Source organism: Primulina eburnea, chromosome 5 (genome assembly GCF_022965805.1).
Source record: "Primulina eburnea isolate SZY01 chromosome 5, ASM2296580v1, whole genome shotgun sequence".
NCBI classification, from domain to species: Eukaryota; Viridiplantae; Streptophyta; class Magnoliopsida; order Lamiales; family Gesneriaceae; genus Primulina; species Primulina eburnea.
Window position 1 is genome coordinate 27,376,249 of NC_133105.1, and position 144,179 is coordinate 27,520,427.

The following is a 144,179-nucleotide window of genomic DNA, read 5'->3' on the forward strand; positions in this document are numbered from 1 at the left end:
AAGAGTTTGAAGTATTTATTTACTCAAAAGGAGTTAAATATGAGGCAACGTCGGTGGATGGAATTCCTAGAAGATTATGATTGCTCTATACTATACCATCCAGGGAAGGCCAACGTGGTGGCAGATGCTTTGAGTAGAGCCAGTATAGCCCATCTTAGAGGAAGAGAAACTAACCAAGTCAAGTCAAAAAACTTGTTACACATACTTTCACGTGGTCATCTAGCAGGACTAAGAGTCGAACCAGAATTCAACACCAGAATCAAGCAAAGTCAGGACATTGATCCCGATGTAATTAAGCTGAAAGAGATCAAAGGAGGGCAAGATTCTGATTTCATCACTGTAATGCCCGGAAATTTAATCCTAGTAATCGATAATTATTGATATATAATTTGATATGATTATGAAAGGATTAATCGGGACACGAAAATAAGACTACAAGTGAAATTCGGAAAAGTTGGGCAGAGAGTATAGCGCCCGAGCGGTGCTTTTTGACCGCCCGAGCGCCAATGTTCAACAAGGCAAGTAATCGGGCAGAATGTATGGCGCCCGAGCGGTAAAGAATTACCGCCCGAGCGCCAAAGGATAACAAGCATGGTCTCGGACAGAAACTTCCGCGCTCGAGCGGTAGTTTCTTACCGCCCGAGCGCGAGTCATGCAGAATGTAAGGGTGCCACTTGCCATTTCATGCGTGAACGTGTATATATATATATACATGCAAATGGCAATTATCAGAGGAAAAATCGAGAATTGAAGGGAAAGTTTACTTCTTGATTTTAGAATTCGATTTGTGAGAAATCCGCCCGTCAGATTTTGAATCTGAGTACAATACCGAGTTCCTATCAACGTAGACTACAACTTGACGTAAGTTTTGCTACGTTTTGACATGTTTTGAAACTAGACTATTGTTAGAATTGAATAGGATTCATATATGATGTTCTTGTCATGTTAGACTTCATAGAATCGAAGTCAGATTGAGAAATAGACTGTTTATAGAATTATTATGATTTTCGGAGTCGATTTGACTGAGAACTCATATCAGATATGTATGGTTATTGAGATTATGACTGGTATCGACATTAGTTATGAGTCCTGGTATTATATCTGTGATGTTTGGATTGACGGGGTCATCGAGACAGTATTGTTATGCCGTCGAAACATCAGTTGATTGATATTAATCAGATTCAGTGGAGATTTCGATTATATCGTGATATCGTCGATATGGACTAGATTGTGTCTTGACTTGATATTGATCAGATTATATGTTGATTTGAGTATTGATCAGAACATGTATTGAATTGAGTTGTTTATTGATATTATATCTGTTCGGTATTGTTATGACCAGATTGGGAATGGACCGAGATAGAGTCGGGACTTCTTCTTCTTCTGAGCGAGAAGATAAAGGTATAAATTAATGTTGAGTTGGGATTGCACAACTCGAGTGAGGTTTGACTCGAGTTTCCCTAAATCACATACTTTCTTTTATTGCATTGTTATTTGCAATTGAATATGATTGATATTTTCGGTCTATGGATTTATAGACCATGTATGTCTTGAGCCCTAGGCGGATATGCTTAGTTGTAGACATTTCATCTTGTGACAGAAGGGCCGGATAGTGAGGACTCGTCACTGGCCCATTGCACTTTGTCAGAGGACAGGATATTGGTGATAGAACCACAGTCCATGACGGATAGGTCAGGACACTGGATGTTTGGTTATATCGACTTGGATAGAACTGAAGTCTTTTCTATTACTGTTGGTCGATATAGGAATACCACATCTGGAAACCGGGATCCCTAGGCTAGGATTGAGTCTAGTCTAAAATGTAGAGTCACTGGACTGAGTGACAGTTATATCTTATGGTATTGATTAATACTGATTTATGTTCCTGGATATGGTACAGGTCTATTTATGTTCCTGATATTGGTACATGTTTAGAATATGATTTATTTTTGATATTGATTTACGTTCTGGATTAGGGTACATGTTTAGAATATGATTTATTCTTGTTAGTGATTTATGTCATGATTTTGATATATGATATGATTTTCTGTTACATGCTTTTATATTGTTTATATGATGGCATGTATACATGATTTATACTGGGATATTTATATCTCACCGGAGTTATCCTGCTGTTGTCTTATTTGTATGTGTGCATGACAACAGGAAGGACAGGATAAGGGTCAGGAAGAGAACGAGGCTGGACTAGATAGCGTGGAGATCCGGGCTTCAGAAGCAACTTAGGATTCTGTACTGATATGTAATTGAACCTAGTTGAATTATTGTAGATAACATCAGATTTGTATGTTTATGTTTAATATGTAATTTGAATTTAATTACATTACGTTTCCGTTGTGTAATTTAAAAAAAAAAAAGATTAATTAGACCCTGTTTATTATAAGTGACTAATTAGTCCCAATGACGATTAAGAACTGGATTAGCTTGCGGTTAGTCCCAATGACGATTAAGAACTGGATTAGCTTCCGGGTCCACACAATCACCAACCCTCAGGGTATATTTTGCTATCGTAAACGAATTTGTGTACCCGTCTCATTAAAAGAGGAAGTTTTGGAAGAAGCTCATAGATCTCGATTCACCAACCATCCCGGAGGAGCCAAAATGTACCAAGACTTGAAACAAAACTTTTGGTGGAAAGGCATGAAACGAGATGTTGCAGATTTCGTAAAGAAATGCCTTACATGTCAATTGGTGAAGGCAGAACATCAGAGACCATCAGGACTTTTACAACCTCTCCCCATTCCTGAGTGGAAATGGGATCATGTAACCATGGATTTTGTGTTAGGGTTACCTCTTATGAAAGGAGGCTTTGATAGTATCTGGGTTGTGGTGGACCGTTTAACAAAATCCGCTCACTTCATTCCAGTGAGTAGTAAATATGGAGTGGAAAAACTAGCTGGTCTATACCAAAAAGAAATCATTCGTTTGCATGGGATACCCTCAACAATTGTTTCAGACCGAGATCCAAAATTTACCTCCAGATTGTGGAAGAAGCTTCAGGAATGCCTTGGGACAAAGTTGAATTTCAGCACATCATCTCACCCTGAGACAGACGGACAATCTGAAAGAATTATCCAGACCTTGGAAGATATGCTCCGCACCTGTATTTTAGAATTTGGAGACCGCTGGGGAAACCATCTACCCCTTATAGAATTTGCATATAATAATAGCTACCAGGCTACAATTCAAATGGCTCCTTATGAAGCTTTATATGGACGAAAATTTCGTTCCCCTCTGAACTGGGATCTTGAAGAATGGCGGTGCACCAAAGATGGGAAAACTCGTTCCATAGCGCCAGATATTATACAAGAGGCAATTGATAAAGTACAAGTCATCAAGCAAAGGATACAATCAGCTCAAAGTCGACAAAAGAGCTATGCCGACAAAAGAAGAAAGGACTTAGTATTTGCTGTGGGAGATCAAGTACTCCTCAAAATATCTCCCAGGAAAGGAATCCGAAGGGCAGGAAAAAAGGGAAAGTTACAACCTCGATTCGTAGGTCCCTTTGAAATTCTGAAAAGAATAGGACCTGCAGCCTACCAACTCCAGCTACCTAAGACACTGTCTGGAATACATAATGTGTTTCATGTATCCCAATTAAGAAAATGCTTCACTGACTCAACACCCATAGAGGACCCTGCACAGTTAACCCTAGAAGGAGATTTGACATACGAAGAACAACCTGTTCGGATACTCGACCAAAGAATCAAAGAACTTCGCAATAAACAAGTTCAACTCGTCAAAGTACTCTGGAGGAACCAAAACATTGAGGAAGCCACTTGGGAGAAAGAAGAGGATATTAGGCAACGATACCCAGAGCTATTCGAATCTGGAGACCAGATTCCTTGAAGGTGGGGAGATTGTAGCACCCCATAACTTAAAGGGTATATGATATATTATATTTTATTACTAAAATTTATTAATTATTATATAATTAAATATTTATATATATATAAAATAAAATGAATAACTAATATATTATTCATATACATTCACACATGCATACATACCTACATACCATCATCATAGTTGCTTAACCAACACACCACCTCCCTTCTTGCCCAACCGGTGATCAAGATTTGTTCATCATAGATTGGAGATAAGGCTTGATCATTGCCTATAAAATGAACCCTTCACTTCAGGAATTTCAAGAGTTCTCAGCCTGAATTTTCGAGTTTAAGGAGTGGGTCTAGTATAGGGTGGAGTGGTGAGAGTTTATAGCTCAAAAAGTAGAGAAAATGGGCCAAAAATATCTTTATATACCCAAAACCCTTCCAAATATTCTATAAAAATTCCACAACACTCTCACAATACCCAGAAACATTCTAAAAAAGGAGGTGTCGAAAAATCATCAACCGATTTTTCGTTAAAATTCATAAATCGCTACTGTCCGGGAAGGGAATAGTGCCAGAAAACTCGTTTTTCAGGTACTGTTTTCGCTCCCATATTTCGTACTTTTCTTGACCATATTTCACCGTAGTTTAAATACGAAAGTTGTTCATTGCATGTCATACTTCTCATTCATGTCTTTGGTTTCCGGAATCGGCCTCGGAAATAGTGTTTTCCGGCAGCCGAAGTCGGGGTGTGAGTTTTACTAGTTTTTCCTTTTCTGGCACAGTTTCGGCTAAGAATTTCAGAAATCTTATAACATAAGAGTTGTAGGAAATCAAATTTTACGTCTTCCGGAAAAAGGGTGGCCGCGCGTGGTGGCCGGAAGACGGCCACGCGCCGCCGGAACACGCGCCGGCGAAAAATGAAAATTATATTTTTTGAAGCATGCTCTGTATGATTCTAGGCTACTGTACAAGTTTCGTAATTTTTGGATGAGTATTGCATTTACTGTGAATTTTTAAAGAGAAATACTATGATTTTCGGATATGATATACTATCTATATGATCATATAAACCTTTGTATAAATGTTCATAGCCTTCAATACTTGAAAAATATATCATTAGAAGTAGCTATGAAGTTTTATAATTTTTTGACTCACAAGTTAATTATTATGATTTTTGTGAGTTATATATTAAATGTTATATATATCGATTAATGATAAAATAATTTCAAATATTGCCTATTTTGAATTTTTCAGTTATTATTATATTTAGAGTTGTTATAGGAAATATTGTAATTTTTGGAGTCAAATATTAATTATTGTAAATTTTAAAGATAGTTTTGACTATTAGAAAATAATTAAATAAATAAATAAAATAATTTTTATGAACTTTTAGTCAATAAATAAATTTTATAAAGTTAGATTCTTTATTATTTAAGGATAATCTATATCCAAAAGTGTTTACTATACTAATGATAATCACATTGGTCAATAGGATTGACTTGAACTTGGAACTCTCCCTCTCATCTATAGTAAGTCTCAAGGTGAGGAAATCTTTATCGTTCTTCCTACATATCCTTTGGCATTTGGCCTGGAAATTATGATATAATTTATATTCTTTAACGATATTCACTACGGATTATTGATTTCTTACGCATATGCATAAATTTTGTATCTTTGAATCGCGTTGATGCATATGAAATATACCCCATCCTGAATGTCCTTTTTTTATCTTACTGACTCCTTATTCATGCCGGTACTACCTTTCTGAAATGAGTGAATGCTTCATTGTAACATTCTCAGTGTAATATCATCATACTAAATGTGATTCTTATCAAGCTTCTACTGAATGAGGTTTTGGTTAATCATCGAATAAATGAATGAATGACTGAATGATAAGGTGATTGACCAAAACATAGCCTTGGACAACGGACTTTGGTCTGGAGATTGAGTCCATTGAACAACGTGACTTTGGTCCGGGTATATTAGTTCACTTGGCTCGTTATTTTTTTTCTACCATTATTTTTGTGTACTCATATAACCGAATGTTGATTCTTTTGTCTATTGTATCATTCTTTCAAATTTGAGTATCATATTTACCTTTATTTAATTCTCACTAAGTCCTTAAAGACTTAACCTCTCTATTTTTCTTTATCTATTGTAATTTCCAGAGCCAGGTAACCAGGATTTGGATAAAGAAAGAAATGTCGATGTATGATCCGCCAGTTGTTGTCTGGAATAAATTGCATGGAAAGCATAGTAAGTCATTTAGTCTATGAGTCAGTTTGTTTGAATGTTTATGTCATTATCACTCTTACCATCTATGTTGTTTGGACATGTAAATTTTATCGTAATTTACTAGTATTTTACGTCTCGCTTCCACTAATAAAGTTCTTTGATAGTTCTTATTACTGCCTGTGATACTTCTAAAGAGACATAAATCTCTTATGAGGTATTATTAGGGAGTGTGGCATTCCTTGGGGTCTAGTTTCAAGATAGGGTGCCACAGTTTGCCTGAAATCTAGCACACATACAGACATCATATACAATATCAGGACGACTAGCAGTTAGGTACAATAATAAACCTATTAACTCTCTGTAAAGTGTTGCCTCAACTGATATTCCCCCTTGATTAGTGTCCAGTATCACTGATGAGCTCATGGGAGTACTTGCAGCTGAACACGATTCCGTGCCAAATTTTTTCAGCAACTCCTTCGTGTATTTAGTCTGACTTATAAAAGTGCATGTCTCCAGTTGCTTCACTTGTAGTCCAAGAAAAATGTCAGTTCACCCATCATGCTCATTTCAAATTTATCCTGCATCAACTAAGCAAATTTCTCGCATAATTTGGGGTTAGTTGACCCAAATATGATGTCATCAACATAAATTTGAACGAGTAAAATGTGATCATTCTTTGAAAATTTGAACAATGTCTTATCAACTGATCCAACAAAAAAATCGTGATCAATTAGAAATTTTGATAGATTTTCATACCAAGCTCATGGAGCTTGTTTAAGACCACATAAGGCTTTGTTCAAATGGTAGACATGATCAGGAAAATGATGATTGATGAAACTTGGAGGTTGTTCAACATAGATTTCTTCTTGCAACTGACCATTCAGGAATGCACTCTTTACATCCATCTGGTAAACTTTGAAGTTCTTGAATGATGAATAGGCAAGGAATATTATGATAGCTTCCAGTCTTGCAACTGGTGCATATGTTTCATCATAATCAATTCCTTCTTCTTGCCTATATCCTTGTGCTACCAGTCTCGCCTTGTTGCGCACAACTTAACCATCTTCGTTCAGTTTATTCCTGTATACCCATTTTGTACCTATAACAGTTTTTGATCAGCAACCTTCTCGACTAAACCAGTTGGTTCTGTTCTGACAGCAGCTAAGGCAGTTGTGGCTACTGGAGTAGAAGGTTCTCCTTCTCGAGTTCGCAGCTCAAACTGTGAGGGCCCGTATTTTCGTATTCATAATTTTTGCGGAATTATTAAAAATTTTCTCTTTAAATAAATAAACTTGCAACGTATAAAAAAACTTTAGTAAAATAACCCAGCTGTTTAACATAAACATAGCAGCGAAAACTGAATAATTTTTTAAAAAATAACTTAATATATATAAAAGTTATAACAAGAGTTTGAACATAAAACTGAATAATTAAACGTGAGGTCCTCGGGTTCGTACTACCGCCGATCCGAGCTAACTCACTGGTTCCCGCCCTCAGCCTCTGCATCGTCAGTACCTACATCAATCAAGTTTAGTGAGTCTAAAGACCCAGCATGCATATATCATGAATTACAAGTAAATATATCATAAAATCGCCTGCAACGTAAAAATATCGTATCGTAAAGCGTAACGTGAAAATCGTATCGTGAGAAATTATAAATACGTGCATATCTGAAAATCATACGTAAAAGCTTTGCTCGATAGAGCTCTGTCATAACATATCATATCGAAATTTTTCTGTAGAGAAAATGTTCTACGCAAGTGGCCCATAACATAACATGCACGTCTGATCATACTAAACCACAGTATACTGGGCGATAGAGATCATCACGGCCCTTGGACAGGATATCCGTACCCATACATAATCGTAAACCGGTCGTAAGTCACCGGGTGAAGCAATACCATAAGCGTAAGGTGGACACAAGACATATCGTATATATCTCAAAAATAAACATTTTCTATTTTTATGCACGTAATATAATTATTATCCTATTTTAATTTACCAATTGAGTTGGATCATTCCAAGGCTTGCTGCAACCTAATTCTAACATGAGACACATGCAAATAATCTCAACTTGACCAACACTTCATAATCGAACTAAAAACGAGACAATTACGCCCACCAAACTTAGTATCTAACCATGACTCCGTACCAATCTAAACCTACCTCGAACCATCGTTTAGTCATGATTAAAATACACCTAAAATACTGGAAAATATATACCAAGGGCTGTAATACATGATTGTGCATGGATGCCAAAATCATGAAACGCTCTTTCGAAAGTCACTTTGGCACATTGCACCGTAAATTCTCGTACGACCTCTAAACTTAACCAAATCACAAACGGCCAAAAACATGACCTTATTAACTCATTGAGGTACTTTCCAGTCTAAGGCCATAGGCTAAAAGCCAACAAAGAACTCGAAACAGCCCTCTGAACCGAAGCTTAAAGCTGCTGTCCAGAAAATGCAGCAGCGGATGCTGTGATTCCTTGGCTTCGTTTTCAAGGCTTTGGCCGTTGGGGCTTGAACCACCGACCAGAGCCTCTTACCAACATTCTAAGGAGTGGCTCAGACCATGGCTAAGGGCTAAAAGCCAACCACAATCCAAGCAACCACTCAAAACAATCCAAAGCTTCACCCGAGAACACATATGCTGTACCGTGGGGAGTGTTGCTTGTTATTGCTGTCATGTATCAGTCCAGTGGCCATATGATCAACCATGGCATGATCTTAACATCATGAGGTATTGTGTGAACCATGGCTAAGGGCTAGAAGCCAACCAAGATCCACCCAAACACCTAGGACAACACAAAGCTCAAACCGAGAACCCAAGAAAAATTCTGTACCATGCGATTGTTTGGATCGCTTGGTTGTCATGTGTCGTTCCAGTGGTCATATGATCGACCATGGCTCAATCTAGACATCATGAGGTATTGTGTGAACCATGGCTAAGGGCTATAAGCCAAACAAGATCCACCCAAACACCTAGGACAACACAAACAAAAATTCAGAAAAAACTGAAACAGAAGGGGCACTTGTCTTGTTTATTTTAAAAACCGATGAGACCATGAACCAAGCCATGAAAGGGCATCTTGGTCACGTCCTAGACATGCTAAAGAAGCATTCTAACCATGGATACAGCCCCTAGTACAGCCATGGTTCGAACACATACCTTAGACAACAAACCAAGAAAATCGAAACTCAAATCTGCACTATGGAGAGTTGCTGTCCATTCAGTGTTGCTGGGGGGAAAGGGACTTAAACCAATGGGCTAACACCTTCCTAACACACTCTAAATCATGTCTAGATGCAGCCTTGGGTGCCTGGAAATCGAGCCAACCTCCTGAACCACAAACAAGCCAAAACCGTGAGGCACAAATGAAAACCAAAAACATACTGCACAGAATTTTCCAAGGTTTCTTGACATGATTTCGGTTTTGTCATGGATCAAATAATGGTTTAAAAATAGATATATAACTTGATTGAAGAGCAAAGAAATAATATAGACATGCCTTAAGTTGTTTTTACAATAAACAACACAATACGTCAGATCAGGAGACACGACAACGGAAAGGAAGACACCTTGCTATTGTTGTTGTCTTGGCCAAGAATGGGAGCTGCCAAATCTCCTAATTTTCGTGCTAGGGAGAATGAAGAAGGTCGTGAAGGGTTGTGGTCAAATAAGGTGGTACATGGGGAATTAAATGATGCCAAGTTGAGGGGGGGGGGGGGGGGGGGGACATGCATGATGAATGGGTGGCCTTTGTTCTCTTGTTGGGGGAGTTAAATGGTGCCAAGTTAGGATTGTGTGGAGTGGAGATGACCGAGACTTGTCTTCCCAAATTGGTGTAGGATTTGTTTATGTTTTTCTAAGTAGAATCTTATGTTAGCTAAGCTTGATTAAAAGGTTAATTAAGCATAGTCTTGATGAATTAAGAAGCCTACAATTAAATTGGTGATTAATTAATTAAAGTAGACTTAAATCCACTTGATTTCATTAAAATAAAATATTTCTTAGTTCGGAATAAATTTAGGAATATTTTTGGATCATAAAATTTATCTCCGATTTCCTATCTCCGGTCCGGTCTCGCGTATATGTCTAAAAAACGAAAATTTGAAATTCCCGATTTAAAAATCCTTAAAATTACGTAAATGATTTAAATGCAATTAAATCAACAATTTCTTAAAATAATAACCATTTAAAATTAAATAATAGAAATTATGCACATATCTACGCATATTGGTTTTCTGGGTACTACAACACTCTCCCCCTTAAATAAAATTTCGTCCTCGGAATTAGAACTCACCGAATAAATCTGGAAAGCGACTCTGCATCACTTTGACTCCCAAGTAGCTTCCTCATCGGAATGATTTAGCCACTTGACCTTCACTGATTTGATCACCTTGTTCAGAAGCTTCTTCTCCTTACGGTCTAAGATTTGCACTGGTCTCTCTTCATAAGACAAGTTTGGAGAAAACTGCAACGGCTCAAAGTTCAACACATGAGAAGGGTTCGCTAAATATTTCCTCAACATCGACACATGAAACACATTGTGTACTCCGGCCAGATTCGGCGGAAGAGCAACACGATATGCTAATGTCCCAACTCTGTCGAGGATCTCAAATGGTCCGATGAACCTTGGACTAAGCTTCCCCTTCTTTCCGAATCTCATGACACCCTTCATCAGTGCTATCTTCATGAAAACATGGTCGCCAACGGCAAACTCTAGATCTCTCCTCCTCCGGTCGGCATAACTCTTCTGTCGACTCTGAGCAGTCCTCATCCTGTCACGTATTACGACTACTAGATCAACAGTCTGCTGAACGATCTCTGGCCCTAACTCTGATCTCTCGCCTACTTCATCCCAATGAATAGGCGATCTACACTTCCTTCCGTACAGTGCTTCATAAGGAGCCATACCTATAGACGACTGAATGCTGTTGTTATAGGTAAACTCCACTAATGGCAACTTCGATTCCCAGCTCCTTGAGAAATCGATGACACAAGCTCGGAGAAGATCCTCCAAGATCTGAATAACTCTCTCTGATTGACCATCTGTCTGAGGGTGAAAAGCTGTGCTAAACAACTACTTCGTACCCATCGTTGAATGCAGACTCTTCCAAAATGAGGAAGTGAATCTCAGATCTCTAGTCAGAAACAATAGAGACTGGGATACCGTGCAATCGGACTATCTCACGGATATATAACTCAGCATACTGAATCATGGAGAAAGTCGTCTTAATAGGCAAGAAATGCGCTGACTTGGTAAGACGATCAACAATCACCCATTTAGCATTCGAACCTCTAGCCGACTTCGGTAAACCAACCACGAAATCCATGTTAATGTTCTCCCACTTCCACTCAGGAATGGGAAGTGGCTTGAGTAAGCCGGCTGGTCTCTGATGTTCAGCTTTCACAAGTTGACAAGTCAAACACTCGAATTATCAAATCTCCGGATCTCTCTCTTCATACCAGGCCACCAATATAACATCTGCAGATCCTTGTACATCTTCGTACTCCTAGGATGAATAGAGTACGGGGACATATGTGCCTCAACTAATATGTCTGTTCAATTGAATCGCTTCTAGGAACCCATATCCTATCTTGATAACGAACAATGCCATCACTCACTCTGTACAAAACACTGCCCTTCGCCTTATCTCTCTGCCTCCACTTCGCCAACTGCTCATCAGATGACTGACCGCTGCGAATACAGTCTAATAAAGAAGACTTAATCGTCAAGGTAGATAGACGGGGAACTCTACCTCGAGTATAAATCTCTATATCAAACCTCTGAATCTCACTCTGAAGAGGCCTCTGAACTGTCAAATGAGCCATCACTGCGACTTTCCGGCTCAAAGCATCCGCTACTACATTAGCTTTACCAGGATGGTAGCTAATGTCACAGTCATAATCCTTGACTAACTCCAACCAACGCCTCTGACGCATATTCAACTATTTCTGCGTAAAAAAGTACTCGAGGCTCTTGTGGTCGGTAAAGATCTGACACTTCTCTCCGTATAGATAATGCCTTCAAATATTCAAGGCAAATACTACAGCAGCTAACTCAAGATCATGAGTAGGGTAGTTCTTCTCGTGGATCTTCAACTGACGAGAAGCATACGCTATTACTTTCACATGTTGCATCAACACTGCGCCTAGACCGAGCTTCGAAGCATCGTTGTACAATACAAAATCTCCGGGCCCAGAAGGCATGGCCAAGATCGGCGCTGAAATAAGAGCTTGCTTCAAAGAATCGAAGCTCTTCTGGCACTCATGGCTCCACACGTACTTAGCATTCTTCTTAGTCAATGACTGTAAGTGGAACTGCGATAGAGGAGAAACCCTGAATAAACTTCCGATAGTATCCTGCTAGACCAAGGAAACTACGGATCTCTGATGCACTCTGCGGGACCTCCCAATCTCTGACTGTCGCAACCTTCGCTAGGTCTACCTCAATGCCACTGCTAGATATGATGTGGCCTAGGAACGCCACTTTCTCCAACCAGAACTCGCACTTGCTGAACTTAGCGAACAGCTTGTGCCTCTGCAACGTCTGCAATACTGCGGTTAGATGCATGTTGTGATCCTCTTGACTCTTTGAGTAGACGAGAATGTCGTCTATGAATACAATCACGAACTGATCAAGATACAGCTGAAATACTGCGATTCATGAGATCTATGAAGATCGTCGGCGCATTCGTCAGACCGAACGACATCACTAGGAACTCGAAGTGCCCATAACGAGTCCTAAAAGCAGTCTTAAAAGTATCGTCGTCTTTCACCCTCAACTGGTGATATCCGGAATGCAGATCTATCTTGGAGAATACTGAGGCTCCCTGTAACTGATCAAACAAATCCTCGATCCTCGGAAGTGGGTATTTATTCTTCAATGTAACCCTGTTCAACTCCCGGTAGTCAATGCAAAGCCTCATAGATCCGTCTTTCTTCTTCACGAATAAGGAAGGCGCGCCCCATGGAGAGAAACTCGGGCGAATAAACTCCTTGTCAAGAAGCTCCTGAATCTGTTTCTTGAGCTTAACCATCTCTGACGGTGCTAATCTGTATGGCGCGTTTGAGATAGGCACGGTACCTGGCATAAGATCAATCGAAAACTCAACCTCTCGTACCGGTGGTATACCAGAGACGTCATCGGGAAAAACGTCTGAAAAGTCCCTGACAACTGGGACATCTGCAACTGACTGGCTGGGGACCTCAGGAACAAATATAATGGTCGCAATGAATGCCCGACAACCCCTATGCATGAGCTTCCTAGCCTGGATACAAGATATCATGATAGGCAAATTAAAGTACCGATCAGGCTCAAATAGGAACTGCTCCCTTCCAAGCAGTCGAACTAGAACAGATCTCCGCTGAAAATCAATAAGTACACCGTTCTTGTGCAGCCAATCCATCCCAAGGATAATATCGAATCTCTGGCATTGGCAGCACGATCAAATCCGCATAGACAAGATTTCCATGAAGCTCGAGGTCTATGTCTCATACTACGCTAGTCGCTGCAATCTCCTCGCCAGATGGAATAACCACAGAATACGCCACATCCAATCCAATCGTCTTGACCTCGATGAAATTCGCAAAGGTCTCAGATATGAATGAATGAGTGGCCCCTGAATCAATCAAGGCGTTCGTAGAAGCTCCGCCTATAAATATTCTTTCTGAAAGGTTGGAACATCTATATAAATCCAATAATTTACCAGAATTAATCCTATAGACATGCAAAGATCAAAGTTCTTCTAACTTAGATTCCCAAAACGACCCGAATAGAACCTGCAATCTTATCACAATTTCTAAGTTCAAATCTTATAACCCAATAATTCAAAGAAATTAATCCCAAAATGCTGAATTAAATATGCTAAAATTTTCACAAATAAAAACTTAAAGATTTAAGATACATGTCAAGAGCATAGTCCCTGGGTTTGCCTCCGCTGCATGGAGTGCAAACACTCTGCCTGAGTAGGAAATGTTCCCTGAGGACAATCCTTTAGCAAATGGCCAGTACCGCCACACTTGAAACACTTCCCAGAGCCATACATGCAAGTTTTGGTATGGCGGCGTGTGCACGTGGCACAGACCGGGTACTCCTACCTCCTCGGGACCACACGTCCCTGCTGCTGCTGCTCTCTACTCCTCGATGGGCCATGGAAAGGCCTCTTATGCTGCTGATGCTGCTGAGGAGGATGGTGGGGCGCCTGAAATGGCTGCTTACCCTGGCGGTCATTCTCGATATCTCTCTGATCCTGCTCTGCAGTAAGAGCTCTAGAGACAGCGACCTCATATGTCGTAGGGCCAGCAACCCTAACATCACGGTGCCAGATCGACCGCAATCCATCCATGAAGTGCATAAGCCTGGCACCTCGTCGTTCGCGATCAGGGGTACAAAGTAACAACCCCTCTAGAACTTACGGATAAACTCCGTAACAGTCATGTCACCCTGTCTCAAGGTCATAAACTCCCTGGTCAACTTCGAACGCACGTCATCAGGAAAATACTTAGAGAAGAATACCTCTCTAAAGCGCGTCCAACTGAGAGTAGCTAGATCCTGAGCTACAGATGCGCCCTCCCACCATAGACAGTCGTCTCCTCCAAAAAGATAGGTCGCACAGCGGACCCTGTGAACATCCTCCAGCTCCATAAATCTGAAAGTAACCTCTAGGGACTTAATCCATCCCTCAGCAACTATGGGATCAGACGTCCCAGTGAACTCCTTCGGGTTCATCCTCATGAACCGCTCACATATAGCCTCGGGTCTAGGCGGCCTAGCTACCGCTGCAGCATTGTTCCCCGCGAACTGTGCGAAGAACTGAGTCATACCCGCCATCATCTGGGTATGCATATCAGGTGGTGGAAGAGGTGGCGGTGGACCTCTATCCTCATAACGGCCTTGAGTCTCATCAGCCTCGCTTTCAGCACCCCTCGGGCGGTCAATAACTCGTCTAGGAGGCATACTATACCATGTAAAATCCTTACGTAACCAACATGCAATATTTCTACTATTTTTCTTGAAATTTAAATATATATTTGCTAAAACATAATCTTGACATAAAATATTTTCATGAGAACATGCTGATAAAATATTTCATGAGAACATGTTGGTAAACTATTTCATGCTAAAAAATGTAATACGTGAAAGTAGGACTTACAGACTGAAGACGTGACTTCGTGAGCTTCTCGAGATCAGTAGTAAGTACAACCCTTTACAAGAAACATCGCTCTTATACCAACTGTGAGGGCCCGTATTTTCGTATTCATAATTTTTGCTGAATTATTAAAAATTTTCTCTTTAAATAAATAAACTTGCAACATATAAAAAAACTTTCGTAAAATAACCCAGCGGTTTAACATAAACATAGCAGCGGAAACTGAATAATGTTTTAAACAATAACTTAAAATATATAAAAGTTATAACAAGAGTTTGAACATAAAACTGAATAATTAAACGAAAGCCGTATAGTGGAGGAGCGCTCACATTTTTTTGACTCTTTCACTTGAATTTAAAAATCTTGAGGTCCTCGGGTTCGTACTACCGCCGATCCGAGCTAACTCACTGGTCCCCGCCCTCAGCCTCTGCATCGTTAGTACCTACATTAATCAAGTCTAGTGAGTCTAAAGACCCAGCATGCATATATCAAGAATTACAAGTAAATATATCATAAAATCGCCTGCAACGTAAAAATATCGTATCGTAAAGCGTAACGTGAAAATTGTATCGTGAGAAATTATAAATACGTGCATATCTGAAAATCATACGTAAAATTTTTGCTCGATAGAGCTCTGTCATAACATATCATATCGAAATTTTTCTGTTAGATAATGTTTTGTGCAAGTGGCCCATAACATAACATGCACGTCTGATCAGACTAAACCACAATATACTGGGCGGTAGAGATCATCACGACCCTTGGACTGGATATCCAGTACCCATACATAATCGTAAACCGGTCGTAAGTCACTGGGTGAAGCAATATCATAAGCGTAAGGTGGCCACAAGACATATCGCATATATCTCAAAAATAAACATTTTCTATTTTTATGCACGTAATATAATTATTATCCTGTTTTAATTTACCAATTGAGTTGGATCGTTCCAAGGCTTGCTGCGACCTAATTCTAACATGAGACACATGCAAATAATCTCAACTTGACCAACACTTCATAATCGAACTAAAAATGAGACAATTACGCCCAACAAACTTAGTATCTAACAATGACTCCGTACCAACCCAAACCTACATCGAACCATCGTTTAGTCATGATTAAAATACACCTTAAATACTGGAAAATATATACCAAGGGCTATAATACATGAAAATTGTGCATGGATGCCAAAATCATGAAACGCTCTTTCGAGAGTCACTTTGGCACATTGCCCCGTAAATTCTCGTACGACCTCTAAACTTAACCATATCACAAACGACAAAAAATATGACCTTATTAACTAAATGAGGTACTATACAGTCCAAGGCCAGAGGCTAAAAGCCAACCAAGAACTCGAAACAGCCCTCTGAACCGAAACTTAAAGCTGCTGTCCAGAAAATGCAGCAGGGACTGCTGTGATTCCTTGGCTTCGTTTTCAAGGCTTTGGCCATTGGGGCTTGAACCATCAACCAGAGCCTCTTACCAATATTCTAATAAGTGGCTCAGAGCATGGTTAAGGGCTAAAAGCCAACCACAATCCAAGCAACCACCCAAAACAATCCAAAGCTTCACCTGAGAACACATATGCTGTACCGTGGGGAGTGTTGCTTGTTCTTGCAGTCATGTATCATTCCAGTGGCCATATGATCGACCATGGAATGATCTAAACATCATGAGGTATTGTGTGAACCATGGCTAAGTGCTAGAAGCCAACCAGATCCACTCAAACACCTAGGACAACACAAAGCTCAAACCGAGAACCCAACAAAAATTATGTACCATGAGATTGTTTGGGATCGCTTGTTGTCATGTGTCGTTCCAGTGGTCATATGATCGACCATGGATCGATCTAGACATCATGAGGTATTGTGTGAACCGTGAATAAGGGCTATAAGCCAACCAAGATCCACCCAAACACCTAGGACAACACAAACAAAAATTCAGAAAAAACTGAAACGGAAGGGGCACTTGTCTTGTTTATTTTAAAAACCGATGAGACCATGAACCAAGCCATGAAAGGGACATCTTGGTAACGTCATAGACATGCTAAGGAAGAATTCTAACCATGGATACAACCCATAGGACAGCCATGGTTTGAACACATTCCTTAGACAACAAACCAAGAAAATCGAAACTCAAATCTGCACTATGGAGAGTTGCTGTCCATTCAGTGTTTCTGGGGGGAAAGGGACTTAAACCAATGGGCTAACACCTTCCTAACACACTCTAAATCATGTCTAGATGCAGCCTTTGGTGCTTGGAAATCGATCCAACCTCCTGAACCACAAAACAAGCCAAAACCGTGAGGCACAAATGAAAGCCAAAAACATACTGCACAAAATTTTCGAAGGATTCTTGACATGATTTCGGTTTTGTCATGGATCAAGCACATGTAATGGTTTAAAAATAGATATATAACTTGATTGAAGAGCAAAGAAATAATATAGACATGCCTTAAGTTGTTTTTACAATAAACAACATAATACGTCGGATCGGGAGACACGACAACGGAAATGAAGACACCTTGCTATTGTTGTTGTCTTGGCCAAGAATTGGAGCTGCCAAATCTCCTAATTTTCGTGCTAGGGAGAATGAAGAAGGCGGTGAAGGGTTGTGGTCAAATAAGGTGGTGCATGGGGGAGTAAATGATGCCAAGTTGGGGGGGGGGGGGGGGCATGCATGATGAATGAGTGGCCTTTGTTTTCTTGTTGGGGGAGTTAAATGGTGTCAAGTTGGGATTGTGTGGAATGGAGATGACCGAGACTTGTCTTCCCAAATTGGTGTAGGATTTGTTTAAGTTTTTCTAAGTAGAATCCTATGTTAGCTAAGCTTGATTAAAAGGTTAATCAAGCATAATCTTGATGAATTAAGAAGCCTACAATTAAATTGGTGATTAATTAATTAAATTAGACTTAAATCCACTTGATTTCATTAAAATAAAATATTTCTTAGCTCGGAATAAATTTAGGAATATTTTTGGATCATAAAATTCGTCTCCGATTTCCTATCTCCGGTCCGGTCTCGCGTATATATCTAAAAAGCTAAAATTTGAAATACGCGATTTAAAATCCTTAAAATTACGTAAATGATTTAAATGCAATTAAATCAACATTTCTTAAAATAATAACCAATTAAAATTAAATAATAGAAATTATGCACATATCTACGCATATTGGTTTTTCGGGTACTATAAAAACTCATAGGCCTTCAGATCAGCGAATAGGTCATGAAGCTTGACCTTGTTTAGATCCTTGGACTCCATCATTGCCATGGTCTTAACGTCCCACTCCTTGGGAAGACCTCTGATCACTTTTAAGGGAACTTCTTGTTGGTATACACTTTTCCAAGTGCATTTAGTTCATTGATGATATAGCTGACTCTTTCATCATACTCATGCATCGATTCTCCAGTTCTCATCTTGATATTATCAAACTTATGAACAGTAACAGAAAGTTTATTCTCTTTGGTTTGTTCATTTCCTTCACAAAGCTGGATCAGCTTTTCCCAAATTTCTTTAGCTGTCTTACACATTTTGATCTTGCTGAAAGTTATTTTATCCAGCGTTTTGTACAGTATATCCTTTGCTACATTGTACAAGTTTGTATTCTTTTATCTTCAGCAGTCCATTCATCTATGGGCTTTTCAATTCTATGAGGTGCCCCATCGGTGATTGCAACTGCTGTGTTGGCTTTCAGAATCTTCATTGGTCCGTCAGTGATGACGTACCACATATCATCGTCTTGTGCAGCTAAGTGAGCCTACGTCCTGATTTTCCAATCATCGAAGTCTTCTCTGGAAAACATTGGGATCTTGTTGAAGGAAGACATGATGAATAGTTTGAGTAGAAATATTCTGAGACGAGATACAACTGCATTGATACCACTTGAAAGGATCGGTTAAAGGGTGATGAGTGTTTAGAAGGGGGGGGGGGGGGGGTTGAATAAACACTCACAGATTATATATTTTTCAAAGATTGGGTTCAGTTTAGTGACAACTGACACTCGGTATCTCGTCAATCGATAACAATCAGTTTAACTGAAAAATAGTTGCGGAAGTAAACTGACTGAAAAATTGAATAAATGATAGTAACTGAAATAAAATGCACACGATTTGTTCCTGGATGTTCGGAGAATAGAATAACTCCTACGTCACCCTTTATATCACGAAGATAGGATTTTCACTAAAAGACTTTGATCGAATACAAACGATGTACTGACCCACTTCAGTTTCGACTTAACACTGCCAAAAATGAAACTCTTAGTTCACAAAAACTTTTAAAGTGCGTGACTGAATATAACACAACTGAATGAATCTAACAAAGATTTCGAAGTGCTAACAAGCTCGTAAATGTAGCCTTGATTGCTACTGATAAATCTGATAAGAGTGGGCTCTTGATATCTGAATACGAGTAGTGAGTTTTGCATTGTAACATCTATCTTGAATAGAATAGTTGTTCGTGTTGTTTTTTCAGCTGCCTTCTTCACCTATTTATAGGCTTCCCTCTCAATGGTAATATTAAATAATATTTGAATCCATATATCTGTTAATTGCCACGTCAATATTCTCCGATATTCGTACACTGCAATATCTGAAATGCGGCGTTCCACTACTAGTTGCAGTCTGTTGTACTATTTTTCGGTTGTCGTTCTTAATTGATGACGTGTACAGCTGAGAGATCAGCTGAAGGATACTTTGCTAGAAAACTTCTAACTGATTGTTTCAACTGATCAGTTCCCAACTGATCAGTCAGTTAGATGCTGCTTCAACTGATCAGTTTCCAACTGATCAGTTCGACTTATATAAGATTTAGCTGGTACGCATTAATCTTCAGCTAATGACAACTAACAATTGTAAGATTTCAGCCAGTTAAGCTTGTTTGCCTTTGATCAGTTATTCCATATAAGTTCGATGTTTAGTTTGTCAAATCACTGAAATTTAGTTTCCAACAAATACATATACTAAATTTAAATATTTTTTTAAATATTAATAAATATTTATCATTTTTTTATAGTTTAAAAAATTAAATTATAAAATTAAACATTATTAAATTTATTATTTAAAATACTAATAATTGTAATTTTTAGTATAACTTATATTTTAATTTTTTTTTATTATTATCGATCTTACGTGTATTATTATTAAAGAAAATTTATTGTCAATGTAATTAATGTATGTTATAATTTTTTTTTTAAAATAAGAATCAAATAGATGTCAAAATCACAAATTCTATTGTCACATTATTGTAGGCCAAAATGGATAGCAACGATAGAACTTAGATGTATCGTAGGTTGGAGAATGAGTTCATAACAAAAGTGTAATGTATTGGTGTAGAATCATTTGTTACATTTGCATTGAGTCATCTAGAGTGTTTATTAAATGGCAGAGTGCGTTGCCCGTGCAACCACAAAAAATGTCAAAACAAAACTTATTTGCCTGACGTTATAGTTAAAGTACACTTATGAAAAAATGGATTTGTACATGATTATTAATATTGGTATTTTCATCATGGGGAGAAATACGTTCGCCCGTAATATCAAACTATTAAACTTGATGTTCCGTCTTCTTCGTACCGTGTTTTTAACATAGTTAGAAAAGCACAAATGATTGCACTTAATGATTCTTTTGGCCTTAATAATAATTTCAAAAAAAAAATTAATTTCGAGAAGAATTTGGAAAATGAAAATGACAACTTCGATGAAGAGCATCCACCATCAAACCAGGTTGACGAGGCTCCAGATGTCCAAACAACTACATAAAATCATTGTATGAGGTGATCAGATCAGCCGAGAAAGAGATATGAGATGGAAACCCATAGGGTCACTCTGTTGTCTGGTTTGGTGAGGTTAATAAAGATGAAGCATGGGCAAAATATGTCTGAAAGGAATTACAATGAAATGTGTCAATTAATGTCAGAGATATGTCATGCTGATAACAACGTTCCTGAAAGTTTTTACGCTATAAAGAAACTTATTAAAGAACTTGTTAGGATCACGAAAGAATTTTCTAGGGGGGGGGGGGGGGGTGGGGTGGGCGTGTGTGTGTTAATGAACTATTTCAAATTTTTGCTTTTAAAATTGGTTTTCAACCGTTTTGAGACGGTTGAAAATTCTTCTCAAATTTGTTATAAAGATGAACCACTGTAAAGTGCGGAAAATAGTTCAAGGTTTCTAATGATAGCTTAAGTTCTTTGGCGAACTTATCAACAAAATGTAGTGTGAAAAATAAGTGTTTGAAAGAAGTAAAGACACATGGTTTTTTTATAGATGTTTGGAGATGAAAACTCCTACGTCACTGCTTCTTCTTCTTCAGAAAGGATTCTACTAAAAGACTTTGGCTTGACAAAAAATCTTTGCAACAGCCCACTCCAATTAGGACTTATCACACTGCCTATTTTGGAACTCTTAGTGATCACTTTACAATTCTGGATTTAAAGAACACTCAGTTCACCCGACACCACAACTAAATAAAATAATCAAAAGGTTACTGATGTAAATGAACAATTTGATTTTGGTAGCACGAATATGATCCTTGGATGATCAGGTATCTTTCTGTTCAGTGCAGTGTTGATGAGCGATGAAATATATAATCTTTTGAGTGTGCTTTGAATCTTTAAGGTATGCAAGCTTATGATGGTTTCACTGCTGTTAATTTGATAATGTATCGCGTTGTGTCTCTCTTTCTTGCATACTACCTTCTCTGTTAATATAGGCGCTCATTCCAATGGTCGGAAGGAATGAGTAACGTTAACTCGTAACAGAGGGATGTTGTGTCACTATCAGCTGCAACCGCATTAACTGTTCTTCAGATATGCAATAAATGTTTTCTTTGTTGTTATGGCCTTGAGTCCTGTTTTTTGAAGAGGTGCTTCAGAGTTACCGTTTGTGGCAACTGATTTTATCCTCAGACCCTTGTAGGATATAAATGATCTTTCTTTTATGGGATAGTGATATAAATGCAGATCATTCTTGGGACTGATGTAGGAAATAATTGACTTTGAAGCGGTGCAAACCATTGAATGTACTGAACCAGTCAGAGAATGTCTTTCATTAAGTAAGCAATACATAGCCATTTTTAATTGACATCTTCGAATTAGTCGGTTTGGAAAGTTTATCAAAGTTTGAGCTTCTTTTACTTCAAACGATTGAATTATCAGCGGTCTGTAATTCAATCAGTCATGCTTCTTTAGTATTACCTTGTTGATCCTTTGTTTAAGCGGTTAAACTCTTTTTGCTTTAGCCGGTTGAGAAGCAGTCCGGTTGCAAAGCTGGGCGGTTGAGCTGATACCTGTTACACAGAAAATATGCAGCTGTTTCCTGACACAGTGAAGCGCTGTCTTGATTTTGTCGATCACCAAAACTCTTGGGTAATCATAATTTCTTAGCAGAACTCGGAATTCCAGTCGAGAAGTGTGGTGCCCGGTTTAGGAATTCATAATTATTCCCTTACTAAGTGCCACATTTTTTTTTTATACAATCTTTCTTTATTGAACTTCTCTTTTTATTTTTACCATGATTATTATTAGAAAGATATTGTAGATAAAAATTGAAATATTTTCTACTATAATTTAAAGATTATCTACAAATATTTACATTCTTATTTCAAATATGTACAATTATTTTACAGCGGAAGTTTAACATTCATATATACAATTATATTACAGCGGAAGTTTAACATTCATTTATAAACAGATCATCCCAAGTTTCAAATGCACTTATTTCAGCTTCAATTACTTTCCTCTTGTTCCAATTCGGGGGTTCCTGTGTCTGGAAATTACAATAGACGAAAAGAAACAGAGGGTTAAGTCTTTGAGGACTTAGTGAGTTTAAATTAGTATATGGCTTTTAAATAACACTTCATCATAATTATGCATGAAATAATAGACATAACAATTTAGATATTATGAACGTTATGCAATGAAATAATAGATAAATAAAACTTCCATAAATTAACATTGGTGGCTCTAATTGAGCACTTTTTACGCGTTTTTCAGATGAACCATATACCCGGGACTTTTGACCCATTCTTCATTGGACTCATTTTCCGGGCCGAAGCCATGTTGTCCAGTGGACTCAATTTCCAGACCGAAATCCGTTGTCCATGACTCCATTCATTCATGGTATATCAATCCATTCATAGATATGCAAGAAAATATATCAGTAATTGAAATGAACTGTAGATGATATTGAACATTAAATAAATGCTATTGAAATTTCCAGGCCAAATGGCAAAGGCTTTAATAGAAGAATGAATAGTAATTTCCTCACCTGTTAACTTACAGTTTAGGCTTGATTAATAATCCGAGTCGCTGGAGCAAGTCCTAAAATATATTATGAATGATATTTATATGTTAGAGTTTTTAAGTAACTAGCTGATCATTTCCAGATTTTTTTTTTTGTTCAAAATTTAACCCGGTTGATTTTACTTAAGTTTCCAAAATTCATATTAATTAGAAGGTATATCCAAACATTACGAAAGTTGGCCAAAAAGTCGGAAATATCATCAGGAATGTTCGGCTGTCGGAAAATCGGCGTTCGCGCGGCCGGATTTTTTTCCAAAATGTGTAACTTTTTATGATCTTGAATTCCTTTATTGAAAGTTTTGTCAAATTCCCAATCGAACGATACCAGATTTAAATATCGTCCTATGGCGAACTAGGGTACTCCGGCATTCCGAAAATGTTAGTTCCGGCAATATTTTGGGATGACGGCCGGTATGTACCTCATCTATGCAACAAGAGGTACAACTTTGTTATTCAAGCCGACCTCTAGTTTGCTGTGTAGCTATAAGAGAAATGAGTGAAAAGTACCTAGCTTGAATACGAGATACCGTTGCCGATTTGCGGAATATCTTTGTTGGATTTCTTTGTTTTCGGTCGATCATCTTACGTCACCTCTAGCGCTATATTGTTTTATGATATGAGGTGAATAGTTGGTGATTTATTGGGATTTTTCGGAAAGAGTATAGCTTTTCCTTCTATTTTTTCTTCTGTTTTTTCCTTTTTCTTTTCTTCTTCCCTTTCGTTTCTTTCTTTCTCGGCTGGTGTCTTCTTGGTTTGTGAATTGAAGTGTTCAGCTATGTATATATAGCCGATTCATAATTATCTATTTATTAATTTTTATTTATTTATTTATTAAATGAAAAAAATATCATGTTTATCCAAATTTAATATTATTATATTCGTGCATCTAATTATTGAACCTAATTATCTTATATTGAACTTAATAATTATTGTAATTAATTACTTAACACATATGTTGAGCTTAATTTTAATATTTTATTATATTTTGGGTATTTGATTTTTGAATGAGAATCTCATAATGCTTGATGAATTTTTAAGTGTATTGTGATGTATTTTAATGTATTTCTAGATACTTTGGACAAATAAAATTTGTACCGAAAAATAATGTAATAAAATTTTAAAACTGAAAATAATAAAATTTATACTAAGAAAAATGCATTTATGCACCTTTGTTTTTAGGGTGTCACAATATCCCTCCTTTTAAAAATCTGGTCCCCAGATTTAAGGGTTTATTGGAATAAATGAGGATATTGACATCTCATATCTTTCTCTGTTTCCCACGTTGCTTCTTCAATATTGTGGTATTTTATAAGACTTTTATCAACTGAATTGGTCGACCACGAAGTTCCTTTATTCTTTGGTTCAAAATCTTCACAGGTTGTTCTTCATATGTTAGATTTTCTTCCAGATCTATCTGTTAGTGGTCAATCAATTGGGTTGAGTCTACTTTGCATTTCCTTAATTGTGATACGTGGAATACGTTATGTATACCAGATATATTTTCAGGTAGAGATAGACGATAATCCACAGTGCCTATTCGTTCTATTACTTCAAAAGGTCCAACAAATCGAGGATGCAACTTTCCCTTCTTTCCAGTGCGCTTGATTCCTTTTCTTGGCGATACTTTTAGTAATACGTAATCTCCGACTTCAAATTTCAAATCTTTCCGCCTCTTATCTGCATAACTCTTCTGTCGACTTTGAGCTGTTTGTATTCGTTGCCTGATAAGTTGTATTTTGTTGATAGCTTCTTGTATAATGTCAGGCCTGATTGCTCATTCTTGTCCATTCTTTGTGCCTCTCCATTCGTCCATATCCCAGTTAAGAGGAGAGCGACATTTACTTCCATATAGTGCTTCATATGGCGTCATTTTTATTGAGGATTGATAACTATTGTTGTATGAAATTTCAACTAGAGGCAAATGTTTTCTCCAGTTTTCCCCAAAATCCAGCACACATGCGCGAAGCATGTCTTCCAATATTTGAATGGTTCGTTCAGACTGACCATCGGTTTGCGGATGTGCTGCTGTACTAAAATTTAATTTGGTACCAAGTCATTCCTCAAGTTTTTTTTTTTCCATAATCTTGATGTAAACTTTGGATCTCTATCAGATAATATGGTAGTGGGGATACCATGTAACCGAATGATTTTCTTCTGATAGAGTTCAGCCAATTTTTCCACCCCATATTTGTGACTTTGGTGAAACGTCCTGCCCTTTTTATTGCTTTAAAAGTACTAGAATTTTTTTTTTTATTCGGCCCACTCAATATACACATGAAAATATTTTAATAAAATATTTTGCCCCTTTAAAATAAAACCTCAACCAACTAGCATTTAAAGATTCAAGTGCAATAGCCATAAAATAAAATCGTCTACTGTTTTACCAAACCTAATAAAAACAATAATTTGAAAAGTAAAGCCCATACTAAACCTCTCAAAAATCTCTCAAAAACATAAGTAAGTAGTCTAAAAATCTTTAATCATAAAACATGAGTCAAAAGTCATAATGCGGAAAAGTAGAAGCGCTGGTCCTCGGGTTATGTGCACCTTCAGTCCAGTAGTATCACCCGTCAAGTCCTCCCTCAGAACCACCTGCATCCATCACACCTAGTGAGTCTAAAGACTCAACACACCATAATCTTTATAACGAGTAATACGTAATACAGTCAACATATAACGGTTAAAAATACTTGTACTTCAAATATCGTTTTCATGAAGATGCATAAACATAAACATTTTCGTAAACATTTTCATGATGCATAAAACTTTAAACATAAACATTTTCATGACATGCCAATATGAATTTCTTTTTCCTCAACATGACATGACATAAAACCATAAACAAGATCATGAACGTTATCTTTTTCCTTTGTTTGAATTCAGATCGTTAATTGTGACTTTCCTGACATGACATGACATGACGATGGATCCATCTACGTGAAACCTCAGTACTAAGCGGCGGGGGACACCAGCAACACTCTCACCGGTCAAATGGGCCCTGGCCTATCATGATCGAATAGAAATACGCTCGTCGGGGTTCCCTCGGGGGCCTTTTCCCATAAATGGGTTCCCTCTGGGGGCTTTTCCCCTCACGAAATTCCCATTCTTACCGTTACCACATAACCGTTACCACATATTCGCAATGATGGAAACACGATCGTCGGCTCCCATTGGGACCATAACCCTCACGACGTCACCAACATTGACGAATTAGTCACAATAACTTCACATCCTTCAACATATTTCATTCACATCACTTAGAAAAACCATGAATAATATTTACATTTTCTATTTTTGAAACCAAGCATGCAACATGTATTTTAAATCATAAAAATCTCTTAAATCATAAAAATCCCTTAGACATTTAAAAATCATAATTAAATCGTGAGAAATTCATAACATTTTAAAATTAATCATAATATCATAAAAACAGCATTCAGGGCACTGCCATGACCTTTACTAATTTCCCGGTGTAAAAAGACCGTTTTACCCCTAGACTCGACATTTTTCGTTTTCGATTCTTTTCTTGATTTCATGACTCTAACATGTCCCAAATAATTATTTAAGCATACATGAATTTTTACATAATTTATTTAGCCCAAAACGAGGACTTTTAAAATTAATCTTTAAATGTGACGTATTAATGCGTTTTAATCCCGAATTAAATCAAACCTTAATATAAAATTCCCTAATTAAAAAATTAGACTTATAATAATTATTTAAGCTTAACCCTAATTTTTCATGATTTTACAAAGCTTAAAACTTGGCTTTTCAATTAACTCGTTAATTGATGTTTCGTGCGGCGATTAAATTCCGAATAAATCCCAAAACTCGTTATTTTGATCCCAAATTTTAAACATAACATTTTTAAGATTTATGCTACCCTTCCAATTCATGAGCCACCCCCGTGGACTCTTGGATCAATTTTTTCCTTCTTAAATTCTCGTTTTTGACCCTTCGACAAACACACCGAGCCATCTACCAATTTACTCGAGCCACGCCCGAGCCACCTTGAACCAAAACCTAGCCAACACATATAGAGACCCTACTGACCATGCCCAAGCCCCTAAACCTAGCCCTCGCTTGCCCAAACCCTGCTGGACAATAGACCCAATTACATGAGTGTATGTGCGTGAGTCTCCTTTTAGTGTTAGGACTCCTACCTTGTCTAGGACACTTCCAGCCCTTAACCACCGATCCCTCTCGACCCTTACTGACCCTAGACCAGTCCAAGACCCGAGCCACCCCAAGCCCGAGCCCCTGAACCAAGCAGCAAGGTGCTGTACATGGACAACACCTGCGCGTCCCCTTATGAGCGCAAGAGTCCTACTTTGCGTAGGACTCCTTGCAGCAGCCACCATCGAGCCCTAGCCTCCCTGAACTACCTGGCACCGCCCTGAGCCCTCGTCTGGACCACCTTAACCATCGCCTGAACCATCCCAGCCAAGCCCCTAACCCTTCGAAAATTGCAGCACTACCTGCGCCTCTCTTGATGCTCTCAGGTGGAAGTCCTAGCTTGCTAGGACTCCTCCCCAGCCCCTGGTCTCGACTCCTGGCATGGCTAGGACTCTATCCTTTACTCAACCACGTCCCTAGCTAGCCCTTGTCCCAAGCCGAACCCAAGACAAGCCCTCAAGACCAAAATCGAACTCCTCCAACCACCATGACAGCAACTTGGTCCCAGCTTTTATTCCTTATCATGTGCAGTGTTTTGTGTGTGTCTAGACCCTTTAAAACGTGTAAAAGCATGCCCCTTTTTAACCCTATACATGGCAGCCCCTTCATGCACAATTGTATCATGATTTTGGATCAAAACAACATGCTTTAAAATTCATGTTTCCATAATGATACCCTTGAAAGGGCCAGGGTCATGAATGACCCGGGAAGTCTCATTGCATGGCCCGTGTGAGAACCAAGGGGCCGGGTATTTCCTACATGACCCGAGATGATTAACTAGGACCCGGGTTCTCATGTCAAAGCCGAGGGCTCAATACCCGAGTAACTTCTTTAGAGGATCTTATAGATTATAGGGAAGAAAGGGACTGTGCGGGAAGTCAACGTCCTTTAGTCTGAACGTATCCCCGAAAATATTGAGAAGAAAGGGACTGGACATGCGGTCAACGTCCCTTATTCTTGGAGTACCCACGAAGCTATTGGGAAGAAAGGGACCAGACAGGCAGTCAACGTTCGAGGGTACAAGTAGTAGGTGAGCACGCGTATCGAGGTAACCTTAGTTTTCCCTCCTACAAATAGCAGGTATGGTTGTCATTTAGAGCAGCTAGAATCTCTTCATTCTCAAGCATTCATACATATTACTCAAGTTTTCTTCCCTGGCAACCCTGCTGACTTAAGCATCGGAGTGGTCACGCCGGACACCCTCCCGGCGCCCATTCACGAGTTCTTTTCTTATCTGCAGGTGTCGAAAAAGCCATTATCCACACTCAAATTCCCAAACACTATAAATTATTGATTTGGCCCGTTGGAGCTTCTGACCCAGCTCATTCCATTCAGCGTGGTCGCATCATTGGCGCCGTCTGTGGGAAATTTGAGACTAAGGCGTTGATATGGCTCACACGAGGAAGACTAACCAGAATACTTCCCGGGTTCAGGGAGTTGACGCAAATCATTCAAGACAAGAGGATGCTCCTCCTGATCTTATTACCATGACTCCGGCGGAGTTGGATAAGCGTATTAATGAAGCCGTAGAGAAAGCTATGGCTAGGCGGGAAGCTTCCCACCATGATATACCACTCGAGAAGGAACCAGAAAAAGAGCAAGAGCAGCAGCAGGAATTGAGGGAGGAGGAGAAGAGGGGAGAAGTGGAAGAATCCTCTGCTGGATCTAAGTCACCAACGATGGTCGAGGAGATGTTGGAGTTAAGACTTGAGTTTTCCTAAATCACATACTTTACTTTATTGCATTGATATTTGTATTGATTGGATTGATGTACTTGTTTTCTTGAATTATAGATAGCAGGTATCAGACGAGTAATCTTGTAACAGAAGTGCCTGATAGTTGTGGGATCGCCACGGGCACATTGCACGATGTCACAGGATAGTGTATACATCTTGGGACGGAAGTGCCTGACAGTGGTGGGATCGCCACGGGCACATTGCACGATGTCTCAAGATAGGATGTTATCGATAGAATTACAGTCCATGACGGTTAGGTCAGGACGCCGAATGTTGGTTATATCGAGTAAATAGGATTGGAATTCTTCTATTACGGAATTCGATATAGGAATACCATATTTGGTTATATCGAGTAATAGGACCAGAGTTCCTTCTATTACGGAATTCGATATAGGAACACCACATTTGGAAACCGGGATCCCTAGACTAGGATTGAGTCTAGTCTGAATTGTAGAACTGTAATTATGTTTCAGATTTTGATACATATTACTGTTACCTGATTAAATGCTTTAGATTTGTTTATATGATTGCATGTTTCGTTGATTTATACAGGGATTTATTCTCACCGGAGTTATCCGGCTGTTGTCTTGTCTGTATGTGTACATGACAACATGTGGGACAGGATCAGGGTCCAGGAGATGAGGAAAGATTGTGATTAGAGTGGAGGCTCCGGACTTGGATTAGAGATAAGGTTGGACACTTGACATTAGTTGTTAAACCTTAGTTTATTTTGAATACATGCAGTACAGGACTTGTATTGTATTTTATACTGATATGTATATGAGTTTGATTTCACTACGTTCCGCATTTTAAAAAAAAAAATTATACCCTGTTTTAATTGATTAATTAGTCCCAATTATTATTAAGAACTTGATTAGCGTCCGGGTCCCCACAATGGGTTTTTAATTGTTAAAAAATCAAATAAAATTGCATGCATGAGAGGTGAAGGATTCGAGATTACTTTTTCAATCTCCAAGTCTTGGCATGCTAAAACTGTTTTAGCTTTTTACACAACCAAGACTAATCTATCCTTCTCTCCCATTAACATGAGATGGCCGAAATTCCTACTACCATTCACCTTCAATTTTCAATCATTTTCTTCTTCAATTGTTGAGGATAGAAAATACTTCTCCTTGAAAAATCTTCTTATTTTTCTAGTGCAAAATAAGAAGGGTTCTAGCTTGTTGGTGGTGCATGGGCCTAATTTTGAAGAAAGGAGGAGGCTTGTAGATCTTCTTGCCATTCAAGAGCTAAAGTGTTTACACCTTAGTTGGAGCCATCATCAATCTCAAGAGATTGATAGGTATATTTTCTAAACACACTATGTATGACATATTTTGTGTTTTTGTATTCGCTTCAAATTCTAGGCATGAGGTGTTCGAATTTCTTGTAGAAAAACAAATTTTGAAAATTCCGTTGCGCATTTGAACACCTTATTTGATCCCTTTCACCCGGGTCACAAAGGGTGTTGATTATCGTATCATAGGGATAGGACTGTCTCATAAATCTCGTGTAATCGTCGTTTTCATAGTCAGTAATGGAGTACAACGAGTTAATAGTTCTTCTGTCAAAGGCAACCATATGCACCCTTACTCTCACGTGATAGTCCTCATGCCTAACCATCAAGTTAGCATAGAATTCTCGAACAATTGACATCACAACATTTGGTGGTGGCTTCACAAACTCAGCCCAATGCAAATGCTGAGCCATATTTAATGCTTCACAACCCTGGACGCTCTGATCCATCTCACTTTCTCGCTGCATGTTTTTCTCTTGTAATTTAGTATAATTTTCAGCTTCAACTGCATCACAAAAACGTATCAAAACCAGCATGATACGGCTGACCATCCCCAGAATCAACTTGCTTGCTTTTCTTCCTCAGCGGCATGTTTGAAATCGCGTTAATAACCTACAACTTGTCACCAACAAAAACGTAGCAAACACATAAATTGCCCTAGTACGTACATGGAAAAAATCAACCTATTAATAACTACTACCTCGTTGAAGCATTGTATCGAACATGTTATATGCACAAACTCTATAACATTATTAATTCAAAAGTTGACATGAAATTGATGAATGATTCATAACACGAATAATGTTACCTTTTGTTAGAACCGAAATTGTATTGCACTTCAACCGGTGGAGACTTATGGAAGTTGATTGCTTTTTAGTGGGAGGATTTGGTGATGTTAAGGAGGAGGAATGAGTTTGGGAAGAGGAGTTTTTTTTATATAGTAGTTAGATAGCGCCGCGGCGCTATTACTTCGGGAGACAGGTGCCGAGGCGCTAACAATTTAGCACCTCGGCGCCAGATTTGCGCAAATTTGGCGTCGAGGCGCTAAGATGTTGGCACCTCGGCGCCAGTTTTGCGCAAACCTGGCGCCGAGGGGCTAACATCTTAGCGCCTCGTCGCTTAGACATTTTAAAAAAAGAAAAACGAAATTGTACGACTACGCGCTGAATAAGAGAATTTTTTTCAACTCTATTTCTTTTTAACAAATAAGTTGCTTAAGTATCAGAAGTTAATACAAATTAAAAAAAAGGCTTCAGCGTTGTGGTCTCTCTCTTAAACCCGGTGTGTCTATCTCATTTCTAATTCGAGTCGTGCTGTCTCTACCAACTCTTCTTCTTTCATGTCTAACCGGGTTGTGACGCAACTCAAAAGTTGGAGGATCCCAGTGTCGCTCATCTGCAAGAGGTTGAAATCTGCCCTCGTACGTTGCTAAGTACTTAGATATGTTATACCAGGGCTGCACAAGTGTCGTGGGATCCAAAGAGTGCCACTTAGCTGTGCAAATAGCATGAGAACATGGGATGCCAAAGATCGTCCATTTACCACATGAATAATCACTAGTTGATAACTTGACGACCTGCATATGTTGGCCACGACTTGGTCTTCCTACCGTTGCAACAGAAGCAGTTTGCTCACGTACATCGTATTTGGAAACACAATGTTCACTAGATTTTCTCTCCCATTTCTCATACTTCCGACATGCATAATCTGACCACAGCTGATTTTCCTGAAGCATACGACCACGTTTTGTCACACGTTCAATAAAATATTGTACGCACCTCAGAAGTGTCAGGTGTACTATGGCAGATATAGGAAGTCTACGAGCACCCTTCAATACACAGTTTAATACATATTGGTTGTCATCACCCCATGACGCCAACCACTGTCATGAGCCAAACTCCATTTTTCTTTAGCAATTCCAGCCAAATATCGGTGCGACAAAATGTTTTTTTTCTTCATTGTCTCCATTATTGCTTCAAACTTATATATTTGAGTTTGTGCGCTTGCCTCCCAGCATAAATCTTTCAAATGCACGCCTTTGAATTTAACGTTAAAGTTTGAACACACATGTCTCAAACAAAAACGATGCACACCGTAAGGAGGTTGAAAATATGGTAGATCTTCAGTTTCTCACACGATTTCCTTATTCCTATCAGAAATAAGACACATACCATTTTCACTACGAACAACATGTCTCCCAAGGTCCTACAAGAACCATTTCCAAGAATCTGTTGTTTCTTCATCCAAAATAGCAAATGCTAGCGGTAGAACCTGATTGTTCGCATCCAGAGTTACACCAATCAACATTTTGTGCTTGTATTTGGTATACAAGTGTGTACCATCGACACTAATTATTTTCCGAAAATGTCGAAACCCATCAACACATGTCCTGAATGCCCAAAAAACATAGTTCAGTGTATTACAAATTTCAGTGTTGGCTCTGATATGCTTCCACTCCACAGGTATTCCCGGATTATATTTGGACAAAACACACATATATTTTGGAAGAAGATTAACGGAGCTCTCCCATGTACCATAAGAAATTTCCATTGCACATTTCAAACTTCTCCATGCCTTCATGTACGAGATTTGATATCCATATTTATCTTTCAAATTTTCAATGATATAATTTGATGCGAACACGGGTGGTCAAGCTCTCAGGAAAGCATGGGATCCTTTAGAGTTGCCGGAGGGACCAATCACGAGAAGACGGCTAAACAAATTCAAAGAGGCACTACAAGGAGTAATGAGCAAGGGAGAAGGGCTCGTGCTGCATGCGAATACGTTTGGGGGCCAAAGGAATATTATTCAAGCATCTTTTTCAAGGACCGGGGCTACACGGACCTGCACACGGAGTCCGTGTCCATTACACCCGAGAATGAAGAAATCCAGTGTCTACATGGACCTGAGCACGGACTTGTACACGGGTTCCGTGTCCTATGTTTTCCACGAAGACAAAGTCTACACGGACCCCCTTCCGGACCTCTACACGGGGTCCGTGTCCTTTACATTTGGGCGAAATTTTTTTCCTTCTTTAGAGTTTTAATTTGTTTAGTAACTAGATATTGATATTGTAGTGACCCGTTCCAGAATCACCTACTAGGCAAGAACTAAGCATGCAATTAACCTAATTAACAATAATCAGAGATAACAGCGGAAAAGTCAACAAAAAAAATGGTTATACAACCCAATCGAAGTCTAGAATAACTCAAAATGAAATATCCAGTACAACCATATCGAATCAAAACAATACCGATAAACTAAACCAACCAGCTACTCAACGTCCTCCTCCTGCTCCTCCTGAGCTGTCCAACCTGAGGCCTGTCCCGTGGGAATGGGGTGTCCAAGAATAAACAAAACCGAGGACGTGAGCGATAAGAACGCCCAGTACAAAAATATGAGTATACAGACCTATATGAAATGCACATGCTATGATCATGATACCGGGGTAGTCAAGAAACAGGAGTCACAAAAGGATCTCAACAATGCTCAGTCTAGAGGCGCCAAGTGGATAGTGCCGCGCGGTACACCTCTGGGTCACTGCATCCACTACAAGACAGACGTGGACCTAAAATGTCCCGGACCACCGAAGCCCTCCCGACCCGTCGGCCACTGTGTACTCTCGGTGTCCATGCGTCCACAAGACAGGGCTGAGCGGCCCCAAGATATAGCTTATCTCGAAAGAGATACAGCTCAACAGTAAAGGCTATCTCGAAGAAGATACGGCTCAACATGAAATGCAACGTGCAGTAATAAACGTGACATAATAGCATGCATCATATGACATATATCAATGCACCACATAATCATGCAACACATATAAGAATGTATACTCAACCAGGATATCTCGGATAGTACTTTCGTACCTCTATCACAGCAAGCCTAGCCTTACGCAACACCGCTAATCAGGTCTAGAACAAGCCTACGCATCAAAAGCATACTCAATCAATACTACCATGCTCGACTAGCAAAACCAGTACTCCCTAGTACTACCAAAGGTTTAGGGTTTACCTTCGTCCGTCGACAGCCCTTTGATGTCGATTGCCTTGAAACTCAGGCGCCGCTACGCTACTACTCCTGGCAGCTCTTGGCTATCGCTCGACCAACAACTAACCCTAGAAACCTTCCAAACTCTCCAAAATGAGAGAAAACTCAAGAAATTGGCAAGTCAAAAATGAGAAATCCGAGCACTATTTATAGGCCATGTTCGGATCCTCCGAACAACACTTCGGAACGTCCGAACGCTACGTGTCCATTGGCTCTTGACAGCTCATGATCGGATCCTCCGATCATACACTTCGGACCGTCCGAACATGCATGGAAATTGACGTGTCGATCAACACTTGACACCTATGATCGGATCCACCGAACTACACTTCGGATCGTCCGAACTCTTCGGTGCTTCCGAACCCTCTTCGGTCCGTCCGATCATGACTCGGTCAAAATTACACCTTAAACCTTCTTAATCACCATTACTCCGTTAATTACCCAATTTGGAATTCGGGCTACTACAGATATCCTTTTGATATGTAAATATAATAGGGACGAAAATTAACATACAATTCAGGTTATTATTGATAGTTTATCCAAATTTTGAGATTTTCTCTCAAACATTTTCAAAGCTTCGTTTTGTGTTCATCAAAAATCAAACTTATCAAGGATTTATTCTTGTCGTGTTTGCCGATTTATTTCATACGGATTGTCAAGGACAATTTCTTTGAAGGTTCGTCTGTTTCTCAATTTTTTTACTTGTGAATATTTGTGGCTAAGTTTTATAACTTAGAGATGAATATCACAAACCCATACTTGATTCAAAAGATCGGGACAACACGAATTCCTTGTTCTTTATTGAATTGATGGCGTTGTTCTTATTTAATCATGTTTGCTATTCGTTCGTACGTGGATTCACATCATACTTAATCCCGTATGAAGGATCGCAGCGAACAACTCCCAATAGCGTATGTGTCACCATATCACTATTCAAATTCTTATGGTCTATACCAACAGAGATAGATATACACGTGTGAGGCCGGCATATTTTGTGTTTTTCCAATAACCAGTATGGCCTTCAAAGAAGCGCGAAGTCCCCATCGACAAATGACCGTAGAAGAATTATTTTTGCAATGTAACTTCCACAAACTGTGTGTGTTATCCACGGCACGGTACTCACGCGTGATAACTCTGACTGAATAATCCTTCACAGATGCAATAAGATCATTTTTATCATTAAATAACATATTAACGCATAATTCACCTCTATCCGGATTGTAATAGCTTGATTGCACTCCACAAGGAACATCGACAGAATCAGGAGGCTCTTCCCCCAAAAAATTTATTGAAAAATGATGGCATTTCAGAAGTGTTTGTGTAATGCCCAGACTTTTGATTAATGTTTATGAAGTACTTGATAAGTATGTTATAAAATGAGAATTTTGAAGGAATGGCCGAGACAAGACCGCACCTGCGGTACTAACATCACCGCACCCGCGGTGTAAAGATAGAAAAATGAGTTTTGGGCGAAGCCACACCGCACCCGCGGTGTTAGCATGACCGCACCCGCGGTCATTGCCTTTGGAAAATAATGAGGCTGCCGAGGCACGAGCGCACCCGCGCTGTTGTTCACGCCGCACCCGCGGTGCTGCATGCGGAAATGCCACCTTTGATTCTTACATTGACACATGGCCTGAGGTATAAATATTTGTAATGACACCTCATTGTCTTCACCTTCAGCAAAGAGAGAACCGAGAACTCCCCTTAGTTTCCTTCAAGCTTCTTCATTCCTTAGGATTTGTATTGTGCAAGATTTACACATCCGAATTGGAAACCGAGTTGAGATTATTGTTCCTTACACCAAGAGCTATCTAAGGATGTAAGTATATCTCATTTTCAGCATGATTCAGATTTTAGATGTTGGGGAAATTATGATTTTGTTTTAAATATGTGTTCTTGATATATAGAGCATCGTATATTCGTTGTCAGATTGATTTTCGGACACAGTATGCTATTGTTTCGATTTTCAGCACGTATTATTGAAGAGTATATCGATTTTCAGAGTTGGAGAGGATTATGTCATAGATATGATGATGTTGATGAAATTTTGGTATTGATATGTGAGTTGTGAATTGGCTGGTATCGAAGAATTACGTCGTTATGCCATCGATTTATACCGAGATTTCTTATTGATTGGAATATGTGTTGCTTTGAGTTGGGAATTGATGTTGTATGTCTACATTGTCATTTCAGATTTGTATTGGTTATTGTGAACTCGAGACTTCGACTACGACACCGACGATTCGACAAGAAAGGTATAATTCATGTGGTCACGGGATTGCACAACTCGATTCAGATTTGATACGAGTTTCCCTAAATCACATACTAGATTGTTATTACATTGATTATGTAATGTCTTGTTTATTGATTTTATTCGAGTCTTGAGATAGGATATATTGGCAGATTGGCCAAAACTAGACGTTTCGGTGTATCGACGCATTGGAGTAGATTTGCTCTATGTGTAGACCCTCGATACAGAGTTGACCGAAGTCTAGGAATAATACGTACCGTCACCCCGAGTGGTTGGGTAGGTGACAGACCGTCTTATTCACACCGTGATCCCTAGATTAGAAATGAGTCGAGTCAAGATTTAAATGTTGAATACAGATTTGTATTCTTCTACATGTTTAGATTTGCATTCATGTTACTTGATATATGCTATGCTTTTGTACATGATTATTACATTGCATGCATCCATGTTTTATACTGGGATATGTTCTCACCGGAGTTATCCGGCTGTTGTCGTGTCTGTATGTGTGCATAGCAACAGGTGGGGCAGGATCTGGGTCACGAGGAAGATGAGAGATTGTTGATAGCGTGGTGATCTCGGGCGTTGCAGCTTACTAGTTGTTTGTACTAGACTTGTACCGAAACTTTTAAACACTAGTGTATGATTGTGTAAAACAGACATGTATTTACATTACGTTGTTTATTTAATATAAAGACATGATATGCTTTAATTATACATGTGAATTAATGTTATAAGCAAATTTTTGACCCATATTTTTGAACAAAGATCCAATTAAATCCCAAAAGAATTGAATTTGAGCCCGGGTCCCCACAACAGGTGGTATCAGAGCAGCAGGTTCTGTAGACTGAGATAGAATAGAATGAGCGGGGTAGATCGAGTCATCTTCCTTGCTTTTGAGATGCTAGCATGATTTATTGCTTTCCCTATTATATGTTGTTGTATTATCTGAATTGATTTACAGTATGTCAAGCCTGAATCAGAACCGATTCTCGATCAGAGGTATATGATCAGAGGAGGGCTGAGACAGATGATATTGATTATGTACTAATCAGTTTGATAATCATATTTATGCCGCCTAGACGTATACCACAGCCAGAGCAGGGTAGCACATCAGGTGCACAGATGGATGTTACCGCTACGCCGATGGAGACCTTATTGAAGAGATTTCAGTCTTTCCATCTGCCTACCCTGAAGGGCACAGAGAGTGCAATAGAGTGCGAGAGCTGGCTTGATGATATCGAGATGTTGTTTGAGTCTTTGGCATATACTGATGAGCTTCGTGTGAAATTGATAGGGCATCAGATGCAAGAGGTTGCCAAGAGCTGGTGGTTGATTACGAAGAGAGCCTTGGACCACCGAGGCATTGACATCACGTGGAAAATCTTCAAAGATGAGTTCTATCAGCGATTCTTCCCCGTCTCCTACCGAAAGGATAAAGGAGCTGAATTTGCGAATTTGAGGCAGGGACAGTGGAACATCGAGGAGTATGTTGCTAAATTTTATGCATTGCTACGATTTGCACCGCATGTAGCAGGGAACGACGAGGCAGTGGCCGATCAGTTCATCAACGGGCTGAACCCCGATGTCTTTACCTTGGTGAACACGGGCCAGCCTAGTACTTTTTCAGAGGCACTGAACCGAGCGAAGGGAGCAGAGGCTGGCTTGATCAGGCAGCGAGGGGCTTCCTACGGTGTTCAGGGGCAGAGACCGCCACAGCCTACTACCGTACAGTTTCCACCACCTCCTCCTCATTTCGATAGTGGATCTAGTGGTAGTGGCAAGAAGGAATTTTTGAAGGCTAAGGGCAAGCAATTTAAGAAATCCGGGAGCAGTTCATCGAGTTCGAGTGGATCTCGACAGAGAGGTCAGGGTTCAGATTACAGTGGAGTATATTGTAGCTCGTGTGGAGGACGACATGCGACGGAACAGTGTCAAGGAGTTATGGGACGGTGCAACATCTGTAGGCAACAGGGACACTTCGCCAGAGTTTGTCCCCAGAGAGGTGCACCACGATTCCAGAGTGCAGGGTCATCAGCACCAGTGCCACAGATGGAGAGACAGGCATCCTCTGTACACTCCTTCCAGCCACCATCTACACTGACCCAGCAGAGACCAGGAGGTAGTCAGACAGTGAGTCAGCCTCCCCGACAGCAGGCTAGGGTGTTTGCCCTGACAGAGGAGCAGGCGCAGGAGGCGCCAGATGACGTCATTGCAGGTAACTGTTTTCTTTGCAGTTATCCTGCATATGTGTTAATAGACACAGGGGCATCTCATACATTCATATCTGAACATTTTGCATTGAGACATTCATTGTCTGTTGAGTCGATGTCTACCGTAGTGTCTATAGCTTCTCCGTTGGGAAGTGGTTTGATATCTGTGACTACTGTTAGACACTGTATGATTCAGTTTGAGGGGCATGAGATTGATCTTGATTGTGTCGTACTTGGTTTAGCTGATTTTGATTGTATAGTTGGTATAGACATGTTAACCAAGTACAGGGCCACTGTAGATTGTTTCCACAAAATTGTCAGATTCAGACCCGACATGACAGATGAGTGGAAATTCTACGGCAAGGGTTCCAGATCTCGGATTCCCTTAGTATCTGCTCTGACTATGAGTAGATTGCTTCAGAGAGGAGCAGATGGCTTTCTCGTATATTCAGTAGATCTACTGAAGTCGAGCCCAACATTGGCAGATCTGCCAGTGGTGTGCGAGTTTGCAGATGTTTTCCCTGATGAGATTCCGGGGTTGCCTCCGGTTCGAGAGGTCGATTTCAGCATAGATCTTGTGCCAGGCAGTGTTCCTATCTCGAGAGCTCCGTATAGGATGGCACCGATAGAACTGAAAGAGCTGAAAGCACAGTTGGAAGATCTGCTGTCCAAGGGATATATCAGACCCAGTGTGTCTCCTTGGGGTGCTCCGGTGCTTTTTGTTAGAAAGAAAGATGGTTCGATGCGACTGTGTATTGATTATAGGCAGTTGAACAAGACAACAGTGAAGAACAAGTATCCTCTGCCTCGCATCGACGATGTGTTTGATCAGTTACAGGGATCTTCAGTATACTCAAAGATTGATTTGAGATCAGGGTATCATCAGCTCAGAGTTAGAGACGTTGATATTCCGAAGACTGCATTCCGAACCAGGTATGGGCATTACGAGTTTGTGGTTATGCCTTTTGGTTTGACGAATGCGCCAGCGGTGTTTATGAGTTTGATGAACCGCATTTTTCAGAGATATTTAGATGATTTTGTCATTGTATTCATTGATGATATCTTGGTGTATTCGAAGAATCTGACTGAGCATGCAGATCATCTGAGAATTGTATTGAAGACTTTGAGAAAAGAGCAGTTGTATGCCAAACTGTCCAAATGTGAATTCTGGTTGCGACAGGTTGTCTTCTTGGGGCATATTATATCTGGAGATGGTATTGCTGTAGATCCGAGTAAAGTTGAAGCTGTTATCAGTTGGCCGAGACCGACCTCTGTGCCTGAGATACGCAGTTTCATGGGTCTAGCCGGGTATTATCGTCATTTTATTCGAGATTTCTCTAGTATAGCGAAGCCTATCACCCAGTTGACACAAAAGAATATGCCATTTGTGTGGTCTGAAGATTGTGAAGCCAGTTTTATAGAGTTGAAGAAGAGGCTGACTAGTGCACCTGTCTTGACGATTCCTTCAGGTACAGGTGAGTTCGTTATATATTGTGACGCATCTCACAGAGGACTAGGATGTGTTCTTATGCAGCGGGGGCACGTGATAGCGTACGCCTCTAGACAGCTGAAGCCGCACGAAACTCGTTATCCGATTCATGATCTTGAATTGGCGGCGATTGTTTTTGCACTCAAGATCTGGCGCCATTATCTGTATGGCGAGAAATTTGAGATCTATTCCGATCATAAGAGCTTGAAGTATCTCTTTTCTCAGTCAGAGCTGAACATGAGGCAGCGACGATGGCTTGATCTACTGAAAGATTTTGATTGCGAGATCAAGTACTAACCAGGGAAGTCGAATGCAGCAGCAGACGCCTTAAGTCGAAAGGTATGTGCTCTTTCCTTGTCGACCGTAGGTGTATCGAATTTAGTAGAGGACTGTTGCTTGTCTGGATTGACATTTGATACAGATAGTAGACCGTTGCGACTTACTGCGATTCAGATTGAGCCAGATCTGATTTTGAGGATCAAAGAGGCGCAGAAAACTGATCCGAGCATTCAGATATCGATTGATATGGTCAGAGCTGATCATATATCAGAGTATCAGGTTAGAGATTCTGTTCTGTATGTGAATAACCGCTTAGTAGTGCCAGAGATTTCAGATTTGAGACGACAGATCATGTCAAAGGCACACTGTAGTCGGTTCAGCATTCATCCTGGAGGCAGGAAGATGTACAATGATTTGAAGACACAATTCTGGTGGAAGCAGATGAAGACAGATATTGCAGAATTTGTGTCTAGATGTCTGAATTGCCAGCAGGTGAAGGCAGAAAGAAAGAAACCCGGAGGTTTACTTCAGAGTTGTCTGTTCCTGAATGGAAATGGGACCACATTTCCATGGATTTTGTGACGAAGTTACCTCGATCTTCGCGGGGCTATGACGCGATTTGGGTTGTGATAGACAGACTGACCAAATCAGCGTGCTTTATTCCGTACAGAATGACCTATCGACACGATCAGATGGCAGAGTTGTATGTCAGAGAGGTCGTCAGATTGCACGGTGTGCCGAAGTCGATCGTATCAGATCGGGATCCACGATTCACTTCTCACTTTTGGCACAGCCTGCAGCAGGCTTTGGGTACGACTTTACACCTGAGCACTGCTTATCATCCTCAGACAGACGGGCAGTCAGAGCGGACTATCCAGACTTTAGAGGACATGCTGAGGGCTGTAGTACTAGACTTTGGTACTAGCTGGCAAGACTCATTGCCGTTGTGTGAGTTTTCATACAACAACAGCTATCAGACTAGCATTGAGATGGCACCATTCGAAGCTTTATACGGAAAGAAGTGCAGATCTCCGTTGTACTGGGATGATATCTCTGAGGTACCCGAATTGGGGCCTGATATGATTCGTGAGATGACCGAAAAAGTGAAGATCATTCAGAAACGAATGAAGACGGCACAGGATAGACAAGCGAAGTACGCCAATGTCAGACGTAGACCGTTAGTGTTTGAGCAGGGAGATAGAGTATTTTTGAAGATTTCACCTTTCAGAGGCGTTGTCAGATTTGGCAAACGAGGAAAGTTGTCTCCTAGATACGTCGGTCCATATGAGATCCTTGAGAAGATTGGCGATCGAGCTTACAGACTTGCTCTTCCTCCTTCATTGTCTGGTATACATGACGTTTTTCATGTATCAATGTTACGTAAATATATGCCAGATAGTTCTCATGTCATTCAGCCTGATGAAGCCGAGTTAGATCAAACTCTGAGCTATGTTGAAAGACCGATACAGATTCTTGATCGGAAGGAAAAACAACTCAGAACAAAGACTATTCCGCTTGTGAAGGTTCAGTGGAGTCGTCATGGCATCGAGGAAGCAACCTGGGAGACAGAGTCTGAGATGAGACAGAAACATCCCGAGCTATTCATATGATGTGAGTCCTCCTTTCAATTTTGATTATACTGTGTTGTATATACTTGCATGATTATTTGCTTACGAGTTCGAGGACGAACTCTTGTCTAAGAGGGGGAGAAATGTAATGCCCAGACTTTTGATTAATGTTTATGAAGTACTTGATAAGTATGTTATAAAATGAGAATTTTGAAGGAATGGCCGAGACAAGACCGCACCTGCGGTACTAACATCACCGCACCCGCGGTGTAAAGATAGAAAAATGAGTTTTGGGCGAAGCCACACCGCACCCGCGGTGTTAGCATGACCGCACCCGCGGTCATTGCCTTTGGAAAATAATGAGGCTGCCGAGGCACGAGCGCACCCGCGCTGTTGTTCACGCCGCACCCGCGGTGCTGCATGCGGAAATGCCACCTTTGATTCTTACATTGACACATGGCCTGAGGTATAAATATTTGTAATGACACCTCATTGTCTTCACCTTCAGCAAAGAGAGAACCGAGAACTCCCCTTAGTTTCCTTCAAGCTTCTTCATTCCTTAGGATTTGTATTGTGCAAGATTTACACATCCGAATTGGAAACCGAGTTGAGATTATTGTTCCTTACACCAAAAGCTATCTAAGGATGTAAGTATATCTCATTTTCAGCATGATTCAGATTTTAGATGTTGGGGAAATTATGATTTTGTTGTAAATATGTGTTCTTGATATATAGAGCATCGTATATTCGTTGTCAGATTGATTTTCGGACACAGTATGCTATTGTTTCGATTTTCAGCACGTATTATTGAAGAGTATATCGATTTTCAGAGTTGGAGAGGATTATGTCATAGATATGATAATGTTGATGAAATTTTGGTATTGATATGTGAGTTGTGAATTGGCTGGTATCGAAGAATTACGTCGTTATGCCATCGATTTATATCGAGATTTCTTATTGATTGGAATATGTGTTGCTTTGAGTTGGGAATTGATGTTGTATGTCTACATTGTCATTTCAGATTTGTATTGGTTATTGTGAACTCGAGACTTCGACTACGACACCGACGATTCGACAAGAAAGGTATAATTCATGTGGTCACGGGATTGCACAACTCGATTCAGATTTGATACGAGTTTCCCTAAATCACATACTAGATTGTTATTACATTTGATTATGTAATGTCTTATTTATTGAATTATATTCGAGTCCTGAGATAGGAGATATTGGCAGATTGGCAAAAACTAGACGTTTCGGTGTATCGACGCATTGGAGTAGATTTGCTCTATGTGTAGACCCTCGATACAGAGTTGACCGAAGTCTAGGAATAAGACGTACCGTCACCCCGAGTGGTTGGGTAGGTGACAGACCGTCTTATTCACACCGGGATCCCTAGATTAAAAATGAGTCGAGTCAAGATTTAAATGTTGAATACAGATTTGTATTCTTCTACATGTTTAGATTTGCATTCATGTTACTTGATATATGCTATGCTTTTGTACATGATTATTATATTGCATGCATCCATGTTTTATACTGGGATATGTTCTCACCGGAGTTATCCGGCTGTTGTCGTGTCTGTATGTGTGCATGGCAACAGGTGGGGCAGGATCTGGGTCACGAGGAAGATGAGAGATTGTTGATAGCGTGGTGATCTCGGGCGTTGCAGCTTACTAGTTGTTTGTACTAGACTTGTACCGAAACTTTTAAACACTAGTGTATGATTGTGTAAAACAGACATGTATTTACATTACGTTGTTTATTTAATATAAAGACATGATAAGCTTTAATTATACATGTGAATTAATGTTATAAGCAAATTTTTGACCCACATTTTTGAACAAAGATCCAATTAAATCCCAAAAGAATTGAGTTAGAGCCCGGGTCCCCACAGTTTGAAAGAAATGGTACGGTCTGCCTCTATAATGTGTCACATAGTGGTTGTTGAGATGATGTCCCTTCATCAGGATTTGTAAAAGTATTCACTTCATCATCAACATTCACTTCTTCTTTTTCAGACTCGCTGTATGACATATCGGGTTCAGAATCAGTACTCCAAATATCATCATTATTGGCCTGATTCGGACAACGAGCACTCGCATCTAATGTTGGATTCGGCCAATATGGAGCATTATTTTGTTCCGACGAGACATTTATATGTTCATCCCAAGACCCACTTACATCATCGAAACTCATATAACCAAATCCTTCAATAACCCGTGGAACATAAGATTCTTGCTCCTGGAAACCACCATATGTAGACGTACCGGGTTGGTTATAGAAACCTGAATCGGATGCATGTGGAACGTAGGATTCAGGATCATCAAATCCAACATGATGCTCAATTGAATTTGCTTCAACGTACAGATGCAAAATATGTATATTGTCACATTGCATTATAAACTGTAAAGCATCGTCATCAACGAGATTGACTTAAATTTCATGCCAAGATGCTCTCTCCATGAATGAATACTTTTTTGACATCTTCAGAGAATTCGCTGGATCGATTTCTAACATTTTATGCACAACTTCAACTAACTTCATCAAATTAATAGATCGTAATACTCGTATCGATCTAACAAATTGAATGCCATATTCGACCGATCCATTATCGCTAACTACATGACCATCAAAATATAAGAGTTCGTCGATGTTAGACATTTTGCCAATGAAAATTGAGAGAAAATTTAGGAGAAAATTGATAACTCGTTCGTTGAATTTTTCATCAATTATATAGGAGAAGAATGTGAAGACTATTCATATTTGAATTATTGAAGTTCACATGAATTTTCAGAACTTCGACTTTCACGTGAAATGGTCAGGCAATGAACGGACATAATAAAGCGAAAAAATGAACAGATAATAAAAATCGATTTTTTTTTAAAATTAACATAATATACAGAGTTCGTGCTTACGAAGCACGAACTTTGTACACATGGACTAGCGTCCGCGCTTCGTAAGCGCGGACGCTGGTCCATGCAACATGGAGCTGCTCCACTCTTCGTAAGCGCGAACAGTGCTCCATGTGAGTACCGTCCGCACTTACGAAGCGCAGATTGCATTATTCTTGCAATGTTTTTTTAAAAAATTAATTTTGAATTAAATTTTAAAAATTAAATTATTTTAAAAAAAAAACCCCCCGGGTAGTACAAAAGGTCTGACAGTGTCCCGAAGTATCATAATGCATGCTAAATGATTATGATGAAAATATAATATTTTTATGATATATGCAAAGGTTGTAAGATTTTTCTCATAAAATGTTATTTTACTATTTTAGAAAGATACAATATTTTATAAATAAAAGGGAAAAGAAAAATATTTCGAAAGATGTGAATTGACAATAACATAAAAGGATATTATTGGGAATATCATGAGGGAAAATGCCCCAAAGGGAGCCCGACGATCGTATTTCTATATTTGGCCATGGCCCAGTGACGATAGTTGCAGACACCCCGCCCCCAGGGTACTTGGTGTAGCTAAGACTGATAAGTCGACCACATGATGATTTGATTACAGTTAGTCAATTTCAAGGATCAAACTTCACCCAAAATGACCTATGGTGATGAAAGGATTTAATTATTTAATGATTTATGATATTATATATGATTACGAGTTTTTAAGCCAACTTATTTTATTAAAAGATTTATTTTAAAGCTGCATGAGCCTGTATGAAGGAACGTTTGCAGAGCACCTTGAAGTGCTTCAAACAAAATATTCACTAAGAGCTGCAATAGCTCGTGTTCTAAGAATGTATACACCGATGAATTAGATCGAGTTTGGTATAGCACCAAACGGAAAACACTCGAAATAATCATTCGTTAAGAAACACTGATCATATTTGTATATCTTGTGTAACTGAGTAACCAAAAGACTAGATTAGTTTTTGCATTCTTAGTTCAGTTATGGTGAGAACTGAATCAACGGTTGCTCTAACTAGTTAAATCAATTTGAAAACAGTAGTTAAATAGTTAATACACAATATATGTTTATGGATGTTCGGAAACTTCAACTGCTCCTATGTCACTCCTTCTACCACCTTGGGTAGGGTTCACTAGAAAACTTTGATCGATACAAATACTTGTATAAACCCACCCAGCTTAGGACTTATCCATTGCCTTAACTGAACTCCTAGACTAGACTGAAGGCAGCACCTTCCAATCAACACTTCTTTAATGTCTATGTGAGAAAGACTATGTACACAAGTTTAACGTCTTTGTACAAGACAGTATTTGAGTGGTGGTGTGCGTGTGTATGAGAATCGATATCTGAAAACTACCCGAATGTGTTCTCACACACTGAGAGAAATATGCTTCCAATCTAAAGCTGATAGCACGTTTAAGTGTTCCCTCTACTGGGCTGAATGCTTCTTTCTTAAGCTGATATGACTTTGAAGCATGCCCTTTTCTTTTCTCTCATATATTATATTTCTTCACCGATCTTCACCCTCTATTTATAGGCGCGAAGTTTGATCGTATAGCAAGACTCAACTATTGTATCCGTTGCATTTTTAATCTTTTCCTCGAAATTTGTCTTGTTCTTTCTGGAACACTTTTGTCTTTAAGCTCTGATGCAACGTCCATTATTGTCCTTTGACTGGACAAATGTTTTTGTACCTTTGCGCACAGCTGGATTCCATGCAGTTCAGCTTGTCTTGATCTACAACTGATTGCTCTAAACTGATGTTCTGAACTGGTCAGTTGAACTGGTCTTCAGTTAGGCTGGTGAAATCAGTTGACTCCTCAGTTGCACTAATTTCACTCTTGTTCAGTTGAACTGATCTTCAGTTGGGCACTTCATCAGTTGAACACTCCTTCAGCTGGCCGGGCTTCTAAGGTTCTCCTGCTGAACCACCTATCAACTGAACAATCAGTTGAACTCATTTACGACACATCAATTGAACTGGTTCAGTTTGTTGATCAGTTGATGCTTTCAGTTGGCGTCTTCGACAGCTTCAGTTTTCGCGCGTAACTGATTATTTCAGTTTCAGTTATCTGCGCACTAAGGTAAATTATTAAAAACAAACAAACAAGTTTTATTCACATCAAAATTAAGATTCCGAACTTGAAATGTTCCAACAATCTCCCCATTTTTTGTGATCACAAAACTAACACAATTAAAGTTTAAAAAGAAGTTCCCCCCAATGAGAGAATCAAAGAACTTAAAGAAAATTTTTTCAGTTCGAGGAATAGCAGAAAGAAACGCTCACCCTCAGCAACTGAATGAAATAATTTGAAAATAGTTTTTTCAGTTCGAGGGATAATTATAAACAAAATTCCCCCTCAGAAACTGAATGATAACTCCCCTTCAAAAATATAATCATTTACACGATTAATGAAGTTTTGGTATAAATCAAGCACTTTAGACAACAAATCTTAAAATAGCAGTTCATTTATGTAAAGGCTAACTGGATGAACAAGATGTTTATTTAATCAAATAAGTGTCCCTTGTATTGTACATCTGCGCATATCAACCAATGTAAGGGAAATTTCTACTCAACTAGCAGACTTTAAATAACATCAAACATCAGTTAAATTACACATAATAGAACTGAATATACTAAAAACTTGTCTCCTTGAATGCTTTGAATGTTGCAAAGATTTTGAGTTTCTTTTTCCAGAAGATCAGCTAATTTGCGTTTGGACTTGATCTCTGTGCTGGCTAACTGGTCGAGCTGACTCAAACTGGACTCAACTGGTGCTGAACCGCATTGATCATCTATATTTGATCTGATATGGCAATTAAGCAGCGGCACTTATAATGATTAAGCTCCACTTAACTCATCAGTTTCAGCTGGTAGTTGGGTTTTGTTTGTTGATCAATTGGACTGGTAGACTTGCAACTGAAAAAATGTCCTTCGAGCAGTTTAGATGAACTGCTGTCAGTTGAACTCTAAACCATGCAAGATACTTAAAACAACAAAGTTAATGAATCGAGCGAAGTGGCTACAATGGTAGTTGTTGAGCCAAAAACCTTCTCTATCCTCATAACAAACGGATAAAATATTTAAGAGGATTTTGAAATCCATTTTAAATAACATTTTAAAACATATTTCAAAATATCAGTATGTACTTATTAGAACAACTAGCTCTGATACAAATTGAAGGAACGTTTGCAGAACACCTTGAGGTGCTTCAAACAAAATAATCTCTAAGAGCTGCAATAGCTTGTGTTCTAAGAATGTATACACCGATGAATTAGATCAAGTTTGGTATAGAACCAAGCGGAAAACACTCGAAATAATTCTTCGTTAAGAAACACTGATATATTAGTATATCTTGTGTAACTGAATAACCAAAAGACTAGATTAGTTTTTTCATTCATTAGTTCAGTTATGATGAGAACTAAACCAACGGATGCTCTAACTAGTTAAATCAGTTTGAAAACAATAGTTAAATACAAAAGATATGTTTATGGATGTTCGGAGACTTCAACTGCTCCAACGTCACCCTTTCTACAACCTCGGGTAGGATTCAATAGGAGACTTTGATCGATACAAATACTTGTATAAACCCACCCAGCTTAGGACTTACCCACTGCGTTAACTGAACTCCTAGACTATACTGAAGGCAGCACCTTCCAGTCAACACTTCTTTAATGTCTATGTGAGAAAGACTACATACACAAGTTTAACGTTTTTGTACAAGACAGTATTTGAGTGGTGGTATGCGTGTGTATGAGAATTGATATCTGAAAACTACCTGAAAGTGTTCTCACACACTGAGGGAAATATGCTTCTAATCTAAAGCTGATAACACATTTAAGTGTTCCCTCGACTAGGCTGAATGGTTCATTCTTAAGCTGATATGACTTTGAAGCTTGCCCTTTTATTTTTTCTCTTGCATTATATTTCTTCACTGATCTTCACCCTCTATTTATAGGCGTGAAGTTTGATCATATAGTGAGACTCAATTATTGTATCCGTTGCATTTTGAATCTATTCCTCGAAATTTGTCTTGTTCTTTCTAGAACACTTTTGTCTTTAAGCTCTGATGCAACGTCCATTATTGTCCTTTGACTGGACAAATGTTTTTGTACCTTTGCACACAGCTGGATTCCATTTAGTTCAGCTTGTCTTGATCTGCAACTGATTGCTCCAAACTGATGTTCTGAACTGGTCAGTTGAACTAGTTTTCAGTTAGGCTGGTGAAATCAGTTGACTCGTCAGTTGAACTGATTTCACTCTTGTTCAGTTGGGCTCTTCATCAATTGAACACTCCTTCAGCTGGCTGGGCTTATGAGGTTCTCCTGCTGAACAACCACCTATCAACTGAACAATCAGTTGAACTCATTTACGATACATTAGTTGAACTGGTTCAGTTTGGTTGATCAGTTGATGCTTTCAATTGGCGTCTTCGACAGCTTCAGTTTTGGCTCGTAACTGATTATTTCAGTTTCAGTTATCTGTGCACTAAGGTAAATTATTAAAAACAAACAAACAAGTTTTGTTCACATCAAAATTAAGATTGCGAACATGTAATGTTCCAACACTGTATATGTATTATTTGTTCTGTATGTTTAGAACAGTGTTGAGTCATTAGACTCACTAGGTTTGGATGGTCGCAGACGATGATGATTTTGAGGGAGGCGCTGATCTTTGAGTAGATCGGGTCCAGTAGTACACTCCCAATGTACTTTTATTTTCCGCATTAAATTAAGATTTAAGGTTTTGAAGTAAAATATTTTGAGGATTATTTATTTAAAGATTTTATGCTTTATTTTGAAATTTAACCGTTGGATTATTTTAAAACATACAATTTTGTGGTTGACGATTTATGGATTTTTATGCATTTTAGGTTTTTAAATTATGAGTTTTTATGTTGACTAGTTTGAAGTTAGAAAAAATTGTTTATAAAAAAAATTTCCCTAGTATTTATTTAAAATTTAAAGTTAAAAGTAAGGGACGTTTCAGATTAGAGTTATTAATGCATTTTCTGTAACTCTGCTTGTTTTTTTAAACTGTATCATGTATTTCTTAGTGTAATTTAATGCTCTACTGACGTGGTTGCTTCTGTATAACTTAATTAATGTAATTTTTGAGTTGTAAAGATGTCATCTTCAGTATTGACATATCAGTTTGATGCTTGAATGTAACGCCCGAAAAACCAGTACATGTAAACCACATGCATGAAAATGATATAAATTGCCTATTTATTTTGCTTAATTGATCTTAAATGATATATTTTACATGCTTAAATGTCTAAAGTGCATGATTTCATGAAATTGGAGGATTTTACCTTAATATTCGATAATAAGCTAGGGAAAGAAGACCGGGATGACCAAGATAAATATTTTTCAATAAATATTTTCAAGACTTATTAATATGATTAAATATGATTAAGTTTTTCCAAAAATGGTAGAGTTCAAATTATTTTACGATACGAGCTCGATTTTATCCGGGAATCCGGTTTTGGGCAAACGAGGGACTTTTAAAATATCAAATGTATTATTTTTGAAAACTTTTATTTTTCAATTAAATAGGTGTTATTGGGTCTAATTTACTTAGGATGAGTAGGCCCAATTGCACCTAAACTTGAAATCCCAAAACCCAAGCCCATTAACATGCAAATCAAAATCTATAAAAAAAATTCCTAGGGTCTTTTGACACCCATACCAGCCAAAACACACACTCCACACACATGTTTTCGAAAAATTGAGGAGGAACAAAACAAGGAGTTTTCGTCGCCCGTTCGATCTTCTTCGCGCCCCACGCCAACAATCGTATATTCGAGCGTTTTAAACGCAAAAGAAATCTTCTAAATTCCTTTGATGCATCATTCAATCTATATTATGCATTTTTTTATGTATTTTTGCAGAAAAATATTGGAGTTCAAGGTGCTTATCATTTTGACGATTATTTTCAAAGTTTTGAAGATTTTTATGCATATATGAACACATTACGAATTCTAAGAGACACGCTGCCAATATAAGACATTAAAGGCTAGGGAAAGTGTCGTATAAGGAGTAACACAAGGCTGGATCATGGCCGGAATGGGCACGCATGGGAGGAGGCGTGTGCACCTAGGGTTTCATGGAGTGGTGGCATATGAGGGCTTGGCTAGGGGATTTCAACGCCTAAGGCTTGTTTCAGGGACTGAACGTGACTGAGGGTGAGAGTCTAGGAGGAGTCCACGGGGGGCTGGACTCTTGGATTGAAGGGCTGGAGTCAGGCGCAAACCCTAGGGAGAGTTAGGGCTTGCGCATGGCTTGTGCGTGCAGCAAGGGGCATGCGGAATGTCTAGGTAGTTCGAGCAGGGTCTAGAGGGTGGTACATGGATGGCTAGGTAGTGCATGGAGTCGATTTCTAGAGACGAGAGATGTCCTAGCATGGCTAAGACTCCTCATCGCGCAAGGATGCAAGGGGCAGCTAGGAGTATCGCGCCTGTACTGTTGCGTGGGCTAGGGGCTAGTGCGCTGGTCCAGGAGGGTTCATGAAGAGTCCAGGAGGGTTTGGTCAGGGCCGTGGCTCGGTGGAATAGGGTGTGCGGTTCGAATTAGGAGATAGGGCTCGAATTTGGTGATGGCTGGGCTAGGGGCTGGTGTGCTGGTCCAGGAGGGTCTGATAATGTTCTGGTCCCTGATGGCTCGAGGGTGGCTCGGGTTTGGGGAAAACGAGTGCTAGGAAGGGTCTAGGGTTCGGTTATAACCTAGGCAAGGAAAGTGGCTCGAACCATGGTTCACGAGGTGTGGTTTGTGGCTCACGAGGGTAGTTAGGTGTGAAAAGTCTATGTTTAAAAGTTGGGAAGAAAATATTTAGTTTTGAATTAATTCGGGTTAAAACACTGCATCGGTTAGACATTAAGTTATTAAATCGAAATTCTCGGGTTTAAGTCTAAGAAAAATATTAGAAGTCAAATTTAAGCTTATACGATGATTTGGGATAGGATCGAGTTCATAAAATTAAGAAAAATCCAAAATCGAGAAGTTTTGAGTCCAAGGGTAAAATGGTCATTTGGTGTCCCGAGTAATACATAAGGTTTTGTAGTTTTTGATGAAAATATAAGATTTATGATTTATGGTAAAGCTGTGAAATTTTTACTGCTAAAATGATATTTTTCAAATGTGGAAAGAATATGATATTTTATGATTAAAAATAAAAGGAAAAATATTTTGAAGGATGTGAATTAAGTTTGACATAAAATATATGATATATGATTTTTGGAAATATCGTGAGGAACAAGGCCTCAGAGGGAGCCCAACGATCGTATTTTCATTTTACGTCAGTGCTTAATGCTCGTCCCCATGCGAAATGGTGAGTTAAGAGTGATAAGTCGACCAGAGGATAAAAGGATAGCCACTTTCAAGAATCAAACTTCATCAAAAATGATTAAAAGAATTACGATTTGATGATTTATGATTTATTTATGCTTACAAATTTATTTTAAAGAAAAGTATGATTTTCAATGCATGTGCTTATAAATGTATTAATTGTTATTAATGTTTATATCGTGCTAAGTCATTAGACTCACTAGGTTTGAATGTTGCAGTTGATGATGTTATTGCGGGAAACGCTGACGCTTGAGTGGATCGAGTCTGACAGTACACTCTCGAGGGCCTTTATTTTTCCGCATTAGATTGATAGTTAAAAGATTTTGTTAATGATTTATTAGAGATTTTTACGCTTTATTTTGCAATAGGATGATCATGTTAAAGGTTGGAGTTGGATTTTTTTAATTGAATATTTTGGGATTTTTCTTATTTACTTGAGATTTTAAATGTTAATTATTTTGATTTATGAAAATGTTAAGTGATTTTATGAGTCCTCTACTACTTAAAATACTACTATAATTTTTTTTAAAAAAACTCAATTCCGAATATATACATCTTTAAGCATGCATGCGGTAAAACCTGAAAATCTCATATTTTAAAAATAAAAGTATTCAACTATCAATAAAAACATTGCATTTAAAAATATGACGAACGTCAAACCCTAGACTGTCGAGCAAAATAATTCAAAATCGAATCATGCGAAAATCTTGATAACCATCATCATATAAAATCAAAGCGTATAAAAATATCCAATTCACTCCTATCTCATAAACATGATGTGTGGAAATACGGTCCTCGAGTTCTCGTGCACACATCCAAACTCTGCCTACTCAGTTTTCGGCACCTCCAATCTCCTGATCAATATGCTCACCTGCATCATTCACACCTAATGAGTCTAAAGACTCAACACACTTGTAACGTTACAACGAGTAAGTATACATAACATGCATCAATGAAAACTACTGTAATCAACATACATTTCATGATCTTAAAAGCATAAACATAAACATATCGTATAAAAGCATAACGTGTCAAAACATGTCTCATCATAATCATAATACATGTATACATTTTCTTGATTGATTCAGTTCGTTGGTTGTGACTTTCGTATCAGCTCTATTCGATTGATCCATCTACGTATAACTGTGGCACCCGACAGCGGGGACATCAGCGACAATATTACCCATTCACTGAGTCTTGGCCTTACATATCATCATATACATATACATGTTAGTCACAACAATCTCCCATTCTTCAAAACATGTCTTCATATTCATCATTTATCAAAAGCATGTATATACGTAATTTTCCTTAAAATCAAGCATACAACGTATTTTTCATAAAAAGTCATAAACGTGATAACATAAACATTTAAAACATGTCAAAAAGTGTTTCAGGCGCTGTTAGGACTGCAAATTCGATCAGGGTGCAAAATAACTATTTTGCCCCTGGAAACCCCTAATTGACCATTTTACCCCTGGACCTCAAAATTTCGACCCGAAGCCTACCAAACTCCTTAAAACACCTCAAACATAACATTCTTAGACGTAAAGTCGAGCCCGTTTCAAACTTAAATGATTAGTTTTAAACCTTGGACTGGGTCCTGGTTTTAACTCGAATCAACCTAAAACTTAACCGAATTTTCCCAACTCAAACCATGACTCGAACCTACATGACCAGCCTCTAAACCAATCATTCCAAACCACTTATGACCTACGAACCACGCCCAAATGTTGCTGGAAATTTCCAGAATATTACGAACTTCAACCCTAGTACACTAAACTTGCAAACCTTCAACCCTAGGCCCAACCAGCTCAAACCAGCCTTGGACCTACCCTTCCTAACCAACCTTAGGACCCTCCTGGAACAACCTAACCCAAGCTCACAGCCCCATGCATGCTGCAAGATGCAAACGACCGCTAGCCGCCAACAATGCACCAACCGAGAACATAACAACATTCACTCAATCGGCCTCTTCCCTAACTCCAGCCATGTTTGAGCCATCCTAGGCCACGGATCAGACCCACCAGGGTCTGGTCTAGGACTAGGGACGACCCTTGCACAGCCGGGGCTCCACAACCTCTCGATCTAGTCGCCTAGAAGCTAGGTTTTTCCACCCAAACCGATTGGCCCTAACATAAACCAACCAAGCTTCTACTCCAGCACTCAAATTTCTTCTTTCTCGACATTATCAGCTCCCTAGCAACCCAAGATGGCAGCCCCCTTGCACAAGAATCACAAAAATGTGAGTACGAAACAAGAGAATGCATATTTCGTGTCAAACCTTTGCAAAAACGATGCCATAAGGTAAATAGAAGAGTTCCTCATGCAAATACATATATGTCAGCATACATAGCATGGATGATGAGAAAATAAATGATCCAAAGCAAGGCTTAACGTTTTTGTTTTAAAAAACTTGAAGGTATGAGCGTAGGACTTGCATAGGAGAGACAGGGAAGAATTTTCTTGAAAGCTATGGAGGATTTCGTGACTTGCTGATCGTTTTTGCTTTGACATGGCTGCTGATAGAGGGGAGGGGCGGCTGCTAGGTTTAGTTTTAAGGTTTTCTTAATGATGTAATTAAATCAAAATATAATGCACTAATGACCCTTAATTAAAATTAAAAAGGTTTTGAGCCCATCAAGAATTAAAACTGTGGGGACCCGGACGCTAATTCATTTCTTAATCATCTTTGCGAATAATTAGATCAATTAAATAAACTGGTTCTAATTTTTTTTTTTTAAAATACAAGTGCGGAACATAATAAAATCAATCTGATATAAACATCAACATAAAAGTACAAGTCTTGTACAATTACATTACAGTCAAACTAGGGTTCAACTACTATACATCAAGTGCTGAAACCTATTCTACTTCTGGCTCCGAATCTCCACGCTAATATTGATCTCTCATCCTCTTCTTGACCCTGATCCTGTCCCAGATGTCGGTCGGCCAACTAATCACGGCCTCAACCTTGATGGGATCGACAGAAATACCATCTCCGGATATAATGTGACCCAGAAATACAACATGTCTCAGCCGAAACTCACATTTCGAAAGCTTGGCATATAATTTCTCAGCCCTAAGAGTTCTCAACACAATCCTTAAATGCTCAGCATGATCAGTCATACTCTTTGAATATATCAGAATATCATCGATAAATACAATCACAAAATCATCAAGGTATCTCTGAAATATGCGGTTCATCAAACCCATAAATACAGCTGGAGCATTTGTTAAACCGAACGGCATGACTATAAACTAATAATGGCCGTATCTGGTTCTGAAAGCTAGTCTTCGAAATATTAAAATCGCTGAATCTCAGCTGTTGATATCCAGATCTCAGATCGATCTTGGAATAAATAGAAGAACCCTGCAACTGATCAAATAAATCATCTATATGAGGCAAGGGATATTTGTTCTTTACCGTATCCTTATTCAGTTGCCGGTAGTCAATGCAAAGTCTCATTGAACCGTCCTTCTTTCTCAAAAATAGTACTGGAGCACCCCAAGGAGAAACACTCGGTCTGATGTACCCCTTGTCCAGTAAATCTTCTAACTGATCGTTCATCTCTCTCAATTCTATCGGTGTCATTCTGTACGGAGCTCGAGAAATAGGAACTGTACCTGGTATCAGTTCAATGATGAAGTCTATCTCTCTGACTGGAGGCAAACCCGAAATCTCATCTGGGAAGACATAAGCAAACTCGCATACCACTGGAAAATCTGCCAATGATGGGCTCGATTTCAGTACATCTACTGAATACACAAGGAATCTCTCTGCTCCTTTCTATAATAATCGAGTCATAGATAACGTAGATATCAAAGGAATTCTGGATCTATATCCTTATCGTAAAATTTCTATTCGTCAGCCATATCAGGTCATGAATCTCACAATCTTATGGAACCAATCAACGGTAGCTCTGTACTTGGTCAGCATATCAATACCGATAATACAGTCAAAATCAGACAGCCCAAGTACAATACAATCTAACTCAATCTCATGCCCGTCATACTGTAGCATACAATGTTTAACAGAATTCACTGATATCAAACATTTCCCAAAGGAGAATAAACATATAATACAGCAGATAATGACTCAACAGGCAATTCATTCATCAAAGCAAATCGCTCAGAAATAAATGTATGAGATGCACCCGTATCAATCAATATGTAAGCAGGGTAACCACAAAGAGAACAGTTACCTACAAAAACATCATCCGATGCTTCTGGAACCTGTTCTTCAGTCAAAGAAAATACTCTAGCATGCTCTCTCGCAGGCTGGCTAACTGTCTGGCTTCCTCCTGGCCTCGGCTGTGACTGAGTAGGTGTGGGCTGGAATGAGTGAACAGCAGATGATCGTCTATCAGGCTGTGCCACTGATCCAGATGATTCGGCTCCCTGAGATCTTTGGGAACTTCTCTGTGGACAAACTCTAGCAAAATGTCCTGGCTGTCGGCCGATGTTGCAACTACCAAACACACCTCGGCAAAATTCTGTAGGATGTCTTCCTCCACAAGTTCCGCAATAAACTCTTATATAACTCTGGGTCTGACTAGTCTGTCGTGAGCCACTGGAACTAGATGAACTACTTCCAGACCTCTTAAACTGTTTCTTTCGGATTTTCAGATTATCTTTCTTCCCACTGCTACTACTGTCACTATCAAATCTAGGAGGGGGTTAATGGAACCGAACTAGAGGTTGTTGTTGTTCCTGTGGTTCTATAGGCATCTCTGTCACATCCATCAGATTAGTTGAGATACTACCATGTTCTGGGATTCTTCGAGGAGGCATATCTGATTATCAAAAGGGTTAGCAATCAAATCTGACAAATCTGTCTCAGTCCCTGTTTTGATTAATACCTTTCTTTCGTCGGGTTTCGGCTTTGTTCTGTCTTTGAAATCTTCAATACCAATCTGGTATAACATATTCGAAGAATACAATATCAACATATACCCCAGCCAATACCAGATATAATCAGAACTCAATCTAATTCTGTTTCGACGGATAACATTGCAATCTTGAAATATCGTAATACAAAATCAGTATATACCAATCCCAATAACTTATAATCAATCGACAAACATAATCTGATACCAAATCTATATAATCTCAATCAAAACAAATCTGATAATCATAAAAATTTCATACGGTAACTGTTCTTCAATCCGGTTTTGATTATACGATGTCTAATATATCAAGAACACCATATATTAATCATATCTGATTCCATCAATATCATATTTTCAAAATATATCAAAACATAAGAAAACTTACGTAGTGTGAAGCCTGTAACAAGAGGAGCACGGTACTGAACTCGGATTCAAAATCGGACGGGCGAATCTTTCGCAAATCAAATTTAGTATTTGAAGAACTTCAACTTCCCTGGAGCTATCTCGATTTTCTATTTCTGCTGTTCTGAATGCTAAGGACTTTGTTATATATACAAATGCATGGCAAGAAAACGTGGCTCATTTCTTTGAGCAGCACGTCTCGCGCATATGCGCGACCCTCCTCTACGCATAAGCGCGAGACTTTCTGTCTCGGCACTTGTCTTCTCGGCAGCTCGTGCATATGCGCGCACCACCTCCGCGCACGTGCACGACATTCTCTGGACTCGGCATTATCAAGTGCACCTGCTCGCGCATATGCGCGCACTCTCTTCGCGCATATGCGCGAGGTTCTCTGCCCATCTCGCGCATATGCGCAGCTCGTGTGGCGCATATGCGCGAGACCTTCTGTCCTCGCACATATGATATCAAATGCCAACTCAAATCTTGCTTCGGAATGGTCCTTCATAATCATATCAATTAATAATCAACAATCTCGGATTAACCAGATAAAATTCTCGGGCATTACAAAAACAAACCCATCAAACCCATTAAACAAACCCATCAAACCCAATAACACTCCCGAAAAATATTTCATTCACATACGTTTAGAAAATATTGCCCGAACCCTCGAAAAGTCTCATGTCTCGCTAAATTTTGCGTACGATTAAAAATATGACCCGGCGAGTAAAAATACCCACCAATGCCGAAATTTTGAAATCCTCCCTAAACTACACCTCATTTTAAATAATTAAAATTAATTATTTAATAAAAATATTTTTCCTGATTATCTCCGGTCTCCGTTACTCGTTCGAACGCGAAATACAACTTTAAATCCTAATGCATGAAACTTTAATAACCCATGAATTAAAACACATATTTTAATGCAATAAACATGTATTTAATTCATTAAAACAATTTAATAAAACACATAAGGAATTTGGTAACTTGCATGCATGTGGTTCACATGGACCTTAAAATTTTCAGGACGTTACAACCTATCCCCCTTAAATTGAATTTCGTCCTCGAAATTCACTTATCCTCGATAATAAAAAATTTAGACTCTTAATTCTAGTATCCCAATAATCCACTCTTCCACTGTTCCAAATTTCATTAAAATAAGTGTTAAGATGTCCTTATGTCTCCTCAATCCTAATTAAATTTCCTACCAAAATTATCATTTGCGAAATCACAACTAAAAACGGCATATGACGACTTAGTTATATTTTACTATGACCTCGAATTTGACCGTTGTCTCAAATCCTCATATTAGAAATGGATGTCAAAACTTATCGCGCTTTACTTTGGTTATACAATATCCAAAATGTTCATCCACCTATTACATTATCTGTTAGAGTTAATTTAATTGTGGTGATGAGAGTCAAAACTAGTAGGTCGCGATAGCTATAATCAGAAGACAATATAAAAGCAGATGCTCTCGTATCGCATTAACAAAAGCAGTACTCTTCCAGTACTTAAACGGCTTAGAAAATAAGAATCAACACTTAGCTTTAAAAGCAGAACTTAGCTTAAGCAGTAGTAACTTGACGTCTTTACATGATCGTTACAATCTTAAATGTTACCGTTACTTTACCTAGTACTAGCATTAATTGCACCATTAATGTGTACAAAGACATTTAACGCTCCTTACCGATTTTGGTATTAAACAAGACTGCTTACTCTGAAGCTTTCTGCAGGACCTTTTTTTAGGTATTAAAGCTGACTCTACTCAGGAGCATCAGAAGCTGTTTTTGATTATAGACGTTGTACTCAAAGTTTTCTATAAATATAGAGGTCAATCCTTTATAGAAAACAACATTATTATCATTATCAACGCAAAGATTATTCCAACGTGAGTTTTGAGCTATCATCAACTACTTATCTTCAAGCTTAACATACAGAAAAGCAGCACACGCTTTATAATCTATATCCGATCTTCTGAGATCATTTTTTGCTGCTGCTGTTTCATAAATCTCTTCAAGCTAAACACTTTACTATATTATTGAGAAGAGTTTGTAATCCGGAAAAGAGCCTTTTCCAAAACTTTGTTGTATACGTCTTACCGAGTTGTGTAACTAAGAGTTTCAGTAGGCTGAGGGTAAGCCCTACTGAAGTAGGTGTGTACAAGTGTTGTACTATAATATCCAAAGTTTTTTAGTAATACTTTCTGGAAACAAAAGAATGAGAGACGTAGAAGATTTTATCTTCGAACTTCCAGAAACAACCATTGTTCAACTGCCTACTTTTTTATTATTTCTCATCGTACTCCATTGTATCGTTTCCGCACTTATTATTGTGATCTACTGGATTTGCATTCGAACAAGACCAATATAATCTCTAACAGGATTCTAGCACCCTTTGCAAAATCGTCCAACAAAGGAAAGAATTTATTCACCCCCCCTCAAAACTCCTTATCGATCCCCAACATTATCATTTATGCAGTTCGACTTGAGAAACTTTAGCACCAAAATTTACTGACCGACTTCTATCCACGGTAATACTCTTAAAATTGAATCCTTATCTCAACCCCGTAATAATATTAGCCTAAGATCCTTAAATCAAATCTTTATATTATGACACCAAATTTACATAACTTAAATATTTACAAGTACATCACAAATATTAAATTGTTGCAAATTTTAAACCTTGAGTAACGTTAATCCATAAAACCCAAATATATAATATTGATCTTCTACTTATATAATAAAGCCCTTTTAGCCTCAATTACATGCTTAAACTATTTCCTTCCCAATTACAATATAGTTTAGGCCTAAGACCTTTGGACCTTCCTCATTGCAACAAAAGTCACATTCTTATGTTTCCTTAATTAATACTAGCGTATAAAACTTTATGTTATCCCATGTTAGCATTAGACTAAATCTAATAATTCAATTTCACTTAAAATTCGTATAATTCTAAAATCCCTCTATCAAGATTTTGGATTTTTTAATCGATAAAAATATTAATATTCGTTCATTGGTAACCTATGTTGAACACAACTAATTCCTTTTGGTTTTTATTTCGCCCAAAATTTTCATATGAATACATATCTCATAAACTTGAAATTCAAGCTTACGCAACCCAAATAGTATTAGATAACATAATTCCAACACACATATTCACTTATTCACAAGTTTCTTAATAACTTTCTAAAAGTTCCTCAAGACAAGGTGTCTAACTCACTTTTTACTTGCTTCTATCAAATAACCTAACCCTCATTTATGCCGAACTTTCTAGAAAAATGTAACCCTAGCAAAGGTATAATTTCAACTCTTAAAATCATGATTAAAATTTATGCTACAACAAACCTTAAGTTACCAAAAATAGGTTAACTTAATGTTTAATCTTATAACTTTACTAATTGATCATATTTACCTCAAATTATTATCATTCTAAATTCTTAATTTGCCACAGTATTATTTCACTAACGCTTTAAATTTTCCAGCCCAATATTGATTCATCCTACAATATCCTTGATTACCAATCCTTACAACATTATAACCCAGTTATCTCAAGATTCTAAATATCTCTTGAAGCCTAAATCATCGAAAATTCATATCACTTAAACTATTCCATTCTCACTTATTGCTAAACTAGTTCTCAAATTTCTTAACAATTGCAAAATAAATTCCAAATTTCATCAAAAATTATCCAATTGGCCCTAAATTTCAAAAATTCCACAATTACCCATAAGTTTTTGACGTTCCCAATACCATTTTATAGGTTTTCCGTAACATAAAGTTAAGTTATCTTAAGCTTATTAATCCACGATCAATTCTTATAACCAATCTTATGTTTCCATCAATTCCCTAAAATCCCAAATTATACAATTTCCTAGTTCTAAAGATCGTCGTAGTCTTTGAATCATTATTCCTTATATGAAATCCTCAAAATTTATCTCAACTAGTAACCACGAATCATCAGTATTTTCTTCAAAAAATCTACATGACCCAAAAGCATTCCTAATCTTCGAGATTAACTTATGACCCATAACCAGAACGTAATTTACCAAAAATATAGTCAAATCATTTTCAACCTCTTCTAATGCCCAATATTCGAATTCCAAAAGTAAGCAACATGCAATCCAATCTAGTTTTCAAAACATATACTCTTCAAATCGTAAAAACAGCTAGACATGTTACTGAAAATCGCTGAAAACATGTAAACATTCAGGTGATAGCATTAAATCATTTAAAACATTTAAAATCATACAACCTTACATACTTGAGACTTGAAGATTGAGCTGCAGAAGCTGGCGGTGGCACAACCCTATACAAGACTCTTGCTCTAATACCAACTGTAACGCCCCAAATTTGACGACTGTCCTCACTGTACTAAGACGAGTCTTTCCAACGTGCTTATGTCCTCACTCACACGCACCCTAGGAAACTTCCCAAGAGGTCACCCATCCCAGAATTGCCTCAAGTCAAACACGTTTAACCTCGGAGTTCTTATGTGATGAGCTATCGAAAATAAGATGCACCTCTTGATATTAGTAGTACAAATCAAATCTTTTAAGCCCTCCTCAACTGCACAGTCTCACACCTGAACAATTTTGGAATTTCTCTCCTTCCGGTGTAAGACCGGTTAATTCATGTTCCCTTTGCCTAGAAGCCTGCCAGGAGCCACTCATTGTTTTTGCAACCTCATGGCACCGGCGATCACCCCCCGCCCTCTTCGGCCTCGGGCCTCACATTCCCACCAGCGCTTACGCTTGGTTTGTCCCCGAACCACTCTGTACTAGGAGAGGTCGGCTCTGATACCAACTAAAACGTCTACTACTTAAAATACTACTAGATTTTTTTAAACTCATTTTCGAAATATAAATATTTAAGCATGCATGCGAAAAAAGTTGAAAATTTTATATTTTAAAAATAAAAGTAATCAACTATCAGTAAAAACACTGCAGTTAAAAATATGACGAACGTCAAACCCCAGACTGTTGAGCAAAATAATTCAAAAGTTAAGCATGAAAAAATCTTAACAACCATCATCATATAAAATGAAAGCGTATTAAAATATCCAATTCACTCCTATCTCATAAAAATGATGTGCGGAAAATAAGGTCCACGGGTTCGCGTATGCACATCCAAACTCTGCCTACTCAGTCTTCGGCACCTCCAATCTCCTGATCAATATGCTCACCTGCATCATTCATATCTAGTGAGACTAAAGACTGAACACACCTGTAACGTTACAACGATTACATATATATAACATGCAACAATGAAAAGTACTGTAATCAACATACATTTCATGATCTTAAAACGTAAACGCAAACATACCGTATATAAGCATAACGTGTCAAAACATATCTCATCATAATCATCATATACATATACATTTTCTTGATTGAATTCAGTTCGTTATTTGTGACTTTCGTTTCAGCTCTATTCGATGGATCCATCTACATATAACCATGGTACCCGGCGACGGGGACATCAACGACAGTATTACCTATCCACTGAGCCTTGGCCTTACATATCATCGTATACATATACATGTTAGTCACAACCAACTTTCTTCCTTCAAAACATGTCTTCATATTCATCACTTTTCAAAATCATGCTTATACGTAATTTTCCTTAAAATCAAGTATGCAACGTATTTTTTATAAAAAGTCATAAACGTGATAAAATAAACATTTAAAACATCTCCAAATGTTTTTAGGGCATTGCCAGAACTGCTAACGCGAGCCGGGGGAAAAATGAGAATTTTTCCCCTGGAAACCCTAATTGACGGCCATTTTACTCCTGACTTCAAAATTTTGATCCGAAACCTACCAAACTCCTATAAATAATCATTTCTAAGACGTAAAATCGAGCTCGTTTCGAAATGAATCGTTTCAAAAGTTAAAATGATTTGTTTTAAAACTTGAACCGAGGTCCCGGTTTTAACTCGAATCAATCCGAAACTCAACCGAATTTTTCCCAACTCGAACCATGACTCGAACCTACATGAACAGCCTCTAAACCACTCGTTCTAAACCATTTATGACCTACGAACCACGCCAAAAGGTTGCTGGAAATTTCCAGCGTGTTACAAACTACTTGAAAACCTTCGACCCTAGGCCCTACCAGCTCGAATCAGCCTTGGACCAACCCTTCCTATCCCATCTTAAGACCCTCCTAGACCGACCTAACCCAAGTTCACAGCCCCATGCATGCTGCAAGACGCAAACGACTGCTAGCCACCAACAATTCACCAACCGACAAAAACCCTAGAACCATTCACTCAATCGGCCTCTTCCCTAATTCCAACCATGTTCGAGCCATCCTAGGCCATGGCTCAGACCCACCAGTGTCTGGCCACAACCTCTCGATCTAGTCACCTAGCCGCTAGGTATTTCCACCCCAACCAATCGGCCCTCACCTAAACCAATCAAGCTTCGACTCCAGCACTCAAACCTATTCCTTCTCAACATTATAAGCTCCGTAGCAACCTTATACGGCAGCCCCTTGCAAAAGAATCACAAAAACGAGAGTATGAAACAAGAGAATGCATATTTCGTGTCAAACCTTTGTAAAAATGATGCAACAAGTTAAATCGAAGAGTTCCTTATGAAAACTCATATATATCAGCATACATAGCATGGATGATGAGAAAAAGAATGATACAAGGCATGCCTTAACGTTTTGTTCCCAAAACCTCGAAGGTATGCGCGTAGAACTTGCAGCGGAGAGGCGGGGAAGAATTTTCTTGAAAGCTATGGAGGATTTTGTGAGTTACTACGGGTTTTTGCTTCGACATGGCTGCTGATGGAGGGGAGGGGTGGCTGCAAGGTTTAGTTTAGGTTTAGGGTCTGCTTAATGATGTAATTAAATAAAAATATAATGCACTAATGGGCCCTTAATTAAAATTAAAATGGTTAACAGGTTTTTGATCCCATTAAGAATTAAAAAAAATCCATCAAACCCAATAACACTTCGAAAAATGTTTCGTTTAGCTACGTTTTAGAGAATATGGCCCGAACCCTCAAAAAGTCTCTCGTCTAGCTAAATTTTGCGTATCGATTAAAAATATGACCCGACGAGTAAAAATACCCACCAAGGACCAAATTTCGAAATCCTCCCTAAATCACACCTCATTTTAAATAATTAAAATTATAAAAATATTTTTCCTGATTATTCCTTGTCTCTGTTACTCGTTCGAACGGGAAATGCAAGTTATAATCCTAATGCATGAAACTTTAATAACACGTGAATTAAAACACATATTTATATAATAAACATGCATTTACAAAATTTAATAAAATACATAAGGAATTTGGTAACTTGCATGCATGTGGTTCACGTGGACCTTCAAATTTTATGGACGTTACATTTTATTTATTAATTTTCGAAATAATGTTTATTAAAAAAAATTTAATAGAGGGCGTTTCAGTTGGTATCATCGGGAAGGTTTTTCCCTAAAGGGTTGTGTTACTGCCACTCCGAGAAGCTCAAGAAGTCACACCTCACATCTCTGACTTTTTACTGCTTTAAAATTTTATATACTGGAATTTTAAATGCTTTTATGCTAAAGAGATTTGAAGGTTTAGAATTTTTCTAAATTAAATGAATTTTTGTCACATGGATTGGAAGGTGTGTATCGTTATGCCATCGAGACGTGAGGAGAATTTGGTTTTTGTGTATCTCGAATTTTGCACTACCTAAGATTAAGTTATGGCGAATTGAACTTGGGGATTTGGGACTGCTTGTTTTGAATTCTACATTGTGTAGGAAGTAGATTCCGGACTTGATATTATGAGTTGAATTTTTAGGAATCAAGATCTTAGGGACGGGATTAGAATAATTTGAGAGAATTAATTGCAAGTTTTTGGAAATGTTGAGGGTAATTTTGCTATAACTCGAAAATCTAGAGGGCTCAGTGTATGAATCTGAAAACTTGGAGGGCTAAAATGCGAAAATTTTGGTGCTAAATTGGAGCATACGATTATTTTTGGGTCTTGATTGCTAATTTTAGGAGAACTGTGGGGTCATTTAGCAACTTTCAAAATCTATATGAGCTGTTTTGCATTAAATTAATATTTCGAGGAGCTAAGAATGCGATAAGTTAGGCTTAATCGAATAATCCGAGAACTTTGGGATTTAGGTTGCAATTTACTGAAAAATAAAAGGGTCTATTTGAATGTAGTCAGCAAGTAAAATACAAAATAAGGGTTACATAAGAAATTGCGATTGAGGAAATTAGACAGATATTTAAGCATGAGGATGTCCTAGGAGGAATAAGAAATATGAGTATTAGCAATTTTGATGAGAATGTAAGATTCGTCGAATTAATAATCTTTGTGTATCATAGCTGAAAGGAATATTTTATTCCTTTATTATTTTGCTAAATTGATATTATCAATTTATGATTTTGCCTTTCTAGATTATCAAATATTGCTTGATTTAATTTAAATGATAATATCTTGGTTTACTTATTTGTAGATTATGAGATCTTGCTTGATTTAATTCTAGATGATAATAACTTGATTGATTTATATCTAGATATTATATGATTTGTTTTTAATATGATTTATATCTCCAAGATATTCTATCCATGTTTAAAAGAGTGTTATCCCTAATGAAAATATGTTTTCCATATTTTGTAGGACTCTTCTATTGAATAACTTTTAGGTCAAGCCATCTATTTAAATATGAGAAGTCTTGCAGCCGTACAGTGGGGTTTTAGAGAGTGCTTTTAGAGAGAGATAAAAAAGGCTTTAGAGTGAGAAGAGGCTTTTGGTGAGAGAGGCATTTCAGTGTGTTGGACAGTGTGCTTTTCACAGTAGAAAAATCAGAAGAGTCCAACATTTATTTGTTATACAGTTTTTTGTGTGATCGGTTGATCACTTTACAGCGTAGGAGAGCTGCTGGATTTCTCTGAACACACACAGAGTTCAGATATTGAAGATTTTCGTGTTGAAGATTTTGTGTGATTGATTCGCATATACAGTGTTGCCGATTGGTGTTGCCAACACTCAAGAACAACATTGACGCAGAGTGTTGATCGAAGAGTGGTTTCGTTTGGTTTAAGCAACAAACTTTTTTATTAATGCATCTAGTTTTTATGTGGTTTGTTTTGATGCATTTTTAATCCTTGGAGTGTCAAGGAATTTGGTTTTGTTTTCTCACTAGTATTGTTTGGTGTAAACGATTTACATAATTTTTCTAGTGAATTTTTTGCCATGAGGCATCGCACAAGTATTCGTATTTGTGCATAATTTAAATCTAGTGTTATTTTATTAAAGTTATATTTGTGTGTTAAATACTTAACTTCCGCTGCCGTATTGCGTACAGTGTTGACAACACCGGACACAACACTAACTTCTGATACACACATTATAATGTTTTATATTTATTTCCTGTACAACAATTCCTTACAAGTGGTATCAGAGCCAACGCTTGATACACTAAGTGATTGATTCTGGTTTATTTTTGTTTTTGTTTGCAGGAAATTTTACAGAATCTCAATGGACGTTATGTCTACAAACACTGCTGTTTTGAAGGAAAAATGCTGGCTGCAAGTCAACCCGCACGGTGTTGCAACACCAGGCCGCAACACCACTTCAAAATCTTTGTGTCTCAATGCTAAATCTCACAATGACATAGGTAATCATGAAATCCAGGATACTGATTCTGATGAACTCACATTTGAATGTGTGCAGGCTATGTATGAGGAGCTATATGAAGATTGGATAAAAAGAAATAAAATAAATTTGATCCTCACCAAGGAGAATACTGATCTGAAAGAATCTGTGTCTCGACTTGAAGTTGTGCTTAGCAAGAAGGATCTTGAATTGTGCAAAGTCAAGGAGGAGCTTGAGAAGGCCTCAAAGACTCTTGCAAAATTCAACTCAAGTTCGTCAAAACTTGACTCAATGCTAACTATGGGAAAGGACAACATAACTGATCTTGGATATGTTGAAAGCACATATGAACATGGTGAAACTTCCAATTCTAAATCAAAATCAACCATGTTTGTAAAGGCAAGCGAAGACTGCTCTGTCCCCTTAACAGTGAAACCTCCCATGAAGACTCTGTCAATCTCAAAGCAAGCCTCGGAACAAATGCTGAAACAAAACAGAGCTTCCTCTTCTCATTTGAAAGTTGATCCTCCAGTGAAGATATCACAAATCAAGAAACCAGTGTCAACTTCCAAACCAAAGCAAAGAAAGCGACATTTTATCTGCCACTACTGCTATAAGCCTGGGCACATCAGACCTTTCTGCTACAAACTAAGAGACGACTACCTGAATTGGAAATTAAATCGGGTGTTGCCCACAGTGTTGTCCAACACCAGGCGCAACACCGCAGTCAAGAAATCTTCCACAAGGAAAGTTTGGGTACCTAAAACTGTTATTCGATGCAATATCATTTATACTTCTTTAAAAACTAACATTGCAGGTGCATGGTACTTTGACAGTGGGTGCTTACACCACATGACAGGATCTAAAGAACGCCTCACGGATTATGTTGAAGTAAAAAGTGGGTGTGTAACTTATGGTGGTGGTTCCAAAGGAAGAATTGTAGGCAAAGGAACCCTGAATGTTGATGGGCTTCCTGAACTTCATAATGTTCTACATGTTGAAGGACTTAACTCAAACTTAATAAGCATAAGTCAACTTTGTGATGATGATTTACATGTTAAGTTCAATAAAAATAATTGTGAAGTTTTTAATGATGCCAATGTTTGTGTAATGTCAGGTACTCGTTCAGCTGACAATTGTTATCAATTGGGAGAAGGTGATGGTTGCCGAAGTGCCAAGGTGAGTGATTTAGACATATGGCATCAAAAACTGAGACACGTGAGTATCAATACCTTGAAGAATCTGCGTAAGTTTGATGCTGTGAGAGGTATGCCCAATTTAAATTTAGGTGTTGTGTATGTCTGTGGTCCATGCCAGAAAAGTAAACAAACCCGTGTTGCGCACCCTGTGTTGCAACACTTTGGGACAACACAGTGCCTTGAACTTTTGCATATGGATATACTGGGTCCAATGGATGTTGAGAGCTTGGGTGGTAAGAAATATTCGTTTGTTTGTGTTGATGATTTTTCGCATTTTACTTGGGTAAGTTTTCTTAGAGAAAAATCTGATACATTTGATGCTTTTAAGAAGTTGCATGCTAGGATAACAAATCTGTTTGATATGAGGGTGGTTAAAATAAGAACCGATCATGGTGAGGAGTTCGAAAATTCTCATTTTGTTTCTTTATGTCATAAGAAAGGTATCAGTCATGAATATTCATCTCCGAAGACCCCTCAAAAAATCGGCATAGCTGAAAGGAAAAATCGAACCCTCCTAGAAATGGCTCGGGTCATGCTTAGTTCTAAGAATGTGTCAAAATGTTTTTGGGCCGAAGCTTTAAATACGGCATGTCACATTTCCAACCGTGTTTATTTAAGGAATGGTTCTACAATGACCTCATATGAGATTATCATGGGAAGAAAACCAAACCTTAAATATTTTCATATTTTTGGATGTGTAGGTTATGTGTTGAATGATAGAGATCATCTAGCTAAATTTGATTCAAAAAGTGTTAAATGTCTCTTTCTTGGATACTCTACTAATGGCCGTGCTTATCGTGTATTTAATCTGAGAACTAAGACTACAATGGAATCAATTAACTGTTGTGTTTGATGATCTTGCAGATCTAACAGTTAAAACACCGGAGGCTGATGTAGAAGAATGGCTGGATATAAGTGAGGCACTGACCAGAAACAGTGTTGAGTCCGGTGTTGAGACCAGTGAGGCAACACCAAGCACAACACTGCCTCTGAACCGAACAGAAACTGTGGATAATGACAACAATGATAATGATGATGTGGTGATTAATTGTGAAAGAGAAATTCCCAGCAAGATTCAGAAGAATCATCCATCATCACAAATCATTGGTGAATTACATGATGGTGTGCAAACAAGAAACAAAGAAAAGGTGGACTACCGCAAAATGATTGGTTTAATCTGCATGAGCTCCACGTTTTCCCAGTCAACCTAAGGGATTTGAAGATCCTCACCACGTGGATCATGTCTACAAATTGAAGAAGGCCTTGTATGGACTGAAACAGGCTCCACGGGCATGGTACGGTAGGTTAGCTGACAGTCTGATAAACTTGAGCTTCAAACGAGGTGAGATTGACAAAACTCTTTTCATTCAAAAACTGAAATGTGATATTTTGATCTATCAAGTGTATGTAGATGATATTATTTTCAGTGCTTCATCTCAAATGCTTGTGAATAACTCTGTGGATTGCATGTCATCACAATTCGAAATGAGCATGGTAGGAAAACTAACTTTCTTTCTTGGATTGCAAGTTAAGCAATTGCATGATGGTATATTGTGACAACTCAAGTGTTATAGACATTTCTAAGAATCCTGTTCAACACTCTCGAACAAAACACATAGACATAAGACGTCACTTTATTCGAGATTTGGTTGAAAAAAGGCATAATTCGACTGAAATTTGTTAGGACTGAGAATCAACTGGCTGATATATTCACGAAACCTTTGGATTTTGAGAGATTCTCCAATCTTCAGAAATCTCTCAGCATGTGTGTACTTTTAAAAACATTTGTTCAGTGTTGTCTGTGGTGTTGCCAACACCAGAGACAACATTCGTTTTTGCATGACCATTACTAGGATATTAGGCATACTGCATATTCATAATCATCCTATTTATTTGTGCAATGACTGAACAGTGGAGGCAAATTTCTGAAAGGATACCCCTGAGTGTTCATACTTCCAATCGTATGTTGAGAAATAGATTTTGCTCAAATCCAAGGCATTGAGTAGTTGAGGACAGTCATGAAAATCGTGATCTTGTCTAAAGTGAAAAGATGACTTGGAAAATGTGAGCAAAAGGAGAAAAACAGAAAAGAGGTAAATAAAAAAAATTAGAAGAAAATGGAAAAAGCTACCTAGAGGAGTCCATTGAAGACCGTTCTTCTAGTGTGGGAGCTACCACTTCTAAGTAAAAATAGTAATGGAAAAAGCTACCTAGGGGAGTCCATTGAAGACCGTTCTTCTAGTGTGGGAGCTACCATTTCTGAATCAAAGAAAAAATTTGTGGAAGTTTGAATAAAACTCGGTGGTGTTGCCAGAAGGTGTTGCCAACACCAAGTTCTGTCATAGCACAATTTATACATTGCCTGACATTTTGATAATTCATCATATTTGAGGCATATTTAGGACATGCATATTGACTTTTGTTTCGTGAATTCATCATGTGCAGTGACATATCAGTGTTGACCTATGACAGTTGATAAAAACCTTGATTATCTAGATTTTGAATTTATGTGTATACTTGTGTCAGTGAGTTATAATCGACGTGGGTCTTACTGGATTTTTTTTTGAAATCGTCGTAACACGAGTTTGAATCAATTTTACTGTTTGATTTTGGGATAGAATCGTTATGAGTGTTTTGGGTAAATTTCGGAAATATTACATTTACCATGCGGTTTTTTTTTTGGAGCTGAAGGATTGAATCGGTGTATTGTTTTTGTTAGAGTAAGAGCATATATGTTTTGTTATAGTCTGATTTTGGAACTTGGCTTACTTTCTGGCCAAAAAGGGGGAGTATGAGAACCAAAAATGCAAAAGAATGATGCTGAGTATCTGGAGTTGCTGAGCTTGAATGAATACTTATACTCTGTCTTTAATGCTCTTTTTAGGTTGCTTTACATGATTAATGAATTTCTCATTCGTATGACTTCTTATGTTTTCAGGTGTTCTAATGATGGTGTTGACAACACTGTCAACAACACCAGTGTTCTAACATGTTTAATTCAGGGGGAGATGAACTTTGACTCAGGGGGAGACACACTCCAATGCAGGGGGAGCTTAACTGACTGCGATGCTAACCAAGATTATCATTTTTGGATGTTTTGTCCAGAAAGGCAAAAAGGGGGAGATTGAAAGGAATATTTTATTCCTTTATTATTTTGCTAAATTGATATTATCAATTTATGATTTTGCCTTTCTAGATTATCAAATATTGCTTGATTTAATTTAAATGATAATATCTTGGTTTACTTATTTGTAGATTATGAGATCTTGCTTGATTTAATTCTAGATGATAATAACTTGATTGATTTATATCTAGATATTATATGATTTGTTTTTAATATGATTTATATCTCCAAGATATTCTATCCATGTTTAAAAGAGTGTTATCCCTAATGAAAATATGTTTTCCATATTTTGTAGGACTCTTCTATTGAATAACTTTTAGGTCAAGCCATCTATTTAAATATGAGAAGTCTTGCAGCCGTACAGTGGGGTTTTAGAGAGTGCTTTTAGAGAGAGATAAAAAAGGCTTTAGAGTGAGAAGAGGCTTTTGGTGAGAGAGGCTTTTCAGTGTGTTGGACAGTGTGCTTTTCACATAGAAAAATCAGAAGAGTCCAACATTTATTTGTTATACAGTTTTTTGTGTGATCGGTTGATCACTTTACAGCGTAGGAGAGCTGCTGGATTTCTCTGAACACACACAGAGTTCAGATATTGAAGATTTTCGTGTTGAAGATTTTGTGTGATTGATTCGCATATACAGTGTTGCCGATTGGTGTTGCCAACACTCAAGAACAACATTGACGCAGAGTGTTGATCGAAGAGTGGTTTCGTTTGGTTTAAGCAACACACTCTTTTATTTAATGCATCTAGTTTTTATGTGGTTTGTTTTGATGCATTTTTAATCCTTGGAGTGTCAAGGAATTTGATTTTGTTTTCTCACTAGTATTGTTTTGGTGTAAACGATTTACATAATTTTTCTAGTGAATTTTTTGCCATGAGGCATCGCACAAGTATTCGTACTTGTGCATAATTTAAATCTGGTGTTAATTTATTAAAGTTATATTTGTGTGTTAAATACTTAACTTCCGCTGCCGTGTTGCGTACAGTGTTGACAACACCGGACACAACACTAACTTCTGATACACACATTATAATGTTTTATATTTATTTCCTTTACAACAATTCCTTACAATAGCGTAATATAGAAAATTATGATTATATTATATGTGTTATAAGTTTACGACGTGAAGAACAAAAGGATATAAATATTGGAAATAAGATTTAATTGACTATATTATTATATTTTGTTTTATCGTAAGATACAAATACCTTTGAGTTCAATGACTGCTATGGTATCAGAAAGTTTGAGAGTTTTGTATTGTAGATTCCACAATTTAAGTAAGATAAGTGAGGGGACAAATGAAGGTGGGAGAAAATCAACAAACTGAATTCGTGTATGTTGGGATATTAGGCAAAACTATTGAAGTAATGTTATGAAGGAGTCGAGAAATACAAGCTAAGAATATCGGAGTTCGTATAATTTTTGTAAGCTTCAGTTTGTAAGATTTGAGAAAAATATTATTTGGGGACTATACGAGGTAATTGCGAAATTTGGAGAAATAAGTTAAAAGAAATAATTTTATTTTTGGGTTGACAATGCGATTAATATGATTTCTAAGGTCCAGAAACCTCTGTTTTGAACTTTGTCACTAACCTTGTAAGGTTGGATTCATGTCGGAAAATGCTTATAGTTATTAAGAAACAACTCCTAGTGTCAGAAAATAGGTAAATCTTTTGAGATTATGAAATTGGGAACCTAAGTTATAATTGGTGATAAAGAGTATAGTTGTTACTAGGAGTTGTTTATTTTGGGACCAATTGGAAATATGTATTGGGATTATGTAGTAAGTTTTATTAGGTAAATAATTTATGATTTTATGGATACTAGGTTCTACGAACAATGAGATTTATGAGAATAGATGGAACTGAAGCTCCATGGGTCAATTTTCGAGTTCCAATATAAGAAAGATTATTCTTGGGTCAATGATTAACCTTGTGAATATTAAGTGTGGATTTCAAGAATGCTAAAGGCTTAAATTGGGACATGTAGGACCTTGAATTACCTGACTACAGTAAGTTAAGGAATGACAATTCTGGGACAAAGAAATTACTCGACCTTTTGGGATAATGATTACATAACTACCTCACGTGAAATAAGTCACCAAACATAGATAAGCATCGAGAAAGTATTATCATAATAAGTTATGCATTCATATGATACTAAGAGGAAATTTTATTGTAAGGTGGATAAAAGTTTTCTCCCCTAGAGTGTTAAGATTTTTGGTGAGTATAAAGGTAGTTTGACATGAGCTTGAGTTTCGAGGTTACATATAAAGTGTTCGATGTTATGGTGGGATTTAGAATTGAATCATAATGTGAAGTGGTGACTCGATATGCTTGAATTGTTTAAGTACTTGGATGCTTGGGATTTAAGAAAACAAATATATATTGATGACGGTGTTAAGGACAATCTTTTTTGTCATATATGGGAATATGGTTTTTGTAAGTACCAGTCATTAAGGTGTTTTATAATCTTGGATACTGTAAGATGACTATGGATCGAAATTAGATTTGGCAATAGGATTATAATTTGGAGGAATTAAATCATACGATAAGGATGACCTAGGGTAATGTCTGCCAATTAATTACTCTTTGGGAAGATAAAATAACTTAAGGTAACTTAGGATTTGTATTTGATAAGGGATGTAGAGTTAATGAAATATTTGAGTTCCTTGAGGTCAAGAAATTTGGCATAAATATATAAATTTATAAGATGTCTTATCAGAGTACGCATCAAAAGCGTGATAGAGTACAAAATTTAAGCCAAGTGGATTAAGCATGAAGGTCATGGGGGAGCCAAAGCTTCTCAATAATCAATACTAGGCAAATTTCGAGGACGAAATTTTATTTAAAGGGGTGGGGGAGAGATTTGTAACGCCCAAAAATCAGTACACGTAAATCACATGCATGTAAATGATTAAAATTTTCTATTTTTTTTACTTAATTGATCTTAAATGCTTAAATACCTAGGATGAGTATGCCTAATTGCTCCTAAAATGAAAGCCCAAAATCCAAGCCTTTTAACATGCAAATCAAAATATATAAAAAAGATTCCTAGGGTCTTTTGACACCCATACCAGTCGAAACACACGCACACTCCACACATGTTTTCAAAAAATTTAGGAAGAAAACAAGGATTCTTCGTCGCATGTTCGATCTTCTTTGCGTCCCACGCCAACAATCGTATATTCGAGCATTTTAAAACACAAAGGCATGCTTCTAAATTCTTTTGACGCATAATTCAATCCATATTATGCATGTTTAATGTATTTTGCATGAAAAATATTGGAGTTCAAGGTGCTTATCGTTTTGACGATTATTTTCAAAGTTTTGAAGATTTTTATGCGTATATGAACATATTACGAATTCTAAGGGACACACTGCCAATATAAGACGTTAAGGGCTATGGAAAGTGTCGTATAAGGGGTAATACAAGGGCTGGATTATGGTTAGAAGGGGCACACATGGGAGGAGGCGTGTGCACCTAAGGCTTCATGGAGTGGTGGCATATGAGGGCTCGGCAAGGGGATGTCAACACCTAGGGCTTGTTTCAGGGCCTGAACATGGCTGGGTGAGAGGCTAGGAGGAGTCCACGGGGTGCTGGACTCTTGGCTTGAAGGTCAGGAGGTGGGCGCAAACCCTAAGGGGAGTTAGGGCTCACGTATGGCTTGTGCATGCAGCAAGGGGCACGCGGCTGATCTATGGAGTTCGAGCAGGGTCTAGAGGGTGGTCCATGGATGGTTAGGTATACATGGAGTCGATGTCTAGAGACAAGAGCTACTCATTGCGCAAGGATGCAAAGGGGTGGCTAGGAGTCTCGCCCCTGGACTGTTGCATGGGCTAGGTGCTGGTGCGCTGGTCCAAGAGGGTTCATGCAGATTCCAGGATGGTTTGGTCATGGTGAGGTCCAAGGTGGTTCATCTGTGGTTCGGAGGAATAGGGCGTGGGGATCAAATTATGAGATAGGGCTCGAATTTGGTGATGGCTGGGCTAGGGTCTGGTGCGCTGGTCCAGGAGGGTTCAGGTAGGGTCCAGAATGGTCTAGTAATGGTCTGGTCCATGATGGCTCAGGGTGGCTCGGGTTTGGGGAAAACATGCACTAGGAAGGATCTAGGGTTCGGTTATAACCTAGGCAAGGAAAGTGACTCGAACCATGGTTCACGGGGTGTGGTTTGTGGCTCATGAGGGTAGTTAGGTTTGAAAATTCTATGTTTAAAGTTTGGGAGAAAATATTAAGTTTTGAATTGATTCGAGTTAAAAATGCTGCATTGGTTAGTCATTAAGTTATTAAATCGAAATCTTCGGGTTTATGTCTAAGAAAAATATTAAAAGTCAATTTTAAGCTTATAGGATGATTTGGGATAGGCTCGAGTCCATAAAAATAAGAAAAAGCCAAAATGGGGAAGTTTTGAGTTCATTGGTAAAATGGTCATTTGGCGTCCTGGGTAGTACGGAAGTTCTGGCAGTGTCCCGAAGAATCATAACGCTTGTTAAATGATATTTTATAAGGTTTATGATGAAAATATGAGATTTTATGATTTATGGTAAAGCTGTAAAATTTTTATTGTTAAAATGCTATTTTTCAAATGTGGAAATGATACGATAGTTCATGATTAAAAAGAAAAAGAAAAATATTTTGAAGGATGTGAATTGACTGTGACATAAATGATATGATATATGATTTTTGGAAATATCGTGAGGCAGAAGGATCAGACGGAGCCCGTTTATGGGACAAGGTCCCAAAAGGAGCCCAACGATTGTATTTCCATTTTAATTCGGTGCCTAGTGCCCGTCCCCATGCGCAATGTGAGCTAAGAGTGATCAGTCGACCAGAGGATAAAAGGCTAGTCACTTTCAAAGACCAAATTTCACAAAAAATGATAAATGATTGAAAACTTTACGATTTTACGAATTACGATTTATTTATGCTTACAAATTTATTTTAAATAAAATTATGATTTTCAATGCATGTTCTTGTATATGTATTATTTGGTATTCATGTTAGAACATGATGAGTCGTTAGATTCACTAGGTTTGAATTCTGCAGGGTAATGATGTTATTGAGGGAGGCGCTGATGCTTGAGTGGATCGAGTCCGGCAGTAAACTCCTGAGGGCCTTTATTTTTCCGCATTAGATTGATAGTTAAAATATTTAAAAGATTTTTGATAATGATTTATTAGAAATTTTTACACTTTATTTTGAAGTAAGATGATCATGTTAAAAGTTGGGTTTGGATTTTCTTAATTGACGATTTAAGGATTTTTCTTATGCACTTGATATTTTAAATGTTAAATTATTTTGATTTATGAAAATGTTAAGTGATTTTAATTATATTTTTGAAATAATATTTATTAAAAAATTTTAGTAGAGGACGTTTCATGGAAATACCACAATTTTTTGTATGTAGTTTGCTTACTTTTCATTTAAAGGTATATGGTACGTATGGCTCCACAGCAGCCGGGCAGCTCACCTATGGATAACCGTTTAGCTTTATCAGTATATGATGATATGTAAGTTGTTTTATTATGTTAAATAATTTATTAAAATAAACAGTATTATATTTGTACATAATAATGTAGTTTGTTACTTTATTATAAGATTTAATTCAATTATTTATAACATAGTTAAGCCGCATAATTCAAAGCTCTCGGGATCAATTACTTCTAGATTCGAATAAAGACATGCCTTAGTGGCTATTCGTGGAAGTATGTCACACCTGAACAGAGACAGTGGTACTTGGAAGAGTTCGTCGTAAGTACTATAATATTGAAACTTTACTTTGTTATTTTTTAATTTTTTAGTTTTGTTAATTTCAATTAAAGCTTCAAATTTTGCAGAAAAAGTATAAGTGGACCGAAGCAGATGACGAGGCGATCAGAAATCTATGGTTTAGGTAGTGTAGTAATCTTTACCACCACACCATACACTCATGGAGAAATTCTAGCCAGTATTCTCAGTCAGTGAGTGGGGAACAATAGGCGTGTTGGAATGTTGTTTGGGAAAGTGAAGATTGGAAGGCGAGCTTCAAAGAACAAGGACGATAGAAATAATAAGCATGTAGGCTCAGGGACTGACACAACCAAGCATATTGCAGGATCAAGGTCATATGCTTAACATGGAGATACTCTGGTAACTAACTTGTTTATTATCAACATTATATATCGTATGTATGTCGAATAATTATACTTATTACAGTAAGTAATATTATTATTGTTATTGTTATTCAATTTTGAATGCAGTGTCATCAGCATGGGAAAGACCCTACATCATGGGAGTTGTACATCCACACACATAGGCATGCAGATGGGACGTTCGATGACAGGCGATCACGACGTGTGAATGTAAGTTTCATTTTCTAAATTTATTGAAGTAATTTTATGTAATAATTCTTAAACTAAATATAATTCAAATGAGTAATATAAATTATATTCTTCATCGCATTTAGCTATGGAGACATATATATCTGAGTCGTTGATGCGGTATGCGGATGGGGCTATTTCGGAAGCTCCTAGTATACGTAAGATCAACACAACGTTCAAGTTGGTGACATGTGGGCCGGAAAAAGGGCAGATGTATTGTGGATCCATGGGTTCCAAGATTTATCCCTTGGAGATGGTTCCATGTCAACGTGGAGGTTCTAGTAGCGCTGGGAGTTCTATGACAGCTATGAGTCAGGAGACACAAAAGTTGAGGGAGGATTTAGCGGAAGCAAATACACGGTCTTACGTACAAACGTTGGAGTTCCAGGAGTCCAAGCAACCTTTGTAGCCATATGACAGTGTCTTCCACCCACGCAGTTCCTCCCACAGCGACCATTTCATAGCAGGAGGATCACACAACGGCAGCTTTGTCACCATACCATCACATGAGCATAGATCCTTACATGGACGCGGTTATTCACAGCAGTATATCGAGTCATCAAATGACATGGGCCAAGATGATGACGATGACGATGATGATGGAGACGACGTTGATGATGGCGACGACCATGACGGTTACGCTGATGACGAGACCGAAACACTTGCAGAATTTTTTTATTTTCTGTTGATGATACTTGTTGTATATTGTACTTTAAGTATCAGCCGAATTTTATTTTTTTAAATATTGATCCGATTCAATTGGATATATATTAGTTTAATACTTTTTTTTTGAACAATTTTAATTTAATTTATTTTGTTGGATAAATACTCAAAAAACATTATAACAAAAATTAAATTGGATATATATTGTTTGTGCAATTCCATCGCTAAATCTATCGTCGGTTTTTCAAAAACCGTCGCTAATTGTCAACGACGGTCATAAGCATCATTGACGGTTTTAGCGACATATTTGACCGTCGCAAACTTGTTTTTTTTTTTTTTTTTCAATCATGTGCGATTATGGAATGTCAAAATTGATTCCAGAGCATGTTATTTTTACTATCTTTTGTTTTAGATGGATAAGTATCTTCACATTTTGGCATGTATAATTTGGCAAAAAAACTCTTGTTAGACAGAGATAGGTCGACCTGCCACACATTTACAACAAAAGTAATATTTTTTCTTAAATCGAGTCAATAAGATATCTATCTTACAAAATTAGTGAGATCATCTCATAGAAACCTAATCATAATTCGGAAATCAGGGAGCCCATGACTAAATTATCTCAAGAACCAATGGATGATATATGTATACTTACGCATGCTAAATGAGAAATTTAATCAATTAACCGAATTAAAATGGAAATTTCAGTTCATAAAACAAACTGATCATCAAACTCAAGCCCCATAAGAGTAAGCCCACATGACATTCATCTTAACTTTACAGAAATCCGATCCTAAAAACAATCGAGAACGAAGGCGAAAACGAGCTCGAAAACGACTTCTAAACATTGTGATTAATCAGACATGGATAAAAATTCTAAAGCCAAATTGCACCAGCATCTTTCAGCATTTTCTTGAGCTTCCCGTTGAGCTGAAAAGTCATGACTGTGTCCGCCGAGCCGACGAAATTTCCTCCGATAAACACGGCCGGAACCGTGGGGCTGCAACCGAGCTTCATCAACGCCCATTCCATTTCCCTACTTCTCGAATCCTCATCGAGCTCGTGGATCGTAGGGCTCACCCCTTGGTCATAGAAAAGTCTCTTTATAGCATGGCACATGCAACACGTACTCTTGCTGAAGATCACCACAGCTTTCTGCGAAGCTAGCTTTTCTATTCGATCCATCTACGAATCAAAGAGGAAGAAACAAGGTTCTCAAGCTGTTGTTTTTAAAAATATATATGGAGTTGGTTTGCTTTGTGACTTTTAGCATGTTAAGTGCGTATATTTATAGAGGGAAATATATAATATGATGACGTGGTGATGGATTATAAAGGGAACAGATAAATCATGAAAAAGATGCAGATTCTTTTAGATATTTGGATAGATGCTGATAGAGATACTAAATCACATCATATAGTTAAATAATTTTAAAACACATAATTCATTTACGTTGCATGGAAACCTTCGAAACATACTCATGATAATCTATCAGACATGCACTACCAAAAGCAGATTCTTCACATCATGTTGAATTCTTGATGTAACATAGTACGGTAGCTCATCTTTTCAGATATGGATATGATACGTGTTAAGCATGCGATCGATCGACGTCGAGTTTTCGATGGTGATCTAGAGCATATATAAGGGAATCGTCATGTCTGACTTTTTATATTGGAAGACAAAGATAGGGTAGAATCCGTTTAATCTTCAAGGAAAAACAAAGTGGGGCATTTGAGTTGAGTCAGATGATGGTGAGATGCGGCGAGTTGATCTCCATTTGCTGCATTTGGATCATCCCGATCAGGCAAGCAAAGGCCAGGCACTGGCTTTTTTCTCAACTTTTATAAGGATATATATTATATATAATTTCCTAAATCATACGAAAGATTAAAAAATATATGGAAAAAAAACAACTTATCATGTAAAATCTCTCAAAATCATAAAATGGGGTTTGTAAATTCTGTGAAATATATATCGAAAAAGAATAAAACCGGCCCTTTATGCAAAATTGAGGAGTTGTTTTGTTAAAAAAAAAAGCAGTTGTTTTTAAAAAAGTATTAATGCATGCATCATGTAGGTCTATGAGATGAAAGTTTTTATATAAATTTTTCTTGAATTAAGTATGTTTTTTCTAAGCTTCTTCTTTCAGACTGACTTCCAAGTTTTTAGGTAAAAATAAAATAATGCATCTATCAGTACAAATATATATGATTTTATTAAAATCCTATTAATTATTTCTTTAATTGTTGTTTTTTGAAAAACTGGTAAAACTCGCATATCGACAATCTTTTCACTAAATAGTTTTCCAATTTATGTTACTTTTTGTAACCTTCTATATATCGATGGGTTCAATTGTTAAGTATTTGGTCATTGGTGTTTCATCCTATATAATCAATTGTGCTTTATGCAACAACTTAACAAGATCACTTTGTTTTGAAATTGTATAATAACTTGATTCTGAAATATAAAATTTCATTTAAACATTTAAAAGTACTAATATTTGATTCTGATAGACTTCTTCTACGTACACCATCTTTGAAAGTTTAAGAAATACAACAATTAACAAATAACAAATGAGTTTGTCTCTTTATCAGACTTCGGAGGTGAAATATATATCTATTTTGATACTCTGCACTTATAAACTTCATGAATTCTTTTCTTATATTTAATGGACTCGTAAATGGAAGAACTAGTTATAGCTAGGCCCATGTCTATTGGATAACTTTAATTTTTCATTGTCGTAAGAAGATTCGAATTGACATTTTTTTCCCCACAAAAATGTAGGTAATAATGCATTTGAGTTCAATATATGTTCATCCATAATTTTTTATTCAGGTTTGACTCAACCGATAAATACAAGACAAATACGATATAATTTTAATAAATAAAAAATTTAAAATTCAATTTATGTCTATCATTCACTTGACTATTACTTTCAACTAATGAATCGAAATAATTTATATATTTTCTGTTTTAATCATTAATTTTTATAAATTATGATAATGATATTTCGTATTTCAAATATAACATAGAGATATATATTAATTGAAACATTATTATCTATGACGGTATGCTATACTTGTTTGTTGATATATTTAATTTTTAGAATGATTTTTTTATAAAATAAAAGTTTAGAATAATAATTTCTTAGCCTACATGAATATAAATTCTTGGGTCCACCATTGCTTGCATGTCTATATGTTCATTTTATAAGGATTATTTTCAATGTTAACTCGTATATAATTTGTAGATTCAGATTCTGTTTATCTTAGTAGACGATGGAATTATAATTGTCTTGTCATTGGAATTTTAAACTTGAATTTAAAATAGTAAGATATTTGCAAGAAAAGAAAATATGAAATCAACATGAATTTTTTTTGGGCCAATGAGCCACATAGGGGGGATTTTTTTTTGTTTTAAAAAAACATTTGTTTCTTGTCTCATAATATATATATATTGTAAAGGCCCGTATTTCGTATTCATATTTTAGCGGAATTATTAAAAAATTTCTAAATAAATAATTATCTTACCTCATTTATAAAATAAACACGTAAATAAATTTAACTTTAAAATAACAGCGGAAGAAAATATTGTTTCAAACAACTACTTAAAAATATATCCAACGTATTAAAACTGAGTTTGAACGTTTGAAAATGCACAAACTAAAACATGAGGTCATCGGCTTCCTACTACCGCTGACCCAAGCCAACTCACTGGTCTCCGCCCTCGGCCTCGACCTCATCAGTACCTACAACAATCAAGTCTAGTGAGTCTAAAGACTCAACATGTATATATCGTGAATAACAAGTAAATATATCATATAATCGCATGCAACGTAAAAATATGGTATCGTAAAGTGTACAGTGAAAGTAGTAACATGAATAATTATAACTACGTGCATATCTGAAAATTATACGTAAAAGCTTTGCTCAATAGAGCTCTGTCATATCAAAATTTTCTGGTAGAGATAATGTTTCTAATCAAGTGGCCCATAACATAACGTGAGCGTCTGATCAGACTAAACCACAGTATACTGGGCGGTAGAGATCACCACAGCCCTTGGACTAGATATCTGTATCCATACATAATCGTAAACCGGTCGTAAATCACCGGGTGGAGAGGTCCTCGGTTGCGCCTACCGACTTCTAAACCCATAAATGTAAGGTGGCCACAAGACATATCGCGTATATCTCAAAAATAAACATTTTATATTTTTGTGCACGTAATATAACTATAACCTTGTTTTTACCGGATGAGTTGGATCGTTCCCAGACTTTCTGCGACTTAATTCTAATATGTGACACATGCAAATAAATCTTATTTTGACCAAAATTTGACGATCGAACAAAAAACGAGACGATTATGACCAACAACTTAATTTTTCAATCATGGCTTCGTACTAACCCGAACCAACATTAAACCGACGTTTAACCATGATTAACATACTGAAAAATATTCATGATGATAGCTGTACACGAAAATTGGTGAATGGAATCCAAAAACATAAAACACTCTTTCGAGAGTCATTTTGGTACGTTGCACCGTAAATTCGCGTACGACCTCTAAACTCAACCGAATCACGAACGGCCAAAAACATGACTTTCCTAACTCATTAAGGTATTGTCCAATCCAAGACCATAGGCTAAATGCCAACCAAGAACTCAAACCACCACCAAAACCGAGACCCAAAGCTGCTGTCAAAATACAGCAGTAACAGCTTGTGTGTTTGTGGTGTAAACTCTGAAATTTATGACCAGTGGCTTGAACCATTGACCAAAGACTCTTACCAACATCCTAAGGCATGGCTTGGACCATGGCTAAGGGTTAAAAGCCAGCCACAAACCAAGCAACCACCTAGGACAATACCAAGCTTCTACCGAGCACACCAAATCTGTTTAGTGGGATGTATTGAATTGTTTTATTGTCTTGGGTCGTTCCGGGTGCCATTTGATTGACCATGGCTCGATCTAGACATGATGAAGTATTGTATGAACCATGGATATGAGCTAGATGCCAACCATAATCCAAACAACACACCAAAACCGAAAGTGTACACTAACAAGAAATGAAGAAAACCGAAATGCACTTGTGTTGTTTTGGTGAAATTTTGATAGATCCGTGAACCAATCCTTGAAGGGATGATTTGGTCATGTCCTTGACATGTTAAGGTAGGGTTCTAACTATGGTATAGACCCTAGGACAGCCAAGATTGGAACACACCCATTAAACAACTCAATGACAGAAACCTTGACACAAAATCTGTAACTCATAGAAATGTTGCTGTCAATTCTTTCTCCTGAGTGTATGGACTTAAACCAACGAACTAACAACACCCTAACACACTCTAAAACATTCCTAGAAGCAGCCATGAATGCTTGGAATCGAGCAACTCCTGTAACAACACAAACATCCAACCTGTGAAGCATAAATCATGAAGCCGAGAAGCATGTTCTGAGTTTTGAATAAGTTGCTGTCAAATTTCGTGTTGTCACTTGATTCATGAACATATATTGATTTAAAATATCTAATATGACATGATTGAAGAGCAAAGAAATAATATATACATGCCTGCAATTTGTTTTGACAAAAAAAAAAACAAATCAATACGACGAATACGAGTGCCAGAACGGAGTTGGTTTCTTCTTTCTCGTTTCTGCTGTTCTTACTCGATTTTCAGCTGTAGTTTTCTCTGATATGTCGATTTTAAGGGTGGGGGAAGGCTAGGCAATGAAGGTGAATGATATAAGAGGTGTTAAATGAGTTTTGAATTGTATTTAGTTGAGAATTACAAGTGAGAATTTGAATTGTTTCTTCAACATTGCTGTAGTTGTTCTTATTCTTTTATTCTTGTTGCTAACTCAAGATTTCAGTAGTCTATTACTTCTGAAATTTTCAAGCATATGGGATGAAGGAATGGTATGTAATGGAGGTGATGGTTACAAGAGGTGTTAAAGATATCATAATATGCATTAATGTGGGAGGTTACAAGTAGAGGCTTTGAATGAAATTTGAATTGCTCCTTTTGCTTTGCTAGCCGATTCTTTTTCTTATTTTTATTTTTTTCTGCATGTACTCGTTTATTTGCTAGCATATTGGATTGAGGAATAATTAAGGTGTATTATTTTGTTTGAATTTACTAAATATTAGTGAATTAAAATGAGAGAATGAATTCATCTTAATGGCCATTGAGTGTGACTTGAATGGTTTACTACACCTTTTAAATTGTCTTGACCGAAAGTTGTTACCCATTTGCATGGTATGTTATTATTTAAACCTTGTATTTTAAATTCTTTAAGGTTTTGAATACCTATTATACATTTTGGTGAATTTACATATTAATTTAGAATAAAATCTTGAATGACATTGCTTGATCTAATAATTAAGTATTACAATGCTATGTTTAATTTCTTGAATATATTTTACCTAGATTAATTCATCCTCATTTGTTTACGCATTTTAATTTAAGCTTTAATTAAACATTGACCCTAAAAGAACTTACTTAATAATTTAGCTCCAATTAATTTAATAAATCCTAAAACATTCTATTTCTTTAATTTAAATTATTCCTTGACTTAATTTAAATTTAGGAATATTTTTCTTATTATTAATCTTATCTCTAATCTCCAAACTCCGGTCCAACCTCGCGTATTTATGCTGAAAAGATAAAACTAAACATCTACTTTTTAAATAAATAATCACGACTTACCAATTATAAAATGAATTAAACGCTTCATATATTTATAAAAAATCATTTTTTAAAAAATAATAGCAATTATGCATGGCTTATACGTAATCTGGTTTTCGAATTCTACAACTCTCCCCCCTTAAAAGAAATTTCGTCCCTGAAATTAAATCTTACTGAATAACTCGGGATATCGACTCTTCATCTCTGGCTCAGATTCCCACGTAGCTTCCTCCTCCGAATGATTGAGCCATTTGACTTTCACTAGCTTGACCAGTTTGTTCCCAAGCTTTTTCTCCTGTCTGTCTAAAATTTGTATTGGTCTTTCGTCATAAGACATATTCGGAATGAGCTGCAACGGTTCAAAGTTCAAGACATGCGATGGATTTGCCATATACTTCCTCAACATGGAGACGTGAAACAGGTTGTGTACTCCGGCCAGATTCTACGGAAGAGCAACACGATAAGCTAATGTCACAACTCTGTCGAGGATCTCAAATGGCCCGATGAATCTTGAATGAGCTTTCCTTTCTTCCCGAACCGCATGACACCTTTCATCGATGCTATCTTCACGAAAACATGGTCACCAACAGCAAACTCCAGATCTCTCCTCCTCTGATCTGCATAACTCTTCTGTCTACTTTGAGCAGTCCTCATCTTATCACGGATCTTGACTACTATATCAGCAGCCTGCTCCACAATCTCCGGGCCCAATTCTGATCTCTCCCCTACTTCATCCCAATGAATAGGCGATCTACACTTACGACCGTACAGTGCTTCATATGGAGCCATACCTATAGACGACTGAAAACTGTTGTTATAGGTAAACTCCACCAACAGTAGCTTTGATTCCCAACTCCTGGAGAAATCTAGGACACATGCACGAAGAAGATCTTCCAAAATCTGGATAACTCTCTCGGACTGACCATCTATCTATGGGTGGAAAGCTGTGCTAAACAACAACTTTGTACCCATAGCTGAATGTAGACTCTTCCAAAATGAGGAAGTGAATCTAGGATCTCGGTTAGACACTATAGAAACGGGAATACCATGAAGTCTGACAGTCTCCCGTATATACAACTCTGCATACTGAATCATGAAGAAAGTCGTCTTAATAGGCAAGAAATTAGTTGATTTCGTAAGACGGTCTACAATCACCCAGTATAGCATTCGACCCTCTGACTGACTTCGGCAGACTGACAATGAAGTCCATGGTGACATTCTCCCACTTCCACTCGGGAATAGGAAGAGGCTTGAGCAAACCTGCTGGTCTCTGATGCTCTGTCTTCACTAGCTGGTAAGTCAGACACTCGGATACAAAACGTCTGATATCCTTCTTCATTCCGGGCCACCAATACAATAACTACAGATCTTTGTACATTTTTGCACTCCCTGGATGAATAGAGTACGGCGACATATGGGCCTCAGCTAAAATATCTGCTCGAATAGAATCGCTGCTAGGAACCCACATTCTATCTCGATATCTCACAATATCGTCTCTTACTCTGTACAAGATACTGCCCTTGGCCTATCTCTCTGCCTCCACTTTGCCAACTGTTCGTCTGCTAACTGTCCACTGCAAATACGGTCTAGAAGAGAAAACTAAATCGTCAAAGTAGATAGACGAGGAACTCTGCCTCGAGGATATGTCTCTAGATTAAACCTCTGCATCTCAAACTGAAGAGGTCTCGGAATCACCAAATGAGCCATCACTGCGACTTTCCTACTCAACGCGTCCGCAACTACATTAGCTTTGCCAGGATGATAGCCAATGTCATAGTCGTAGTCCTTCACTAGCTCCAACCAACGCCTCTGACGCATATTCAACTCTTTCTGTGTAAAGAAGTATTTGAGACTTTTGTGGTCGTTAAAGATCTGACACTTTTCTCCATACAAATAATGCCTCCAAATCTTCAATGCAAATACTACGGCTGCCAACTCTAGATCATGGGTAGGATAATTCTTCTCATGAATCTTCAACTGACGAGAAGCATATGCTACCACCTTCCCATACTGCATCAATACTGCGCCTAACCCGAGTTTTGAAGCATCGGTATACAGAACAAAATCTTCGGGCCCTGAAGGCATGGCCAATACTGGCGCCGAAATAAGAGCTTGCTTCAAGCGTATCGAAGCTCTTCTGACACTCTTCGCTCCACACATACTTAGCATTCTTCTTTTTCAATGACATAAGTGGAACTACGATGGAGGAAAATCCTGAATAAACTTTCGATAATATCCTGCTATCCCAAGGAAACTACGAATCTCTGATGCATTTTGCGACACAACCCAATCTCTGACTGCTGCAAATTTTGTTGGGTCTACCTCAATACCACTGCTAGAAACGACGTGGCCTAATAACGCCACTTTCTCTCACCAGAACTCGCACTTGCTGAACTTCGCGAATAGCTTGTGCTTTCGTAAGGTCTGCAATACTGTGGTCAGATGTCTGCTGTGATCATCTTGATTCTTTGAGTAGACGAGAATATCAGTCTATGAATACTATCACGAACTGATCAAGATACGGCTGAAATACACGATTCATGAGATCCATGAAGATCACTGGCGCATTCGTCAAACCGAACGGCATCACAAGAAACTCAAAGTGGCCATAACGAGTCCTAAAAGCAGTCTTGAGAACATCGGCGTCTTTCACCCGCAATTGTTGATACCCGGAACGCAAATCTATCTTGGAGAAGACTGAATCTCCCTGCAACTGATCAAACAAATCTACAATCCTCGGAAGTGGGTATTTGTTCTTCACCGTAACTCTGTTCAACTCCTGGTAATCAATGCAGAGCCTCATCGAACCATCTTTTTTCTTCACAAACAAAGACCGGTGCGCCCCATGGCGAAAATCTCGGGCGAATGAACTCCTTGTCAAGAAGTTCTTGAATCTGTTTCTTAAGTTCTGCCATCTCTGTTGGTGCTAATCGGTACGGTGCTTTTGAAATCGGTGAGGTACCTGACATAAGCTCAATAGAAAATTCCACCTCTCGCACCGGTGACAAACCAGTGATGTCATCAAGAAAAACGTCTAGAAAGTCCCGGACAATAAAAACATCAGATGTTGACTGTTTGGGCCTCTCGGGAACAGATACAAGAGTAGCTAAAAATGCTCGGCACCCTCTATGAATGAGCTTTCTAGCCTGGACACAATATATCATGCGCGGTAAATGAAAGTACCTGTCTGGTTCGAATAAGAATTGCTCCATCCCAGGCGGTCGGACTAGAATAGATCTCCGCTGGAAGTCAATCAAAACTCTGTTCCTCAAAAGCAAGTCCATTCCCAGAATGATGTCAAATTCAGGCATCGGCAAAACGATAAGATCCGCATAAACGAGATTACCATGAAGTTCGAGGTCTATGTCTCGGATCACATTAGTCGCCGTTATCTCCTCTCCAGAAGGCAGACCTACTGAATACGCTATATCTAGCCCAATGGTCTTGATCTTGAGAGAATTTGCAAAGGTTTATGAAATGAACGAATGAGTAGCCCCTGAATCTATCAAGGCATTCGTAGCTGAACCGGCTATAAAGATTCTCCCTGAAAGATTGGAATATCATGCTAAACCCAATAGTTTTACCATATCTAAGCTTTTAGACATGCAAAGGTCAAAGTTTTTCTAACCTAAATTCACGAAAATAACCCTGATTAGAACATGCAATCCTATAACCAATTCTAAGTTAAAAATCTTAACTCAAACTCTTAAAACATTACATTTCAAATACAAATTTAAAGCTTTAGGATACCTGTCATGAACATCGTCTCCGGGTTAGTCTCCACTGCATGGAGGGCAAAAACTCTGCCTTGGGTAGGCAGATTCTTCTGAGGACAATTCTTCAATATGTGGTCAGTACTACCACATTTGTAACACTTTCCTGAACCATACATACAAGTCCCAGCATGACGGAGTGAGCACTTGGCACAGACTGGATACTCCACTGTCCTTGGGACTGACCGTCCCTGCTGCTGCCCTCTGTTCCTGAGTGGACCGTGGAAATAACTCTTATTCTGGTGCTGCTGCGGAGGAGGGCGGGGTGGTGCCTGAAATGGTCGTTTACCATTGCGATCGCTCTCAATATCTTTCTGATCTTGCTCTGCCGTTAGAGCACTGGAAATAGCGACATCATAAGTAGTAAGGCCAGCCACCCTAACATCACGGCGCAAGATCGGCCGCAGACCTTCCATAAAATGCCTCAATTTGGCACCAGCGTCATTTGCAATCAGGGGTACAAAGTGACAACCCCTCTCAAACTTACGGATAAACTCCGTAACAGTCATGTCTCCATGTCTCAGGATCATAAACTCCCTAGTTAACTTGGAACGCACCTCGTCAGTAAAATATTTAGAGTAGAATACCTCTGTGAAGCGCGTCTAACCCAAAGTAGCCAAATCAAAAGCTACATATGCTCCTTCCCACCACAGGCGAGCGTCTCCTCCAAACAGATAAGTCGCACAACGAACACTATCTCCATCTTCAAGCCCCATGAACTCGAAAATAACCTCAAGGGACTTAATCCAGCCCTCGGCAACCATAGGATCTGACGTCCCTAAGAACTCCTTCAGCCTCATCTTCATGAACCGCTCACAGACAGCCTCAGGCCCCGTCTGTTTGGCTACCACAGCATTGTTCCCCGCGAACTGTGCGAAGAACTGAGTCATCCCAGCTAACATCTGGGCATTCAAGTCTGGTGGAGGGGGTGGTGGTAGATCTCTCTCCTGTCCATGATCCTCACCGTTCTCATGAAGATGCTCGTCACCTCTCCCGCGATCAGGAATACGTCCCTAATCATGCAACAGAAACAGAAATAAATAAAATGCTCGGAACGAAATGAAAGAAATAAAATAAGGGATATAAGTGACTCCCCTATCAATCATCCTCCTCCTCGTTGGCCTCTGGGGCAATGACGCCAGCTCCCGGCTCTGGTGCATCGGCGTAGTGAAACTAAAACAGTGGCGAGAAATCTGGCATAGATGGCGGCATAAGGTCCAGATCAATACCACTATGGCTCAGGGATAAACACAGCATGGCATCAGTAGCGGTCTGATATGTCTGGCTCACATCCTGCCACTGTAACTAATGATCAGAAAATGCGGCAAATTAATCCATCTGATCCTGAAGAAGGCGACGTCGAGGTCACGGGGCCCGTGGTGGGGGCTGTTGTGGTAGTGGATCAAAAGTCAAGCTGTCGCATATAGGGCCAAACTGAGGGAAAGCCTTCCGCATTACCGCGGTCTTTTGTTGATAGCTGGCGTCATCAAGGGCCTTGGTCGGTGGCAACCATTCATCACCATCGTGGAAAATGACGTCGGCGCCCGTACACAGCTCAGTGATAATGTGTGGAAAGAATAATGCCACATTCGGATTGTGAATACTCAGCTGGATCTGTGAATAAATAATATTTCACACATTGATTGGCATATGGGTGAGTAGTGCATAAAGCAACACCCCCTCTCCTTCTGTACGTCGCTAGTGTGCCTGACTGGCATCAATCGTGTGGCCAAAAATTCATATCACATCGCAGCCGGGACTAACAAATAATTCTCTACGAAACTAGTGTACGATCCAGGTGTCTTCCATGGAGACCCCGGATAACAGATTTTGCGCATCATCAAGTCTAAGTCGGGGTTTTCTGCCCATGCCATATACATCGAATCATCCACAACCGGTGTCTCAAGCACCCTATTAATCTCTGCAGAACTATACTCCACCAGCTTCCCTCTCAAAAATGCTTTATTATTGTTCCACTCAGCCGCATTGGCATAAAATTCTCGCACGATCGGTGCCACCGCGGCTTGCGTTTGGGCACAAAATTTTTCCCATCCTCTATTTGAAATTTGATTTTGAATAAAAATTTGTTGCACAAGCTGAAAACCACACACGAATCGAATATCGATGTATTTTTGCATGTTCATAGTATTCTTTAGCGGCATTATTCACAAACGAATGAGTATTACGAGAGGATGAAGAATAAGCATCATGACTTACCCAAGATTTCTTTGGCGGCATCTTGGATGATTTGTGAAGAAAAAAAAGCCCGGAGTAGGAGGTGTGTTTTCGGAATAATGACTCGCCGGAATCCGGGAAAAGAAATTTCGGAGAAGCTTGCGCTCTAAGAAACTCGAGCAATGATAAAGCTGGAAGAGAGTGGAGGGGGACGACGTCTCCAGAACTCAGTGGTGGCCGGAAAAATTTAGAGGCTGCTGGAGAAATTCAGTGGCGGCTGGAGAAACGAAGTGGTGGCCGGAAAACTCACACCTTGGTGCTAGGTGACGATGGTGACAAGAAATTTGACCTGAAATTGGAACAAAATAGGTTACTTGAGTTAAATTGAGGGAGGAGGCGGCGGAATTTTGAAGGGAAAAGGGTAGGGCTCGAATGGGGAAGAAGAAAAGGAGTCTGCACTTATAAAATTTCTGTAACCTGCCCGGGCGGATATAAGTTTCCGCCCGGGCAGATGGTGTGTGATCAGCAGTTTTCTCAATTGAACCAGTTTGTTCGAGTTTGACAACACTAAGATCTGTTGTAGCGGCTGGTGTGGAAGGTTCTCCTGTTTGCAACTCGAACTCATAGGCATTCAGATCAGCAAATAGATCATGTAATTCTACCTTATTCAGGTCCTTTGATTTACTCATAGCCATTGTCTTAACATCTCATTCCATGGGAAGATATCTGACAACCTTCAGGGCTACTTCTTTATTTGAATACACATTTCCAAGTGCATTCAATTCGTTTATTATGCTCCTGATTCTCTCATCATATTCGTGCATAGATTCTCCAATCTTCATTTTAATATTATCGAATTTTTGAACATCAACTGAAACTTTATTCTCTTTGGTTTGCTCATTGTCTTCGCAGAGCTAAGTCAACTTCTCCAGATTTCTTTTGCAGTCTTGCGCATCTTTATTTTGCTGAAAGTGATTTTATCCAGCGTTAAGATATCTTTACCCACATTCTCCAAGTTGGCTTTTCTTTTGTCCCCTGCTGTTCATTCTTCTCTTGGCTTTTCAATACAGTGTGGTGCACCATCAGTTATGGCAACAACATTGTTTGCTTTCAGTATTCTCATGGCTCTATCAATAATGACATAACACATGTCATCATCTTGTGTAGCTAGATGAGCCTGCATTCTAATCTTTCAGACATCGAACTCTTCTCTTGAGAACATTGAAATTTTGTTGAAGGAAGACATGGTAATCAGATTTTCTAGGTAGGAATATTTTGAAACAAGATTCAACTGCTCAGATAGCACTTGATTGGATCGATTGGTAGGTGAAAGAGTGTTTAGACGGGAGGGATTGAATAAACACTTGACAATTTTACCACCTTTTTCAAATAATGAGTCAGTTTAGTGATAAACTCAACTCGGGAATCTTGTTATGTCAATGTCAATCAGTTAACTAATGAAAGTGAAAAAATAAACTGAGTGACAGATAGAATAAAATTGAAATTAAGAGGCACAAGATTTATGGATGTTCGGAGATTTCAATCACTCCTACGTCACCCCTTGTATATAGAATATAGAAAATTTACTAAAAGACTTTGATCAATACAATAGTTATATAGACCCCCTTAAGTTTTGGACTTAACAATGCCAAACTGAAACTATTAGTTTCAATACAGTTTATCAGTTCTCAACATATCTGAAACTACTCAGCACAACTGATCTCTATAAGATCGAAAATCACAAAAATAAGTGTTTGTGCTTGTAAGCTCGATGTATAGCCTTGAATACTATGATTGTATATGCTAAGTGTGAGCTTTTGAAACCTTTTGAATTTGGACAGAATGCTTGTGAGGAGATTTCAGCAGTATAACAACTTGGTAGTTTTGTTCTTTATATTTCTCATCTGCTCTTCTCGGCTATTTATAGGATTTGCTTCTGACGGTAACAATGAATACGTTTGAATCTTTCTATCTGTTTTTTGCCACGTAAATATCCTTCTGACAATTGTACACTGTAGCATTGCTGAAACGTGGCGTTCCCACTACATGTTGCAATTTGACTTTGTACAGTTGTCGTTTGATAGTTACATTCCTTAACTGATGACGTCTCAAACTATTTTATCAGTTTGACACAGCTGATAGAAGTAGCTGATAGCTCTCAACTGATTGTAGTAAAATTGATAAGTTCCAACTGATCATCCAGTCCACTACATAGTTAAGTTAGCTTAGTTCAATTGTCTTAGATGCGCATTAATCTTCAGTTAGGAATCCAATAGTTTGCGTATTTTTAGATAGGTTCTTTTCAGTTTTCTTGATCAGTTAGTTCAATCTTTATATGCTCGGTTTGTCAAACTTCCGAAATTAAGTTTCTAACAAGGGATTTTTATGCACTTTAAATTCTTTTGATGTTAAATAAATTTTGGATTTTTTGAAATGTTGTCTATGCAAGTTTCGATTTTGGAAGAAAAAAAAACTTTAGTAGGATTTTAAGGTTTAAAAGTAGTGGACGTTTCAGGTTGTAATAGTGCAGCTCAAATATTTTAAACAGTATAAGAGTCCAAGTACCACAGTTTGATCGCTCTCTCAACAGAGATAATTATTGTACTCTAACAATTTTATTATTTTATTTTCATAAAATACATTAATTAATTAAGTCTAAATAGAGATGATTTGATTTATAATCAAAATGAAGTTGATTGACCAATTTTTTTATTTCAAGTATCTACCAAAATTGATGGCCATATGAGGTAGTTAGCAAAATAATTTCGGTTAAATATTTTTTTTAAATAACCTATATATTTGAAATCACTCGAATATGCCGTGGGAGGCTATTTTTCAAAAAATAAAAATAAATTTTTTTTGGCCGATATCATTCCCCCAAATTTCTCACGAAAAGTAATTATTTTGAATGAGCCATTAATAAATCAATTAAAAAGAAATGATTTTTGGTTCAAGAAAATCATCAATTAAATATAAAAAATACATACTTCATCTCTATGAAAATTAAATAGGCGTTCTAGTTCTTGTATTTTTATAGAAGTTGCACGATTTACCCATGTTAATTCGATTGTTGAAACACGTACCTATGTTGCTTTTATGAGACCAATTTTTTTTTAAAATACATGAAATATACAAAAATTCTCTTTTATTATTCTGAAAGTAAAATATAGTTATTTGCACCTAAATTCTCCGTGACATTTCGAAAATACGTACTCCACTACATAAAATTAAATAGTTGTTTTTGTGTCGAATCAAATGTCATGTAACATTTGGATGATCTCACGTTTGGTTTTATATACTTGGTTTGTTATACAATTAATGTCATATGTTGATTTGATATTTCCAATGACAAATTCAACATACTATTTATAATGATTTACGATAAATTGAATACTCTACAAATTTCACGGCTCATTCACTCATTGAGATTCAAGAAACATGATGAAAATGTCAAAAAGTTTCTGAATTCGATGTTAACCAAACAAGCATCACCACAAAAAAATTACAATCCAAATACCATAGCACCAAACCAAAATTATAAGTTCATGCATATATTTAATGAAATGTGTAGAATACCAAATTGTTTGAATTGATGTGGTTTTACTAAAACACTTACCAAGCAACAAAGAAATGGAGGAAAGAAGATGACATGTTGATCTCATGCCCTCCAAAATTATGTCAGCCTCAAGTCTCTCTTATTAAATTCTTTCTTTAATGTCAAACATAAAATAAATAATAGTAGATAATAATTTAATGAAATCACAACTACTTCCATGAGTGCTTGAACTTGGGACACATGTACAACTTCTATAAAAACACAAGTATTAAATTTTTATCAGAGTAAAATGTGTATTTTCGATATTTTACAAGGAGTTTAGGTTAAAAAAAACTTCATACATAAATTAAATAATAATTGAGGACAATTTAGTAAAATCTCAACTAGCACATATTCAACTTCTATAAAAACATAAAGATTAGAATGCCTATTTAATTTTTATAATGATTAAATGTGCATTTTCGATTTTTCATATTTTGTGTTATCCGTTAAAAAAAAAAAAAACAAACAAACAATAAGAAAGGTTAGATTTTTTATTTTTGTTTTTAGAAAGAAAAGATATATTTTAAATTGAAGGTTAATCCCTTACTTACTTCCCGTAAAAGAAAAAACCCTAAAACGACATCAGTACACCGACTGCAGCCATTCAGATTCTCGTTCATCGCATCATCGTTGGTCATCGGCAAGATCGGTTCGGGGTGATGTGATTATTGAATGATTATAAGTAAATAAGTTATAAAAAGTTAATTGATTTTTGTTTTATCCTTCTTTTGCTTGATATTTGATGTGTATTTTCGATATTTTACAAGGAGTTTAGGTTAAAAAAAAACTTCATACATAAATTAAATAATAATTGAGGACAATTTAGTAAAATCTCAACTAGCACATATTCAACTTCTATAAAAACATAATGATTAGAATGCCTATTTAATTTTTATAATGATTAAATGTGCATTTTCGATTTTTCATATTTTGTGTTATCTGTTAAAAAAAAAACAATAAGAAAGGTTAGATTTTTTATTTTTGTTTTTAGAAAGAAAAGATATATTTTAAAGTGAAGGTTAATCCCTTACTTACTTCCCGTAAAAGCAAAAACCCTAAAACGACATCAGTACACCGACTGCAGCCATTCAGATTCTCGTTCATCGCATCATCGTTGGTCATCGGCAAGATCGGTTCGGGCTGATGTGATTATTGAATGATTATAAGTAAATAAGTTATAAAAAGTTAATTGATTTTTGTTTTATCCTTCTTTTTCTTGATATTTTATGTGTATTTTCGATATTTTACAAGGAGTTTAGGTTAAAAAAAACTTCATACATAAATTAAATAATAATTGAGGACAATTTAGTAAAATCTCAACTAGCACATATTCAACTTCTATAAAAACATAAAGATTAGAATGCCTATTTAATTTTTATAATGATTAAATGTGCATTTTCGATTTTTCATATTTTGTGTTATCTGTTAAAAAAAAAAACAATAAGAAAGGTTAGATTTTTTATTTTTGTTTTTAGAAAGAAAAGATATATTTTAAAGTGGAGGTTAATCCCTTACTTACTTCCCGTAAAAGCAAAAACCCTAAAACGGCATAAGTACACCGACTGCAGCCATTCAGATTCTCGTTCATCGCATCATCGTTGGTCATTGGCAAGATCGGTTCGGGGTAATGTGATTATTGAATGATTATAAGTAAATAAGTTATAAAAAGTTAATTGATTTTTGTTTTATCCTTCTTTTTCTTGATATTTGATGTGTATTTTCGATATTTTACAAGGAGTTTAGGTTAAAAAAAAAAACTTCATACATAAATTAAATAATAATTGAGGACAATTTAGTAAAATCTCAACTAGCACATATTCAACTTCTATAAAAACATAAAGATTAGAATGCCTATTTAATTTTTATAATGATTAAATGTGCATTTTCGATTTTTCATATTTTATGTTATCCGTTTAAAAAAAAAACAAACAATAAGAAAGGTTAGATTTTTTATTTTTGTTTTTAGAAAGAAAAGATATATTTTAAAGTGGAGGTTAATCCCTCACTTACTTCCCGTAAAAGCAAAAGCCCTAAAACGGCATCAGTACACCGACTGCAGCCCTTCAGATTCTCGTTCATCGCATCATCGTTGGTCATCGGCAAGATCGGTTCGGGGTGATGTGATTATTGAATGATTATAAGTAAATAAGTTATAAAAAGTTAATTGATTTTTGTTTTATCTTTCTTTTTTTTATATTTGAATCAATTTTCTGTATGGTTTTCGAACTATTGTAGCTAACTTGACGTTTTTGGGGAGTTTGATAAGTTACAGATTCTAGGTCTTTGTCGAGGTAATTTTCGAATTTGGTTGTTCGCGACGTGTTTCTATTTTTTAAAACCTCGCGTTTCCTTTTAGATTTTTAAATCCCTTATTGTTCATGTTTGTTCTGTTGTGCTTCGTTTTTTGTATTTGTGGCCAAATAAAGAGATGAAGTAAAGGGCTTGCATGGATCAAGATATCTTGTTTTTGGTCCAATATCTACAAAAAATGGATCAAATAGCGACGGATTGGGTACATCCGTCGCTAAACTTGCGTCAATGATTATTACCATCGCTATTTAGCGACGGTTTCATTAATATAACCGTCGCTAAATATAATAGCGACAGCTTACTTAAACCCGTCGTCATTTTAGCAACAGTATAAAGGTCACCGTCGGTATTTTAGCGACTGTTTTTAATAAACAGTCGCTACAAGTGCGACGGTATATATTGCAACAAGTTTAAAATAACCGTCGCTATATAAAACAAGCGACAGTTTACTTTAAACCCGTCGCTCATATAGCGACGATTTAGTAAACACCGTCGCTCCGTTTGTCGCTAATTAAGCGACGGTACTTCGTAAAACCGTCGCTCTTGTAGCCACGGTTTATATACAATCGTCGCAATATACGGCGACGTTTGCGTAGAAACCGTCGCCGATCTAAATCGGCGACGGTTGTTGATTACGATGTCGCTATTAGCGACGATAAATGATTTAACCGTCGGAAATACCGACGGTTTACTCGTAGCCCGTCGCCATGATTCTATATATACCGATGTACCCGAACATATTTCTTAGTAGATTTTCGCGCATCTCTCTGGTAGTAACGAATCTCTATAAATTTTTTGAAGTTTCGTTATTTTTATTTTGTACTAACTATTTCTTTTTTATTTTGTAAATTTGTTACTTGGTGCGATTTTCCAGCGCTACGCGGAAGTAGGCATATCTTCCCGCAACATCAGGTTTTAAAGTTTTTTTTTTTTTTTTTTTTACAGAAAATTTAATACATGATTTTAACTTTTGCGTAGCAATTTGTTTATTTGTGTAAATTTAATACATTAATTTTTGCTTAAATATTATTTCTTCGTGGTGTGCATCAGGTGGGACTTTATTATACACCGTCTCTATATAGTGCGACGGTTTTTTTAAAAACCCGCCGATTAAAATAGCGACGGTTTTTAAATATGTCGTCGCTTAATATAGCGACGGTTTTAGAACAACCGTCACTTAATATAGCGACGGTTTTAGAACAATCATGCCTTATTATAGTGACGGGGTATACAAACCGTCGCTTAATATAGCGACGATGTTCATATAACCGTTGCTTATTTTAGCAACGGTTGTCATATAAACCGTCGCTACGGAGCGACGGTCTTCTTCAAAAAAACCTTCGCTATAAAGCGACTGGAGATAAAAACCGTCGCTTTGAAAGCGCGACGCTCGGTTCTGTTACGGACCGTTACACCGTCGTTACAACCAGTCGCTTTTACCTTTTAGCGACGGTTACCGTCGCTAATTTTTTATTTTTTTTTGTAGTGAATAAACCGTCGCTATTTTTTTATTTTTTAGTAGTGAATAAAAAGATGAAGTAAAGGGATTGTATTTGGTCCAATAAGTCTGTTGTTTTTACTTCTGAACCGTTCATAAATCTGATTTAGTCTTTGCACATGTGAATTGAATAATATATTGCAATCAGAATAAATCTGATCAAACTAATTATATGTTGTATGTTTATGCGTGTGTCTTTCATTTACTCATATGAAATATGGTATGGAACTCTTCTAAATCTAGAAAATTTATGCAGCTCCAAGATTTAGATATTATATTGAAATTTGGATGTGTAGCAATCAGTGTAAGTTTTACTAACCATTCTTCAAACCTCTTTCTCATCACTTTCCTTGAGGTTCCCACAAGGCAACGCCTCCCACCTCCCATCAGCGTGCTGTTGGTTGCCATGTGTGTTCTTTTTCTTCGCAATTTTTCTACTTTTTGCCTGGTTTCATCTTCTTCAACTTTCATAGATTACTCTCTAGTTGCTTTTCATGTTGGCATTGTTCAAAGGTGGTATTATCACCTTGGTTTTGGTACTCTTTAGGATTAATTGGGTATTTGTCTACATTACATAATTTATACTGTTATTTGTGGTGATATTCTTGAGACCCCACAGCATCTCAGGAAGGATCTTTTCCCTAAGCATAACAATTTTAGATGTGGTGAGAATATGGTGTTAAAGGTAGTATGTTTAAAATGATTTAATTATCTAATTGTATCATTTTATGAGGCAGTATGTTTAAACTGATTTATTATCTAATTATTATCATTTTATGACCATGTTCAGGGTCTGTTATCAGCCCTTCATTCCTCGCCATCATTTACGTAAGCATGAAGGGTGTTCGTATAGGGAAGTTATTGTCATTAGTCACATTCATCGTTAAATAACCTCAATCATAGTTATCTCTCTTACTCTTCGAGTCATTGGAAAAGATGATTCATTGTGCTAGGTCAATAAGGGTCACGACTTAAGTTAACGAAAAAACTATAAACTATCTCGGTGATCAAATAATTTAGTGGATTGATTAACACTATACCTTCTACATTCTTCATTGCTAGCTATTGGATTCATGTATTAGCTTGACATTCTATTGTTGAAAAGAGTATAGTAGAAACTAAGAAAAGAAAAAAATTTGTATCAATTGTCGAAATAAGAGTCCCAAGCTGACATTTGACTTATGTTTCATATAATCATATCCACATACGAAATAAGGAATCAATATGTATATTAAAACTGATTGGAGTTGTCTCGAAGGACAAAATGAGTTTCAATTAAGTTAGTTTTGTTTCTTTAGCATGTCTATGTATTTGGGCATTACTTCAGATGAGTTCATGTCGATGAATTATGTTCGCTGATGTCCATAAATCTTCTGATTTATTTGAACATTTTTTATTCTTTTTCCATCTAAATTGTATTCTAACTGCTAAGTAGCTTTCTCCTTCAATTTTTTGACCTTGCTCTCGTCATATCATTAAAGTTGATGTATTATTTCATATTTTCGTTTGTTTGTCTTTTTCCTCCTTCCTGTTTTAGTTTCGGAAATCAAGGACAAAATGGGTAACCTTTAGTTCTATTCACATCCATTACTTCCATTTTGAAGCTCTGAAGCAATCTGTTTTTGGAGTGAGAATTTGAAGCATCATTGGCCTGGCCTTGGGAACTTTGTGGTAAGTTTTTCTTTGATTTTAAGTTCTATAATACGTATTTTGTTGTGAAGCATGAGATGCAAACTGAGATTTAGAAATGTTGAGGTCTCTTGTTCTTTACATTCTAGTTTTCCAGAAAAGCGAGTATGTACCACAGGTTTGCAAATCATAACACTGTTTTATTCTTCATCTTTTCCTTGGTTGTAGAGATGTGTAAATTTTCTCGAGTGGGTATGCATATGTGCGTATAATTCTACCTTGTTTTACCCATTTGAATTTGCCAATGCATGTGAGATAAGATACAAAAACATAACCATTGATTCTATAATTGAAAATTTTAGTTTCCATTTTTCTATTAAGATTTGGCACTACGTTTGGATTCCATCACAAGCGAATTTTTCGTTTTAGTCGTTTGGTTTAAAAGTTATGCAGCACTTAAGTACGCCATGTCTTGCAGCTTTATAATGTTTTATCATATGGAGGGTTTATGTTGGTTTTTATCGTATTTCTGTGCTTCAGGGGCATTATCTTTGTTTCAAGCACTTTTCATGCTTTGTCTCTTGATAGCATTATAACTTTATAGTTTTTTATCATGTGGATGGTTCATGTTAGTTTTTATCGTATTTATGTGCTTCAGGGGCATTGTCTTTGTTTCAAACACTTTTCATGCTTCGTATCTTAATAGCATTATATAATTATTCTTTGGCTAATCTTGATTATTCAATATTGGAGACACCCGTGTTGTGTTGCTGAAGGTATAGTGATGTTGAACCTTGATTATTATGGCCGTCAATCAGAAATTCAATTCTTAAATTTTTAAAAATTTGGAATGCCGTGCTTATCATGTGTTACTGGTGATTTTAGGGAGTTTGAAGAGTAAAGGATTTCCGAAGATTATAATTTGTAATGGAGCAGAAAGGAAATGGACAGTCGCCGGGTATTGGGGTGGTGGGTAGCTCTGCTCAGATGCCATTTGTCATGATGTCATATCCGGCCAACCAAATGGCTGGAACCTCTTCTCCAACACCGGTTGGATCGATTCAGTCGTCCCAAGCTGGTGGTCTTTCTGCTTCTCCAGCTCAGATGGCACATCATCATCTTGCCTACCAGCACATACATCAGCAGCAGCAACAACAATTGCAACAGCAACTCCAAAATTTTTGGTCTAGCCAATATGAAGACATTGATCAGGTAACCGACTTTAAGAACCATAGCCTGCCGCTGGCTAGAATCAAGAAGATAATGAAAGCTGATGAAGATGTTAGAATGATCTCAGCTGAAGCACCTGTTATCTTTGCACGAGCCTGTGAGATGTTCATCCTTGAGTTGACACTACGTGCATGGAACCACACTGAAGAGAACAAAAGGAGGACGCTCCAGAAAAATGATCTTGCTGCAGCGATTACAAGGACCGACATATTTGATTTTTTGGTTGACATTGTACCTCGAGAGGACTTGAAAGATGAGGTTCTTGCATCAATACCGAGAGGACCAGTTCCTGTTGGAGCTCCTACTGAAGGGCTTCCTTACTATTATATGGCACCACCAGGTGGCACTCCAGAGATGTTCTTGGGGAAGCCTGTGGATCCTGCTCTTTATGGTCAACAACCTCCTCCTTATATGGGTCAGCCAATGTGGCCGCAACAACCTCCGTCGCCTGCAGATTCTTAAGCAGGTTTGGTATCCACATAATTTATATTATGTGTGCCATCTAGAAACCTAAGTTCAGTTAATTGCTCTTCTTGGCTTATTCTCTTGATATCTGTTGTTATCAATTCAAATTTTCATTTTTTTACCTTTAATCTCCATGATTGTGGCATGTTAGTTCTTTAGGACTAGAAACTGGATTGATGCTCTCTGTGTGATTGATCTTTCGGTTACAAGGTTCCATTCTTAAGATAACCAGGTTCAATGGTTTAGAATACCAGAACTTTTTCTTCTATTAGTTCAAGTTTGGTGATTGATAGATTGTTTGCCATGGTTCGTTTATGCACAAGACAAAATTTAGACTAGCAAATTGTCTTTCCACTTTCCAGTACAACATTATACTTTTTAATACGTCCCTCTGTTACTATTACTATTTATAGACTTGGTACATGCTATTTATTGAATTCAGATAAACTAATACAGCTTACGATTTGCAGAAGCTATTGCTGAACCAAGTTTCTTGATTTCGGTGGCTCAAGAGAAGCATGTGAAGTTTGTGGTCAGGCAGATGCACGACGACCTCTTAGATACAGAAATGCGTGCTTAGTATTTACTATCTATCTTGGCTGGATTGTCAGTCTACTGTTTAGCTTATCTCGAATCCTAGTTTTTTTGTAACGTTGATATGTGGAACTTTGTGATGTTGCCTTACAACCGAACATTTTGTTTATTTTCCTGCAATGGATCATGCTCCAGTGGAGCCTAATATTAAAATTTCAATGGTTGCTTATTCAGAACAAGCATAACTTGTTACTTGTTATGTGTTTATATTTTCGTTGTGTTGTTCTAAATATTTATATTATTATTAATTTATTTGTTAATTTTTTTTAATTTATATAAATGAATATCTCGTCTTGCAGGCATGCCAGATGTAAGATGTACCAATTTATATAAAAAAAATTAACTTCCAAAAGTTCAAACATAGGAACCGAATTTGATCGTAAGTTTTAATCTCTTAAAAAAATATTACGCTAAAAACAAAAGAAAATAGTCTGTTAATTGTAGACATAAATTATCAACATAATATTTGTATTCAAAATAATGTGGTAATGTAGAAAGCATAAAAATATATTTAAGTTGCTAAAAAGTTGGAAACTGGTATAAAACTGAAGAAAATATATAGAATAAAAAAGTGAATTTGTTTGAATATGTAGTTTTTGTCGAGAGTGCAAGAGTTGTGATGTTGAGTTCTCTTCTATGTTCTTGATGATTCTTTATTTTCTTTAAACTTCTAGGACTATTATCTCACTCTTCTCACTATCCATGATATTTTCCACAATCTCGTCCATTATCCACACTCTACGTGACTTACTCAAAATATTTTGAATCACTGATGGACTTATTCTAATCTTCTCGCTATTCTCAAATTTATGGGCTTGGGCTTAAATTAATTTTTGGTGCAAACAAATACCCCGCAGGAATTTCGCCATTTGGACCAAAATGTCTACATTTAAATCCATATCACCCACTCACAACATGAGACTAGGGATGTCAGTGGGTAGGGTATGGGTCGGATTTGATACATCCATCCCCATACCCATTTATTAAATTCATCCCCATACCCATCGGGTATTGAATTTCATCCTCATCCCCATACCCATCGGATTATCGGATACCCATACCCTACCCAAATACCCTATTATCATATACAATTGAATTTTTTCAAATTTAAATTGTTTCAATGAAATTATGAATATTTAAAAAATTATTTAAATGAACAATAAGAAAAAAGTAAACTTTATAAAAAAAATAACAAAAAATTAAAAATAGTTTATATTAGTTGAACAAAAGTACGCAATTTAACAAAAATAAATTATTTTTCAATTTTAAAGTCAAACATGGAATAAACTTACCAATGAAAAAGATGAGAAATTGAATGAAAAATAAAAGAGCGGCAAAACCTAGAAACATAAAACTGAAAGTGAAAAAGAAGAGAAAAGAAAAAGTATCGATTTACTTGGATTTGAGAAAATGAATCTTTAATATAAATAAATATAATTACTATATATATATATATACATATATACATACATACATATATATATATATATATATATATATATATATATAAAGAGAAAAAAAAAGTATCGATTTACATGGATTTGAGAAAATGAATCTTTAATATAAATAAATATAATTAATATATATATACATATACATACATACATACATATATATATATATATATATATATATATTTATATATTAATTTAAACGGGTATTCGGGTAGGGCGTGGGTCGGATTATATCAAACCTGCCTCCATACCCAAACCCGAAAATCCCCATACCCGATTACCCAATTATTTAATCGGGTCTAAAAATCCTTCCATACCCTCTTCTATTCGGGTCGGGTATCGGATCCTCCAACGGGTTCGGAGGAAATCGCCATCCCTACATGAGACCCAAAATTCACTTGCAATGTGGGGTCCATTAATTAACTCAAAAGTCTGTATATAAATCTATATCCTTTTTACCTACTTACAACCATCATGCTCATTAATTAATTCAAAATTCTCTTACATGCTTTCTTCATCTCTTCATATTTCCTCACAAAAATGGATATGCAATAGATGCCAAAGTTCCATCTAATTTCCTTTCTCATTTACTTTCCATTCACACACCGAAAATCGTAGCTAGATCGAAAACCAAGGTGATCTCTAGGTATTACGGTGGCAGAACTTTGTCGTAAAGCTTCCAGAGAAGCTCAAATCCCAACTGGAAGATGGCTGAAAACAAAGGAACAACATGGACTTCAACTATAAACACTAATCCACCAAGAACGGTCAAGTATCGGAGCCAAAATTTTACCTGAAAACGAAAGAGAAGTGGCGCTCAGAACCAGCCGAAACAGCAGATTCGATCTGGCTGAATCCTCGCTTAAAAATTCCGATTTATGGCTTGAATCAAAGCTTAGGATGTTAAGAACACAACCCTTCAAGAATTTTTGATTTTCGACATCGGACGAAGAAGTTATGACGATTCTACAATAGCTGCTACAATGGTGACGAGGATTTGGGGTTGGAAATGGTTTCTTCGTTTTTCTTTCTTCTTCCTTCTCTGTTTATATAAGGTAAGTGAAACGTCCACTACTGGTTTTGATTTAAAAGTACTATAATTTTTTTTTAAACCTCACTATTCAAATCCGCCGAAATACTTACATGCAAATATAAAATATTTTGGAAACTACTTAAAAATAAATCAACCAACTATATTTGAAAATCAAAGGAAATAGTTTAAAGCATAAAATCATCCAACGTTTTACCAAACCTAAAAAGTATTATTTGAAAAGTATAGCTCATACTATCAACCTCTCAAAAATCACTCAAAGCATAAAGAAATAGTTGTAAAAATCTTTAACATAAATCATAAACGTAAGTGCGAAAAACTATAAGCGTTGGTCCTCGGGTTATGTGCACATCCAGTCTAGTCAGATCAACTATCAAGACCTCCACTACCCTCAACATCATACTCACCCGCATCAATCACACTTAGTGAGTCTAAAGACTCAACACACCATAATCTTGATAACAACATAATACGTATACAGATCACATGCCACAGTGAAAATACTTGTACTTAAAATAACATTTTCATAATCATGTATCACCTCGGATAGTTGCACCCATCAAACTTGAGATAAGCTCACCTTCTACGTTCGTGGATGCTCTCTATAATTCAGTGGATAATCATGTATCCACACTAAAAATTCAGTTTTCACCTTCAGTTTGCATTATTATATAAGTGATGTCTTTTATTTTTTTAAAAATTAGTTTGTTTATTTGTTAGTTTTAATTAATTTTCTAAGCTACAATAACTAGAGAACCTCAGAGAAAATGTCTCATTAATATGTGATGTGAATCTTGATACGAATAAATAGCAAACACGATTAAAACGCAATCGCACCCTCTATTTAATTACGATAATAAGACTCGTGTGTTTCCCGATCTTTTGGAATCAAGTAATTGATGTGTTATTCACCTCTAAACTATAAGAGTTTAGCAACAAATAAACACGAGGATAACAATCGAAATTTGATACGAACCTTCGAAGAACGACGCCTACGACAATCCGCACAAGCACGATCAACAAACGCCACCAAGTTATAAACTTTGATAAGTTTGATTTGATTTAACAAAGCTAAAGCCTTGAAAAGTTGAGAGAAAAATCTCACAAGTTTGATAAAACTCAAAATAATATGTGTATTGTGTGTAAAATTTCGTCCAATATGGTTTACATATAAAAAAGATTAGTAGAATCTAGTTACCTAACAAAGTAAAACTCTAAAGAAAGAAATAATTCGCGCAGAAAACACTAGGCACGGACCCCGTGCAGACCTCTGTGTCTGGGTCCGTGTACACTCGGTAAATAGACTTCAGTTGGAAACAATGGACACGGACCCCGTGCTCACCTCCGTGTACGGGTCCGTGTAGACTCTGTCTTCGCCAATGTAATAGGGCACGGACCCCGTGCCTGTGTCCGTCGTCGGGTCCGTGTAGATACTGTCAATGGGCACCTCAGGTTGTATAGAGCACGGACCCCGTGTGCAGGTCCGTCCAGACTCGGCCAATGCTATCAGTACTTGAATACTATTCCTTTGGTCTTCTAACACACTCCCATGCATCACGACTCCTTCCTGCCTACTCATGACTCCTTGTAGTGCCTCCTTGAACTTCTTTAACCGACCCCTCGTGACTGGTCACTCCGGCAACTACAAAGGATCCCATGCTTTCCTTGGGCCTTGACGACCCGTGTTCGCATCATCCTCCCCTTCTTGAAAAGGATTTGTCCTCAAATCTTGCTCATCACCTACATCAAACAACGACAAATCACTAACATTAAATGTAGAACTTAGTTGTACTCATTTGGCAAGTCGAGTTTGTAGGTGTTGTCATTGATCCTCTCAAGAACTTGGAATGGTCCATCGCCCCTAGGTAATAGCTTTGAGCGTCGCTTCTCCGGAAACCTCTCCTTCCTCAAGTGTAGCCACACCCAATCACCCTTCTCGAATACCACCTTCTTTTTCCCCTTGTTAGCTTGCTTGGCATACACTTTTCATGCAAGGAGAGGTTTCCGAGAAGGGTGATTGGGTGTACACTTCTCGCTTGTAGGTGTTGTCATTGATCCTCTCAAGAACTTGGAATGGTCCATCGCCCCTAGGTAATAGCTTTGAGCGTCGCTTCTCCGGAAACCTCTCCTTCCTCAAGTGTACACTTTTCAACAGCTTCTCAATATTGGCTTTGGCCTTTTCATGCAACCCCCTAACAAATTCAGCCTTCTTTTTGCCATCAATGTTTAACCTTTCACTCACAGGTAAAGACATCAAATCCAACGGGGTTAAAGGATTAAAACCATACACAATTTCAAATGGCGAATAATTAGTACTAGAATGCACGCAACGATTATATGCAAACTCAACAAATGGCAAGCAACTTTCCCAATTCTTTAAGTTCTTTCTAAGTATAGCACGTAATAAAGTTCCTAGCGTCCTATTAACTACCTCAGTTTGACCATCAGTTTGAGGATGACAGGTCGTAGAAAACAGTAATTTAGTGCCAAGTTTAGCCCATAGTGTTTTCCAAAAGTAACTTAAGAATTTAACATCACGGTCAGACACAATAGTCCTAGGCATGCCATGCAACCTAACGACTTCTCTAAAGAACAAATCCGCAATGTTAGATGCATCATCAGTCTTGTGACAAGCAATAAAGTGTGCCATTTTAGAAAACCTATCCACAACAACAAATATAGAGTCCCTCCCCTTCTTTGTCCTAGTTAACCCCAAAACAAAGTCCATAGAGATATCAACCCAAGGTTCACTAGGGACGGGAAGTGGTGTATATAATCCATGTGGTTGTGTCCTAGACTTAGTGTGGGGACCCGGGCTCTAACTCTATTCTTTTGGGATTTAATTGGATCTTTGTTCGAAAATGTGGGTCAAAATTTTGCTTTTAACATTAATTTAAATGTATTAACGAAATCATCACATGTCTCAATAGAAATTAAACAACGTAATGTACATACAAGTCTGTGCGTACAAACATACACTAGTGTTCAATAACAACTACAAACATAAGTGCTACAAGTCCAGTAGGAAACACTAGGAATCCTCCACGCCCGAGATCTCCACGCTATCAACTCTCTCTTCCTCGTCGTGACCCTGATCCTGCCCCACCTGTTGCCATGCACACATACAGACACGACAACAGCCGGATAACTCCGGTGAGAACATATCCCAGTATAAAACATGGATGCATGCAATGTCATAATCATGTACAAAAGCATAGAATATATCAAGTAACATGAATAAAATCTAAACATGTAGAAGAATACAAATCTGTATTCAACATTTAAATCTTGACTCGACTCATTTCTAATCTAGGGATCCCGGTGTGAATAAGACGGTCTGTTACCTACCCAACCACTCGGGGCAACGGTACGTCTTATTCCTAGACTTCGGTCAACTCTGTATCGAGGGTCTACACATATAGCAAATCTGCTCCTATGCGTCGATACACCGAAACGTCTAGTTTTGGCAAGTCTGCCAATATCTCCTATCTCAGGACTCGAATCTAAACTAATAAACAAAACATTACATAATCAAATGTAATAACAATCTAGTATGTGATTTAGGGAAACTCGTATCAAATCTGAATCGAGTTGTGCAATCCCGTGACCACATGAATTATACCTTTCTTGTCGCACTGTCTGTCAAGATCTCGAATCAAATGTCAAACCTGTCACTTCAAATCTGAAATGGCAATATACAAATGTTCTATATCAAAACACCACTCAAGCAAGTCTTGGAATAATCAATAATCAGTCTCGGTACAAATTGACGGCATAACGGCGTAATCTCGCAATACCGATCAACTCCAACAATAATACACAATCATAATTCATTCCTAATCTCATCAACACATCCATATATATTCTGAAATCTGCATATACTCGATCCATGTATGCTGGAAAATCGAACCCATAGCATATGACATCCATAATTCGATTCGGTAGTGAATATATCAAGCTCATACTATCAAGAACACATATCTTCAACAAAATCATAAATTCTCCAACACATATGTTTCGAACCATGCTGAAAATGTATAATACTTACATCCTTAGCTAGTTTTTGTTGCAAGGATCACGAATCCGGCCTCGGAATTAAAATCGAATGAACAAATCTTGCACAAGCTCAATTTAAAGCCATGAAGAACTTGAGGAATTTAGAGGGGAGTTCTCGGTTCTTGCCTTCTGAAGATGATGAAATGAAGTGTCAATGCAAGGTATTTATATAGCATGCCATGTGTCAACACGAAATTCAAAAGTGGCAATCTCGCATGCAGACCGCGGGTGCGGTAACTCAGGAGCGCGGGTGCGCTGTGTTCACGGCGACATTTTATTTCCTGAAATTCAATGACCGCGGGTGCGGTCCTTACATGACCGCGGGTGCGGTCTTGCTAACACCGCAGGTGCGGTGTCTGTTCGCACAAATTCACCAATTTCTGTCCTCTACACCGCGGGTGCGGTAGTTTTAGCACCGCGGGGGCGGTGTGGCTTCGGCCATGCTTCAAAAATTCCACTCTAAATATCATGCATTCTCATGGTTTCAAGTCTCACATCGATGACAACGGATAATTCTCGAGCCTTACATTTCTCCCCCTCTTAGACAAGAGTTCGTCCTCGAACTCATACACAATAAATCATGCAAGTATATACAAAATTGTAAAGTCAAAACGGGAAGAAAGACTCACATCATAAAAATAACTCGGGATGCCTCTGTCTCATCTCAGACTCCGTCTCCCAAGTTGCTTCCTCGATGCCATGATGACTCCATTGAATCTTCACTAACGGAATAGTCTTCGTCCTGAGCTTCTTTTCTTTCCGATCAAGAATCTGTATCGGTCTTTCAACGTAGCTCAAGGTCTGATCTAGCTTGGCTTCGTCAGGCTGAATGACATGAGAATCATCCGGCATATATTTGCGCAACATCGATACATGAAAAACATCATGTATACCGGACAGTGAAGGAGGAAGAGCAAGTCTGTAAGCTCGATCGCCAATCTTCTCAAGGATCTCGTACGGACCGACGTATCTAGGAGACAACTTCCCACGCTTGCCAAATCTGACAACGCCTCTGAAAGGTGAAATCTTCAAAAATACTCTGTCTCCCTGCTCAAATACCAACGGTCTGCGTCTGACATTGGCGTATTTCGCTTGCCTATCTTGTGCTGCCTTCATTCGTTTCTGAATGATCTTTACTTTCTCGGTCATCTCACGAATCATATCAGGCCCTAACTCTGGTACCTCAGAGATATCATCCCAGTACAACGGAGATCTGCACTTCTTTCCGTATAAAGCTTCGAATGGTGCCATCTCAATGCTAGTCTGATAGCTGTTGTTGTATGAAAACTCACACAACGGCAATGAATCTTGCCAATTAGTACCAAAGTCTAGTACTACAGCTCTCAGCATATCCTCTAAAGTCTGGATAGTCCGCTCTGACTGTCCGTCTGTCTGGGGATGATAAGCAGTGCTCAGGTGTAAAGTCGTACCCAAAGCCTGCTGCAAACTGTGCCAAAAGTGAGAAGTGAATCGTGGATCACGATCTGATACGATCGACTTCGGCATACCGTGCAATCTGACGACCTCTCTGACATACAACTCTGCCATCTGATCGTGTCGATAAGTCATTCTGTACGGAATAAAGCACGCTGATTTGGTCAGTCTGTCTATCACAACCCAAATCGCGTCACAGCCCCGCGAAGATCGAGGTAACTTCGTCACGAAGTCCATGGAAATGTGGTCTCATTTCCATTCAGGAACAGAAAAACTCTGAAGTAAACCTCCGGGCTTCTTTCTTTCTGCCTTCACCTGCTGGCAATTTAGGCATCTAGACACGAATTCTGCAATGTCTGTCTTCATCTGCTTCCACCAGATTTGTGTCTTCAAGTCGTTATACATCTTCCTGCCACCAGGATGAATGCTGAACCGACTACAGTGTGCCTCCGACATGATCTGTCGTCTCAAATCTGAAATCTCTGGCACTACTAAGCGGTTATTCACATATAGAACAGAATATCTAACCTGATACTCTGATATATGACCAGCTCTGACCATATCAATCGATCTCTGCACGCTCGGATCAGTTCTCTGTGCTTCTTTGATCCTCGAAATTAGATCTGGCTCAATCTGAATCGCAGCAAGTCGCAGCGGTCTACTCTCTGTATCAAATGTCAATCCAGACAAGCAACAATCTTCTACTAAACTCGATACACCTATAGTCGACAAGGACAAAGAACATACCTTTCGACTTAAGGCGTCTGCCGCTGCATTCGACTTTCCTGGATGGTATTTGATCTCGCAATCAAAATCTTTCAGCAGATCAAGCCATCGTCGCTGCCTCATGTTAAACTCTGACTGAGAAAAGAGATACTTCAAGCTCTTATGATCGGAATAGATCTCAAATTTCTCGCCATACAGATAATGACGCCAGATTTTAAGTGCAAAAACAATCGCCTCCAATTCAAGATCATGAATCGGGTAACGAGTCTCGTGCGGCTTCAGCTGTCTAGAGGCGTATGCTATCACGTGCCCTCGCTGCATAAGAACACATCCTAACCCTCTGTGAGATGCGTCACAGTATACAACGAACTCACCTGTACCTGCATGAATCGTCAAGACAGGCGCACTAGTCAGCCTCTTCTTCAGCTCTACAAAACTGGCTTCACAATCTTCGGACCAAACAAATGGCATATTCTTCTGTGTCAACTGGGTGATAGGCTTCGCTATATAGGACTCGTTTTTACGTGTTTTTAGTGTTGGTTTTGAGTCGCATTCATGCATCATATTAGTTTGTTTAGTTTAATTTAGCATTCATTTAGCATTATTTAGCATTTGGCTGATCTCGTGTATTTTGTGGTGGTTTTGTAGGAAGTGGACCAAAAAGTGGGATTTTATTTGCATAGCATCGAAGAGGTCTCGCTAGGGCGGTCAAAAGTGACCACCCCAGCGAGCATATTGGCCCAGCCGAGGAGTTTCTGCGCGAGTCCTTCGCTAGGGCGGTCAAAAATGACCGCCCCAGCGAATCCATCGATGTGAACGAGAATATTTTGCGCGAAGCTCTCGCTAGGGCGGTCAAAAGTGACCGCCCCAGCGAGACCAAAGACACGGCCAGGAATTTTAATTCGAGAATCACTCGCCCCAGCGGACAATCTTTACCGCCCTAGCGAGCGACGCAATCCGGGAAGATTTGTTTCCAAGTTTTGTGGACTCTATCTTAGACCATAACCTAATACACGAGAGAGGCGCCGATTTGGAGACTATTCTGATATTTTCCATCACTTTTCTTGGGAGGAAGGCTAGGAGCAAGAGAGACTTTCGAAGAACTCGAGAATTCCAAGCGTCGCAGCCGTCATCCATCGTCAACCTTAGTATTTTAATTATTCAGTTTTTATTTCTTGCATAGATTGTTGATTTTTATTATGAATTTTGTTGGCTAAACTCTATATTTGTTGGGATTTGAGGGGATCCTACCCCGTACACGTTGTTTAACATTATTTAGCGACGTTTTTATGAGTGATTTGTTTATGCTTTTGTGCTTTCTCATTTCAATTGAAGTCTAGCTAACTTCCTTTGATTATTTCATGTTGTTAATGATTTCGATAGAATAATTGACAATAGGATCGAATAGCATAGACCACGGATTTACAATTTTAGTAGATATACGGAATTGGGTACGTGTCGATAACGATAATTCACCCGGATGAAAGCTAGCGGATTCCATAGAACGTAATGCAATCGTGAACTGTTAAATAATTGAGGATACTTGATTACTGCATGTTTATGATTAGTATTAATATAGCTCGACAGAGTATATTAATTAGTCTAGGGAATTCCGTCGAATGCACGAGTAAAAGTCGAGTATAATTATTTGAACACGAGCGGTAGGTGAACTGATAATTCCCAACAAATTCGCTTCTCATTTGATTTACATCCAATTTAATCATTGATTTCTTGATTATTTGTTCTTGCATTTTAATCATTTTAGTTATTAAATTCACTTTAGTTTAATCACCAACTCAATCTATCGTTGCTAAAGAAATTGAAGTGAAAATAAGAATAGTGTAACGCAGTCCTTGTGGATCGATACTCGTATTCACTTACGTTTATTATAACTTGACTATCGTGCACTTGCGATATTTTAAATCGAGCTTTCATTTATAAAACAAATTTTGGAACTATTCGCTGTGCAAGTTTTGCTCGATCAAGTTTTTGGCGCCGTTGCCGGGGACTGTTGATTCACAATTTTTCTATTTTTCATTTAAATTCTTTAGTATTATTTATTTTATTGTTAGTTGATACTCCTATTCTGTTGCAGATTTTTCTTGTGGTGCATGCGAAGATCACTCGAAGTTAAGCTTGAGCCTTTTGACCCTGAGATCGAACGCACTGCTAGACGCCGAAGACAACAGCAAAGACTCAAGGAACAAATGGATAGGCACAAACAAGAGCAGGAGGCGGACCGCCAAAATGAGAGACGGATTGAGATGCCACGCCGTATACCGATGATGGATTATGCACAACCGTCTCTTGATGGAGCACATCCAAGCATCGTGAGACCAGTCATCCGAGCTAACCAGTTTGAGATCAAGCCAGCTATCATTCAGATGATTCAAAACACTGTTCAATTTGGGGGAAGTGCACTTGACGACCCTAATTCTCATATAGCTGATTTTCTTGAAATTTGCGATACTTTTAAGTTTAATGCTGTGTCTGATGATGCTGTTCATTTGCGTTTATTTCCATTTTCACTAAGAGATAAAGCTAAGGCGTGGTTAAACTGTTTGCCTGTAGGGTCTATCACTACATGGGAGGATATGGCGAAAGCATTCCTGATCAAGTACTTTCCTCCGTCGAAGACTATGAAGCTGAGAGCCGACATTACTACTTTTGCTCAATATGAGCTTGAGTCACTTTACGAGGCGTGGGAGCGATACAAGGATTTATTGAGGAGATGTCCACACCATGAGCTACCTCTTGGGTTAGTTGTTCAAACTTTTTACTACGGTCTGCTTACTCCTAACCGTACCATGATAGATGCTGCTGCCTGTGGTAACTTGCTGAGAAAAACGGCTGAGGAAGGATATGAATTATTGGAGGAGATGGCTGCTAGTAGCTATCATCCTCATTCCGATAGGCAGAAACGAGGTGCTGGAGTTAATCAAGTTACTGATTTGTCTGCGGTGTCAGCACAGTTAGAGGCTTTGAACAGAAAGATTGATGGGATGAGTGCGAGTGGATCGGCTATGCGTCTGCAAGAGATTTTCTGTGATAAGTGTGGAGGTGAGCATGACGTGCAGGATTGCCAAGATGGCAATCCATTCTATGTGCCTGAGGGAGCAAAACACGTGGGATTCCAGAACCGTCCTAGAAATGACCCTTATTCAAACTCTTATAATCCGGGATGGAGGAATCACCCAAACTTTTCGTGGGGAGGTCAAAACAACCAAAACCGCCAACAAAGAGATCCACCACATGGGATGCACCAAGGATTCAAGCCAGAACCGCCTAGGGAGGAGAAGTCAAATTTAGAGCAAATGATGACTAAATTTATTTCAGCAACCGAGACGAGATTTCAGAATCAGGATGCATCCATAAAGGGGTTAGAGAATCAAATTGGGCAGTTGGCTAAGTTAATTGCTAATAGGGAGCAAGGAACTTTGCCAAGCAACACAGAGACTAACCCGAGAGAGCAAGTGAAAGCTGTGGAATTGCGTAGTGGAAGAGCACTCGAGTCTAATGTGGAAAGGACCAAGCATGGTGAGGATGAGGTGGAACATCAAGGAGGTAAGTCTTCTAACTCTACATTTACACCTACTGCACCGAATAAAATTGTTATCCCTCCACCTTTCCCCGCAGCAATGAAGAAAGCTAAGTTAGATGCACAATTTGGTAAATTTCTTGAGGTATTCAAAAAACTGCATATTAACATTCTTTTTGCTGATGCCTTATTGAATATGCCAAGTTATGCAAAATTCTTGAAAGATATCTTGGCGAATAAGCGGAAGCTAGAAGATCATATGACTGTGAACTTGACTGAAAATTGCTCAGCTTTAGTTCAAAACAAGATGCCTCCAAAGCAAAAAGATCCAGGGAGTTTCTCTATACCTTGCATTATTGGTGATATTAATTTTCATAAAGCTCTATGTGATCTTGGTGCGAGTATTAATTTGATGCCCTATTCTGTGTTTAGGAGACTGGGATTGGGTGAACCCAAGCCAACTAGGATGTCATTGCAGCTGGCTGACAGATCTGTCAAGTATCCACGTGGGATTATCGAAGATGTCTTGGTGAAAGTGGATAAGTTTATTTTTCCTGCAGATTTTGTAGTACTTGACATGGAGGAAGATTTAGAGATGCCTTTAATCCTAGGGAGACCATTTCTGGCTACAGGGAAAGCACTGATTGATGTTGACGAGGGAAAATTGAGACTGAGAGTTGGAGAAGAAGAAATTATTTTTGATGTCTTTAATACTCTCAAGCACACAATGCACAATGATAGTTGTTTTCGTGTTGATGTCTTAGATTCTCTCGTTTGTGATTTTGTGCAGGATGGATTGCAAGAACCATTGGAGGCCACTCTCACTACGGAAAAGCAGGAGGACGAGTTAGACGAGGAAAAGATGGAGATGGTAGCTCACTTGAATGCCATTCCACCTTGGAGAAAGCAAGTGAGGCTTCGACTAGAGGAATTGGGAGACAGAAAAGATTTAATGCCTCAAAAGTCGAGCCTAGAGGAGCCACCTACTTTGGAGCTCAAACCACTACCTCCACATCTCAAGTACGTATATCTAGGAGAAAATAATAAACTGCCTGTTATTATTTCTTCTTCTTTGACAGATGATATGGAGAGTAAGCTCTTAGAAGTCCTTAAGGAGCATAGAGGAGCATTCGCTTGGAAAGTTGCGGACATCAAGGGGATAAGTCCTTCGATCTGCATGCACAAAATTCTGATGGAGGATAAATACTCACCTCTAGCACAACCTCAAAGGAGACTCAATCCAAAGATGCAGGAGGTCGTAAAAGCTGAAACGATCAAACTTCTGGATGCAGGTATTATCTATCCTATCTCTGATAGTGCGTGGGTAAGTCCTGTGCAATGTGTGCCTAAAAAAGGTGGGATTACTGTTATTACCAATGAAAAAAATGAGTTGATTCCCACTAGAACTGTTACGGGTTGGCGTGTGTGCATGGATTATAGGAAATTAAATGATGCAACCCGTAAAGATCACTTCCCCCTGCCATTTATTTATCAAATGATTGAACGATTAGCCGGTCATGAATTTTACTGTTTTTTGGATGGATATTCGGGATACAATCAAATCACAATTGCACCTGAGGACCAAGAGAAAACTACTTTCACTTGCCCCTATGGTACTTTTGCGTTTAGACGTATGCCCTTTGGTCTATGCAATGCAGCTGCTACATATCAAAGATGCATGACCGCTATTTTTCATGACATGATTGAGAATTTTCTTGAAGTTTTTATGGATGACTTCTCCATTTTTGGCTCTTCGTTTAATGAATGTCTAGAAAATTTGAACTTGGTGCTTATTAGATGTGAAGAGAGCAATTTGGTGTTAAATTGGGAGAAGTGTCATTTCATGGTGCAAGAGGGGATTGTGTTAGGGCACAAGGTGTCAGAAAATGGAATGGAGGTCGACAAAGCCAAGGTGGAAGTAATCAAAAATCTACCACCTCCGTCATCAATCAAGGGAGTCCGCAGTTTCTTGGGGCATGCTGGTTTTTATAGGCGTTTCATTAAAGATTTTTCTAAAATCGCTAAGCCCTTGTCCTCTCTATTGATGAAAGATGTTGAGTTTAATTTTGATTCTACTTGTCTGCAGGCATTCGATATACTCAAGGAGAGTTTGGTGATAGCACCTGTTCTGACTGCCCCTGATTGGGAGCTACCGTTTGAGGTGATGTGCGATGCTAGTGATACAGCTGTTGGTGCGGTGCTGGGTCAAAGGAAGAACAAGGTATTTCATACCATCTACTACGCAAGTAAGACTTTAAATGATGCTCAATTGAATTACGCTACTACTGAAAAGGAATTACTTGCTATAGTATTTGCTTTCGAGAAATTTCATTCATATCTTGTTCTGTCTAAAGTGATTGTGTATACAGATCATTCTGCCCTAAAATACTTGCTTGCTAAGAAAGATGCGAAACCTAGGTTAATTAGGTGGATTTTACTATTGCAAGAATTTGATCTCGAGATTCGAGATAAAAAGGGTGTAGAAAATGTGGTTGCTGATCATCTGTCTAGGCTTGAGGATGTTAGAATTAATGGCGTTGATGCTGATATAGATGACTGGTTCCCTGATGAGCAATTGTTTGAGGTGAATGCGTGCCCTTGATATGCCAATTTTGCCAATTTTCTTGTCACCGGCACAACCCCCCCAAATTTATCATTTCACCAAAGAAAGAAATTCTTTTCTGACGTGAAATATTATTTTTGGGAGGAACCGTTTTTGTTTAAAATCTGTGCAGATGCCATGATAAGGAGATGTGTAGCGGAGGAGGAAACCAGTCAAATTCTGAACCACTGCCATGACCGTGAGGTAGGTGGTCACTTTGGACCCATACGGACAGCATCTAAGGTACTTGAATGTGGCTTCTATTGGCCAACTCTTTTTAGGGATGCTCGTTTGTATGTTCTCAATTGTGATAGATGCCAACGCACAGGTAATATTTCCAACCGTCATGAGATGCCTTTGAATAATATTATTGAGTGTGAAATATTTGATGTGTGGGGGATTGATTTTATGGGTCCTTTTCCTGCTTCTTTTGGAAAGAAATTTATTTTGGTGGCAGTGGAGTATGTGTCGAAATGGGTGGAGGGAGAGACTTGTGCCACGAATGATGCACAAGTGGTGTTAAAATTTTTAAAGAAACACATTTTTAATCGATTTGGTACACCGCGTGCAATCATAAGTGATGGTGGCACCCATTTTTGCAATAAAATTTTTGATAAACTGTTGGGCAAATATGGTGTCACCCACAAAGTTTCCACTCCATACCATCCCCAAACTAGTGGACAAGTTGAAGTGTCCAATCGAGAGATTAAGAGGATTTTAGAAAAGACGGTTAATGTGAATCGAAAGGACTGGTCCATTCGGTTAGATGATGCTTTGTGGGCTTATCGTACTGCGTTCAAAACACCTATAGGCACTACACCATATAGGTTACTTTTTGGTAAAACATGTCATCTACCCGTAGAATTAGAGCATAGAGCATATTGGGCGACCAAGGCACTAAACTTTGATTTTGCTCTTGCAGGTGAGAAACGATTGCTGCAGTTGAGTCAGTTGGATGAGTTCCGAGATACAGCTTATGATCTTGCCCTATCTTACAAGGAACGCACCAAAAGAGCCCATGATAAACACATTGTAAGAAGAGAATTCAAAGTGGGTGAAGCGGTGTTGTTATACAACTCTCGCTTACGACTTTTTCCGGGCAAGCTGAAGTCCAGATGGTCAGGACCATTCATCATAGCCGAGGTGTTCCCATCAGGTGCAGTGGTGTTGTATGATGGCAAGGAAGGGACGTTTACTGTGAACGCCCAAAGATTAAAGCACTATATTGGTGGCACAATTGAGCCACAAATTGGAGTCACTCGGCTCCATGACAGTCATTGAGGACATGGGTGAAAAGTCGAGCTCTAGACTATAAATTGAGAACTACCTCTACTCCTTATTTTGATTTTAATTAGATTTATTTTTTAGCATTCGTATCATTGCATTTAGGTAGTTGCATGGCATTGCATTCATCGTCTTTATTTATTTATTTTCTTTTAAGAGAGTATCTCGCTAGGGCGGTCATAACCGACCGCCCCAGCGAGACGTCATTTTTTTTCAAAAACATAGCCACCGAAAAAGTCTCGCTCGGGCGGTCACTTTTGACCGCCCCAGCGAGTAAATTTTTTCAAAATTAGTTTTCCTGGCGAACATGTCTCGCTAGGGCGGTCACTTTTGACCGCCCCAGCGAGTGAATTTTTTCAAAATTAGTTTTCCTGGCGAACATTTCTCGCTAGGGCGGTAACTTTTGATCGCCCCAGCGTGCCCTCATATTTTTTTTAAAACAGTCTGTCACCGAAAATCGCTCGCTAGGGCGGAAACTTTTGACCGCCCTAGCGAGTCGCGATATTTACAAAAAGCTGCGCCTCTTTTCTTTCTTCCCCACTCGAACCCTACCCCTTTCTCTCAAATTTATCGGCGCCCCCTCCTTCTTTTAAGCTCAATTCTTCTTATTTTGTGATCTTTTCAGGGAAAAGACTTGATCTTGGACGCTACACTCCACCGGGACGCGTTTACACTACAATTTCTTCTACTCCGGTCATCTTCCAAGGATTCCGGCGAGCTTCTCCGGCGAACTTCGAAAATTTTCCGGCGACTTCAAACTCTTTGCACTCCCATCTCGACATGGCACCTAAACGGTCTAAGGTAACTCACGGTGCCTCTAGTTCTCGTTCGACTCCGTCTAATTTTGTTAATGAGAAAGCTCGGGAGCGGTTTGAGCATGCTAAACTACATAGAAAACCAATCCCTGAGCGAGGGTTTACTACATCTGTTATTAGTGATTTTCCGGAAGTCTTAGTAGAGGGACGAGGGTGGAGTAATTTCTTAGCACAACCGAATGCCGCAGTGATTCCGGTTGTGCGTGAATTCTATGCAAATGCTCCGAAGCGGAGTGAGCCTAAGGCATCTGTGCGGGGGCGTCTAGTCCCGTATGATTCGAGAACTATCAATGACTTGCTGGGTTTACCGTCGGTCGATGACTCTGAGTTTCAGGCGTGGGTGCTCAACCCGGACTATGATTTAATTATTCGCACGCTCTGCTATCCGGGCACCACGTGGAAACAGCCGGGGACGTATACGGTTTTTCTTGAAAAGTTTTTGAGAGTGGACGCGGCAATGTGGTATGCGTTTCTATCTAAGAGATTGATGCCGGTCGGGCATACGAGTGATGTCCAGCGTGAGCGGGCGGTTGTTCTGTATGCCATCCAGACTGGGATGGCGATTGATGTGGGCAGACTCATCTTTGGACAGCTCAACATGTGCATACACAGCAGCAATTTGGCGTTTTATTTTCCGACGATCGTGACTGAGTTATGTGCCCGAGCGGGGGTGATATTTGCCGATGATGATGAGTGGCTACCACCGATGAGAGCTATTGATGACGCTCTTTATCGATCCAAGAGGGAGAAGAGGCAGGCAGAGCTGCCCGAGGATGTATTTTTCGAGTATGGGGGCGCAGCTCAACCACCTCCGGCTTTAGGACATGCACTGCCTCCTCCGCAGCCACGCCGCCGTGCCATGCGTGATCGCATCAACGAATTGGGCGCTTGGGCCACTTACCAGACTGAGTATCAGGCCGTCAATCAAGCTCATATTCAGAACGTCGAGTACTTGGTACAGGGGATCTCAACGCATTTGGGCATCGACACATCCGGCCTGCCACCACCACCCGCATACCCGCCACCCTTCCAGTTCCAGTACCATTACCCTATGCCGCCACCAGCTGACGAGGGAGTCCCACCACCTGAGCATGACGAGGATGAGGAGTTCTGATCAGGGGAGTTCACTGTTTCCCCTTTCTTTTTATTTTTATTTTGTTTGTTTTGTCATTGCATTTGCATTCATTCGTTTTTATGTTTTTAGTCTTTGTTTCGTTTTGTGCTATGAGGGCATGGCACAACTCTAGTATGAGGGGGTGCGTAGATTGTTTTGGTTGTTTAGTCAATTGGTTATTGTTTTGATTGTTTAGTTAAGTGGTTTAGTTTCGTTGCATTTCTGTTGTTTGGTGTCGTTTATGTTGGTTTCTTTTGTTGGGTGTCGTTTATGGTGAGAAGACATCGTTTATGAGCCAATGATGATTTGAATTGATAGTTTACAAAAGTGTTGAGTGGGTCACGTCGTGAATGATACTCTTGATTGTTAAAGCATGAATTTCGGTACAAAATTTGAACCTTTTGAGCACACATGTGTGGGGACTAGGATTTTGTAGGAATAATGGTGAAATTTGAAAATTTTGTTTGGCTAACTTGAAAGGCACCACTTATGAGTTGATTTGGCATGTAAACCCGTGAAAATAAGTCGCTAGTTGGGACCTTGATTGAGAAAAGTTGATTTGCCTTGAACTTTACTTGTACCTCCTCTCCAATGCACTAATTAAAAGATCAAACTCCCAACCGGCTATAATCCAAAGTGATATCATTCTTAGCCTAGGGAGTACATGTGTGAAAATTGTGCATTCAAAAAAAAAAAAAAAAAAAAAGGGAGAAAAGAAAATAAGGAGATGTAAGGTGAGGGGGAGCCTAAATAAAAGGAATGAAATTCTATTCCTAGGCTAAAAGTTGGAGATGTAAGGAGACGAGGAAAGTCAGACGCAAAAGTCTTGACGATTGCACAATGAAAATGATCGGTGTACTCCCAACTTTTTAGCCACTTGAGCTTATTTCCCTTCCTTTCGACACCCCTATCTGCTCTTAAAAGTTGAATAAAGTTCACTTTATGGCTAGTGATAAATGGATACGGGAATGCATGCTAGTGAGACTTGAATTCAAGATCATGAATCGGGTAACGAGTCTCGTGCGGCTTCAGCTGTCTAGAGGCGTATGCTATCACGTGCCCTCGCTGCATAAGAACACATCCTAACCCTCTGTGAGATGCGTCACAGTATACAACGAACTCACCTGTACCTGCATGAATCGTCAAGACAGGCGCACTAGTCAGCCTCTTCTTCAGCTCTACAAAACTGGCTTCACAATCTTCGGACCACACAAATGGCATATTCTTCTGTGTCAACTGGGTGATAGGCTTCGCTATATAGGACTCGTTTTTACGTGTTTTTAGTGTTGGTTTTGAGTCGCATTCATGCATCATATTAGTTTGTTTAGTTTAATTTAGCATTCATTTAGCATTCATTTAGCATTATTTAGCATTTGGCTGATCTCGTGTATTTTGTGGTGGTTTTGTAGGAAGTGGACCAAAAAGTGGGATTTTATTTGCTTAGCATCGAAGAGGTCTCGCTAGGGCGGTCAAAAGTGACCGCCCCAGCGAGCATATTGGCCCAGCCGAGGAGTTTCTGCGCGAGTCCTTCGCTAGGGCGGTCAAAAATGACCGCCCCAGCGAATCCATCGATGTGAACGAGAATATTTTGCGCGAAGCTCTCGCTAGGGCGGTCAAAAGTGACCGCCCCAGCGAGACCAAAGACACGGCCAGGAATTTTAATTCGGGAATCACTCGCCCCAGCGGACAATCTTTACCGCCCTAGCGAGCGACGCAATCCGGGAAGATTTGTTTCCAAGTTTTGTGGACTCTATCTTAGACCATAACCTAATACACGAGAGAGGCGCCGATTTGGAGAATATTCTGATATTTTCCATCACTTTTCTTGGGAGGAAGGCTAGGAGCAAGAGAGACTTTCGAAGAACTCGAGAATTCCAAGCGTCGCAGCCGTCATCCATCGTCAACCTTAGTATTTTAATTATTCAGTTTTTATTTCTTGCATAGATTGTTGATTTTTATTATGAATTTTGTTGGCTAAACTCTATATTTGTTGGGATTTGAGGGGATCCTACCCCGTACACGTTGTTTAACATTATTTATCGACGTTTTTATGAGTGATTTGTTTATGCTTTTGTGCTTTCTCATTTCAATTGAAGTCTAGCTAACTTCCTTTGATTATTTCATGTTGTTAATGATTTCGACAGAATAATTGACAATAGGATCGAATAGCATAGACCACGGATTTACAATTTTAGTAGATATACGGAATTGGGTACGTGTCGATAGTGATAATTCACCCGGATGAAAGCTAGCGGATTCCATAGAACGTAATGCAATCGTGAACTGTTAAATAATTGAGGATACTTGATTACTGCATGTTTATGATTAGTATTAATATAGCTCGACAGAGTATATTAATTAGTCTAGGGAATTCCGTCGAATGCACGAGTAAAAGTCGAGTATAATTATTTGAACACGAGCGGTAGGTGAACTGATAATTCCCAACAAATTCGCTTCTCATTTGATTTACATCCAATTTAATCATTGATTTCTTGATTATTTGTTCTTGCATTTTAATCATTTTAGTTATTAAATTCACTTTAGTTTAATCACCAACTCAATCTATCGTTGCTAAAGAAATTGAAGTGAAAATAAGAATAGTGTAACGCAGTCCTTGTGGATCGATACTCGTATTCACTTACGTTTATTATAACTTGACTATCGTGCACTTGCGATATTTTAAATCGAGCTTTCATTTATAAAACAAATTTTGGAACTATTCGCTGTGCAAGTTTTGCTCGATCAGCTATACTGGAGAAATCTCGGATAAAACGTCGATAATACCCGGCTAGACCCATGAAACTGCGTATCTCAGGCACAGAAGTCGGTCTCGGCCAACTGATCACAACCTCAACTTTACTCGGATCTACCGCAATACCCTCTCCAGATATAATATGCCCCAAGAAGACAACCTGTCGCAACCAGAATTCACACTTGGACAGTTTGGCATACAACTGCTCATTTCTCAAAGTCTTCAATACAATCCTCAGGTGATCTGCATGCTCAGTCAAACTCTTCGAATACACCAAAATATCATCGATAAACACAATTACAAACTCATCTAAATATCTCTGAAAAATGCGGTTCATCAAACTCATAAACACCGCTGGTGCATTCGTCAAACCGAAAGGCATAACAACAAACTCGTAATGTCCATACCTGGTTCGGAATGCAGTCTTCGGAATATCAACGTCTCTAACTCGGAGCTGATGATAACCTGATCTCAAATCAATCTTCGAGTATACCGAAGATCCCTGTAACTGATCAAACAGATCGTCGATGCGAGGCAGAGGATATTTGTTCTTCACTGTTGCCTTCTTCAGCTGCCTATAATCAATACACAGTCGCATCGAACCATCTTTCTTTCTAACGAAAAGCACCGGAGCACCCCAAGGTGATACACTGGGTCTGATATATCCCTTGGACAGAAGATCCTCCAACTCTGCTTTCAACTCTTTCAGCTCTATCGGTGCCATCCTATATGGAGCTCTCGAGATAGGAACACTGCCTGGCACAAGATCAATGCTGAAATCAACCTCTCGAACTGGAGGCAACCCTGGAATCTCATCAGGAAAAACATCTGCAAACTCGCAAACCACTGGCAAATCTGCCAATGCTGGGCTCGACTTCAGTAAATCTACTGAATATACCAGAAAGCCCTCTGCTCCTCTCTGAAGCAGTCTACTCATAGTCAGAGCAGATACTAAGGGAATCCGAGATCTGGAACCCTTGCCGTAGAATTTCCACTCATCTGTCATCTCGGGTCTGAATCTGACAATCTTGTGGAAACAATCTACAGTGGCCCTGTACTTGGTTAACATGTCTATACCAACTATACAGTCAAAATCAGCTAAACCAAGTACTACACAATCAAGATCAATCTCATGCCCCTCAAACTGAAGCATACAGTGTCTAACAGTAGTCACAGATATCAAACCACTTCCCAACGGAGAAGCTATAGACACTACTGTCGACAACGACTCAACAGGCAATGAATGTCTCAATGCAAAATGTTCAGATATAAATGTATGAGATGCACCTGTGTCAATCAACACATATGCAGGATAACCGCAAAGAAAACAGCTACCTGCAATGACGTCATCTGGCGCCTCCTGCGCCTGCTCCTCTGTCAGGGCAAAGACACGTGCCTGCTGTCGGGGAGGCTGACTCACAGTCTGACTACCTCCTGGTCTCTGCTGGGTCGGTGTAGAGGGTGTCTGAAAGGAGTGTACAGAAGATGCCTGTCTCTCCATCCGTGGCGCTGGTGCTGATGATCCGGTGCTCTGGAATCGTTGTGCACCTCTCTGGGGACAAACTCTAGCGAAATGTCCCTGTTGCCTACAGATGTTGCAGCGTCCCATAACTCCTTGACACTGCTTCGTCGCATGTCGTCCTCCACACGAGCTACAGTATACGCCACTATAATCTGACCCCTGACCTCTCTGTCGAGATCCACTCGAACTCGATGAACTACTCCCAGATTTCTTAAACTGTTTGCCTTTAGCCTTCAGAAATTCCTTCTTACCACTACCACTAGCTCCGCTGTCAAAACGAGGAGGAGGTGGTGGAAACTGTACGGTAGTAGGCTGTGGCGGTCTCTGCCCCTGAACACCGTAGGAAGCCCCTCGCTGCCTGATCAAGCCAGCCTCGGCTCCCTTCGCTCGGTTCAGTGCCTCCGAAAAAGTACTAGGCCGGCCCGTGTTCACCAGGGTAAAGACATCGGGGTTCAGCCCGTTGATAAACTGATCAGCCACTGCCTCGTCGTTCCCTGCTACATGCGGTGCAAATCGTAGCAATGCAGAGAATTTAGCAACATACTCCTCGATGTTCCACTGTCCCTGCTACAAATTCGCAAATTCAGCTCCTTTATCTTTTCGGTAGGAGACGGGGAAGAAGCACTGATAGAACTCATCCTTGAAGACTTTCCATGTGATATCAATGCCTCGGTGCTCCAAGGCTCTCTTCGTAGTCAACCACCAGCTCTTGGCAACCTCCTGCATCTGATGCCCTATCAGTTTCACACGTCGCTCATCAGTATATGCCAAAGACTCAAACAACATCTCGATATCATCAAGCCAGCTCTCGCACTCTACTGCACTCTCTGTGCCCTTCAGGGTAGGCGGATGAAAAGACTGAAATCTCTTCAATAAGGTCTCCATCGGCGTAGCGGTAACATCCATCTGTGCACCGGACGTGCTACCCTGCTCTGGCTGTGGCACTCGTCTAGGCGGCATAAATCTGATTATCAAACTGATTAATACATAATCAATATCATCTGTCTCAGCCCTCCTCTGATCATATACCTCTGATCGAGAATCGGTTCTGATTCAGGCTTGACAAGTATATGCTGTAAATCAATTCAGATAATACAACACAACATATAATAGGGAAAGCAATAATCATGCTAGCATCTCAAAAGCAAGGAAGATGACTCGATCTACCCCGCTCATTCTATTCTATCTCAGTCTACAGAACCTACTGCTCTGATACCACCTGTTGTGGGGACCCGGGCTCTAACTCTATTCTTTTGGGATTTAATTGGATCTTTGTTCGAAAATGTGGGTCAAAATTTTGCTTTTAACATTAATTTAAATGTATTAACGAAATCATCACATGTCTCAATAGAAATTAAACAACGTAATGTACATACAAGTCTGTGCGTACAAACATACACTAGTGTTCAATAACAACTACAAACATAAGTGCTACAAGTCCAGTAGGAAACACTAGGAATCCTCCACGCCCGAGATCTCCACGCTATCAACTCTCTCTTCCTCGTCGTGACCCTGATCCTGCCCCACCTGTTGCCATGCACACATACAGACACGACAACAGCCGGATAACTCCGGTGAGAACATATCCCAGTATAAAACATGGATGCATGCAATGTCATAATCATGTACAAAAGCATAGAATATATCAAGTAACATGAATAAAATCTAAACATGTAGAAGAATACAAATCTGTATTCAACATTTAAATCTTGACTCGACTCATTTCTAATCTAGGGATCCCGGTGTGAATAAGACGGTCTGTCACCTACCCAACCACTCGGGGCAACGGTACGTCTTATTCCTAGACTTCGGTCAACTCTGTATCGAGGGTCTACACATATAACAAATCTGCTCCTATGCGTCGATACACCGAAACGTCTAGTTTTGGCAAGTCTGCCAATATCTCCTATCTCAGGACTCGAATCTAAATCAATAAACAAAACATTACATAATCAAATGTAATAACAATCTAGTATGTGATTTAGGGAAACTCGTATCAAATCTGAATCGAGTTGTGCAATCCCGTGACCACATGAATTATACCTTTCTTGTCGCACTGTCTGTCAAGATCTCGAATCAAATGTCAAACCTGTCACTTCAAATCTGAAATGGCAATATACAAATGTTCTATATCAAAACACCACTCAAGCAAGTCTTGGAATAATCAATAACCAGTCTCGGTACAAATTGACGGCATAACGGCGTAATCTCGCAATACCGATCAACTCCAACAATAATACACAATCATAATTCATTCCTAATCTCATCAACACATCCATATATATTCTGAAATCTGCATATACTCGATCCATGTATGCTGGAAAATCGAACCCATAGCATATGACATCCATAATTCGATTCGGTAGTGAATATATCAAGCTCATACTATCAAGAACACATATCTTCAACAAAATCATAAATTCTCCAACACATATGTTTCGAACCATGCTGAAAATGTATAATACTTACATCCTTAGCTAGTTTTTGTTGCAAGGATCACGAATCCGGCCTCGGAATTAAAATCGGATGAACAAATCTTGCACAAGCTCAATTTAAAGCCATGAAGAACTTGAGGAATTTAGAGGGGAGTTCTCGGTTCTTGCCTTCTGAAGATGATGAAATGAAGTGTCAATGCAAGGTATTTATATAGCATGCCATGTGTCAACACGAAATTCAAAAGTGGCAATCTCGCATGCAGACCGCGGGTGCGGTAACTCAGGAGCGCGGGTGCGCTGTGTTCACGGCGACATTTTATTTCCTGAAATTCAATGACCGCGGGTGCGGTCCTTACATGACCGCGGGTGCGGTCTCACACCGCTGGTGCGGTCTTGCTAACACCGCAGGTGCGGTGTCTGTTCGCACAAATTCACCAATTTCTGTCCTCTACACCGCGGGTGCGGTAGTCTTAGCACCGCGGGGGCGGTGTGGCTTCGGCCATGCTTCAAAAATTCCACTCTAAATATCATGCATTCTCATGGTTTCAAGTCTCACATCGATGACAACGGATAATTCTCGAGCCTTACACTTAGCTTGTCTACAAGTTATACACTTCTCACAAACACGCTCAACGTCACGTTTCATGTGTGGCCAGTAGAAATGTTCATGCAATGCACTCAAAGTTTTAGCCACACCAAAATGTCCCATCAAGCCACCCCCATGTGCCTCCCTAACAAGTAACTCACGAAGAGATGATCTAGGGATGCACAATCTGTCCTCTCTAAACAAGAAACCCTTATGCAAGTAGAATTTACCATGTGGACCATGCATACAAGTTTCAAACACTTCTTTAAAATCATCATCTAGCACATACAATTCTTTAACAAGCTCAAACCCCAAGATTTTAGATTCCAAAGTAGAGAAAAGCACATACCTCCGTGATAGTGCGTCGGCCACTATGTTTTCCTTACCTTGCTTATACTTGATCATGTAGGGGAATGTCTCTATGAACGCCACCCACTTAGCATGCCGCTTGTTCAGCTTTTGTTGCCCCTTGAGGTGCTTTAGAGACTCATGGTCCGTATGAATCACAAACTCTTTAGGCCTCAAGTAATGCTGCCACGTCTCGAGAGTCCTCACAAGTGCATAGAACTCCTTGTTATACGTGGGATATTTCATCGCTGCCCCATTGAGCTTCTCACTAAAGTACGCCACCGGCCTTCCTCCTTGCATCAACACGCCACCAATACCTACACCTGACGCATCACATTCAATTTCAAAGGTGTTAGCAAAATCGGGTAAAACAAGTAATGGAGCATTAATCAATTTTTGCTTAATGAGATTAAAGGACTTCTCTTGCTCGTGGAAGAAAAGAAGGGAAACATCAAGAACCCTTCATGTTTCCCTACAGAATCTTCCTGCTCGTGGCTTTTGAGCAAAAGACTATTTCTGGAAAACATTTCAGATTATTTATGTTACCTTTGGATCGATTCCATAGAGACTGCAATGTTGATCTTTTTTTTTTGGAACTCCTGAGGGGAAATTTTGTGCTGCTTCTGTTATCCATACAAGTATGTCACAAGTGATGCCTGGATAACATCCCATGTTGTGGGGACCCGGGCTCTAACTCAATTCTTTTTGGGATTTAATTGGATCTTTGCTCGAAAATGTGGGTCAAAAATTTGCTTTTAACATTAATTCAAATGTATAATTAAAGCATATCATGTCTTTATATTAATTAAACAACATAATGTACATACATGTCTATTTTGTACAATCATGCACTAGTGTTTAAAAGTTTCAGTACAAGTCTAGTACAAACAACTAGTAAGCTGCAACGCCCGAGATCTCCACGCTATCAACAATCTCTCATCTTCCTCGTGACCCAGATCCTGCCCCACCTGTTGCCATGCACACATACAGACACGACAACAGCCAGATAACTCCGGTGAGAACAAATCCCAGTATAAAACATGGATGCATGCAATGTCATAAATCATGTACAAAAGCATAGCATATATCATTAAACATGAATCAACATCTAACATGTAAAAGAATACAAATCTGTATTCAACATCTAGTTCTTGACTCGATTCATTTCTATTCTAGGGATCCCGGTGTGAATAAGACGGTCTGTCACCTACCCAACCACTCGGGACGACGGTACGTCTTATTCCTAGACTTCGGTCAACTCTGTATCGAGGGTCTGCACATAGAGCAAATCTACTCCTATGTGTCGATACACCGAAACGTCTAGTTTTGGCCAATCTGCCAATATCTCCTATCTCAGGACTCGAATATAAATCAATAAACAAGACATTACATAATCAATGTAATAACAATCTAGTATGTGATTTAGGGAAACTCGTATCAAATCTGAATCGAGTTGTGCAATCCCATGACCACATGAATTATACCTTTCGTCGCACAATGTCTGTCGAGATCTTGAATTCGGAATGTCGAGTCTGACAATAACCAATACAAATCTGAAATGGCATAATCAATGTGCACTTCATCAATATAAGTTTCAAGCAATTCAATATACACGCTGAAATCGGTTTCAATACAATTCGACGGCGTAACGGCGTAATTCTTCGATACCGCTCAACCCAATCTCAACATAACAATATCAAAATCAGCTACACTAACTCATAATCTCATCCAACACAATATGTATACTGAAATCTTCACAATTTCGCTACATTACATGCTGGAAATTCAAAGCAAGCTCATACGATATCTGAAAATCATTCCGATTGCATTTCTATCATGTGCAACATATCAAGAACACATTTCTCAATTTAAATCATAATTTCTCCAACATCCAAAATCTGAATCATGTTGAAATGTAAAGAAACTTACATCCTTTGATAACCCTTGTTGCAAGGATCACAAATCCGGACTCGAAATTAAAATCGAATGGCTAGTTGTTGCATAATCTCAATTCTAATAGGAAGAAGGTGTAAAGGAAACAAGGCATGCTCTCGGTTCTCTCCTTTTCTCTGAATGAAGAATGAAGATTCAGCAGCTTCATATATATATACATGCCATGTGTCAAGCCAAGAAACAAAGGTGGCATTTTGCATGCAGCACCGCGGGTGCGGTGTCTCAAGAGCGCGGGTGCACTGTGCTCACGGCGAGTTCATCTAAAAGTGCAGCACCTAGACCGCGGGTGCGGTCCCTGCATGACCGCGGGTGCGGTCTTGCTTGCACCGCGGGTGCGGTCTTGCTTCGCACAAATCCACTAATTTCCTCTCAATACACCGCGGGTGCGGTCCTTCCTGTACCGCAGGGTGCGGTGTGGCTTCGGCCAAGCTTCACAATTCTGATTTAAATGTCATGCATTCTTACCTCTACAAGTCTAACATCAATGCCAGTTGATAATTCTCGAGCCTTACATTTCTCCCCCTCTTAGACAGGAGTTCGTCCTCGAACTCGTAAGCAAATAATCATGCAAGTATATACAACACAGTATAATCAAAATTGAAAGGAAGACTCACATCATATGAATAGCTCGGGATGTTTCTGCTTCATATCAGACTCTGTCTCCCAAGTTTCTTCCTCAATGCCATGACGACTCCATTGAACCTTTACAAGCGGAATGGTCTTGGTTCTAAGCTGTTTCTCTTTCCGATCAAGAATCTGTATCGGTTGTTCAATATAGCTCAAAGTCTGATCTAACTCTACTTCGTCAGGCTGAATGACATGAGAATCATCCGGCATGTATCTGCGCAACATTGATACATGAAAAACATCATGTATCCCCGACAAAGAAGGAGGAAGAGCAAGTCTGTATGCTCTATCGCCAATCTTCTCAAGAATTTCATACGGACCGACGTATCTAGGAGACAACTTTCCTCGCTTGCCAAATCTGACAATGCCTCTGAAAGGTGAAATCTTCAAAAATACTCTGTCTCCCTGTTCAAATATCAACGGTCTGCAGTCTGATATTGGCGTATTTCGCTTGCCTATCCTGCGCCGTCTTCATTCGCTTCTGAATGATCTTCACTTTCTCGGTCATCTCACGAATCATATCAGGCCCCAACTCTGGTACCTCAGAGATATCATCCCAGTACAACGGAGATCTGCACTTCTTTCCGTATAAAGCTTCGAACGGTGCCATCTCAATACTAGTCTGATAGCTGTTGTTGTATGAAAACTCACACAACGACAATGAATCTTGCCAACTAGTACCAAAGTCTAGTACTACAGCTCTCAGCATGTCCTCTAAAGTCTGGATAGTCCGCTCTGACTGTCCGTCTGTCTGAGGATGATAAGCAGTGCTCAGGTGCAAAGTCGTACCCAAAGCCTGCTGTAAACTGTGCCAAAAGTGAGAAGTAAATCGTGGATCACGATCTGATACGATTGACTTCGGCACACCGTGCAATCTGACGACCTCTCTGACATACAACTCTGCCATCTGATCGTGTCGATAGGTCATTCTGTACGGAATAAAGCACGCTGACTTGGTCAGTCTGTCTATCACAACCCAAATTGCGTCACAGCCCCGCGAAGATCGAGGTAACTTCGTCACGAAATCCATGGAAATGTGATCCCATTTCCATTCAGGAATAGGACAAACTCTGAAGTAAACCTCCGGGCTTCTTTCTTTCTGCCTTCACCTGCTGGCAATTCAGGCACTTAGACACAAATTCTGCAATGTCTGTCTTCATCTGCTTCCACCAGAATTGCGTCTTCAAATCATTGTACATCTTCCTGCCACCAGGATGAATGCTGAACCGACTACAATGTGCCTCTGACATGATCTGTCGTCTCAAATCTGAAACTTCTGGCACTACTAGACGGTTATTCACATACAAAACAGAATCTCTAACCTGATACTCTGATATATGACCAGCTCTGATCATATCAATCGATCTCTGAATGCTCGGATCAGTTTTCTGCGCCTCTTTGATCCTCAAAATCAGATCTGGCTCAATGTGAATCGCAGCAAGTCGCAACGGTCTACTCTCTGTATCAAATGTCAATCCAAACAAGCAACAATCCTCTACTAAATTCGATACACCTACTGTCGATAAGGAAAGAGCACATACCTTTCGACTCAAGGCGTCTGCCGCTGCATTCGACTTCCCTGGATAGTACTTGATCTCGCAATCAAAATCTTTCAGCAGATCAAGCCATCGTCGCTTCCTCATGTTCAACTCTGACTGAGAAAAGAGGTACTTCAGGCTCTTATGATCAGAATAAATCTCAAATTTTTCGCCATACAGATAATGACGCCAGATCTTAAGTGCAAAAACAATCGCCGCCAATTCAAGATCATGAATTGGATAACGGATCTCGTGCGGCTTCAGCTGTCTAGAGGCGTACGCTATCACGTGCCCTCGCTGCATAAGAACACATCCTAGCCCTCTGTGAGATGCGTCACAATATACAACGAACTCATCTGTACCTGAAGGAATTGTCAAGACAGGCGCACTAGTCAGCCTCTTCTTCAACTCTACAAAACTGGCTTCACAATCTTCGGACCACACAAATGGCATATTCTTCCGTGTCAACTGGGTGATAGGCTTCGCTATACTGGAGAAATCTCGGATAAAACGACGATAATACCCGGCTAGACCCATGAAACTGCGTATTTCAGGTACAGAAGTCGGTCTCGGCCAACTGATAACAGCCTCAACTTTACTCGGATCTACCGCAATACCATCTCCAGATATAATGTGCCCCAAGAAGACAACCTGTCTCAGCCAGAATTCGCACTTGGACAATTTAGCATACAATTGCTCTTTTCTCAAAGTCTTCAATACAATTCTCAGATGCTCTGCATGCTCAATCAAATTCTTCGAATATACCAAAATATCATCAATAAACACAGTTACAAAATCATCTAAATATCTCTGAAAAATACGGTTCATCAAACTCATAAATACCGCTGGTGCATTCGTCAGACCAAAAGGCATAACCACAAACTCGTAATGCCCATACCTGGTTCGGAATGCAGTCTTCGGAATATCAACGTCTCTAACTCTGAGCTGATGATACCCTGATCTCAAATCAATCTTCGAGTATACAGAAGATCCCTGTAACTGATCAAACAGATCGTCGATGCGAGGCAAAGGATACTTGTTCTTCACTGTCGCCTTGTTCAACTGTCGGTAATCAATATACAGTCGCATCGAACCATCTTTCTTTCGAACAAATAGCACCGGAGCACCCCAAGGAGATACACTGGGTCTGATATATCCCTTGGACAGAAGATCTTCCAACTGTGCTTTCAACTCTTTCAGCTCTATCGGTGCCATCCTGTACGGAGCTCTCGAAATAGGAACACTACTTGGCACAAGATCTATGCTGAAATCAACCTCTCGAACTGGAGGCAACCCCGGAATCTCATCAGGAAAAACATCTGCAAACTCGCAAACCACTGGCAGATCTGCCAATGCTGGGCTCGACTTCAGTAGGTCTACTGAATATACGAGAAAGCCCTCTACTCTCTCTGAAGCAATCTACTCATAGTCAGAGCAGATACTAAGGGAATCCGAGATCTGGAACCCTTGCCGTAGAATTTCCACTCATCTGTCATCTCGGGTCTGAATCTGACAATCTTGTGGAAACAATCTACAGTAGCCCTGTACTTGGTTAACATATCTATGCCAACTATACAATCAAAATCAGCTAAACCAAGTACTACACAATCTAGTTCAATCTCATTCCCCTCAAACTGAAGCATACAGTGTCTAACAGTAGTCACAGATATCAAACCACTTCCCAACGGAGAAGCTATAGACACTACCGTAGACATCGACTCAACAGGCAATGAATGTCTCAATGCAAAATGCTCAGATATAAATGTGTGGGATGCACCTGTGTCTATCAACACATATGCAGGATAACAGCAAAGAGAACAGTTACCTGCAATGACGTCATCTGGTGCCTCCTGTGCCTGCTCCTCTGTCAAAGCAAACACCCTAGCCTGCTGCCTGGGAGGTTGACTCACGGTCTGACTACCTCCTGGTCTCTGCTGGGTCTGTGTAGATGGTGGCTGGAAGGAGTGTACAGAGGATGCCTGTCTCTCCATCTGTGGCACTGGTGCTGATGATCCTGTACTCTGGAATCGTTGTGCACCTCTCTGGGGACAAACTCTGGCGAAGTGTCCCTGTTGCCTACAGATGTTGCAGTGTCCCATAACTCCTTGACATTGCTCCGTGGCATGTCGTCCTCCACACGAGCTGCAATACACGCCACTATAATCTGACCCCTGACCTCTCTGTCGAGATCCACTCGAACTCGATGAACTACTCCCAGATTTCTTAAACTGCTTGCCTTTAGCCTTCAGAAATTCCTTCTTGCCACTACCACTAGCTCCACTGTCAAAGCGAGGAGGAAGTGGTGGAAACTGAACGGAGGTAGGCTGTGGCTGTCTCTGCCCCTGAACACCGTAAGAAACGCCTCGCTGCCTGATCAAGCCAGCCTCTGCTCTCTTAGCTCTGTTCAGTGCCTCTGAAAAAGTATTAAGCCGTCCCGTGTTCACCAAAGTAAAGAGATCTGGATTCAGCCCGTTGATGAACTGATCGGCCACTGCCTCGTCGTTCCCTGCTACATGCGGTGCAAATCGTAGCAATGCAGAAAATTTAGCAACATACTCCTCGATGTTCCATTGTCCCTGCTTCAAATTCGCAAATTCAGCCCCTTTATCTTTCCGGTAGGAGACGGGGAAGAAGTGCTGATAGAACTCATCCTTGAAGACTTTCCACGTGATGTCAATGCCTCGGTGCTCCAAGGCTCTCTTCGTAGTCAACCACCAGCTCTTGGCAACCTCTTGCATCTGATGCCCTATCAATTTCACACGTCGCTCATCAGTATATGCTAAAGACTCAAACAACATCTCGATATCATCAAGCCAGCTCTCGCACTCTACTGCACTCTCTGTGCCCTTCAGCGTAGGAGGATGGAAAGACTGAAATCTCTTCAATAAGGTCTCCATCGGCGTAGCGGTAACATCCATCTGTGCACCGGATGTGCTACCCTGCTCTGGCACCTGACCTGCTACCGGCTGTGGTATACGTCTAGGCGGCATAAATCTGATTACCAAACTGATTAGTACACTATCAATATCATCTATCTCAGCCCTCCTCTGATCATAACCTCTGATCGAGAATCGGTTCTGATTCAGGCTTGAAATGCTATAAATCAATTCAGATAATACAACAACATATAATAGGGAAAGCAGTAAATCATGCTATCACATCAAAAGCAAGGAAGATGACTCGATCTACCCCGCTTATTCTATTCTATCTCACTCTACAGAACCTACGGCTCTGATACCACCTGTTGTGGGGACCCGGGCTCTAACTCAATTCTTTTTGGGATTTAATTGGATCTTTGCTCGAAAATGTGGGTCAAAAATTTGCTTTTAACATTAATTCAAATGTATAATTAAAGCATATCATGTCTTTATATTAATTAAACAACATAATGTACATACATGTCTATTTTGTACAATCATGCACTAGTGTTTAAAAGTTTCAGTACAAGTCTAGTACAAACAACTAGTAAGCTGCAACGCCCGAGATCTCCACGCTATCAACAATCTCTCATCTTCCTCGTGACCCAGATCCTGCCCCACCTGTTGCCATGCACACATACAGACACGACAACAGCCGGATAACTCCGGTGAGAACAAATCCTAGTATAAAACATGGATGCATGCAATGTCATAAATCATGTACAAAAGCATAGCATATATCATTAAACATGAATCAACATCTAACATGTAAAAGAATACAAATCTGTATTCAACATCTAGTTCTTGACTCGATTCATTTCTATTCTAGGGATCCCGGTGTGAATAAGACGGTCTGTCACCTACCCAACCACTCGGGGCGACGGTACGTCTTATTCCTAGACTTCGGTCAACTCTGTATCGAGGGTCTGCACATAGAGCAAATCTACTCCTATGTGTCGATACACCGAAACGTCTAGTTTTGGCCAATCTGCCAATATCTCCTATCTCAGGACTCGAATATAAATCAATAAACAAGACATTACATAATCAATGTAATAGCAATCTAGTATGTGATTTAGGGAAACTCGTATCAAATCTGAATCGAGTTGTGCAATCCCGTGATCACATGAATTATACCTTTCGTCGCACAATGTCTGTCGAGATCTTGAATTCGGAATGTCGAGTCTGACAATAACCAATACAAATCTGAAATGGCATAATCAATGTGCACTTCATCAATATAAGTTTCAAGCAATTCAATATACAAGCTGAAATCGGTTTCAATACAATTCGACGGCGTAACGGCGTAATTCTTCGATACCGCTCAACCCAATCTCAACATAACAATATCAAAATCAGCTACACTAACTCATAATCTCATCCAACACAATATGTATACTGAAATCTGCACAATTTCGCTACATTACATGCTGGAAATTCAAAGCAAGCTCATACGATATCTGAAAATCATTCCGATTGCATTTCTATCATGTGCAACATATCAAGAACACATTTCTCAATTTAAATCATAATTTCTCCAACATCCAAAATCTGAATCATGTTGAAATGTAAAGAAACTTACATCCTTTGATAACCCTTGTTGCAAGGATCACAAATCCGGACTCGAAATTAAAATCGAATGGTTAGTTGTTGCATAATCTCAATTCTAATATGAAGAAGGTGTAAAGGAAACAAGGCATGCTCTCGGTTCTCTCCTTTTCTCTGAATGAAGAATGAAGATTCAGCAGCTTCATATATATATACATGCCATGTGTCAAGGCAAGAAACAAAGGTGGCATTTTTGCATGCAGCACCGCGGGTGCGGTGTCTCAAGAGCGCGAGTGCGCTGTGCTCACGGCGAGTTCATCTAAAAGTGCAGCACCTAGACCGCGGGTGCGGTCCCTGCATGACCGCGGGTGCGGTCTCACCACCGCGGGTGCGGTCTTGCTTGCACCGCGGGTGCGGTCTTGCTTCGCACAAATCCACTAATTTCCTCTCAATACACCTGCGGGTGCGGTCCTTCCTGTACCGCGGGTGCGGTGTGGCTTCAGGCCAAGCTTCACAATTCTGATTTAAATGTCATGCATTCTTACCTCTACAAGTCTAACATCAATGCTAGTTGATAATTCTCGAGCCTTACACATGCCATGTGTAAAATAGGGATGTGCACCAAACATGGGTCGAGAGAGGGAACACGAGCTATGTATCGAGGATTTAAGAGATGAAATATGCGGTATGGTGAAGCCATTGGATCCTTTGATGATCTCATTGACCGATCTTTTGGCTTGTAAACCAGGTGGCATGGAAGCAAGCATGTTAATAGACGTGCATGGCTTCTGGGCCCATGACAATAGAGAAAGCCTTCTGCAAGAAGAGGAAGATCCAGAAGAGGAACCGCAGGGTTGAGTTCTTAGCAACAACTCTTGGTATACGTTTACTAAAATTGGAGATGAAATTATGTGGATTCTAGCAGTACTAAAGCATGTATTGTTATTATTTTGAGCTATATTCACTGAATTGCCAAGGGTAAGGTTTGTAGGGTTCCATTTCCCCCTCTTTTTTCCTCATATCGTCTTGTTTCTAGCTTCATGACAAGAAGGGCGTCAGGAACAATATTGTTCAATTAAGATAGTGTTAGAGAATGGACATTTTTTAAGACAATACAACATACTCTTTCAAAATACAACACTCTTTTGCAAGATTGATTTATTGGGCAAGTCTTCGCTAATTTAAGCTTGATTGTGTGGATTTTTTTTTACCTTTTCATTTTGTGTTTTGCAAATAAAATTCACATTCTTCAATATATGTCATGCTTCTTTCTATGTTCTTTTTTTAAAAAAACTAAATATATCATTTTGAGGCCCCCGTAAAAGTTAAAATAATAGAAATTGTTTGTTTTTTCATTATTATATCAACCCCGCCAACTCCAATTGCGGATTGTTGTACAAATGAAATTATGGCACCCAATATTGTTATATTTAACAAATTCAAGGACTAAATGGTACTTAAAAAATCACTCCAAAAAATTTAAAAAAAGAAAAGAAAAATAAAAAGAAAGGAGTTCAATAGACTCTTAAAGGATGATTGTTTTACAAGTTAATAGTTACCTTTATGATTTTGCGGCTGTTAAAAAATACACACCAATTTTTTTTTACATTCTAATGAAAGTTTGTATCATTTCTAGAAAATATCCTATTATTATTCTGGGAGACCAAATATACTATACTTTAAAATAACATTACATATACATACATACACCTGTTTGGAGATCATGGGCAAGGCTTGGGTAATGTGTTATCATAACTTTTAGTAATTATAAGTTTCTTCCAAATATAATAAATAATTAATTTCGTTAAAAGTTTTAATTTTGTGCATTGTATTACTATTACTATTATTTAAACAACATAATGATGTATTGTGGTCATGATATAGTCTCTTGGAAACGAAATTTCAAAATCGAAAAAAAAACAACTTAATAATGAGTAATTAATTAATACTTTTGAAAAATGATAAAGATAGGTTAGGGCCTTTAAGCTTGCCTACCCTAACTTGGGGTGCTACTTTTGCAAAAGGTGCTTTGAATGAAAATATAAAAATGGTTTAAAACATAATTTTAAAAGTTCATTGGGTAAATGGTTAGTGAGTCAAACCATATGGAGGCAAGCTAAAATAGTTTTGATAAAGTTTTTTTTAATAGGTGTTGAGTTTGTGAAGTTTGTGAAAGTTTGATTAATAGTTATGAATTCGATTTCTCGTATCAAATGATTCATAATGAATTAACAATTTAAATTAATCATGTTTAGATCTTCTTCATCCCATCTATGAGATTGACATAAATTAAAATTAATATACTTTTTTAGTGATATCTTTATTGCTATCATATGGGATAAAAATATTGTACAAGATGTAATATATTTAAATATAATTCATCCCATAGATGAGATATGCAGTTTGATTTAAGTTTTAGCACATCATATTAGTACATATATATTTTGAATTTTATTTGAAAATCATATGAGTAGGGTTATTCTGGTAATTCACAAAGCATCTAGTTTGACAAACCAAACTTTGTCCTCGGAAGGTTGATATTTTGCTAAACGTGGTTTTTTCTTATTTGTGGGTTTTTTCTCGATATTTATCTACTTTGGTTCTGTTTTTTTTTGTTTACCAGTTGTAAGTTATTTTTCTATGATAGTATGTACCTATACATGCTTGCAAAATACAGTTAATTGAATTTTTGGTATGATTATTTATATGCGAGAAGAGAAATGGAGCATGAGATGAGTTTTAATTTCTGCAAGATAGTGAGGAGTCGTAATTCTTTACACCTGGGGAAAATTATTAGTATTAATACGTATAAGGTGTGATTCCTTAACTTGAAACTTAGATGCACATATCTGATTTCATTTTAACTAGTTTTCTTTAATCGGAACATGCAGTTAAATGTTTTACTAGTTTTCTACAATCGCGGTTTGCACCGATTTGGATCTGGGGCATGATATTCATCCTTTTCTACCATGATTAGTTCCTTGGGATATAGTTTCTCCTTTTTGTTCTTGCACTTGGTTGACTATAGTTTCAATTTTTGTGCTTTTTCATAGTTGTTTCCAAATAATTGTCCTACTTGTAGAAAATAGTTGTTTTCGTGGTCCTTGAAGAAATTTTGACGAAGAGATCACTTTCGAGTGCTTTATACATGGAACGTGTGCAGTTAAATGTTTTGGTAGCATTTAATACTTCGAACAAACAATTTCTCGTAAATGAGCTGGTGCATTAACTACTGTGGTTGCATGCGAGACACGCTTTAATTATTCTTTATGACATGTCTTTATTATGAAATGACTCGTATGTTAGTTTGTTTTGGAAACTAAGGATAAAATGGGTAACCTTGAGTTCTATTCCTATCCAATACTTCCATTTTGAAGCTCTGAAACAATATGTCTTTGGAGTGAGAATTTACGGAAGCATCATTGGCCTGGCCTTGGGAACTTTGTGGTTAGTTTTTCTTTGATTTTAAGTTCTATAATACATATTTTGTTGTGAAGCATGAGATGCGAACTGAGATTTAGAAATGTCGAGGTCTCTCGTTCTTTACATTCTAGTTTTCCAGAAAAGCGAGCATGTTCCACAGGTTGCAAATCGTAACACTATTTTATTCTTCATCTTTTCCTTGGTTGTAGGGATGTGTATATTTTCTTGAGAGGGTGTGCATATGTGTGTTTAATTCTACCTTATTTTACCCATTTGAATTTGCCAATGTATATGAGATAAGATACATAAATATAACCACATATTCTATAATTGAAAATTTTAGTTTCCATTTTTCTATTAAGATTTGGCACCACGTTTGGATTCCATCACAAACGAATTTTTCGTTTTAGTCATTCGGTTTAAAAGTTATGCAGTACAAAAGTACGTTGTTTATCCATGTCTTGCAGCTTTATAATGTTTATCATGTGGAGGGTTCATGTTTGTTTTTATCGTATTTCTTTGCTTCAGGGGCATTGTCTTTGTTTCAAGCACTTTTCATGCTTTGTCTCTTGATAGCATAATAACTTTATAGTTTTTATCATGTGGAGGGTTTATGTTGGTTTTTATCGTAATTATGTGCTTCAGGGGCATTGTCTTTGTTTCAAGCACTTTTCATGCTTTGTCTCTTAATAGCATTATAAAATTATTCTGTGGCTAATCTTGATTATTCGATATTGGAGACACGCGTGTCCTGTGTTGTGAAGGTATTGTGATGCTGAACCTTGATTATAAAAGCCGTCAATCAGAAATTCAATTCTTAAATTTTTAAAAATTTGGAGTGTCGTTCTTATCATGTGTTACTGGTGATTTTAGGGAGTTTGAGGAGTAAAAGATTTCCGAAGATTATAATTTGTAATGGAGCAAAAAGGAAATGGACAGTCGCCGGGTATTGGGGCGGTGGGCAGCTCTGCTCAGATGCCATATGGCATGATGTCATATCCGGCCAACCAAATGGTTGGAACCTCTTCTCCAACATCGGTTGGATCGATTCAGTCGTCCCAAGCTGGTTGTATTTCTGTTTCTCCAGCTCAGATGGCACATCATCATCTTGCCTACCAGCACATACTTCAGCAGCAGCAGCAGCAATTGCAACATCAACTCCAAAATTTTTGGGCCAGCCAATATGAAGACATTGATCAAGGTAACGGACTTTAAGAACCAAAGCCTGCCGTTGGCTAGAATCAAGAAGATAATGAAAGCTGATGAAGATGTTAGAATGATCTCAGCTGAAGCACCTGTTATCTTTGCACGAGCCTCTGAGATGTTCATCCTTGAGTTGACACTACGTGCATGGAACCACACTGAAGAGAACAAAAGGAGGACGCTCCAGAAAAATGATATTGCTGCAGCGATTACAAGGATACATATTTGATTTTTTGGTTGACATTGTACCTCGGGAGGACTTGAAAGATGAGGTTCTTGCATCAATGCCTAGAGGACCAATTCCTGTTCGAGCTCCCACTGAAGGGCTTCCTTACTATTATATGGCACCACCAGGTGGCACTCCAGAGATGTTCTTGGGGAAGCCTGTGGATCCCGCTCTTTATGGTCAACAACCTAATCCTTATATGGGTCAGCCAATGTGGCCGCAACAACCTCCGCCGCCTGCAGATTCTTAAGCAGGTTTGGTATCTACATAATTTATAGTCTGTGCACCATCTAGAAACCCAAGTTCTATTAATTGCTCTTCTTGGCTTATTTTCTTGATATTTGTTGTTATAAATTAAATTTTCCTTTATTTTTACCTTTAATCTCCATGATTGCGGCATGTCAGTTCTTTAGGACCAGGAACTGGATTGATGCTCTCCGTGTGATCAATCTTTCAGTTACAAGGTTCCATTCTTAAGATAACCTGGTTCAATGGTTTAGATTACCCGAACCTTTCTTCTATTAGTTCAAGTTGGGTAATTGATAAATTGTTTGTCATGGCCCGTTTATACACAAGACAAAATTCAGACTAGTAAATTGTCTTTCCACTTTCCAGTATAACATTATACTTTTTAATATGTCCCTATGTTACTATTACCGTTTATAGGCTTGGTACATGCTATTTATTGAATTCTGATAAATTAATACACCTTATGATTTGCAGAAGCTATTGCTGAACTGAGTTTCTTGATTTCGGTGGCTCAAGATGAGCATGTGAAGTTTGTATTCAGGCTGATGCACGACGACCTCTAGATACAGAAATGCGTGCTTAGTATTTGCTATCTATCTTGGCGGGATTGTCAGTCTACTGTTTAGCTTATGTCGAATCCTAGTTTTTTTGTATAATAATTTAACGTTGGATGTGTGGAACTTTATGGTGTTGCCTTACAATCGAACATTTTGCTTATTTTCCTGCAGTGGATCATGATCCACTGGAGCCTAATATTCAAATTTCAATGGTTGGTTATTCATAACAAGCAAAACTTGTTATGTGTTTATATTTTCGTTGTGCTTTTCTAAAAATTTATCTTATTATTAATTCGTCAATTTTTAAATTTATATAAATGAATATCTCATCTTGTTTGCACAATATTTTCTGTATTGCGGGCATGCCAGATGTAAGATGTATCAATTTGTGTAAAAATTCTAACTTCTAAAAGTTTAAATATAGGAACCGAATTTTATCGTAAGTTCTACTATCCTAAAAAATATTACGTTAAAAACAAAAGAAAATAGTCTGTAAATTGAAAAAAAAAATTATCAACTTAATTTTTGTATTAAATATGTAGGAATTTAGCAAGCATAAAAATATATTAAATTTGCAAAAAAGTTGGAAACTGGAATAAAACTGAAAAAATATCTATAATTAAAAAGTGAATTTGCTTGAACTGATGTATGTAATTTTTGTTGAGAGTTTGCAAGAGTTGTGATGTTGAGTTCTCTTCTGCGTTCCTGACGATTCTTTATTTTTTCTTTAAACTTCGGGGACTGTTCTCTCACTCTCCTTACTGCCCATGATCTTTTCCACAATCTCTTCCATTACCTACACTCTACCTGACTTACTCAAACTATTTTCTTCTCGCTATTCTCAAATTTCTGGGCTTGGACTTAAATTAATTTTTGGTACAAACAAATGTCCCTGGCATTTGGCCCATTGGACCAAAATTTCAATATTTAAATTCATATATTTTCTTCAACTCACCCACTTGCAATATGAGGTCCATTAATTAATTCAAAAGTCTATATATAAATCTATATCCACTTTACCTACTTACAACCATCATACTCATTAATTAATTCAAAAGTCTCTTATATTTTTTCTTCATCTCTTCATATTTCCTGACAAAATGGATATGTAACACATGCCAAAGTTCCATCTAATTTCCTTAC

General features: G+C 38.5%; 3 protein-coding genes, 1 non-coding gene and 1 pseudogene across 7 annotated transcripts; 3 read left to right on the forward strand and 2 right to left on the reverse strand.

Moving 5' to 3' along the window:
- The first annotated feature begins 55,081 nt into the window (after positions 1–55,081).
- On the forward strand, positions 55,082–70,183 carry LOC140831472 (uncharacterized). Its single transcript, XM_073195226.1, has 3 exons — positions 55,082–55,176; positions 67,638–69,205; positions 69,837–70,183. Exons 1-3 carry the CDS (start codon positions 55,082–55,084, stop codon positions 70,181–70,183), a joined length of 2,010 nt encoding a protein of 669 aa, XP_073051327.1.
- A 9,624-nt stretch (positions 70,184–79,807) lies between these two features.
- LOC140831806 (monothiol glutaredoxin-S10) lies at positions 79,808–80,401 on the reverse strand. Its single transcript, XM_073195545.1, has one exon. It carries the CDS (start codon positions 80,300–80,302, stop codon positions 79,994–79,996), a length of 309 nt encoding a protein of 102 aa, XP_073051646.1. The 5' UTR covers positions 80,303–80,401; the 3' UTR covers positions 79,808–79,993.
- An 18,054-nt stretch (positions 80,402–98,455) lies between these two features.
- LOC140833155 (nuclear transcription factor Y subunit C-3-like) lies at positions 98,456–103,262 on the forward strand. Of its 4 annotated transcripts, none has more exons than XM_073197624.1 (4): positions 98,456–98,573; positions 100,764–100,830; positions 101,674–102,484; positions 102,954–103,262. In XM_073197624.1, the coding sequence occupies exon 3, from the start codon at positions 101,716–101,718 to the stop codon at positions 102,478–102,480; it is 765 nt and encodes a 254-aa protein (XP_073053725.1). In that variant the 5' UTR covers positions 98,456–98,573; positions 100,764–100,830; positions 101,674–101,715; the 3' UTR covers positions 102,481–102,484; positions 102,954–103,262. The 4 variants fall into 4 exon arrangements, with proteins under 4 accessions (XP_073053725.1, XP_073053723.1, XP_073053726.1 ...); XM_073197622.1 differs by having other exon boundaries at positions 98,556–98,573; positions 100,697–100,830; XM_073197625.1 differs by lacking the exon at positions 98,456–98,573 and having other exon boundaries at positions 99,195–100,830; positions 101,674–102,489; positions 102,996–103,262.
- Positions 103,263–114,440: 11,178 nt separating this feature from the next.
- LOC140833226 (small nucleolar RNA R71) lies at positions 114,441–114,547 on the reverse strand. The gene has a single exon (XR_012118358.1). It is a non-coding gene; the product is annotated as a small nucleolar RNA R71 (small nucleolar RNA).
- Positions 114,548–141,716: 27,169 nt separating this feature from the next.
- LOC140833156 (nuclear transcription factor Y subunit C-3-like) lies at positions 141,717–143,256 on the forward strand (annotated as a pseudogene).
- The last annotated feature ends 923 nt before the right edge of the window (positions 143,257–144,179 follow it).

Bases quoted from the DNA above. Each gene is read 5' to 3' on its own strand.
- LOC140831472 (XM_073195226.1), top strand. From the start codon at position 55,082: ATGGCAGCCCCCTTGCACAAGAATCACAAAAATGTGAGTACGAAACAA. The intron at 55,177-67,637 runs GTAAATAGAAGA...TTTTGTTTGCAG, and splicing joins TGCAAAAACGATGCCATAAG to GAAATTTTACAGAATCTCAA. The intron at 69,206-69,836 runs GTAAGAAATATT...ATGATCTTGCAG, and splicing joins GGATGTTGAGAGCTTGGGTG to ATCTAACAGTTAAAACACCG.
- LOC140831806 (XM_073195545.1), bottom strand. From the start codon at position 80,302: ATGGATCGAATAGAAAAGCTAGCTTCGCAGAAAGCTGTGGTGATCTTC.
- LOC140833155 (XM_073197624.1), top strand. From the start codon at position 101,716: ATGGAGCAGAAAGGAAATGGACAGTCGCCGGGTATTGGGGTGGTGGGT.